General features: G+C 39.7%; 5 protein-coding genes across 9 annotated transcripts; 3 read left to right on the top strand and 2 right to left on the bottom strand.

Annotated features, from left to right (window-relative positions):
* Positions 1-1,947: 1,947 nt before the first annotated feature.
* LOC134749525 (heterogeneous nuclear ribonucleoprotein K) lies at positions 1,948-63,745 on the top strand. 4 transcript variants are annotated; one of them, XM_063684488.1, is made up of 11 exons: positions 1,948-2,095; positions 34,372-34,413; positions 40,251-40,351; positions 48,941-48,997; positions 49,704-49,747; positions 50,238-50,313; positions 50,465-50,587; positions 60,846-60,974; positions 61,076-61,528; positions 62,010-62,179; positions 63,410-63,745. In XM_063684488.1, the coding sequence occupies exons 3-11, from the start codon at positions 40,262-40,264 to the stop codon at positions 63,456-63,458; spliced, it is 1,191 nt and encodes a 396-aa protein (XP_063540558.1). In that variant the 5' UTR covers positions 1,948-2,095; positions 34,372-34,413; positions 40,251-40,261; the 3' UTR covers positions 63,459-63,745. The 4 variants fall into 4 exon arrangements, with proteins under 4 accessions (XP_063540558.1, XP_063540557.1, XP_063540559.1 ...); XM_063684489.1 differs by lacking the exon at positions 1,948-2,095 and adding an exon at positions 34,015-34,108; XM_063684486.1 differs by lacking the exon at positions 1,948-2,095 and adding an exon at positions 34,020-34,159.
* Positions 63,746-71,325: 7,580 nt separating this feature from the next.
* On the bottom strand, positions 71,326-72,962 carry LOC134749581 (lysM and putative peptidoglycan-binding domain-containing protein 3). 2 transcript variants are annotated; one of them, XM_063684580.1, is made up of 3 exons: positions 72,789-72,962; positions 72,535-72,712; positions 71,326-72,059 (listed from the first exon to the last, which is right to left on the bottom strand). In XM_063684580.1, exons 1-3 carry the CDS (start codon positions 72,797-72,799, stop codon positions 71,463-71,465), a joined length of 786 nt encoding a protein of 261 aa, XP_063540650.1. In that variant the 5' UTR covers positions 72,800-72,962; the 3' UTR covers positions 71,326-71,462. The 2 variants fall into 2 exon arrangements, with proteins under 2 accessions (XP_063540650.1, XP_063540651.1); XM_063684581.1 differs by having other exon boundaries at positions 72,854-72,947.
* A 318-nt stretch (positions 72,963-73,280) lies between these two features.
* On the top strand, positions 73,281-92,763 carry LOC134749582 (solute carrier family 35 member F5). Its single transcript, XM_063684582.1, has 10 exons — positions 73,281-73,700; positions 73,823-73,957; positions 74,504-74,569; positions 76,034-76,126; positions 80,043-80,195; positions 85,210-85,392; positions 86,846-86,987; positions 87,344-87,503; positions 89,869-90,081; positions 90,686-92,763. The coding sequence occupies exons 1-10, from the start codon at positions 73,545-73,547 to the stop codon at positions 90,753-90,755; spliced, it is 1,371 nt and encodes a 456-aa protein (XP_063540652.1). The 5' UTR covers positions 73,281-73,544; the 3' UTR covers positions 90,756-92,763.
* Positions 92,764-106,126: 13,363 nt separating this feature from the next.
* On the top strand, positions 106,127-107,470 carry LOC134749702 (small ribosomal subunit protein uS9m). The gene has a single exon (XM_063684720.1). The coding sequence runs from the start codon at positions 106,213-106,215 to the stop codon at positions 107,413-107,415; it is 1,203 nt and encodes a 400-aa protein (XP_063540790.1). The 5' UTR covers positions 106,127-106,212; the 3' UTR covers positions 107,416-107,470.
* A 1,844-nt stretch (positions 107,471-109,314) lies between these two features.
* LOC134749521 (nucleolar protein 8) lies at positions 109,315-114,970 on the bottom strand. Its single transcript, XM_063684480.1, has 8 exons — positions 114,669-114,970; positions 114,457-114,581; positions 113,992-114,303; positions 113,238-113,417; positions 112,926-113,164; positions 111,892-112,181; positions 110,932-111,168; positions 109,315-109,541 (listed from the first exon to the last, which is right to left on the bottom strand). Exons 1-8 carry the CDS (start codon positions 114,853-114,855, stop codon positions 109,366-109,368), a joined length of 1,746 nt encoding a protein of 581 aa, XP_063540550.1. The 5' UTR covers positions 114,856-114,970; the 3' UTR covers positions 109,315-109,365.
* Between the last annotated feature and the right edge of the window lie 7,604 nt (positions 114,971-122,574).

Genomic DNA, 122,574 nt, shown 5'->3' on the forward strand with positions numbered 1-122,574 from the left:
TCTGAGGTCAGCCATTTTTAAACTTCTTCTTAATTTAGCTGCATAACAATCATGTTAGGGATACCAGATGAAAATATCATAATTTTATGGGTAATTTTGACCTCGAAGTTTTTTCGTACTTCTAATTCCAAAAAATAAATAAACAAATGTTGTGAAGATTAAATGTGGTGTACATTAATTGGTGTGATTGAGATTTGTGATTTCTTTAAATTAAAACCCATAATACATTTTATTTTACGTTTTATTTACTAAACATGTTTAGTTTTGTACCACCTGCGCGAATTATAGGAGGTATTTCATTGTTTATACGCCTTAAAAGAACGGCCCATTGACATTTTATTTAACAATTTTTTAATACCGTCAAACAAGCTAACTTTGCCTCCAGGGTAATCGCCCCAACGTGATATCAAATATTGGGGTAATTTTTACCAATATGGTATCCCCACGTTTATGACGTCATCTATGTCTATCCCTTACGGGCGCACTCGTATAGCTGGTCTACTATGTAATGCTAGGTCTATGGAACATCAAGAGAACATGTCGCGACGTTGACGTATGACTCCACACTCGCAAACTTCAAGGCGATTTCGCAGTTTGGTTCTCGCCAAGATGGCGGTAAAGCATCAGCTGATCGAGCTTAACGGCTAGTTATCTATGGCATCATAAGTGATTTAGCTATTTTTCAATTTTGTTTTGTTGTAAAACCGTAAAATATAGCCGCTTTATGTAATATATAGTTGGTCAAGCAAATCTTGTCAGTAGAAAAAGGCGGCATATTTAAAAAATGTAGGCGCGAACGGATATCGTCCCATAGAAAATTTGAATTTCGCGCCTTTTTTTACTGACAAGATTTGCTTGACCAACTATAATTATTATTTATCTTGCCACATATGAGTCAAAATAGTGTGTAATGTGGAGTTGATGTGGAGTTTTGCCAGTTCGCGCTTCGCGCCTCCTTTGACGCGGGCTAATAAACCGACAAAAAACGGGAACTAGGCGCGAAGGCGTGAACAATCTGCGAAATCGCCGTGATTCGCGCATGAGTGTGGAGGATCCTTAATGCCAAGTAATGCTGAGCCGTTCAGTCTCATTCTCACGAGCGCTTTCTTAACGCGCGTTAAAAAAGCTTTTGAATGCACAAATGGAAACATGTGTATTTATTTGTTTATTCACACGTTGGATTTTCATAAAGCGCTCGTGTGGAGAGCAAAGAGTAGTATCCCACGGTGGCTGCATTTTACATGAAATGTTTTTGGTTTCCCACCAAAAACATTTCATGTAAAATGCTGCCAAGACAAAACCATAAGGCTCGCACTGTCAAAAAGTTATCAGATCTTTTGTAGAGCCAAGCTTCTAACTCTACAGGACTACAGGCCCTAACCATGCCCTAACTTCACAAACTACACCTAGTCGAAATATGTGGCTTGGCCGTTTCGCTTTGGTTTCGCTACTGTCACTGTTATTTTGTATGTAACAAAACGGCCAAGCCACATATTTTAACTTAAAAAATCTTAAAAAAAACCGACAAAAAACGAGGAACAAGGCGCGAACGCGAGAATAATCTGCGAAATCGACGACACACTCGCGTTCGCGGCTTCGTGTGCACGAGTGTGGTTGACGCCGATTTCTTCCATCGATCGATTTGATCATCCCGTCTGGATTGACCTTTAACGACGCACGTGCCGCCCTGCCGCATCTGTACCAAATCTGTACATGCATCTGTACATGATCTGTACAGTTGGTCAGGGTCAAGCAAATCTTGTCAGTAAATATGAACAAAAAATACTATACTTGTCCTTTTCTTTTGGGTGCTGGTACTAGTGTAAGACAAAGATAGTATGATTCTCTCTGTCTATTTGTAATGAGACAGTCCTTTGACAAACTATATCTCTGCTGCATGCAACATTATTCATTTTGTATTTTTAAATTATGGTAACATTTACAAGAAACACCAAACATCTGCCATTGCCGCCATTTTTACTTTTTTTGTGGACTGAAAATTTCATTTTAATAATTAATTAATGGTCGTTGTTTTGAGATTATAACAAATTCCTACGTTGCTTTTTAGTGCTCAACGTATAACGACACTGCTTTGGTAAGTAGATCGCTAATCTGTTTATATATTCAAGGTTTTACGCGTTGTGATTTTAACATGTATTGATCGATTATTTTCCAACCGGTATCATTTTTAATTTTGCAAGCATACTTATTCCTTTTTACCACACGAGCTGGTAAAGGCTCTCTTGATTATTCAAAAACTGATAAGAAAGTTGCATTTTATTCACATGTAAGGCAAAGTAATCAAATGCAAATTTTTAGTTGTTTTCTTATCTTTGCTGGTAGAATTGACTTTTAAATAATGATTTTTAATGATAAATATTTAATAACATTCATTTTGAATCGATTTGCTTTGATTTTGTTTGATATTTTACAGTTAGTATTTTCCTTGTATTGGTGTGGTGAAAAATTTTGTTTCACTCGGTGGCAAAGTTTGTTTAACCCTCGTGCCTTGAAACCCTCGCTACGCTCAAGATTCCGCTTTTCGAACCATTTTGTTCCATTTTGGTATCTTTTGTTTGCTCCGGTATCAATTGGTTACACACAAGAGGTTAAACAACAACTTTGCCCCCTTGTAAAACAAATAACTATTGTCTTAGTTCGTATCAAGCTTGTGAGTGTCATTGATACACACTTATACAGCATCAACAGTTTTACCCAGCTGCTACAAGTATTCCACGTGTAATACTAGTTAGTATATGAGTTCCATACTACTGTGATACTGGGGTGCTCCACAGGTTGAAAAACAACCAATTTTGGCAATCAAATTAACAAATATTGTTTTTTGGGCTTCAATTCATTAATTATATATTGCATTTTATATTTATCGAATGAACCTTTTTTTTTTTTTTAAATCTGGTTTTTATGGAGGCTTTGGACACTCTAGGTGAACATGTCAGCCTCATGGGTGCTATCATAGTTCCCTACTCAAGGGAGAGGTCAATAAAGTGGTAAACACTGATTGCTTTGTCCGATATAGGTTCTGCCAACCAACAATTGATCTGTCCATTGTGCATGGAGCCCAGACTACCAAAAATTCTTTTTCTCAAGTCCGAATTCCGGACGCATTCCAACAACACGTGAGACAAGTCATCAGTCTTCTGACAGTTTGCACACAGTGGTGACGATTTAACACCCATCATGCACAGAAATTTGTTTGTAGGGATGTGTCCGGACCGGACTCGGAAAGCTGAGACTAACACTTTTCTAGAGAGGTTAGCATAATCAAACCAGGGTATCCACAAGGGTCTATCTTGAATTGTTCTGTACCAGATTCCAACACCCCTTGATAAAGCTTGTTCTCCAAAATGGTATTCCCATTTCTGTAAACATCTTTTTTTAATTCTGGGAATTACTTCACTTGAATGAACCTTGTAATTATTGTTAATGTAACCTATCAGATAGGTCTCCAACTATTATTGTGTTTCTGTTGACACCTCAATGCTCTCTGAATTACATTTGTAATAGCTTCTGCCTGGGTCTATGTCTGCGTGGAATGATGATTATGATGATTGATTAAAACTATCCTATAATAATAATAAAAGTTCTTTATTTAGATAACCAAGATCCACATATTGTTAGTTACATATTTTATGTTTTACTTATAACTAAGGTTAGTAGGTTTATAATAAAACCTATATCCTTCCCCGGGCCTCTAACCATGCCCATACCAAATTTCATTTAAATTGGTTCAGTGGTTTAAGCATGACGAGACAGACAGGCAGAGTTACAATGCATTTATAATATGTATTAATTGTAGTAGGGATATTTTACAAATTTGGTACTCCTAAAACAGCTAAAGACATGTATAGTATTCACAGCTGTTATGCTCATACACACAGTTGAAAATGAAATGAAAATGTTATTTGGGTAACAGTTACTAGTATTGTCACTGTACTCACTGTATTTATTAAATTGTGGTATTTAGATACCATCCTTCAGATTCTAGATGAGGGATAAACAAAATTTATATTCATTTTAAAATATTAAGTCTATAAGTAACTGTGTTACAAAATCAAAAAAACTAATTTCTCTTACTTTGCATCAAGGTGTTTAGTGGTGGTATGATACTCTTTACCTAAACAGTATATCATTTATATTTTACATGGTATTGGTAATAAAGAACAGATGCAAAAACTACATAAATCTGTCATCCTTTAAAAAAAAAAAATTATAATAGGACTATATGTATATAGGAGGATAAGATATTACTTATAGGATATCCTTACACAAATTGACTAAGCCCCACAGTAAGTTCAAAAAGGCTTGTGTTGTGGGTACTCAGACAATGATATATATAATATACATGTACTTAAATACATAAAAAAACACCCATAACTCAGGCCTAAATATCTGTGTTCAGCACACAAATAAATGCCCTTACCGGGATTCAAACCCAGGACCATTGACTTCATAGGCAGGGTCACTACCATCTAGGCCAGACTAGTTGTCTCGAAATGTTTACAGATCACTGCTTATCAGATTGATTGTCTGTGTTGTAAAATACAGAAATGCACATCACATATTTTGCATCTGAGGTTTTTCATCTATGGACCATTTAAATTTACCATCTGTCTACATTTTACTAAAATAAATATAAGGTTTGAACACTTTGAACATGCTTGTAAGGGTCCTGCAATAAAATTAGGCTTCATAATCCATTAATTCTCTGATTTTGACACATAACCTTAACTGATACCAATAAAGTTTTTGATTTGGCTTTATAAAGCAATAAAATATGTATGCCATATTTTATAAAATACCCATAGATTTTTAAACTACCAGACCGTTTTTAGGGTTCCGTACCTAAAGGGTAAAAACGGGACCCTATTACTAAGACTCTACGGTCTGTCTGTCTGTCCGTAGTAATGGTACGGAACCCTACGTGCGCGAGTCCGACTCGCACTTGGTCGGTTTTTGTGGTATAGTCAGCATCAATAGTAACGGATGAAACAACGCGCTAAAAATACCTGCCACCCTGAAATACTTTTCCAAATAGAGATAAATCTCTACATTTAACAATACTATTACTTATTCTGTGATTTAACGTACAAAAGTATCTATTAATAGTTATTTACGATACAAGTGCGGAAAAGAGGAAATTCGAAACGAGTGGCGATAAATTAAAACACGACCGCAGGCAGTGTTTTAAATCGAAACGAGTTGCGAAATACCTATTCGCACGTCTATCGTACAACGTTTTACAGTACATATGGCCGTTTAAACTCTCGACATATGCATGAAAAGTGCTCTTTTACGCACTAGTGCGAGAAAGTAGCACCATATGTACTGTAAAACATATAGAGACTTTTCTCTTTTTGTTATGATCGCATAGCCTGATCCACTATTTCTGATGCTGACTGAACCTATAGTCAACACAATTAAGATAAGATTGACTTTTTGAGCAATAGAAGGGGTGCCCGCAATAAGTAGGATTACCTATATCAAATTATATCCACAATATTCTGACTACTTAACTTCTGAACAGCGATTTCCTGTTACATGTCATATAGAATTTGTCAAAATGACGCTTACCTATCCAAAATATGACTTGAACAAAGAAATACTTGCAACTAAGAGAACATGATTAAGTTACGTCAGATGATGTTGCAATTTTCTTCATTCTGGATCTTTGCAAAGTAACATAAGTCGAGAAGGGATGAAAATCGTAAGCATTAACTGAGGTTAGGTACTTTAATTTGTGGAATAACATTAACATTTTTAACTAAAAGTCATTGGTTTCTTAATGCAAACTTGAGAATTTAATGATGTGTTTGGTAACCTTACAGAAATACATTGTACCTAAACACTTTCGAATACAAATTCCTTATGGTTTAGATAGATAGATAGTAGAAGAGTTGTCAGAAAGAGTGCAAGTGCGAATTTGGAAAGTACCTATAGGATGTATTAAATTCTCTTAACTTGCTGCTTCCAAGAAACTTTTTTGCTTTAACACATGGGTCGTTACTTCGGTGACAAATCAACGCAATCCCATCGAGTTTGGGGGGGAATTGGAAGTGCTCAATAAGTAGTTATTAGTTAAGAAAGTCCCTAAAAAAGGTTGTATCATAAACAATATTTTACACAAACACCTCTTCTTCGATGTTGTTAACGGTTAAACTAGGCCGGTCTTACAAATTGTTCAATGCAGATTAAATAAATAAAAAAATCAGATAAAATGTATTCAGTAACATAAAGTGACATTTCAATATCCGTGCTGGTGCCTCTTTTAGGGTTCCGTACCCAAAGGGTAAAAACGGGACCCTATTTTTTAATAAGACTCCTCTGTCCGTCTGTCTGTCACCAGCTAGACAGTTGAAATTTTCACAAATGCTGTATTTCTGTTGCCGCTATTACAACAAATACTAAAAAGTACGGAACCCTCGGTGGGCGGGTTCGACTCGCACTTGTCCGGGTTTGTTATATAGATATGTATATCTAATTTTTTTATGAGAACCGTTGTTTGTTTGAATAAATCTAACTCGTGCTTAATAGTAAAAGGGAGGGGTACGCCAAGGTCGACCAGTAAGTAAATAAGGAAATCTAAGTATTTCTACTTAACCCTCTCCGCCATAAAAATCGCCTGCATAACATTTTTCGTATTTAGCTCTTAATTAATGACTCTTTCCCTCGCCTTTAATGTAGCTGGGTTTAGATCGGCAATCCATCACGAAGGCAAACAGCTATGAAATCTCTCCGCTGATCTATCATTCGGCATAAAATGGTATGATTCTTCGGGAGGCAGAAATATTGTATGATTATAGAGATTCTGCTTTGTCTTGTATTCGAAGACATTACATAACCCCCTAAGCCGAAATGGCAAAAAAAATTGTTGATTCATATAGAAATCGTCGAAATTTAATCAAGTCGAATAAATAAGAACAAATTAAATTAGTTTCTTATGAAAATATTTTAATTTGTGGTTTTTACAAGTAGTCACACTACTATTTAAACTATAAACGAAATAAATATCATAAGGGGTGTACCGAAAAAAAAACTGTAAATTTCAAACGGCTGTAATTTTATTTCCAAGCAAGATGACGACAGCTTTCTAACCGCAGTTAAAAGTCCTATTATTAAATGGTAGCTAAAAAATGAATTTTATTTGCAGAAAAAGGGTACAATAAATGTCTTAAAATAAACCTACGAAAAAGTAAAACTAAATGACAGCAAATACAAAATTACCCCCCACTCTGATTATCCCCCGGACCAAATGTGCCAAAAATACTGGCGGCATTACCTCGCTGAATGGCTAGGGATATCTTTTGGACAAGGAAAGAACCAGAGCGAGGGTCGCCCGCCCCTTTCCCTTAAGCGTCGCCCTATATCCTTAATAAAGGCTTTGGCCTCGGCACACCAAGGCCCCGCCGTCTCGACGGCAACCGGGACAAAATCGTACATCTGTTCAAGGTTCGCGTACTTGCTGTGCTTGAACCTAGCAGCACTTTCAGCCGCTGCACCTGTCTTGTTCACAGTGCGCGCGAGATGAGTGGGAGCAAAAGTACTCGCACATGTGGCATCCCAAAGTAAGCTGCGGCCCTTCGCCCAAGGAACAAGCGTAAGGCCGTCCGGTCTCTTACCGTCCAAACGACTTAGACCCTGGGGCTCCATGTTGCATGGGACGTTAAATTATTAAATTATATATTCCAATTCCAAATGGCAAGAAAATTTTCCACATCCTCCATGCTTGCTTTCGATACACTTAAAATTACCTTGAAGTTTCATGCATTTCATAATATAAATAAATAATTTTTACGTTGTCTCTTGAACAGAGGTCTCGAAGCGGCGGACCTCTAGGAACAAGTGACCCTAGGACCATCAGAAAGATTGTTAGGTAATATAATTTGCGCCCGCCCCCGAATGCCGTCATATTTATCGTGAAAATTGGGGTACATATGCGGCTTAAGTGAAACGAACTATAAAGAAACATAGTATATAGATTCGTACAAAAGTTAGGATAGCTAAAGTAACCGAAAATTTGCTTTATTAATTTCTGCGCCAAGTCGAAAATCATACAATTTCCTTGTACAAAAAGTCGCATTTTGTAATAGACGATGAGCAAAGTAAGACCACCATGCGTCCTGCAGTTCCGTTCTCTCGACTATTCATGGGCTCAAATCAAGAGTGTATTAAAAGAGAAGGATAAAACAGCCAAAAAACTTTAACAACTCCAGCAGGTTGGGATGGTGCAGGCAAATATGAAAAACAGCTCCGGGAAAAGCTGCCACTGAATGCGCTAGGAAAAAGCTTCTTATCACTCATATTTAAATTAAAAATAGCTTCATATTCTAGTAATCCTAAATTCCAAAAATCCTTATCAATTGCATCCTTCCTCCTTCCTTATATAATATAATATTTTCCATTCAATAATACAAAGAAAAAAGAAAGTAGATTTCTTACGCAGTATGAACTGTTGGAAGGTCTAAAGAGATCTAAAGAGTCTAGAGAGAAAATCGATCTGAATATTATTTCTCTTTTCTCGGATTTTCTGTTTAGGTTAGGCTAAGCATTATTCTACATATTACGGTAATCGGTTAGCAATTTTAAGTTTCAATAACTCATCAGTCTATGGGGACATTAAATAGAAGCACGTTATTTATTCTTTCGCGTGCGTGCAAGAGACTTATGGCTGCTTTTACGGTGTCGCCATTTAATTTGAACGTAGGTACATGCGATATACTACATGGTCATTACATGTTGGCTATTGGAGAAAACGGGGAATGTAATTGTCGCCTCATCCCTCAGTGCCACCACACTGGTAAGGCAGGGCGGGGCCGATAGCCACCGGAATCGAAAGTAGAACGTAATAATTATCGGTGGTGGGCGCAGGGGGCTGGCCGGTGGTGGCCGTTCCCGCGGCTCGACCGTCAACAAACCGTCGCGCGGCAACTGCTCATGACATATGCATGAGAGCGGCACGGACGATGCTACCGCTTAAATATACAAGGACCGACGGGGAAATTACCAGAGAGGCAAATACATACAAGATGTCTCCCGCCCGGCTTCGCCGTTGTAGCGTGCCGCACGCCCGCGGGCTCTCCAATTACACTCACGAAACGTCCGATGCCTTTCTACTATTCTCGACTATTTTTACCGCCTAACCACCGCGGTCTCTTCATAAGTCATGAAGACAACCCCATTATAAAGTTAAATGCATCATTGTAAATTCCTTTTGCCTTCATTGGCTATCACGCAAATCTTTAACGCTGAATACTCGATTTCATTGTACACAAAGAACACATATTTATTTTTACTAAACACATCAATTTCCTTAAGGCGCTAGTCGCTAATTTTGGCCGTAAACTCTTACTTTCTAGAGTATATATCTGCTTAACGGTTCAACAAAAAAATATGAAAAATAGTACATTTTACAACTAGTGTAAAAAGACATTTCACACGTGTTGTAAACGACGTCTTTTAATACAATTGCGAAAAAATAATAAATTAATATATCATTAGTAGAATCATACCACCAAACCAAACCAAAACCAAAAGTACCTATACAGCTAAGATACGCGAGCTGCTGCAGCCCGCGATACCTTCATACTCGTGCGCGCCCCGGCCGCGGCCGCCGCGGGCCCGGCGCGGGTTGGTCAACGACACCTCCTCATAACTCATGAGGCCCTGGTACCTGCTCCGCGCTAAATTCAATTTTAACTGCGTTTCGAAAGTATAGTTTGGAACTAAAAAGTAAAAAGCACTAGTTCGAGAAATTGAGCTTCTCGCACGCTACGCAGCCACAAAAAGTACCACTTTTTGAGCAACTGTATTAAAAAATAGTAGATTGTTAACCAAGGGACGAAAGGCACTCATTTCTGCCGAGGTATTTTGGCGCTCGAATGCAGTGAGAGCGCCAATAGTCCGAGGCAGAAATGATGCCTTTCACCCGAGTTAAACACTCTACTTTTCATTTCGAATACGAGGAAAGTAAAATGCATGTATTTTTTTTAAAACATGACTAAGTATACATTTTTATAGTATTTCTTGAGGGTACTTTCAATTAACAATTCAGACAAAAGTATCGTTATTTATGGAATGGAGAGTCAAATATCAAAATGAAAAATTTATTACAAATCCATTTAAACTCAAATTTCAATTGCGTATCGTAAAAAAATTAAAAAAGTCGTACTTCGAACGTAAAATGCTCTAGTGCAGACACGTATCATTTTCTGCGCACTTGCTTTTAGAACAACAATGACCCTCTTTCAGAGCATGAGAAATGAAATAGTTATTTACGATACAAGTGCGGACAAGAGGAAATTCGAAACGAGTGGCGATAAATTAAAACACGACCGCAGGGAGTGTTTTAAATCGACACGAGTTGCGAATTACCTTTTCGCACGTGTATCGTACAACGTTTTACAGTACATATGGCCCTTTAAACTTTCGACATATGCACGAAAAGTGCTATTTGACGCACTAGTGCGAGAAAGTAGCACCATATGTACTGTAAAATATATTAATCTCCATTTTATGTACAATATTCCTAACGTTTACTTCTTCCCTGTGATTTATAGTTTCTCCATAAAAGGAACATTACGACAGGTCGTTTTGCGACTAACTTTGCTTATATCTCCTAAACGGTTTATTCGATTAAAGTTATTTTTAACCCAAAATAAATGTTTTAACACACACTACAAATGCAACGTTTCATAATGTTAAAAAAATTTTTTTTTTTAAAGAAATCGAATATTATTCAACATTTCGTGCGTATGCAGCTCGAAAAAAGCGTGGCCGGCAGTCGTGTGCTAGCTTTGAGACGAGGAGGCTGTGTCGCTCGTCGCTCCGTGCCTTCCTTGTACTCTGTATGCTTGTGCTGAGCCCAAGGGAGTTATTGTGGCCAAAGACTAAATAACTGCAGAAAGTTGATTTGGTTCTGACGCGCTTTAGCGCGCCTAACACGGTGTTTCGCAGCCTATTATAACGAAAATAATGACAATATTTCAACGTATGTTTGAGAAAGCTTCATTTGAAATATTGAAATAAAAGTTTTCTAACATGCGCGGACATATTGCCATTTTTACGTTTTGAATAAAGTTCGATTCCTAACAAAACAATAATTAATAGATTAATATAGACTATCAATTTACGTTGTATATATTCATTTTTAAGTTTAATTGTTTTTAATTGTGTTGGGAGATTGGGTAATCTCCAATTGATTGGTGGTGGTTGATGATGAAAACGAACAGTGACAAGTAAGAGTCAATTGATATTCTTTTATAAGCTAATCATAAATGAAAGTAGGCATAACCCAAATATAAACTAAAAATAAATCATGACCCTTACAATTGATAAAGCCGTTTAGTAAAAAGACCAAAACGGCCTGTCGTATTTTTTTTCTGGCGAACCTATAAATTAAGGCGAAAGGAAAAAATCAAACGTACTACTTACCACCGCAACGATAATACGAGTACCTATGCTATACCTAGTCGGCTCATAAGTTCTGTCATATACATAGTATCAAATAAAATCAAAAGTTTAAGTTTATTCCGTATAATTTGTACAGCGTTTGAAAGCTTATAAACTAGAGAATCTAAATGTATAACATTTATTCAAAATGACCGCCATAATTATCTACACAGGCTTGAAGTCTTCGTGGCCAGTCGTCAATGGATTCACGCACCACTTTCATGTCGATATTGGCCACTGCCGTAGCAAGAGATTTTTTCAGCGAGTCTAGATTTGCATGAGGTTTTGAGCACACCTTTTCCTCTAAATACTGCCATATTTTATAGTCTAAAGGATTAAGATCTGGGCTAGAGGAGGGCCAATCTTCATGCCGTATAAAGTCGATTTTATTGGAGGCGAGCCAGGCTTGTGTAGACTTTGCCTTATGGGCTGGAGCAGAGTCCTGCTGGAAAACCCAATGCTGGTTTAGAAACATCGTATGGGATAGTGGTTTCACAATATTAGTCAACACCGTGTCTTGGTACACTTTGGCACTAGTTTTTACTCCTTTATCACAAAAATGCATACTAGTGACGCCCGCATAAGAAACTCTCAGCCAAACCATCACAGATGAAGGGTGATGACCTCTTTGAATACGGGGAATGCTATTAGACGCTTCTTTACTATTGCGAGCGTACACTCTATCATTTTGTTTATTACAGTTTTCTTCTATGTCAAAAATTTTCTCGTCCGAAAACAGTATACAACGGTGCTTATTTTTAGCGTACTTCTTCAATAAAGCTTTAGATCTTTTAAGCCTTAAAGCTTTAAGCGACCATTGAGAAGATGGCCAGTTTTTCGTTTATAAGCACGAAGTCTCAGGTCTTGATTAAGCACTCTTTTCACCGTATTTTTGCTCAAACCCATCTGGAGGGCCATAACTTTTTGTTTCCTAGCGGGATTTCTGGCAATGCGTGCCCTAATTGCTTGTACAACCGCTGGAGTCCTAGCTGTACGCGGACGACCGCTTCTTTTCTTGTCATTTAAACTAGAGACCTCACTGTATCTTTCTATGGTACGATACACAAGTCTTAGAGAGAATTTTCAATTTTCAAGTAGCTTAAAAATTTTAGTCGGCGAGTGACCACAACGATATAGTGCAATTATTGCGGTACGGCTATCTTTAAGCGTCCACTCCATGTTGAAGAAAACAGAAAATTGCAAAATTATACTACTCAAATATTTAATAAAGATTCGAAATTCAAATGCAGAACGGTTTTTGTTTTAGGAGTTCCAAATTTAAATTTTAAAGGCCAGTGACAGAACTTATGAGACCCAAAACAAGAAAGGGCGCCAGATATTACTAAATGGTGGCTGCTTAAGGGGGAGAAAGCGGAGGAGTTTAGGAAGGAACTAGAAGAGTTGACTATTAACATGGAAGATGATGTGAATTTTATGTGGAAACAGATATCATCGGGAATAATGAAAGCGGCCAATAAAACCCTGGGCCGCACGAAACCGGGACAGAAAACACCTAAAGAGACTTGGTGGTGGAGTGCTACAGTGCAAACAGCGCTGCAAGAAAAGAAGGCGGCCTTTAAAATCTGGCAGTCCACCGGAACCCAGGAAAATAGAGACACTTATAAAGTGCTAAAAAAGATGGCAAAGAAAACGGTTTCCATTGCAAAAAGAGACGCAACAGGATCGTTGTACGCTACTCTTGAAAGTAGAGAAGGGCAAAAGGAGATATATAAGCTGGCCAAAACCCGAAACAAGGCATCACAAGACCCAATAAAGACAAGGGTTGTCAAAGGCGCTGACGGGACGCTTTTGTACAAGGATGACGAAATCCTGGCGGCGTGGTATACTTACTATAACCAACTTCTCAATACAACAACAAGAATTGTTGACCTTCCAGTGGTCGAGAGAAATCTCGGGGTCGTCCCACCGATATCACCTCAGGAAGTTAAAACGGCGCTACGAAAAATGTCTAACAAGAAGTCCACGGGCCCTGATGGAATCCCCATTGAAGCCTGGAAATGCCTAGAGGAGAAGGGAATATATCTCCTTACCCATCTATTTCTAAAAGCTTGGGAAACTCCATGTATACCGGACGCATGGAGGATAAGCACCATCGTTCCCCTCTACAAGGGTAAGGGTAGTAGATATGAGTGCAACAATTATCGTGGAATAAAGTTGATGAGCCACACGATGAAGCTATATGAACGAGTGATCGACGCCCGGTTAAGAACAGAGAGCTCCTTATCTAAAAACCAATATGGCTTCGTCCCGGGGCTATCCACCATCGACCCTATGTTTGCCATAAACCTGGTTGCACAAGAATTCAGGGCTAAAAACACACCGCTTTTTATTGCTTTTCTAGACATGGAAAAGGCATTTGATCGTGTTCCTCGTCCGACAATCTGGTGGAGTCTTCGGAGGAAAAATATCCCAGAGAGGTACATTGATGTAATAGCTGACATGTACAGAAACGTAAAATCGGTCATCCGAACCACAGTGGGGCAAACCAAGCCAATAGCAGTTACCGAAGGGGTACACCAAGGTTCTGTGCTAAGTCCATACCTCTTCTGCCTGGTGATGGATGCACTCACTGAACATGCCCAAACCAAAGCACCATGGACATTTATTTACGCAGACGATGTAGCCATCTGCACAACATCCCGAGAAGAGTTAGAAGTAGCTCTCGGTGACTGGAAACGTCAGTTGAAGGCGGGGGGCCTGATGCTGAGCATCGCAAAATCCCAATACATGGTGTGTAATGAACCAAACCAGCCTGAAGACCCCCTCGTTATCGATGGACAGCAAGTCACTCGGTGTGACGAATACAAATATCTGGGTACCATGTTGCACACCTCAGGAAAATTGGAAATGAACTTGCAGCACCGGATCGCCGCTGCCTGGCTGAAATGGCGGGAAGTGACTGGCGTTACCTGTGATCGGAGGATGCCCGTGAAGCTTAAGGGCCTAGTATATAAGAGCATAATACGACCGGTTCTAACCTATGGGAGTGAAACATGGGCTATGACGCAGAGCCATGCCCGGTCCATCCAAGTCGCCGAAATGAAGATGCTTCGGTGGATGTGCGGAGTAACGAGGCTTGATAAGATACGCAACGAGCACGTTCGCGGTAGCCTCGGAGTACGTGATATCGCCGATAAGCTACAAGAGAGTCGACTGAGATGGTTTGGACACGTGAAAAGAAGACCTCCTGATTACATCGGGAATGTTGCTATGGATCTGAACATTGCTGGGTCCAGAGGAAGAGGAAGACCGAAGATGAGATGGGCAGATACCATAGCAAAAGACATGAGGGCCTGCGACGTTTCAGTAGACGACACGTCCGATCGTGCGAAGTGGAGAGAAAAGACAAGAAAAGCAGACCCCACAATCAGATGGGAATAATAATTGCTAAGGAGAGAGAGAGAGAGTGACAGAACTTATGAGCCGACTAGGTAATGTAATAGTTAGTTCGTATTTTACAAATGTTTTCTTGTTCAGATACGAATAGACCTTGCGTTTTGTGGAGGTGGTAAATTATTATAATGGTAAATAATACCTTTTTAATTCAGAAACTATATACTTACTTACTGTTAAGGTCTAGAGCGTATTTCTTCTAAATGGGTAAACAAAAAAAAATATGAAAAAAATATATAGGTATGAATCTTTATTTATTGTTCAACAATTGTAACATTTAATATTTTTCTTGAAATTTATAGTTTCATCGTAATAAAAATAATACAACGGGCCATTTTGCGGCTAACTTTGGTTATTTCTACTTAACGGCTAAATCAATTAAAATTATTTTTAAACTAACAATAATGTTTTAAGAGCTGACGGTCTTTTCACCGCGATAGAATCGGCCGACGATTTGTTTTATTAACAATATCATGTAAATTCTAAACTACCATCTGACAAAGTATAATGAAATGGGATGCGATGACTGAAAAGATTTTTTTACATGTTCATGTGACCAGCTGACCTTCCACCGAGATACAACCGGCTGACGATTTTTTTATTCACATTAGCATCTAAACTATCATCTGACAAAGTATCATACGGGAGGCGATGTCAATTTTTTTTTGCGTGTTTCGCTGGCTGCCATTCCTCAACCCACCAACGGAGCGGCAGCTGACGTCCGCGGGGGTTCATCATACATAGCCGTTAACCACTATAAATTTTAATCAGTCGATTTGACTTAGGTATTTATTTGTAAGAAACAGATAAAACATAAATTAACTAATTGAGGCTTGCAAAGCATAATGCATAAGGGAATATATTTTTATTATAATTTACGACCTCCACTAAACGCATGATCTACTCATATTCAAACGACAAAATATCTGCAAAAGATGCACAAATACGAGTATAGCGCCAACCGCGCGCCTCTAAGCTGTAGCTTATTCTTTGAACCTCGTTGTGGTAAATTCACGTACGATCGCAGTGAGCGGGGTGCGGGTACAGAGACGCTGAGACGCTCAAGGACACATCAGCGACTATCGTCTTAAAGAAGCGCTGTGGCCTAGCGGTAAGAGCGTGCGACTTTCAATCCGAAGGTCGCGGGTTGAAACCCCGGCTCGTACCAATGAGTTTTTCAGAACTTATGTACGAAATATCATTTGATATTTACTACCAGTCGCTTTTCGGTGAAGGAAAACATCGTGAGGAAACCGGACTGATCCTAACAAGGCCTCGTTCCCCCTCTGGGTTGGAAGGTCAGATGGCAGTCGCTTTTGAAAAACTAGTGCCTACGTCAATTCTTAGGATTAGTTGTCAAGAGGACCCCAGGCTCCAAGAAGCCGTGGCAAAATGCCGGGATAGCGCCAGGAAGAAAAAGACATCAATTTACTTATAACCCTTTTCCAGAGTACCGTCTTGCTTCTAAAATTCTATACTAAAATGACACAACCGGTGTGCGTCGCCTTCAGCAACCATGTGTAAGATGTTGTTAGATTTGTCTTAGCTGTTCCTTTAATTTTGCTTATTAAGATTTGATGACCGCGTGCCGTGCACTATGAACAGATTTAGCCAAACCTAGACAAATCGCCCTGAAATGACAGACTACGTACAGGTGGCTATCACCTCCTACCATCGCGCCCGCACCCGCACGCCGCACCGCAAAGAAGTTATGATCGATAGGAGCATCAAATATTAACGCACTCCGCCTGCCCATGAGGAAACGGAATAGATAACCGTTGTCTGAAAGGCCACAAGGGGCGAACTCCACCTCCAGTCAACTTCCCCTCTTTGCCTAATTGCATAACCACTTTCTTCAAATATACATAAGTACTCACAATTTTCAAATTCCAGAATTAAACTGATCAAGTATTTAGAAACACTTTCTTACCTTTCTTGATTAATGGGTACGTATATTTTATGTTCGTTTAATAAATTCAGCCGTAGGCTGGTAACGACGAGAGTCTAGTTAATCAAATCATACGTCCTGTTTATATTGCCATCGTTGGGTATTTTTCATACTATCAAGAATTAGGAAATTGATATCCTGCCTATAGGTAGGTACGTTTGCACGAAAAGTAATTTAAATGTATTACTGAATTCTGGATTCTTAAGTCACCGATCCCTAATTGTGTTTGCAATTAAACAATTTTTATATAACCACAATTAACCTAAACCTAAAGCTTGAACACGCTAAAACGTAGGCACACATTTTTGCTTATAATTTTAATCACGGGTGGCTTATTTTTATTTGTTAAGGCGCTAGTCGCAATAGTTGGCCGTAAACTCTTACTTTCTAGAGTATATATCTTCTTAACGGTTCGACAAAAAAATTATGAAAAAAATATATATGAATCTACATTTCATGTACAACATTCCTAACGTTTGACTTTTTCCCCGTCTTGTAGATTCTCCATAAAAGGAAACATTACGACAGGCCGTTTTGCGACTAACTTTGCTTATATCTCCTAAACGGTTTATTCGATTAAAGTTATTTTTAAACTAAAATAAATGTTTTAACAGGCACTACAAATGCAACGTTTCATAATGTTAAAAAAATTTTTTTTTAAAGAAATCGAATATTATTCAACATTTCGTGCGTATGTAGCTCGAAAACGGCGTGGCCGGCAGTCGTGTGCTAGCTTTGGAACGAGGAGGCTGTGTCGCTCGTCGGTCCGTGCCTTCCTTGTAATCTGTATGCTTGTGATGAGCCCAAGTGTAATGAAATTGGAGTTATTGTGGCCAAAGACTAAATAACTGCAGAAAGTTGATTTGGTTCAGACGCGCTTAACACGGTGTTTCGCAGCCTATTATTACGAAAATAATGACAATATTTCAACTTATGTTTGAGAAAGCTTCATTTGAAATATAAAAATAAAAATTTTCTAACATGCGCGGGCATATTGCCATTTTTACGTTTTTAATAAAGTTCGATTCCTAACAAAATAATAATTAATTGATTAATATATTTACGTTGTGTGTAGATATTTATTTTTAAGTAAATTTTTTTTAATGGTGTTGGGTGATTGGGTAATCTGCCATTGATTGGTGGTGCTTGATGATAAAAACGAACAGTGACAAGTAAGAGTCAATATTCTTTTATAAGCTAATCATAAAAGAAAGGAGGCATAATCCAAATAAAAACGATTTATAAATAATGACCCTTACAATTGATTAAGCCGTTTAGTAAAAATACCAAAACGGCCGGTCGTATTTTTTTGGCGAAACTATAAATTAAGGCGAAAGGAAAAAATCAAACGTACTACTTATTACCGCAACGATAATACGAATATCTATGCTATAATGCAATAGTTAGTTCGTATTTTACAAATGTTTTCTTGTTCAGATACGAATACACCGTGCATTTCGTGGAGGTGGTAAATTATTATAACAGTAAATAATAGGTCTTTAATTCAGAAACTATATGGATAAACAAAAAAATTTGAAAAAAATATATATGAATCTTCATTTATTGTTCAACAAGCATGCAGTTTTAAGCATGTACATGGAGGCCATGGTTTTGGTAGTGTAAACTCACAGAGAATAGAAATTTTAGATTTTGCAACAAGGCATTGCTTACTTTTGGTAAATACATATTTTGAGAAGAAAGAAGAACATCTGGTCACCTACAAGAGCGGTGGAAAATCCTCTCAGATAGATTTTATCCTTGGAGATAAAAAGCTACGACACTGTTAAGATTGTAAGGTGATCCCTGGCGAGTCTCTAACCTCACAGCACAGAATACTATTGACAAAATTTAAGCTGCCAAAACCCAACAACAAGTACAAACCAGACAACAAGTAGACAAAGTAGAATTAATTAAATGGCGTAATTTATCTTGTGATAAGGGTGGAACCCTGTTGAAAACATTAAATGAATATTTAGAGGGAGATATTTATAAACATTGAACACCAAAACAGCACAGATATGTGGTCCAAGTTTGAAGAGAAATGTACAGCAGGAGCAAAAGTCATCTTAGGTGTATCAAAAGGCATAATAAAACATAAAGATCCCATACATACCATACCATACAGTAAAAGAAGTCATCCAACAGAAAAAAGATCGTTTTAAAATCTGGCAAAATAGCAGCTCAAAAGAAGACCATGAAAACTATAAGAAAGCAAAACTGAAAGCTAAAAGTACTGTTGCACAAGAGAGAGCTGTTTCCAGGGCCGACTTTTACGACAAACTTGAGAATGCTAAAAATGACACTGAAATATTTAAGACCGCAAAACAACCTTAGACATTAAAACTAGCAAATATATAAAAGACAAAGCTGGAACACTTCTCACATCAAATGACGCCATAACAATGCGATGGAAAGAATACTTTGAGGAACTCTCCAACGAAGAATTTCCAAGCGAGGAGCTAACATATATGAGACCTACATCTGGACCGATTTTTGCCATTAGTAAAACCGAAGTAACCCATGCTGTCAGAAAAATGAAGAATAGGAAAGCAGTAGGTCCAGATGAAACACCAGCCGAAATTTGGAAGATGCTTGGTGATATTGGAATTACCTGGCTGACAAAACTATTTAATCTTATTCCCACCACTGGAAATATCCCTAATTCATGGCGCAAAAGCTATCTAACTCCATTCTTCAAAAATAAAGGAGACGTTGGCCAATGCTCAAATTACAGAGGTATCAAGTTAACCTCGCACACCCTTAAAATCTGGGAGCGAATTATAAGTAGCCGTTTAATACAACTAACCACCCTATCGGAGAACCAATTCGGCTTCACGGCAGGAAGGTCGACAACAGATGCCATTCAAACAATAAGAATAATAATGGAAAAACACAGAGCTAGCTAATAAGGAGGACTTGCATATGATCTTCATCGACCTCGAAAAAGCGTTCGATAGAGTACCTCGAAAACTAGTTTGGCAATCGATGCGAGCGCAGAACATTCCCGAAAAATATATCGACATAATCAGGGATATGTACCATAATTGCACAACTCAAGTCAAAACCCCAGCTGGCAATAGCGACCCCTTTGAAGTCAAAGTTGGTGTTCACCAGGGCTCCGCCCTAAGCCCTCTATTGTTTAATTTAGTCATGAACTATTTAACAAAGGACCTGCAAATGCCGCTACCATGGTGCATGCTTTATGCAGACGATATAGTACTCGCCACTAAATCAGCAGAAGATATGCAAAGAGAGCTTACATCTTGGGTTAAGGTATTGGAACAAAATGGTCTTCGTGTTAGCAGGAGCAAAACCGAATATATGCACTGCTTAGCTTCTAACGCCCAAACTGACAAAAATGTATACATCGGGGACCTACCTGTACCGAAGGTCAAAAGGTTTAAATACTTGGGATCAGTTATAACATCTGACGCAGATATACATGCAGACGTCTGTCATAGAACTCAAGCAGCGTGGCTTAAGTGGCGAAGCCTGTCCGGGGTCCTATGTGACAGCCATATGCCCATTAAAACAAAAGGAAAGGTTTACAAAACTGCAGTGAGACCAGCCTTTTTGTATGGGTCGGAATGCTGGGCTGTAAAGAAATCGCATGAGCAACTCCTGCTTGTCAATGAGATGAAGATGCTTCGCTGGGCAGGTGGTGTCACGAGACTAGACCGGATAAGGAACGAATACGTCCGCGGAAGTTTCAAAGTAGCCCCAATTAGAGAGAAACTCCTTGAAACCCGACTAAGATGGTACGGCCACATACAAAGAAGAGGAAAGGACCATGTCGTCAATATTGCATTGACCCTTCCGGATTATTAGAATCGACCTAGAGAACCTGAACATAACAGAAGAGACAACCCAGAACCGACTACTCTGGCGCAAAGTGACAAGGTGACCCGACCCCACGTAAGTGGGATAAGGGAAGGAAGAAGAAGAAGATTTATTGTTCAACAAATATAACATTTATCTTTTTTCCTGAAATTTATAGTTTCACCGTAATAAAAATAATACAACGGGCCATTTTGCGGCTAACTTTGGTTATTTCTACTTAACGGCTAAATCAATTAAAATTACTTTTAAACTAACAATAATGTTTTAAGAGCTGACGGTCTTTCCACCGCGATACAACCGGCCGACGATTTGTTTTGTTAACAATATCATCTAAATTCTAAACTACCATCTGACAAAGTATATGAAATAGGATGCGATGACTGAAAAGATTTTTTTTTACATGTTCATGTCACCAGCTGACGGTCCACCGAGATACATCCGGCTGACAATTTTTTTATTCACATTAGCATCTAAACTATCATCTGACAAAGTATCAAGCGGGAGGCGATGACAATTTTTTTTGCGTGTTTCGCTGGCTGCCATTCCTCAACCATACATAGCCGTTAACCACTATATCGGAGTTATTGTGGCCAAAAAATAAAGAACGGCAGAGCGCTGATTTGGTAGTGGCGCGCTTGTAATATATAATGATGATATTCCCACGTAATATTTGAGAAAACTTCGAACTTCGAAAAATAATACTAGTTTAACACTAATAGGTAGGTAACAATTCCCAAAATTTTATATGTAGGTAGACTAGGTAGTAGGTACTTAATTTTATAAGTTAACTATTAATGGCATTATTTATATTTATTTATTACGGAAAAAAATTACTATAATAAAATAAACTCAATGTACGCCTCAATTTAGTACATACCAAGCTCTAGCTATAAATCTTAATCTGTCGAATTGACTTAGGTACTTATTTGTAAGAAACCAGATAAAACACAAATTAATTAATTGAGGCTTGTAAAGTATAATGCATAAGGGAATATATTTTTATTATAATTTACGATCTCCACTGAACGCATTATCTACTCATACTCAAACGACAAAATATCTACAAAAGATACACAAATACGAGCATAGCGCCAACCGCGCGCCTCTGGGCTGTAGCTTATTCTTTGAACCTCATTGTGGTGCAGCGGACGAAATTCACGTACGATCGCAGTGAGCGGGGTGCGGGTACAGAGACACTGAGACGCTCAAGGACACGTCAGCGACTATCGTCTTAAATTAAAGTCGCTATAGCATGAGGAACATATGATACCACAATAGTTGTCAATTCTATAATTAGTTTTCATATGCAAGAAACATTTGTGAAAATTACTTAAACCTATTTTAAAGAAGTCACAGCTCACAGTTACTATTTTGGTAGCATTCATCGTGTTGGCACTACACTATAATAGTCTAACCCGTTCGTATAAAAATACCGCAAATCGATGTACAGGTTAGCCGTTTGGCACACACATACTAGAGGCCAAAACAAAATTTTTGACCCGCAGTTCCTAAAAAAATTTCGCTGCGGGGGGAGTGGTAAAACATTATTATTTTTGTATGGAAAAAAAAAATTTTTTTTCAAAACCTATGGTATGTGGTATCATACGAAAGGGCTTTTTGAGGCGATTCTAAAAATATATCACATCATTACATTTCGGGCATTTTTTTTTAATTAAACCAAAAAGAATTTTCGAAACATACCAAGTTTGGGCTCCTCCAGACACGATATGGCAGATTTTTTTTTTGTACAATATACCACAAATGATACGTGATATCCTCATGTCTAACTCCAAGAAAGCAATTTTGAAAATAATATCATTAACAAATTTTTTTTACTTTTTCATTTTTACAAAGTGACACAGTTCTACTTCAATACCTATTTCACGAGACTTATGGAACTATACTGCAGATACGGTACATATTAATCATAAAATGATACGTAATATCCATATATCCAACGGGAAATACCTCTTTAACCCTTTAACTGCGCCTTTCATCAGTTGGTATAGTTTGTTTAGTTTTTGACACAAAATATCAAGATTGTATCTGATAAAAATCAGTAAGGTATATCGTAGCTGGAGGATACAACCTTGATATTTTGTGTCAATAACTAAACAAATTATACCAACTGATGAAAAGGCGCAGTTAAAGGGTTAAAGAGGTATTTTCCGTTGGATATATGGATATTACGTATCATTTTATGATTAATATGTACCATATCTGCAGTATAGTTCCATAAGTCTCGTGAAATAGGTATTGAAGTAGAACTGTGTCACTTTGTAAAATTGAAAAATTAAAAAAAAATTGCTAATGATATTATTTTCAAAATTGCTTTCTTGGGGTTAGACATGAGGATATCACGTATCATTTGTGGTATATTGTACAAAAAAAAAATCAGCCGTATCGTGTCTGGAGGAGCCCAAACTTGGTATGTTTCGAAAATTCTTTTTGTTTTAATTTAAAAAAAATGCCCGAAATGTAATGATGTGATATATTTTTAGAATCGCCTTAAAAAGCCCTTTCGTATGATACCACACTCGATAGGTTTTGGATTTTTTTTTTTTCATACAAAAAAAAATAATGTGTTACCACTCCCCCCGCAGGGAAATTTTTTTAGGAACTGCGGGTCAAAAAATTTGTTTTGGCCTCTAGTATGTGTGTGCCAAACGGCTAACCTGTACATCGATTTGCGGTATTCCTTTGAAATTGTGGTCGAGCGGCTTCCGCTATAACTGTGACGAAGGCGTATTACCACGATAGACATGCTGACAATGCCAAAAGGGTACTTTTGGCGGATGGTTCTAAATTAAGGCGGATGGCAATGGACTGGGTCCATGACAAGGAATATTTGAAAAAGACATCTGTTAAAGTTATATTATCAACTAATCCGCAAATAACTCTGGCTTGGACTACTTAAACATACGGTAATCATGTCGTGCAAAGTGCCAGTGTCCTGGTCATCAAAAAGTCTGTGACAGTATGTCAAATCATGAGGCTGAAATGAAATTCTAATATATTAGCATGATAAACTATAATATTGTGAACTATATTTAATATATATTTCGCTCCAGTAGACCTTTGTTTTCTATTTATTTGTAATTTTATGTGCCCAAATTTTGGCGAGTTCAAGCTCGACAAATTTATATAAAATATATAAGCTAATTTCCCTAATGTCAGCATGGGTAGCATAGGGCTAGACGCAAGCGTAATAACTAAGCTTAGTCGTTTAGCGTATGTAAGTAAGGTTTTAATGCTTTCACGGCTCGTTGGCTCGCGGGGCGGACAAGAACAAGTGTGTGCCCTGCCCTGGCGCGTGAAATACCTACTTGTGATTGCCTTGTTTAAATTAGGTGTCGACATGACACTTGACAATCTCGTACGTATCTTATAATTTCATTATTTATGTATGTATTATCCACGACTGGATTGGACTGTAGTAATACACGTAAGTGTCCCATTATTTATTGAGCTCTGGCAAAGCTCAGACCAACCAGTGAAATTGAGACCTCTTATGACCTCTGTAATAGACTAATAGCTTATTCAGAGAGCGTCTGGTCATGTTATAGTACTATACAATGCGGAAAAAATTAATGGGCCCTGGAGTGAAAGTAAGTCAAAACCTTAAGTTAGCGCATTTGACTTGAAGCGGACATTCTTTTATTTTTAAAAGAAGCAAAACTGCATTCAAAGATTTTTTAAATTCGCTCCCCTCGTCCGGGAATCGAACCCACTACAAATAAAAAAAAAACTAAATATGCGATTTTATGGATATTTTATACGACAGTCGAGTGTAAAGGGGCCCACTGACTATCAGTCCGCCGGACGATATCGGCCTGTCAGCTAGGACAAAAATTTGACAGTTCACGACAGGCCGATATCGTCCGGCGGAATGATAGCCAGTGAGCCCCTTGAGCCCAGTGAGACCTAATGTTTCTTGGAGAAATTTTAACATTAACATAACGTATCGACTAGTGGAATAAAATAGCAAGTTTTTTTTTAGATTTTTAGTCGGTTCGATTCACAGGCGATACAAGCGAATTAAAATCTGTGAATGCAGTTTTATTTATTTTTAAAAATAAAAGAATTTTTCCTTATTTTTATTTTTTTAAGTAAAATGAGCTAACTTTCCCTCCACGCCCCATAATATTTTTTTCCACACGGTATATACGAGATGATATTCGAGCGAGACAATATTTGATGTTATTCTTCATGACTCTTGAGGAGACTAGGAATAGAATGAATGGTAGACATTAGACATGGTCAGTAATGGGTATGTTATTAGGTAATTTTCGACTAAAATATTTTCCAATAAAATGAGTAAAACATGTTAGAAGCTGTGTAGTCCGTTTTCCACCAGGAATACATTCTTATGTTTATCTCGGTCTTATGTCAGCAGGAATATAAAACAAATAAATTTATTGGAGTCCCCAATAGAATTTCGCTTTGGCAAAAGCTTCCATCAATAAAAGATTAGACCCTATCCAACCTTTAGGAAGACCTTGTTTAGTTAGAGTCCCAAAATTTATCTTGTTAGAATCGTTTAGAGAAATATACGAGACAGGCGTGTTCGTCGACGTCGTAGCTCGTACCTGCCTCTCGGGCTCCATTATGCAGGATAACCGCTTATTTATCCCATGAACCCTCACGCTCTGAAAGATGACGTGAATGTGCCACCCGTGAGGCATGAGCTCCGAGCTCCTCGTTTATTATAATACGAAATATCTGAGCAAATATTATTGTACAAACGAAATTTAGCTCTACACATTTCACATTTGACGCTTTGAGACTCTAAGGCCCACAATGAAAAATAAACATTAGGAACTGGTACTGCCACTGCGACATATCACGTTTTGTGGAGGTGGCAATGATAGCGACACGATGTGAAATTATTTAAAATTACCACCTTTTTCATAGAGTAAGTAAGTAAGTATTCTTTATTGCACTAATAATTATACATTTTACATACATGTACAACTACAATAAAATTTTAAAGAAAAATAGAACCAGGTAACAACAGGCGGTCTTATCGCTAAAAAGGGATCTCTTCCAAACAACCTTTGGGTAGCAGGAAATGTAGAACTCATACAAAAGTCATAGAGATAGGTAGTCAATACAAAACAAACAAGTTAAACAACCGACTATTTTGGTCTTGTAACATTTATAGCACAATCGGATTGGGACAAACTTCGAAATCTCGGGGACAGTCCTGAAATTTGGTATGTATATATCTAAAATCTGTTTTTGCCGTCACATTATTTTGCCCTAAATATTTCTCTTCCATTATTTTTAGTAAATTTGTATTGCATAGCACTCGTGTACCAATTACTGACCTACTGTAGTAGATTTGATTGAAATCCGCTCAATAGTTTAGGCGCTATAAGAAAAAGTATGATTTCATATTCGGCGTCCTCTCAAGGCGGCTGTATTGATTTTCATTTAATGAAACAAGTGTAAACAGGTTGTGAAGGGCAAGCGCAATCTACCAATACGTCATTTGAAAAAATCCGTCGACTATCCTAGGCTACAGGGTGTACTGCATTATCAGCACTTAAACCCAATACCCTACTTTCTGGTTAAGTCGCAGTCGAGTAAAATGTTGATATTGGGGTAGATGACGTACAAATGCATACAAAAGTGGAATTCATATTCCAATAAGTTTCCTATTAAGAGAATCTCTTCTTGTCCCCTGGAAAAGTATAAGCGCTAAATCTGGATTCAGCAAGTATTTTCTCTAAGAACATGTATTTTTCCGCAAAAGTGTAGAAGACTTTTTTGTGTAGAATGTACTCGACTGAAAAGCTCTCCATTTTATCACGATTGTATAAAATACTCTTATGTTCCTCACCTTAACAAGTTAACTCCTTTTTAATTAAAAACTGTAATAGATGTCATATATTAAAGAAAAAGTGACGAAGCCCTCCAGTGGTGAAGGCCGGATTAATATTAACTACGTATTAACTAACTAACTATTCTGTGTATATACATTTTGATCGTTCTGTCAGGTTAAAAATTTTAAAAAATCTTGTTCCTTTAAACATCGTAGTCATCAATTAACGTGTCTCGTATTAATTCATGTGACATTGGAGACACCTGTGCTTTTCACTGGAAAGGAGCCACCAGGTCTGGTGGCGTTCTTTAGGCATGCTATTATTGCCCACAAGAATACCCCATGAGGGTGGTGCACGCTGTCCATATTCCCACCTGAATATTTCATAGATTCCGTGAAGAAAATAACTGACTTTATTTTCAGCCTCGCGGCTTCTATAATTACACATTAAAATAATGTCAAAGTGGACCTTCGGGAGCCGACACGACAGTCTGAAGACACCTGTGTTTTCTCACAATTTCACACTGCAGTATTGCACCTGATATGTCACACGGTACACCTGTTTGAATAATAAATTAGTGACGTTACTGCAACACAATAGGTTAGACAGATTTGATGATAAGCATTACATATCATTCCAGATATTGAAAATCATTCATGAATTTTGGGAATAAATATCATGACGGCGTACCTGCCTATGGTGCCTAATGCCTATGCATTTTATAGTAATTCGAAAGATAATGTGCTGAATATTAAGTAGCAGAGTAGGCTAAGTTCCAAATTCTCTCTGTATCATACTAGCTCACCTATCCTATCATATTATTACTAATTATAATTGCGGCGGTAATGTTATTTCAATAACAAAAATAAATTCGAACTTGTTAAAGGCCTCGGGCGTTTTTCTGCTTGGTTTGGTATCAGTTTCATCATAATCAAGTCAGCTGAAAAGTCCACTGACGGATATAGGCCTCCCTCAAGGATCTCCACCACGACCAGTCGTGTGCTGGCCGCACTCAACAGTTCCGTGTATCTGGTACCTATTTTACTCCGAATGTGACATGCATTACATTTAAGAGTTTAGTCATTTGTTGACGGTTGTCTTCAATATCTTATTATGGTTGCGCATATCAACGTGATTGCGCGATAATGAGTATAATGACACGGTTATTTTAAAAGACGTTTAATCTATCACGTCGATAATTCGCGGCCATCATACGCACGCTGGAACTATTAATGCTGCTAATTACTCCATTCCCAAACGTCGGGATGAAAAAAATATAACTATAAGCAATATAAAAAGTAGGTTTATTGTTGGTATCTCGTTGCCTAGGTAACAATTGTCTTCGATGTTCGACGCTCGGGCCGGCCGGGCTATCTATTAAATATTGACATTTGAATAACTACAACATTAACCTACATTAATATTATGACACATCTAGGCTAGGACGAGCCAGTATCGTACTGTGTAGAGTTGTGTACTTATTTCCCAGCTAATTTTAATGTAAGAGCATTAAAGGCCTCCAATTTTTTAGACCCGAGGGCCACAGTAAGGTCTTCGCTACCTTTTGGCGGGCCAGATTGTATGGGATTTGGCATTGGCACTTTTCGCGGGCCGTAGACTGTAGATCGCTGCTTTAAAGCAGCGTCCATCCGCATCCGCGCAAGGGGTGCTTGTTCAATTACTAATTAAACAATGTCAAATGAACGTTATAGTACAACCGGATTAAATCTCACCTCGAAATCCTTCCAAAGATATGAAATTTGGTATGTATGTTAATTAAAGGTCTCTTTTTCATGTCCACACTATTTGACATTTGGGGACCTCGAGGAATCGCAGCTATCTTGAAAAATGTGTACCATCCTGGAGAAATTTGCGTTTTACTCTAGATATACGTTCTCTATGAAAATATGGTGTAAGACAACATTAAAGCTTATTAAATTCTACACAAATAAGTCCTAGATAACTTTGCGGAAAAAATACATCTTGTTATAGAAAATAATAGCTGAATCCAGATTTAGCGCTTAGGGTATAAGCGCTAAATCTGGATTCAGCTCCGTTTTAGGGACATGGTGTTGTATAACTTTTTAGTGTGGAATTTAATAAGCTTTCGTTTCGCCATACAAAGTATTCACATTAAACCCAGATATTCCGAGAAAAAAAGAAAAACCAAAAAAGACTTATACTTTTCAAGATGGCGTTTGATCCCCGTGGTCCCCGAAGCTCCAATATTATGACACGCAAACAGGGATCCCTGAAATTGTAGGTGTCAAATTTCATTACTGTCACTATTGTTTAAACCCCATTTAAGACCTAAAATCTGTTTTTATAGTCACATTTTTAAGTTTTACACATTTTTCCTCCATTTATTTTAGTAAATTTGTATTGCATAGCACTCGTGTACCAATTATAGATCTACTGATGTCTATTTTATTGAAATCCACTCAATAGTTTAGGCGCTAGAAGTAAAAATATGATTTACTATTCGGCGTCCTCTCAAGGCAGCTGTATTGATTTTTCTTTAATAGAACAGGTGTAAACAGGTTGTGAAGGGCAAGAGGAATCTACCAATATGTCGTTATAAAAAATCCGTTCAGTATCCTGAGCTACAGGGTGTACTGATTTTCAGTATTTGAACCCATAACCCTACTTTCTGTTTAAGTCGCAGTCGAGTAAAATGTTGATATTGGAGTAGAACGTATACAAATGTATAGACAAAAGTGGAATTAATATTCCTCCAAGTTTCATATTAAGAGAATATCCCCTGAAAGGGTATAAGCGCTAAATCTGGATTCAGCTATTATTTTCTATAACAAGATGTATTTTTTCCGCAAAGTTATCTAGGACTTTTTTGTGTAGAATTTAATAAGCTTTAATGTTGCCTTGAACCATATTTTCATAGAGAACGTATATTTAGAGTAAAACGCAAATTTCTCCAAGATGGTACACATTTTCCAAGATGGCTGCGATTCCTCGAGGTTCCCAAATGTGAAATAGTGTGGACTCATGTCCACACTATTTCACATTTAAAAAAAAAAAAAAAAAAACCTTATGAAAAAGAGACCTTTAATTAACATACATACCAAATTTCATTACTTTGGAAGGATTTCGAGGTGAGACTTGATCCGATTGTACTATTAATCTGAGTTAAAGATTCATCGGAAACTGATCGAAGAGTCACTCAAACATAAAATACTTATTATTAAAAGTCGAGTGAAACGAAACCACAACAAGTAGTTATAAAGTAAAAACGGCCTCCTAGCCTAGTAGATGGCCCTGCCTACGAAGCAGGAAGTCCCGGGTTCGAATCCTGGGCATTTGTTTGTGTGTTTAATACTGTAGCCGCCGTGCAGGTCTCGACGACAAATAAAAAGACTTCGATTTGAAGTAAACGTATAATCATATAGGTGCTGGTTGCTTTACAAGGTCCAGTTGACGTAAACGGTTAAAGGTGTAGAAGTGGTGGTAATAGTATGGAGGCTGGTGCGAAAGTGGTTAAGCTAATTTTGAATGTAAAAATGGTAGTCTAAATTTAGGTGCCTCTAATTGGCCGCGATACAGGTTATGTGGAGCGCTCCTATTGGTGCATTTAAATAAGCCTCCGCATAGTAAGCGAGCCCGACGGCTGCGTTTTGCTACTGCATTATACACATAAAGGGTTGCGTTCGCAACAAATACAAATATTTGTTATGCTATGTAAGTATATAAGTATTTATACAATATACCTATGTATTATATATATCGTCGTCTAGTGGCTCTAGTGCCCACAACACAAGCCTTATTGAGCGTACTGTGGGACGAGGTAGATCTGAGTAAAATTGTCCTATAAACCTATAATATTTATTTATAAAGTATAAACGGGTCACTCATGGAATTATCCATACAAAATGACTCTTTTTCATTGATCTGTATAATTAATAGATATGTATTTGTAAGGCTTGATAATATAACCACTGCTTGGTCTTGTGGCAATAAAAATCAACAATCATTTAGCCGCTGTGGGCAATTTGTTAAGTGAACTCAAGAGGCGAGCATCAGCGCCCTTATTGACAGCTAACGACTCGGTCGCATGCGACTTATATTCGACTGTTCTAATATTTGTTTTTCACGTCAAATATTTTTTGACGTAGATATTTACTAGAGTAGGTACTTATCATCTATTATGTGGGCCAATCATGCTAGGGAAATCGGAAGTTATAAGGAAAATTTGTGACAGTGACAAGCCATAGGGACCACTTGAGGGGCTTGGAATTATGAAACTGTATCAAAGTCATACTTAGATGGGTACCAGTACCAGGGCACTCCAACATTGACGTAAAAGAAGAAGCGGACGAACTTGCTAGAAAGATCGCGGACACTCCCCTAGTCGGCCTAGACCCGTAAGGAAACACTAAACTGGAAGCATATTCTCTGCTTAACAACTTAGAAAAACCGGCCAAGAGCATGTCGGGCCATGCTCAGTATAATAGAGTTCCGTAGTTACCCGTCCGTCAAAATAGACATAGGTGATGTGCAAAGCCGTATCTGTCACATGGTAGCAAATAATTTCCACCTTGGGCCTTAACACTTGAATTCCTCACTACGCTCGGGATTCTACATATTTTAGAATCCTTCGCTTCGTTTAGGATTTAATGTACGCCATTTTGCTCCCTTGTGACACAATCTACTATTTTTTTAATTCCTCTTCACGCTTAAACAGCTGAACCGATTTAGTTGCAATTTCGTATAGAGATAGTTTGAGCCCCGGGGAAGGATATAGATGCAACGATTTTGATAGCACACGCAGTGCAAGTGTTATTTATACGTCGTAATTTCATAGAAGTTTCGCTATCAAAATCGTTGTAGATGCAGACTTATCTTGGTCTAACTCTAGGATAGTTTTTATTCCAGAAATCATCCCTTAAGGTGGTGAAAAGGGAGGTGGAAGTTTGTATGGGGAATAAATAATCGCTGAAGCGATTTAGATGAGATTTGTTATGGTCTAGGTACATCTTTTATTTAGTTGAAAATGATAAAAAAACTTGACTACGTCGCTGAAGCTGAAATCCCTGGCCCTCCCCCAATACATCTAAGGAATACGAAGATTAATTCTGCCAAAGGAAACTTGGTTCTGAGAAAGCCGTATTAGACTTTTTTACGTCGTGTGCAAACGTAACTATAGTCTAGTTACCTATCTCTGAAATTTATCATCTCATCGCGGGTGTCTTGCGGAACCTTAAGCTTTTCATCGATTTTTGACAAGTTTTGAATCGTATCTCCTACTTTCGCACTACAGATAGAATTATAAGACAACCGGATATCAGTTCTTCAATCTAGTATCTCCATTTTTGTTTACCGGATTTTGAAGGAGATGAATACTTATTTATTTATGATTTTTTTAAACATTGTCTAAAAAAACACTTTCGTATCTCCATTGCTGTGAATGCTGTGAAATATCTTACATATACGAAATAATCTCTGAAATTTATCATCTCGTCTTGCGAAACCTTAAGGTTTTCATCGATTTTTGACAAGTTTTGAGTCGTATCTTGAAGCGTGCTTCTATAAAAACATATTTCAAGCCAATGAAGAAGATGTCACAATTCCTGAGGCCTGTAAAATGCAATACCCCTCTACAGATTGCAGGCTGGACTGTGAGTGTGGCCTATCATATGTCGGGCAGACGAAACGGAGCATTTCCACTCGGGTGAAGGAACACATAGCTGATGTCAAGCACCGTCGACCTAGGTCTGCAGTCTGTGAGCATGTCATGGATAAAGCCAATCACTCAATCAAGTTTGATAAGCCTCTGGTTCTTGCCAAGGAGTAGCGTTACATATACATACCCAGAATGCTGCGCGAGGCCATTGAGATTAAGAAATATCCAAACTTTAATAGGGAAGATGGCTTTTCTCTACCACCAGCTTGGGATCCTGTAGTCCATCTGATAAAGGAGCAAGCGAGACATAGACTGTGAGACCTTAGTGTTGGATGATGTTGGACATTCTGAGTATAATATGTTTTGAAAAGATGTGTCCCGCCGAGTTTGTTGCCGGTTCCATATTGGGATACCCTCCTACAATTTAGGAGGGAATTAAATCTTCTCGGGTCCGAGGTGTAGGGTTGGAGCCGGCATAGTTTTAATTGCGTATATATATATATATCTTTATTTGAAAATAATTGTGGTGTATAACTAGCCTTATGAACTGATTTTGCATGTACAACCAGCCTTAAAGAGTCTATGATTGTTCAATATTTTTAGTATGTGGGTATTTTTGCACTTTGTAATTTTTCCTCAGTCACCCGTTGACCACGAATGCTGTAAAGGGTTCGAAACGTCGGGATGTATTATAAATTCAATATACGCGATATAATCCGTTTTCATAGTTTTATTTCATGAGATGAATACTTATTTATTTATGATTTTTTTAAACATTGTCTAAAAAAACACTTTCGTATCTCCATTGCTGTGAATGCTGTGAAATATCTTACATATACGAAATATACATGTTTGGGTTCGTCTTTGACGTCAAAAAAATTGTGTAGTTTAAATTTTTAACTAATTAACACAAAAATTATGGCCAGAAAACCAGTTTTTTTTTTCAACTTTGATGCCAAATATCTCGAAAACAAAAGTAAGTATGGGATACTATACTATATTGCTTAAAGCCGTTGCTGCTAATACGATAACCGATAAGCTACAAAAAACATTAGAAAACTAAGGGATTTAGATCGAAGGTCATTGGGGCCATGGGATCCCCTTAAGATTTTTTATATAGCTTAGTTCGTTTAAATATATCCGCTACGTCTCGGACACATCATTGTATCCTTTCTTTCAACCAAAGATAGATATAACTCCGTAATAGATGAATACAGTCTAAGAAAAAAACGTGCCTCGAAAATCACGAAAATTTGATTCTCGATCAGATGGCGCCACTAGTTTTGGCCTACACTCGTATAGAGGGCGTTGACTGTTTCGTTTGTTATTTATAATTTTACCGCATACCAGTGAAAGAACATGGGTCAAAATCATATAAAAATAATTAATGCAAATAAAAAAATCATTTATCCATATTTAAATACATTTTATCGTATTTTTATAAATATTTATTTTTAGTTTTAAAGTGTGTCGACAGATGGCAGTGAATTTACTGGGGTTACAAAATTTACTATGACAGTACCGCTCTAGTATAAGTTACTCTATGCTTTCAACATTAAAAGCCGTTTGAAGTATGTGTCAGTGTGAAACATTTATTTCAAGTTCGGCTAGATTTGCGATTGGTTGGAATCATACCGCAAGAAGATCAAAGAGAACGAAAGCGCAATAAGGAGGTAAACTAAAGGATAAGAGGTCCAAAGTCAAACAATCATCGCTCGAAACCTCATCAATATTGTGGTGTGCTAAGCTCGTCGTGTAGTTATCTTGGAAATGGATCATTCAGGGTGTCTTGCGGTGTGACTCGTTAAGTTGTCGTTTCCGGGGCACAATGAGAGGCGGGGGTTATCGACGGGGCCACTGGTGCGCATGTGCCCCGCCGGCGCCCCAGAGTCTCGCCGGTGCCTACTAACGCCCGCGCGGCCTCTGGTCGTCGCCAGTTCCCTCACGCGAGCCTGCCCGTCAGGACGCCCTACTCAGGTGCATATTGCCCCACGCGACACCCAATTACGACATGCGCCTTTCAACAATGTACGGCTATTATACTCTATTTGTTACACTTTCAGACAAAAGCTTCCAATTTATCGGTTCTCAATAAGCCACTCATGGGTTTTAGATGCAATTAGAATTTCTTCTTTTGGACAACCACTATGTCAGTGGCACATTTGGTCTGAAAACGTCACATGTTTCAGCAAAATAGCTTTAGGGCATAGCATTAATTGATCCACTGTTCGTTGTTCTAGGTCTAATCAGCTATCCATTGCAATCCTCTTAATAAAATATAGGTAAGTTTTTTAAAACCCTTGTTGATCAATTATTTAACTGCCTTTGTTTATTTATTTTGTCTATCAATAAATCTACTTTTGCTTTTTTCGGTAATCATTATGAAGAGTATAATAGGAAAATTATCTTACGTAAATTGTTCCTAGAGAATCTATCATCTTAGATTTCCCACAATTCAGCTTGCACTTCTACTTATATACCCACAGTCCAAGATTTTAACCGCTCACTAAGTACCTACACTATTTACTCTTACTTAATCCTTTCCCGAACAAAGCTCAAAATATATGATTTTGTGCAATCACCCCTTTGTTGCACTTACGCAATGGTTTTGATAAACTGATGATGCAGCCTACTTATTTCTTATTTCTGCGTTGGTATTGGTAACTGCAGCCCTTAAATTAGTCTATTGTGGTCTTGACTACCACTCTACATAGGTATATCATGCGCACGAGCTTAGAGGATTATTGTTAAGGATCCCTGGATGTCCTCTACGCCCCCGCGCCAGGGATCGTTACTGGTATAACTTAAAATCAAAATATCACGGAGCATTTGAAATATTTCTTTCATATTGTAGAATGGTATTTAGGTAAGGACAATGAGTTATCAGATTACCTAAATAAAATGGAAAAATATACACAAACAACCGAGATACCGAAATTGTATACCGTTTAATTTGTATGAAAAATATACCGGTATTCGATCCCTGCCCCGCGCACAATGTCACAGGCACGATGATACAGCGAATCTGCTGCTAGAAAGCTTTCTCTCAAAAAGATTATTAAAAAAATCATATACTCGGTCCCTTGTTGATTGCAAATTATGTATAATAAAAGTATATTTTGATTATAAATAAACCGAGTTATAAGATACCTATAACATGACACACGTGGTTAAGACTAATCACCTCTCAGGTATAAACCCAGGAAAGCAAGCTTAGAAAATAGGCTTGCGTATAAAACTAAAGTTACAGCCTTCTCGTTCTTATTAGAGCAACGCAAAGCAAGTTTTGGCTCCTATAATAAATTTAATCGTGAATCAAATACATTCCAATTGCTTAGGCGACTAAACCATCTTAGTTGTTGACTCCATTAATTACATATGGAGAATACTTAGAGCTCGTTCCCACTATGTCGGATGTCGGGACGACTTTTAATCGGGTGTCGGTGCCTCTGTTCACACTAGTCGGCTGTCGGCCACGGCCGCAGCTGGTGCCATTTGATTTGAGGTTCTCATTTGACGCGCGGGAGGCACAGGGGGTGCGGCGCGGCCGGGGTCGGTCCGACATCCGACATCATGTGAACAGCGCCGCCGACACGTTTTTTTTTTCCGGACGGAGGGCTGACAAAACACACGATATATTATGTCGGATCCGACACAAAATCGTTGTCGTTTGTGTGTGAATAGCTTCATATAAATTGTTCTGCCGCTACGACACCCGATTAAAAATCGTTCCGACATCCGACATAGTGGAAACGAGCTCTTAACAGGCTAACGTCGGGTTCAAATAAGCTTGTCGACTTGCCGAAAGGGGGTAGCTGAAACGCTAATTTCATTTCCGTTCGCCAGTTTGGCATACTAACAATTCATGTTTGTAACGGTATAAGTTGTATAATTTTCAACAAATGAGCCTGCTTCACAAATGAGATATATGAATGAGCTACAAGTTCAAGCACATCACAGGCCGAAAATAAACTATTTCGCCTTCTCTCGGTTACATGCAATACAAGTTCTTTGTCTCGAATGCGTTCTGCGTACTGCAGGGCGAGTAGTGGCGCAGCAAAAAATGTCTGCGACAGCTGGTAGAGACATTTTGATCAAGGCTGGTCGAGTTTTTTTACATGTTTTTTGGAAGTACGTCTTTGTGTGGGAACACCTGCCGGCGGCGGCCCGGCCGCTGGCTCCTATGCGCTCCAACACGCTTTAATCGTCTCTACCTGATTCCTATATATCTAGGGTTGCTATGACTATGGTGTGTCGAGTGGACCACGACTGTGGATTGTCAAGCAACCTTTTTAACTATACATATTTATATAGGTACTCCCCCTTATATGAAGCATTTATTTGTGTAGGAAACACTTTTTTTAATACAGTTGCTCAAAAAGTGCTACTTTTCGTGGCTGTTTAGCGTGCGGAAAGTTGGTTTTCGCGAACTAGTGCTTTTTACTTTTCCAATTTTTTTAAATTTATACTTGTTCTAATTCATGACTCGTAATCAACATAAAAACCTACTGTTAATGTAAGAATACGAAAAATATGCATATTTCATATTTTATTACTTACCTCTTCATCATTATAAGTATTATAACACGTTTATTTTTTAATGTTGAAAAACCGTTTTTAATAAGTTGTCTGAATGGAACGGAACGCCTGTCAAAGAAGAGGCGTATTTTCTTACTGCAAGAATATTTTAAGTTTCCAAAGGCAACATTCGATATTGTTTTTATAAATATACGATACACAAATAATCGTAAATCGTTATTTACGATTATTTGTGTATCGTATATTTAGGTAATTATAGTACAATGTTTTAATATTTACAATTGTTTCTGTCTTATAGAACATGCATTTGAAAAAAAAAACTTTCATTGAAGTGGATTCAATAATAATAACAAAATCTATTCTAGTCGAATAAAAGCTAGAAAAACACCTCTTCATAATGTCAATGTCAATGATGTCACAGAATTAATAATATAAAAAGTTTCGAATTCCATTCCTTAATACTCGCCTACGGCTCGTGGCAAGATATCTCGGTACTCGTGAAGTAATGACATACTTTCCGCACTAGCATCGAAATGTACTATTTTAAATCCTAGCCAGTTGTAGAATATAATATGTATAATAAATATTTATTCCATTTCTCGAAAATAAAACACAAAGTACATGACATATACAGACAGTGGTACAGGCGGTCTTATGTCTAACAAGCTATCTCTTCAAGCCACTACCAATATTGCAATATTGCACGAATCTAAGTTTTAGCATAGTAGAGCGTTTTGTTTTTTGTTATTTTGGGCTTATTTTGCATGATAGATTCCTATTCGTGGCGTAAGTCGTGAAGATACAAGTATAAAGACGACGAAAAATCCAGACAAATATTCCGGAACCCCTAGTGTAAATTTTACTCGATAGGGAGACTTGACGTTACGCGTTTGTGTTGCCTCATTTTGTATGGAGTTATAAACAGCGCGCCAAATTGGACGTTTTGGAAACTCAAAATCCCATACTAAATGAGACTTAACGCAAACGCGTACGTCACGTCACGCTGTCGAATGAAATTTACACTAGCGGTACAGGCTACTTTGATTTTGAAGTGCTGACAAAAATTCGGTTGCCGCTTGTTAATATTCTCAAATCGTCTCAGATGAACCCTAAAACCCAAATGTATTCTAGTGACGGATAGCTGAAACTTTCAGAATTTGGTGTTAGTAACCCTTTGGTGCGGTCGCGAAACTCGCGAATCGCGAGCGGCACCTGCGAAGTGTCAGTGACCCCGGCACCTGCTGCCGGCAGACGCCCTATTACCATACGCTGGCACTGAAATTGCTTATGTTTTTACGAGGACTACAATTTTGAAGCCATGTGTTATGTTCGGTAAGAAGTATATGTGCGCATCGTGCGATTTTTAACAGATGTCAGGCAAACTGACTGCATCTAGCTAGAGACAATACGATTCTACTGAGAATTTAGTATACAATCTATCACTCTAGTTTATGCTATGCGCTTGTTTAATTTTCCAAAAAAGAAAATAATCTGGTTATCTATACACAGGTGTTTTTATTTTAGTTGACGTAGCTACGCAAAAAGTATCCGAAAGATTTAGCAGTTAACAAACACTTATATGTAACTGACCTGACTTGTTTGAACACTTCGAAGTTCCAAACATATTTGGGCATATAGTACTTAATTAATAAAGGTGTTTTAATAGTGTAACCCGTTCGAATTAAAAAACCGCAAATCGATGTATAGGTTAGCCGTTTGGCAAATTGGCACACGCATACTAGAGGTCAAAACAAAAGTGGTAAAACACTATTTTTTTGTATAAAAAAAAAAAATTTTTTTAGAATCGCCTCAAAAAGCCCTTTCGTATGATACCACACACGATAGGTTTTGGAAATTATTTTTTTTCCATACAAAAAAATAGTGTTTTACCACTCCCCCCGGGAAATTTTTTTAGGAACTGCGGGTCAAAAAATTTGTTTTGACCTCTACTATGCGTGTGCCAAACGGCTAACCTGTACATCGATTTGCGGTATTCCTTTGTAATTGGGGTCGAGCGGCTTCCGCTATAAGAATAAATTGACAAAAGGTGTTTGAAGAATAAAAAATAAAGTAAACACTCACTTGCACAGGAGAATAGTGCAGGGTTGCGGCGTACTGCAGTCATGTTGGCAGCTTAACACGCTAGCTCGAAACTGCTAGCTACGTACTTTAATAATATCGGTAAATGCGGCTTTTTATTGATTTCACTAATGTCCTGCTGTCTGCGGGTTGATTATGATCGGTTTGCTGTTTTTGTCATAGGTTGTGTCAAATAACATATTTTTATAAAACAACCGAAACTCAATAGTCCCTTAGATGTTAGAATCATCTTGAAACTGTGCAATATAAAGAAAAAAAATTTGTAAAAATATAATAAAACAGTATTAAAGCAATAGGTACCACGTACCACGTTGTTGGTTGTGAGACGATCGTATCATTGACATCATCGTTCGTATTATTGATAACCGTAAAAGTGATATATTTGGCTTTCAAACAACACATATAATGTAGGTTAGTAATCAATCCGTAGATAATTAAGGTAGCGGGATCAATAGCAGCCAGGCGCCGCCGGGCCGCCGCCGCCGGCGCGTCCTGCATCCTGTCCCTTGCCTTTACCTCTCGTCAACCGGTTAAAAGGAAGGCCCTTTCCGCAATAATACTTACTGTTTTATTATCATTGTAACTACAAAGTATTTCAAAAACCCCGCCCGTTTATAATACGACCTGACGCGAGTAGGCAAGTTGCCATTCTGTAATGATGACAGTATGTACGTACATAGAGCTGACTGGCAGAGCTGCAAACTGGAAACAACTAACAAAATATCCAACCATAATAGAGGTATGGGTATAGCGGCTATACCTACTATATTGTGCTTGTATGACTATTATACTATAGATAGCCCCATTAAATATATTTTTTTCCGGAACAAATTTTCTTAACTTTGGACCCTAAAATCTGCACCGAAAAGTAAACAATATTTTTTGTATATTTCGGCGCTATGTTCCCTGGAGGATATACACAAAGCGCTACCTCTTGTCATAATAAGGTACATACTTGTACGCGAATACGCTGAAAAGCTCGCGACAGGCCCTCGACTCGAGTATTACCAGTCCAGTGCTGATATAGAACGGCCACCGCACATTGGTAATGGCTCTATTTTCATCCCTGTAAACGAATTCCGCGCGGTACGCCATTTCAATATTTACGATAATTGTGCACTTACGCGCTTGGTTCTTGTTTCTGATCGGGGAATGCATGCAAAGTATCTACATTCTTGCATAGATTTCAATTTTATTACAACAATATGGCGGAAGGGGTTATGGGTAACGTTTAGTAACTCAAAATTTCAGTTTATCTATTTTACTGCTTGTTGCGATTTTACCATTTACTGTAAAATGGTATATGGTAAAATTTACCATTTTAAATTAAAATTACTAAGCTATGAGAGAAAGTTTATCTCCTCATAACTGTAAGCCCAAACTTTTTACATTTTACATAGTATTTTCTCAATATCCATTTATTTCCAAAAAGAAAGTTACAGAAGCTTGAAAGTATTAATTGTTTCATTTGTTTGTTCAGATACGATCACGATGAAGCGGGACGCGTACGGTGACGACGGCCCCGCCATGAAGCGGCACCGCCAGCCGGATGACGAAGTTACCTTCCTCATACCTAGCAAGGTGAGTCTCACACCAAGCCGGGGGTCTCCAAACTACGGCTCGCGTGACTCGGATCCGACCGCGAGCCTACCAATCTGGCTTACAAAAAGCAAGTGAAGGCCTGGCGGTGGCTCTCATCTCATCTCAAGTCAAAAAGTTTGGAGGCTCCAGCACTAATGGATAATGTTAAACATCATGAGTCGATACCCTAACTTAAACAGTTCCACGAGGGAAATTATATTTTCCCCTCACTAAGAGGGTTGATCCGTATGCACCACCCCTAACCCTCTTACAATGAAACTACATTCAAGATTTATTTTTTATTTTTCTACATAGTCTCTCTCAACACTAATACACTTATTCCATCGGTGCTCCAGCATTTCAATAGCCTCCTGAAAAAAAATGTCTGACCTCTGAAAACCACTCCTCCACAACAGATATCACCTCTTGATTATCCAAAAAAAATTTTCCACGTAAAAATTCCTTTAATTTTGGGAATAGCCTGTAGCCGCTGGGGGCCAAGTCAGGCGAATACGGTGGGTGCTCCACCAATTCGAAGCCTGCTTGGTGTATGGCAGCCTTAACGACACAGGACGTATGGATGGTAGCATTGTCTTGGTGGAAGAGTACGCCACTTGTCAACTTGCCCCGGCGTTTCTCTTTAATAGCCTCTCGCAATTTTAGAATTAAGTTTGCATAATAGGCCCCTGTAATAGTCTCTCCCTTTTTCAAATAGTCAGCCAGGATTATTCCTTGAGCATCCCAGAATACAGACAGCATAACCTTTCCTGCAGACGATGTCATTTTAAATTTACGTGGTGGTGGAGAACCACCGTGTTTCCACTGCTTACTTTGAATTTTAGTTTCGGGATCATAGTGATGTACCCAAGACTCATCCATGATTACGTATCTATGGAGAAAATTATCTTTATTAGCTTGGTACATATCCAACAGACGCTGGCTAATCAATACTCTATGTCTTTTCTGATCAATGGTCAACATTCGTGGCACCCATCTTGCACTGATCTTGTTCATACCCAATTCTTTAGTAAGTATCTGTTGCACTACATGATATGACAAGCCAGTCTCTTCAACAATTTGCCTGATATGTATTCGCCGGTTTTGTAACACCATATCGTGAACTTTATTAATATTTTCGTTTGGAGTGACCGTTACAGGTGGGCCACCGCCATGTTGGTTTTCACAACTTGATCTTCCGCACTTAAACTCTCGACACCAACGTTTCACTATGTAATAGGATACTGCACACTCCCCTACAGTTGCCACAATATCTTGATGGATTTGAGTTGATGTAAAATATTTTTTTTGTAGATATTTTATTACCGCCCTCTGCTCACCAAAATCCATTTTCATACAAAAAAACCACGACTCAACAATTACAGTAAGCTGTAGCTCAATAATAGTTCGACATTAAAAAATGTTTTATTTTTTTAAATAACCTCTAAATGTCTATAAACCTACAGCAAAAAGGTTTTAATAACCAAGTGACAGCAAAGAGGTGTCAGGGGTGGTGCATACGGATCAACCCTCGTAGCTCGGAAAGTTGTCTTTTATCCTTCAATACAAGCGGGGAAAAACGCGTTTTATTGCGTTTACGCGTTGTGGGGAAAGTAATTTGACCTTGGATGGAGCGTGTTTAAGTAGCTTGACAGATAACAAAACGTAAATCGTTTATGATAATGATTCGTTCGATATTAATTATATAAATGGTTTGAGAATCTAATGAAAAATACCAAATTTAGCTGTATTTAATGATTTTAAGTCATAAACCTTAAAATTCCATAAGAAACGTTTGTTTTTTTAATAATGATGTTAAATATAATTCTGAACGCACAAGCAGTAAGCAGTTGAGTCGATGCAATTTCAAAACGCATCGTTGACATTATAGAGTACGTCATACGTCAGAAATGTCAACATTGTCAACATTTTTTTTACTAAAAAACTTTTCTCACCGACTCGCGTAAAAATACAAAACTTCCAGAGTTTTCTGTTATAATATCGTAAAGAAATGAGTGATTCCAGTGATGAAGATGATCTAACGCCTGTGGATGTTGCATTTTCCTCGCTATAGTGAGGTGAAAAGTTTTGTGTTATACACGGGCGCAAATGTATTTTACTTCTCGTGTGTTGAAACACTCGCTACGCTCAGGATTCTATTTTAGAACCACTCGCTTCGCTCGTGGTTCACCTATGCAATCCTTTCGCTTGCTCGTGTTTCAATTCTACACTCGCGGGTAAAATATAACTTTGCAACCTTGTATAACAAATAAGTATTAATATAATACGATTTTGTCAGATAGAAAAAGCGGCTAAATGTCCCATTATCGAGTTACAAAAAGTCACAGAACGTTTGTCCGCTAATTCCGCTATGACGGGTATTTACCAATGTATTTACGATGTATTTTATATTAAATCATTAGTATTATTACCAATTTATTAGTTAGTCTCACACTCAAATTCAGTAAGTATTTTCATATAATACATACATACATACATATGTATACATCATGATTTTAAAATAACTTTGCCATTTCATGCATAATTATAAAAATTTTTTTTAGGAGTGAGTAAATATACGATCTCACGAATAAAAAAAACCGATCAAGTGCGAGTTCGTTTAACTCGCGCACCGAGTACAAACTTTCAATTTTCTCATGTAAATAGAATCACGAAAGACTTGACCAGAAGTATACTAAGCGTAATAGTGTACAGCGCCATCTATCGGCAAATTGGCTAACTAATTAGCGCGACCTGTATGTATGTTGGTTTTTCAAAGATACTTAATTCTTTATCATGTGAACCGATTTCAATTATTTTTGTTTTATTTGAAGGAAGGTATTTTTTGTGTAATCTCATAGACATTTCAAGTATAACAAACACCCGCAAATGAGCTTAAATTGCAAATTAAATTAAAATTTATTGAAAAATTAGTTTTTAAGATAGAGATGTGATTATATTTTTCCTGTAATATTTATGATATTGTTATTATTATGTAAAAAATTCTAAAATTTAAGTTGGTAAACTTCGGAGATAATGGTATGGGGAATGGTATTTTTTTCACATTTGCCTTTATAAGTGAATTTTTTTTCACTATGGAAAACAAATAAAAATTGTTTTGTAATGTCCAATTCGAGCTCTTTTAAATGATATCCCACTCGATCTAGTAACTAGACTTCGACTTTATGCCCCCTCTTTATATTGGGAATTTTTCATAATTAATAAAAATAAAATAACAAAATTACACTGCCAATGTGTTAAGGTTAGCGCTGTTCATAACTATTCCAAATTTCAAATCGATAGCTTCAGTAGTTCTCGAGATATTTAACAATGTGACAGATAGACAGACAGACGGAGTCGCACCATAAGGGTTCCTTTTGTACCTTTTTGTTTTTAGTACGGAACCCTAAAAAAGAAGGTTAATTAAATAACGGTATTTGGTGTAGGCACACCTGGACCTGGAGAAAAGCGCAAAGGGAGACCAAAAACAGTAATTGTGGATGATTTCGATAAGTCTGCAACAATTTTGATAGCACATAAGCACACGCAGTGCAAGTGTTATTTTAACATCAAACTTCTATCAAATTACGACTTCTATTAAATAACACTTGCACTGCGTGTGCTATCAAAATTGTTGCAGACTTATCTTGGTCTGACTCTAGTACCTAAATTAGACTATTTGGTTTTGTACTAAAATGACAGTAGGATTACGCAAATTATTAACTTCCGTGAAAATTAGTACCTGTAGTAATTAATAGGATTAGGCTGGCTATCCAACGGCGGCCGTGCCAAAAACGTCGGGACAACGGAATTCAAGTATCAAGATGATAAGTGTCGCACTATATTTACGTAGCAGTGACAGCAGTGTTGTCAGCATATAGTGTAACCCGTTCAAATTAAAAAACCGCAAATCGATGTACAGGTTAGCCGTTTGGCACACGCATACTAGAAGTCAAAACAATTTTTTTGACCCGCAGTTCCTTAAAAAATTTCCCGGGGGAGTGGTAAAACATTATTTTTTTTGTATGAAAAAAAAACCAAAACCTTTCGTGTGTGGTGGTATCATACGAAAGGGCTTTTTGAGGCGATTCTAAAAATATATCACATCATTACATTTTGGCCATTTTTTTTTAAATTGAAACAAAAAGAATTTTCGAAACATACCAAGTTTGGGCTCCTCCAGATACGATATGGCTAATTTTTTTTTGTACAATATACCACAAATGATACGTGTTATCCTCATATCCAACCCCAAGAAAGCAATTTTGAAAATAATATCATTAACATTTTTTTTTTTGTTTTTCAATTTTACAAACTGAGTCAGTTCTACTTCAATACCTATTTTACGAGACTTATGGAACTGTACTGCAGATACGGTACATATTAATCATAAAATGATACGTAATATCCATATATCGAACGGGAAATACCTCTTTAACTGCGCCTTTTCATCGGTTGGTATAGTTTGTTTTGTTTTTGACACAAAATATCAAGATTGTATCCTTCAGATACGATATATGTACCTTACTGATTTTTTTGTACAATATACCATAAATAATACGTAATATCTTAAGACAGCAATTTGGAAAATAATTTTATTAAGATTTTTTTTTTAATATTTTTCATGTGTATAATTTTTAAATATATATATTGAAAAAAAAAAAACTAAATGAAATTATTTTCAAAATTGCTTTCTTGGGGTTAGATATTAAGATATTACGTATCATTTGTGGTATATTAATTAATTATTAATTATTTTGTGGTATTTGTGGTATGTGGTAACTAATATATGTAGTTTATGTAGTTTTTATTTTTTCATTGTTTGTAGTTTATACTTAGGTATTTGATTTGTAAACTTTACACCTTTGTTATTTTGCACTGTCCATTAACTCATTTCTAGCCACTGAATCGCTATCTGAAGGTTGTCTGGAAGAGATCGCTTTTTAGCGATAAGTCCGCCTGTTGTTACCACTTATGTCCTGTCTTTGTTTGTAACATGTATTTTTCTTTGTAGTGCACAATAAAATATTTTATTATTATTATTTGTATCTCCTTCTGGATTTCACGGGCCTATAAATCCCGGTCTTTTGATAGGCTTGCGTGGGGATATAGATCCAACACGTAGAGGCCCCTTGGAGAGCTTTAATGTCATGTAGAATGCCTGCTGGAACCCGTTCACAGGTGCAACAATAGACACCCATGAACCGGTCGCAGCAGGCATTGGGACTATTGTAGAAAAAGTGAACAGTATACCGGTTTATGGATTGAAGTTTGGCTGGTCAAAGATTGGGCTATTGCTGAGAGGTCCGGACACCTGCCATAACAATGTCTGTACACGTTATCGAGGCAGGCGGTGACTCGCCGCTGACTAGATGGGCCCCTGAAACTGCCGTCGTAAAGACAACCAGGAGCAACACCGGTGTGAGCGGCTCAGGGGTGTCGAGAGGTGTGCGCCGCTTTCTACCCAGTGGCTGTAACCAGCCACTGTGCCAACTCGCGTCTTATGCATCTTTCACTTCCACCCCTGGAGCATATAGCTCTTACGACTCCCCTCTGGACGGCCAATGAAGGCAAGCCAGAGCTGAGAGTCCTGCGGGTCCCCTTGGGGTCCACTCCGACCGACGAAGACTCGCCGGAGACGGAGACCCTGACCGACTCTCTGGAGCACTCGGGTCCGTGGGGTCGTCACTCCCCAACAGCTCGCCACAAGCTGCCCTGCGGGCTTATTATTATTATTATTTGTATCTCGTATAAACTCACGGGCATATACATCCCGGTCATTTGATAGGCGTGCGTGGAGATACAGATCCAACACGTAGAGACCCTTTGGAGAAGTTTGCTGTTATGTAATACACCTGCTAGAACCCATTCACGGGTACAAATAGATACCCGTAAATCGGTCCCAACAGGCGTAGGGGCTATTATAAACACAGTGCCAGTTATGATATTGAAGTTTGGCTGGTCAAAAGATTGGGCTATTGCTGAGAGATCCGGACACCTGCCATAACAATGTCTGTACACGTTATCGAGGCAGGCGGTGACTTGCCGCTGACTAGATGGGCCCCTGAAACTGCCGTCGTGATGACGACCAGGAGCAACACCGGTGTGAGCGGCTCAGGGGTGTCGAGAGGTGTGCGCCGCTTTCTACCCAGTGGCTGTAACCAGCCACTGTGCCAACTCGCGTCTTATGCATCTTTCACTTCCACCCCTGGAGCATATAGCTCTAGCGACTCCTCTCTGGATGGCCAATGAAGGCAAGCCAGAGCTGAGAGTCCTGCGGGTCCCCTTGGGGTCCACTCCGACCGATGAAGACACTCCGGAGACGGAGACCCTGATCGACTCTCGGGAGCACTCGGGTCCGTGGGGTCGTTACTCCCCAACAGCTCGCCACAAGCTGCCCTGCGGGCTTATTATTATTATATTGTACAAAGAAAAATCGATAAGGTATATCGTATCTAAAGGATACAACCTTGATATTTTGTGTCAAAAACTAAACAAACTATACCAACTGATGAAAAGGCGCAGTTAAAGGGTTAAAGAGGTATTTCCCGTTCGATATATGGATATTACGTATCATTTTATGATTAATATGTACCGTATCTGCAGTACAGTTCCATAAGTCTCGTAAAATAGGTATTGAAGTAGAACTGTGTCAATTTGTAAAATTGAAAATAAAATAAAATTGTTAATGATATTATTTTCAAAATTTGCTTTCTTGGGGTTGGATATGAGGATATCACGTATCATTTGTGGTATATTGTACAAAAAAAATCAGCCATATCGTATCTGGAGGAGCCTAAACTTGGTATGTTTCAAAAATTCTTTTTGTTTTAATTTAAAAAAAATGGCCGAAATGTAATGATGTGATATATGTTTAGAATCGCCTCAAAAAGCCCTTTCGTATGATACCACACACGATAGGTTTTGGTAAGTTCATAAGAGCTGTCGCAAGACTTGTACTGAACTGGGCTGTCAAAATTGACATATAAAATCCACGCCAGTTTTCGTGAATCGACCAATACTAATGAGGCCAGGATCACACTTGTAAGTTTTACTTACGTAAGTAGGGACAAAGCTATTTGCTAGAATGAGATAACGATATTCATATCTCATTCTGTAGTATATTAGCTGTGTCCCTACTTACGTAAGTAAAACTTACAAGTGTAATCCTGGCCTTAGTTAATATCAAGAGTGATTTTACGTAGGGGTAAAAAACGGGTCGTGTGTGTCGAAAAAGCCATTCAAGAAAAGAAAAAGGGCGTATGGACGCAGCACTTGCGTGGTTTAAGGTTTTACCCCGTATCGGCATTATTTTCACAAATAAATCGTCGATTTTTTGTATTATATACGCAAAGACACATAAACGACATAAGTTTGTTTACTTTTTAGGGTTCCGTACCCAAAGGGTAAAAACGGGACCCTCTATTACTAAGACTCCGCTGTCCGTCTGTCTGTCTGTCACCAGGCTGTATCTCATAAACCGTGATAGCTAGACAGTTGAAACTTTCACAGATGATGTATTTCTGTTGCCGCTATAACAACAAATACTAAAAAGTACGGAACCCTCGGTGCGCGAGACCGTCTCCCACTTGGCCGGTTTTTACAAGACAGGTGTCAAAGGTTTGATTGCCATATAAAATTGATAATGTTAGTTCCCGTTTCTGCCACGACGCTTCACTTTCCGAACAGACTACATTTCTAGACCGTACCGTACAAGAAAATTTACTGCTGCACATAACGTAAAATAGTCTTTCGTAGCGTAATGTAGTGATAAATAAGATTATATAAATAATTAGCTAGCTACGATATTTGAATCTACCTACCTACATACTCTTAATGCTGAAGTGTCTGTAACATTGTGAAACTCTCACAGCCAAAGACAGACTGCATAACTCCAATAAAATGCAATCATTCCGCATGCTAAACAGTTCGAAGAAGTTTCGACAGAGATGATCAAATACAAATATGAACAAAGAGCTTGCCAATTGCCATTGCTGTGTACCTGGCTTAAGTTTTGTGCATAACTATGGCAACTAAAACATGAATTGATCTATATTGATGAGGAAAAGTCAGGCTCACAGATCAAGACAGTATTCCACAAAGCCTGCTTAATTATTACTGACAGACCAGTAAATGCGCCATCTTTGTATCTACGTCCAAACTCTAAACGTAAACTCCTCAGACAGGTCATTTTTTTCGTCTCCATTCACCCATTGCCTTTTCTTTTTTTAAAACAAGAAAGATAATTTAACAATTTATTGAAAACAACCGAAGATCGTATAAATTGTAATAATTAAAATTTTAAATAAACTGCATCTTTTCGACGAAATCATTTCAAAAAAATTCACTAACACGACGATGTACCTACATTGGAGCGCAAGCTAGCCAGTATAAAGCATGACAGCATACGACATAACTCATAACACAAGTGCTGAAAATATGACTGCTTACGATATAGTTACGACGACGTAAGGTGTTCTTGGCGTTCAGAGTTAACAGGGACACATTTTATATTAGCCACTAGCCACTAATTACACTCGGAACCCGTTATAGCTTACTGGTTACCGTCATTAAATTACAATTTTATGGCAGGTGGCTGGGTCTATCATTGGCAAAGGAGGCACCAACATATCAAAACTGAGAAGCCAGGTCAGTATTTAGCATTAATCGAACGTAGGAAGTACAAGTACATAATAGTGCGTAAGTTTCTAAATTTTAATAAACCATTTTTTTTACGATTTGTCTAATTAATTTGATTGTACGAACAGGAAGTAGAAAAAAGGGTATGAACAATTATTGTAATGTGTCTTTTTCATCCATTTCCGTACCTAGGTGATACGTTGTAAGTATAAGATGTAAATTGTACTACTAACCTTTTTTACTGCAGGTCGAATATCATAAATCTTACCTACGTACAACTTTTTTGTTAAGAACCGTTTAGTGGAAACACACTAAAAGAAAAACACCAAACCCATGTCTCCTAAACTATTCGGTGATGTTCGCATTTTGATCTCTCTAAATTCACCTCGAATGCTAACATCACCCGTCTCGAGTAGAGCGTAATAACTTAAGATTAATAAAAACAAGAGCGCGTGCCGGTGGTCTTCACGGCCACCGGATACCGCGCCAGCGGCTCGTCCGTAGGCTGTAGACAGATTAAACCCCCGGCAGCCAGTTGCAGGTTTTAGCGCCCCCGTCACGCCTACTTGGCGTGTTGGCGGCGTACCGGCCGGCTCCCGGCGCCCGGACGCTCCCGGGCGCCCCGAGACGGTCGGTGCGCCGCTACAGCGAGTCTTGGTTGCCGGTCCCGCCCCGCCGGACGCCGCTGCCCCGCACCCGCCGCCCCGCCACGCAGTACAAAGCCTCTATAACAGTCCCAGATTGCCCCGGCCCCGAACGGTAAACTATAACGTCAACATCTACTCTCAACAAAGTTCATAATGCCCAAGAAGAGCGGCGCTTGCGCTCCGCTCGTCAACAGTCAGGTGTCGGATCGTGTTTTGGCCGCTATCATCCGGCGCTAGGTGCTTCATCCTGTCTCGACCACCCGTCCCTAATCATTACACTCCGCAGGACGATGCACTCTCACACAGAACGACCCCGGCTCTGTCGAGCGACGTTCTCCCGCAACACTAGTTATTCTAATACAAGCGTTCCCTAGGACTGTATCCCATCACTCGGTATTTCTCTCCGCACAGGACCGCTCCGACTGTTCTGATTCCCTGCGCGTTGTTCGCCATCAATACTTCATCGCCATCATGCTTCCCGTGCAAATCCCACCCGGCAAACAGACCTCCCTGACCGTTGATTTGATTCGTTGTTTGATATTGTATTGTGTTGTGATGTATACTCGACCGCGACAAAAATTTTACCACGACCTGTTTTTCAGGGTACTCTCCATAGCGGCACCGGAAGTGGAGACGATTTTGGATATTGTGAAAGATATCCTCCCCAATTTGGCTGATGTAAGTTTCCTTTGCGATGTGTCCCATTAAAGGTTTTTATAATGCCATTCATAATCATAATCATTTATTTGCACATAAAAAGGGTTTTACATAGATATTATAAAAGTTACATGAAACATAAACCACAACATAAATTGCTTTGTTACAACAGGCTGGTGGACCGCATAAGGGAGGAAACAGCGATGAAGATCTCGACGTCCGTCTACTGATCCACCAGAGTCGAGCTGGTTGCGTGATTGGCAAAGCAGGCGCCAAGATAAAGGAATTGCGAGAGGTAAGACCGCATTTAACATTTTCAAAGTGAATGTTCTATTTATCGGCGCCTTCATAATTGATAGGAGCGCGACTAGCGAGCAGATGCAGACTGAGAGGCTTATAATAATGTGCTGAGGAGTTGGGTACAGTTATTTCGGAATGTTTTTTAGGACGTCGATATTTGGCCCGCGTGGTGCTCGGGATGGAGCAGATGCGAGTGCAGCTGCCGCGGTGGATCTCGAGCTTTTATCTATTTATCGGACGGATGTTTTAAAAGATATTGCTCATGTTAGTTTTAGTTTATGTCGATACCAGACACAATGAATTAAACACGATATGAACGGAGAAATTACCTGGTCTTGATTAAGAAATTATCAATTTTATCCTTTTAAGATAGTTGTTCTTACCAAGGGAAATGCCATGAAAAAAATTACACGGAAACTATTAGGTTACATTTTCAAGGGCAGACTCCAACCAAATCCTTACTAGGTTGAAGTGGGTTTGATAGAAAAAAAAACGCAAGTTTGTCTAATTTTGACTTAATTTTAATTGTACCCTGCTTACAACAGCAGTATAATTTTACTATAGGTATGTGTAGTAGCTAGTGATATAGCCGAGGGACAGTATTACGATACGAGCAAAATTTTAAACACAAGTATGATTTTAAATATATTGAAAATTAAATAAGTCCCCTCAAGCTCGGCCGAATTTCACCTTCCCATACAAACGGAGTTTCGTTCTCATTTTTAAACTACGTGTTGCATTGTAATGAAGCTTTGCACATACAATGACATGAAGTATATCGTATATCTAGGTCTGTAACTAGTTTATATAGCTCCAGTTTATAAAACAAACGAAATAGAGCAAAAACAAGTTTTGTGTGAATTCGCTGAATTTTCTTAACTATGGTATCTGAAGCTACATAAACTAATTACAGAAATAGATATACCTTATCCTATTGTAAGTACAAAGTTTCAGAGCAAACTAGTAGCTACTCGTTTTAGAATGAGAGCGTAACTATAGGTACTTTTGTATGGAGAACCGAGCTTGCCGGGGACCCTTAATAACAAAACTTCCGTGAGACATAATAGACAATATTAGACATGTTATATATATTTAAAACCTATCGAGCAATCTTCGACTTACATAAGGTACCCGTTTCAATATAGAAATATATTTTCAGAGTTATTAATTTATAAACATATCTTCCTTCGCACGTCTCGCGCGGCGCGCCATTTCTTTTGTTCCGTTCTATTTTCCTGGCTTTACGCCCCCTCTTAATCGAAACGTGCTCGTAAACGCCTCTCTTTAACATTTTAGTTCTTATGATTGTTTGTTACATACTCTAAGACATTGCTTGTCTGTCTAACTCTATCAAACAATAAATGTAGTTTGCGAAAATTACGAGAAACAAACAAGTTTTACTGTTATATACTATACTATAGCCTCGCTATGCATATCGGTTCGACCCTTGCTAAAGTTTTGAAAAGTCTAAAGGGCCCTCCACACTCATGTCATGTGCGAATCACGGCGCGAAGCCGCGAATGCGAGTCTGGAGTCTAGTTCGCTAATCAGCGAAATCGACTCCACACTCGCGTTCGCGGGTTCGCGCCGCGTAGTCTGGAGCGAGCTTAATGTAGGTTCTGGCAACATGCAACATAGCATACTCTAGCTACAGTACCGGCCAATAATATATCACCTCCATGTTTTTACGGTATAACTTTTTTTCTATATTTGTGAGTGATTTCCACCTCACTGCTTTAGGTAGTCTAGTAGTATTCCTTTGTACGGGAGATGAGAAAAATCGGTCTCATGTAATGGTTTTTTCATAGAGGTTTTTTTTTAAATGTATTGTTAACTTAATTTTTTTACTAGGGGTTTTTTAGTAATATGCTGAGTATCCTATTGTAATTCACAGTATTTCATTGCAATATTCATCATATATTTGTATAAAATGACTAGTAAAATATCCAATCTACAGTGTTTTTGTATGAACTTATATTGTTAACTCTATATAAGCTCATACAAAAACACTCAAAGGTGATATATTATTGGCCGGTACTGTATATGTGTCATCGTCAAGTAAAAGGGTATTTATTGTCGGTATTGAGTTATTACTACCAGCATATAGTCCAAAACATGCTCTTTTAAATGTAAAAACAATCAGGACTCTAGTTCCGTACTTATTTTTCTATGATTTTTTGAAAATTCATCATGTAAATGTACAGTTTTGAGTTATTCGATGTTAAAGTTTAAAAGACCAAGTTCCAGTGCGAAGTTGACAGGTTACTTTTTGATCCGACCCCTACGGGTGTTTTACAAACATTACACTGACGTTGTACATAAAAAATACATTGTTTAAATTGTGTTATGTACCTACGGGAACTGTTGGAACGCGAGTCCGACTCTCACTTGGCCGGTTTTTTTCTTACCTGGACGAAATAACAAAAAAAACGTCAACATTTAGCGAAGGAGGCATCCAGTTTTGGTGTCTTTTTGTTCCGATCAGCTGTTCTCATCTCTTTGTTATACCAGGAGGGGTGCGAATCTCCTCGCTTCGGGTAAACTCGGCTCCGTTCGGCTCAGCATTGCTCCGAGCAATTTTTAGTTGGCACAACTTGACGTCCCTTTGCGTGCACGACCACAGATAAGATAATGACTTGAATTTTGACAACCCTAAATAGCCGAAAGGGATAGTGCCATATATTAGAAAGGGATAGCATGATTCGACCCTGAACCGCTGTCAAACTTCGGTTTTGTAGGAAGTTTCCTTTGTGTACGGCAGTACTATTATTTATTGTGTGGTTATAGTTATCCTTTGTTAGAAAACAAAATTGTAAAACTAGTTCAACAGACTTGCTTGTATGCTTCGACTTAACTGTGTCTATTAGGTATATAACAACTAAACCTCCCCCTACCTACCTCTACCTCTCACGTCGAATGATGGCCCCTATATGACAATTAAGTCAATTTTCTGGACCAGCCTAAGGTGATTAGAAGGTTATCCATTAATTACCGGGCACTCTGTAAAGAATAGCTGTCACTTAAAATGTTTGTACATAGTTTTTGAAAGTTTAGCACATAAATTTATTTAGAAATGTAACATTTCAGTAGTAAAAACCGGCCAAGTGTGAGTCGGACTCGCGCACCGAGGGTTCCGTACGTTTTAGTATTTGTTATTATAGCGGCAACAGATATTACATCATCTGTGAAAATTTCAACTGTCTAGCTATCACGGTTCATGAGATACAGCCTGGTGACAGACAGACGGACAGCGGAGTCTTAGTAATAGGGTCCCGTTTTTACCCTTTGGGTACGGAACCCTAAAAATACGGTATAAACATATTTACTTCATTATTTTTAGGGTTTCGTACCTCAAAAGGAAAAACGGAACCCTTATAGGATCACTCGTGCGTCTGTCTGTCTGTCCGTCTGTCACAGCCTATTTTCTCCGAAACTACTGGACCAATTAAGTTGAAATTTGGTACGTATATGTAAGTTTGTGACCCGAAGACCGGACATGTAACGTAAACAAATTAATTTTAAACATGGGCACTTTTGGGGGGTAAATGAGAAAATTAAAAATAAAGTTTTTCAAACTCTATCGTGTTACCGGTTGTTACATTTCACATGAAAAAGCTTATTGTGAGAATCTCAAATATATTTTTACGTAATTTTAAAATATTTTTATATATTTTTATATATATTTAAAATATATTCAGATGTTATTTAAGAAAATAGTCAAAACCCAACCAAAAGAGACTTGAAGGAACTGTCATGTCATAGGGATTATTATATATTTAAAGTATAAGAGAACAAACTTCCAAGTCTTCCAACTAAAAATTTCGCTAAACCGTCCTAATAGATTTCGATGACGATGTAGTCAGTGAACTAGTCAAGATTTTTTTTTTTTTTTTTTTAATTTGTTTTATTTATTTTTGATGATTTGAAATGATTTTCGAAGTGAAGACAAACAATATAAGCACTATTGATTGCCAATTTGTCACCTAATTATAATAGCTCTGCTCTAGAGTATTAGGTGTTTCGTACGATGGGCTAGTTTAGGCGGCGCGGGCGCGTGCTGGCGACGGCAGCTGCGCTGGCAGGTGCGCGCGCAGCCGCCGGAAGGCCGCACAAAAACACGCGCACCTGGGGCCCATGCTATACCCATACCCACGCCTTGCACAAAGCGCGACGTCGTACACGACATATGCTACCCCCAGCCCGATTACCCGGCCAGGTACACGCGCAGGTGACCCACAGATGCTATCCTCCACGTTATATACGCGCGGTGTAAGGTTAGAACAATGAAAATTAACTGTTTGTACCTACCTTAACCTTTATCGCAGTATTCGCAGTAGCGACGTGAGTTCCAATTTAAATCTTATTAACACCATCTATGGTTTAATTTCTAATGAACTATGTCAAAAGTTGCTATAAAATTACTTCCCGTCCCATAGAGGTTCATCTTTGAAATGTATTAACTGCTTAGATTTCCCATCTAGATTTGCGCTGCTTGCTGGTCCCGAACTGTAACTTTAAAGCTCAAGCCATCATGGTCATGGCAAATGCAAGGCCTCGGTAGTAAAAAAGCAGTCTATTTCTACTAGTCATGAAGTATGAAAATGACTTCGCGCTTAGAGCACAACCTAATGTGTGCAAACGCGACCAACATTTTGAGTTGATATGGTCAATATTGTATTGATTGTGATGTTACGTTTCCTTCCTACGAAAGAGGTAACCTTAGACTAATTTTAATATATCTGACCTTTTATTTGAACATTTTATGGCAATCCATTCAAACAGCTCCAAAATTAATCTCAGTAGATTTCAAACAAAAGATTCCCGACTTACAAACAAGATTTGGCAAAAGGGCAGGTACCGTATCATTAATCCTTGCCATCGAGAAACGTGAGTCGGGAGTGCTTCTCGGTCGATTAACGTGTTCGAGACGAGAGCACTTACAAAAGTTAAGTTTAATTTGAGCAACCGTCTACTATTTAGTACCAACCCACAGTATGTTCGAAACTTTACAGAGGAAACTTACAACAGTTTCCGCCGCTTTAGCAGGCCGGGCTTTGGATGTGGTGCTATTTTATAATATAACAGTAACAAAATATTATTACGAGTTGATACCTACACTGTAACTATTACTATTAGGTCCTGTTGATCCTGTTGATTTTCAGATTATTTCATGCTTGTTTTATATCGCGCAATTTCTGTTGTCAATATATTTTGCGTAGTCGACGTTAGCGTTAGCAAAGTGGTTCGGAGGTCGGAATAATTTCTTGAATATCAAATGAGAGTATCACGTATAAATCTAGAGTGCAGGTATTCCCATAAGCAGCTCGAGTTCAGTGCGCGATCCAGTTAAACTTGACCTCAAGATCAGTAATAACTATGCAGAAATACAGAGCGCACTTATAATGGTCCTCCTCAGCCTTGGTATTGTGCTTGGAGTGTCACCCGTTTGGATCCGTTTCCCTTCGAGTCGGAAGCACGCGGCTGCGTCCGCGCCGGCTCGGGTTACGCCGGGAAATGGTTTTTTTGTGACCCCCACATCCTCCCCTATAGGGAAATGGGTGGAGCAAAAAACGCTGTACTCGGTAAAAAATACTAGCTGACAATACCCACGGTACTAAATTATTGAGGGATATTCAAACGATGAATATCAAAATGTTGAATTTTGATGTGTAGATATATGTATGTACGATTATTTTAATGAAAGATTACAAAAAGAAAATGAAATGCGTTTACCGCATTAGTACGGTGGTGGAAAGCCGGACTGGTATAAATCGTATGGTGTAGTCAGTTGCAGAGGTGCAGAGTTACCAGAACACTTTTGCATACAAACTTTGATCAGATTTCTTCACTGCTGATTAAGACAGAAAATTGTAAATAGATTTTAGTGATAACATATTTTAAATTTACAATTAAAAAGCAGTTAATAATGAACTATTTATTCATAAAATACATGACACAGGTCGAATAAATAAATAAAAAAATTTAAACATACTCAGAAGCCGCAGCGTATGTCATTTATGTAGTTGGTAATTACTAACCCTCATTACCGGGCCGCGGTGACACCGGCAATTACGCGCACGCGACCCCCTTCCGGCTCCGATCGGTAAGGCTTCCATTCGATACATTATCGATAGAATACCTGGCTTAGACTCCGCATAACGACTCACTGACACCACACACCGTCACGGTGTAGTGTTGTACAGTGTACATAGTGATGAGCCGTGGGAATTTTCCCGGGAACGGGATTATTCCCAATGGGATTATTCCCGGGAATATTCCTTTGTTTCCGGGAATATTACAATTCAGATTGGGTAAATCAAATTTTAAATTAAAGTTTGTTAAAATATGTATAATACCCTGAAAAATAAAATGACGTTCACAAAAAACCTCGTCTTTATTCTAGATACATAAATTATACATGTTTTAAATACTAAATTTTAAGCTTTTTTTTTAAATCACAAAATCGTTTATCTTTTTCGCGGTGCATTTTATGTGCAATATTTGTTTATTTGTTATTTGAGAGTTTATGTTTCTATCTCTTTCTTTTAATATATTGGTATCCCTTCTTCTGAAAAGATACACCATGGTGCACTTACTCAGTCTTCGAACGTATCTGGTTCTATCAACACGTGAGTAGATGTGCATAAGTCATGAGGCCCAAAAAGTAAAGTGTTTGATCATTTTACTACTCATACAGTTAACAACAAAGTCACATTTTGTTGCAAATATTGCAATTCTGTGTATTTATTTAAAAATGCTACGAAATTCGCCTGCCATTTAGGCAAATGTGCCAAAACACCATGTGACGTTCAGTGTTTCTTTAAAAACCGTGAACAAAATAAGTATTTTTAGATTTTATATTGTTATATTAAAGTTAGTTTAATTTTTATACACTGTGATTAGTAAGTAGGTCAAATATTATGATTTTATAACGCTTTTGTTAATTTAAGAAAAAAATGTTCCTAGAAAAAATATTTAGTCAATTTACTGTGATTTTTAGGGTTCCGTACCCAAAGGGTAAAAACGGGACCCTATTACTAAGACTCCGCTGTCCGTCTGTCTGTCTGTCACTAGGCTGTATATCATGAACCCTGATAGCTAGACAGTTGAAATTTTCACAGATGTATTTCTGTTGCCGCTATAACAACAAATACTAAAAACAGAATAATATAAATATTTAAATGGGGCTCCCATACAACAAACGTGATTTTTTTGCTGTTTTTTTCCGTAATGGTACGGAACCCTTCGTGCGCGAGTCCGACTCGCACTTGACCAGTTTTAAATAAACTGTGATGATTTTCTAAAATTTGTTTTTATTTTTAATTTTTCCAACAACTGGGCATATTCCCGGGAACATTGGGAATGATCCCAGGAAATATTGGAAATATTCCCGGAAACATTGGGAATTTAGTTGCCTGTGTGAGTTACACTGTCTAATGTCTCAGTTAATAGTTAAATGGATAACGTTTTGATAGAATCCCCTATAACACAATATGTAAACATTAACAACTGTACAACAACTGTAACAATTGTACAATTTGAAAAAAATCGCAAACGAATCGACACTTTTAACCGCCTATCATGCTTATGTCACATCTAATTTAAGATATGGTATCCTTTTTTGGGGAAACTCCACCAATAAAGAATTTGTATTTAAGGCTCAGAAGAAATGCATACGAACAATTTGCGGTGTCCAAGAAAGTGAGCCATGTAAACCATTTTTCAAGAGTCTCAAAATTCTTACATTGCCATGTTTGTATATATACGAAATGGCCAATTTTGTAAATACAAACCACAGCCTATTTAGTAAGTTTAAAAGCGTTCGCCTTCAAAACAAACTAAAGTCTATGCAAAAAGTACCAAATAAAACGGCACTTCTACAAAAAAGCATACTTGGAATGGCTCACAAAATATATAACAAGTTACCGGCGAATATAATTGCATGTAAAAACAAGAATAATGTTTTTAAAAAAAACCTAAAAGCTTTTCTTACCGAGAAAGCATATTACTCTATTATAGAATTTTTGACTGAATTACCTAATTAAGATTTACTGCATGACATAACCCTGTTTTGACTATTATTGTTTTTCTGTGATATTATGATTAGCGTGTATTTTTATTGAATTTGTATGCCAATAGGCACGACATAGTGATACTGAAATATGTATTTAACATCTTGTAACTTACCTATGTTGAACAAATAAATCTTTGAATCTTTGAACAATTTCAAAATTCCCCAATGTTCCCTTCGTGTGGGAATATTCCCAGGAATATTCCCACCTAGGGATTATTCCCGGGAACGGCACATCACTAAGTGTACACCGTGTGCCGCACCCTTCTGGTGTATCTCACGTCAATGTTGCTACAACATGTTTATCCCTCTATATCTGTTGATACTTTTAATTTCGCACACACACCGAATATGTAAACGCATCCGTGAAAGCACGATCGCATTTTCAATTTCATGATAAACATGTGTATGAAAGCGCCAACGTGTGGTAATAAATACATCACGATTCGTGGCATATGCTCCGTCCAATAGTTAAGTGATCTACGATTATCGATGCCTTGCCTTTGTGATGCCGTCATATTCGAGGTTACAGTCTTTTACTTGACCCCTTTATGAACAAGTATATTATTTAGATTCTTGACCCCGTATTCACAAAGTTTTCGACTCTAGCAAACAACTGTAACCTCGTGATCCGTAACAACACGTAGTCGAAGATCGATCTTATACCTGTTCCTCGACTGCGCTGCGTTCGATGCTATGAGAATAACATCCTTGCAGCATGTGGTTCTATCAAACAAAGGAAGGCACTTTCCATTCTTTCATATAAATTTATGTTTGAATATATTCTACAATTATATTAGCACGTAATTAATAAAAACCTGTAAGTTAGAGTTTTGAATGATTCACGGTTAGTTTCACTAGACTTATATTGACCGGGATATAGACCGTGATTACCTTTTGTTCACAAATAATACAAAAGGTAATCACGGCCTATATCCCGGTCAATATAAGTCTAGTGAACCTGTAAGTTATTCACGAAAAGAAACCCAATCCCCGTTGTAATTTTATTTTAGTAGGAGACCGATATAATTTTATTAGGAGTGTCCTTCGCGGGTCAATCGCAAGTTTATGACAAATGGCAAAGTTCCTTAGTTACGTGGCTTAGGCGTGGCGCGTGCCGGAGTCCCGGAGCCCCACAAGTGCAGCGCAGCGAGGGGACACTGCTCCCGCGGGGGAGGGGGACAGGTGTTGCACGGCGGGGCCCGTCGCCGCCGCCGCCCAGCTCACTCACTGTGCCACCACCCGACGGGAAGGGTCGTTCGCGGGCCATGCCGTGCAGTTTTATAATCGTGAATCAGTTGTGCTTAGATTTAAACTTTTTTAAAGCAGCTCCTTAATTTAAAATCTGAATTTAAGTGTAACTTTTATTTCTTGGATTACCACCGAGTGACATCCAACAGTTTAAAGACGATGAAAACTAGAACTACAAATTCAGGAAATGTGTCAAATGTGCACCTAAAAATCAGTGATTGCAAATATGAGATTATGTGGTCGGTGTACGGGTGTTGTTTGTGCGTGCGGGGCACGTGCGCGGGTCGATGGCGCGGCGCCTGCGCGCGCCCGCTGTCAGGCGACGGTCACCATCACCACCGACACCGACCGCACTGAAGACACCAACACCGGTCAATTCGGTAACGCATCCGCTCTCTCCAGGGAAGGTGGCGTGTTCTCACATCATAAACGGAAATATGTTTCTGTTATGTCATTTGTTTGGGGCTGCGGCGTAATTAGTTTTATTGCTAATTTTTTTAATACACTACTTAGTTAACGAAATAATACCTACCTATCTACTTACTTAAATTAACTTTGTTACATGAACTTATTACGATAATATGGATTGGTTTGGAAAGGTCATTGTAGTTTTTTGATCTAAGTCACAAAGGAAGCATCTTTTTTTTTTTATCCTTTATATTTTCTCATGATATCCATCAATGGACCATTGTATTCGGTCTTCGACCCGGCATTTCATTTGAATTAAATATAGACTACCTGCACTATCCCTCACAAGATACGGCAAACATTGTACAAAGAAATTCCATGTGAATGAATGCGATTTTTTTACCTAGCGGTACACATTCGTTTTATTATCTTGCAAATAAGTTCAGTGTCCTTTGTCATCGTATTTAACAAAAGCATTGGGGATCGGCCGACGGTTGTCTGAATGAAGAAATGTCGTTCGCAGAAAACTGGTGCTCGTCTGAAAATATTCTCGAACCCGGCGCCGCAGAGCACGGAGCGCGTGGTGCAGCTGGTCGGCGGGCCCGAGGCCGTCGCCGCCGCCGTGCGCGAGGTGCTCGACTTAGTGAGAGAGGTAACCACAACCACATATATATCGTATCTATTCTGTCCCGTAACAAACAAGACGACGACAACGTTCTCGGACCCATTCTACATCGACGCATTCCTTTGCAGGTGCCCATTAAAGGAGCCATCCAAAATTACGACCCCCACAACTACGATGACTACTACGCGGACGAATACGGCGGCTTCGGCAACGGGCAGGGCGGGGGCCCACGCGGCGGCCCCGGGCGAGGCCCACCCCGCGGCGGCCCTCCGCCGCGCGGCCCGCCCCCGCCGGGCCCCGGCCGCGGCCCGCCGCCCCCGCGCGCCGGCCCGCCCCTGGGCCGCGGCGGCCCGCCCGGGCCCCGCGGCGGCTTCAATGACTTCTCCGGCCCTGGCGGACTCGGAGGCCCGGGCCCCAGGGGCAACTTTAACGGCCCGCCTCGCGGCGGCAACTTCGCCGGCGCAAACTTTGGCGGCGGTGGCGGCGGCGGCAACTTTGGCGGTCGCAGTGGCGGCGGTGGCAACTTCGATGGCGACAGCAACCAACAGGAGACAACCACTCAAGTCACCATTCCCAAAGACGTGAGTATAGTAATAATATACAGTACATATTGTGCTAGCGCCCTAGTGCGGTAACTAGTGTGCATATTTCGAAAAAAATTAGTGCCATGTGTACAGATGTAGTGCATAATTGTTTTCCTTCGTATTTTTTCGGAAACGTTCGTATTTGTCATGGTACTTCAGTCCAACTCAGTACTTTTTGTACCGAGACTGACTGAAATAGCAAGACATGTTCGTTCATTTCCGTGAAAATACAAAAAAAAATATGCACTACATCTGTACTGTAAAACGTTGTACCTACAATACACGTGCGAAAAGGTAATTCGCAACTCGTGCCGACTCCCTTCGGTCGTGTTTTAATTTATCGCCACTCATTGCGCATTTCCTGTATTTCGCACTTGTATCGTAATGTACTAATAACGTACCGATTGTATTATTTAAAACACTCACGTGACATGTGTGCGGTTTACGAAGTAAGATGCGTGTCGTTTTCGTGTAACAGTTGGCGGGCGCGATAATCGGCAAGGCGGGGTCGCGCATCCGCAAGATCCGCGCGGACTCGGGCGCCGGCATCGAGATCGCGGAGCCGCTGCCCGGCTCCAGCGACCGCATCATCACCATCACGGGCACGCCGGCGCGCATACAGACCGCGCAGTATCTCTTGCAGCAGAGGTAATAATCACACCTCCGTTTTTATACCTGCACCTAATTACGCCGATATTTTGGTTATGCAAAAAATGTGTAGGCACTCTTTGATAGGTTGTACTTTGGACTGTCATATCAGATTAGAATATCAGGAGTGTGACAGTCGGCCGCACTAATTTCCTTAATCTGATATCCATGTCATTACTAACACAGCATTGTTTTGGTACTAGAATGTTTGAAGAGTTCCCTGAGTTGGCACCAAACAAGTCTAAGATAAAGTAGCCTTTCCTAATCGGCCTCGACTGAGACGTCGTTGTCGTTTCAAGACAGGTAAAAAGACGAAAAGTATTTGTAGGAGTAGTGTTCCATATGTTTCTTCGATGGGATCTTGACAACAATATTCTATTTTAGTAGTTTTCTCTCATTAATATTATTATATTGTATATGGGATCATATGACATGTATAGTACTTGATTAGGAGTCCTTTTATCACATTCATTACGTATATTTCTGGTAAAGCCTGTCATATCAGTAGTTTATATTTGTAGCTAATAATTAATACCTCATTATCATCGTATCATTAATAAACTTGTCATCCTCATTTGTAACCATCTTAACAACCTCTACACTTGTGCTAACATGAATGCGGTGATAACAATGTTTTAGGTGTGTCAACTAACGGGAGTCGACTGCCGTGCGTTGTATGGAAGACTAGTGATTTTGTTGTTTGATTCAGTAACAAAAAATCACCAGTCTGCCTACAAAGTACCGGTGCTATCTTCGGACCAAGAGCTTCTTCATGCTGTCACTTGCCTTTAATTCTACTAACATGTGTAATACTCTGTTTTCCATTCATTTGTGTACCTAACTTTATGGTAACCTTTTTAACCGCCGTACATCAGAAAGTGAACTTGACGTGACTATTGCCGATAAAAAATATTGGCTACGTGCAATGTGCCTGGTGGAAATATTCGAAGCGAGTAAAGCGTATGCTGTGGCACAAGTGAGAAATTTCCTAGACGAATGTTCGTAACGTGCCTTGTCATTTTAGCTTCCAATGCCGACAAGTTTATCAATTAATGTATCCTAAATGCGCCAATCGGCGTCAACAATATGTTATCAAGGTTTATGTATGTCGTACATAGTCATCTTTTACTTTGTCTCATATATCTAACAAAGCGGTACAAAGCGTTAACTATATGTATTTGTTTATGATATGTTGTATTAGTCGTTAATATCCTGTTTTTTGTTTGGCAGTGTTCACGAAAGCAACCCGAGTCTGGGCGGTGGCCGAGGTAACTTCTGATTGCAGTTTTCTTATTGTCCGTAAGAAGAGCTACTATTGAAACTTTACTGATCCACCTCAACACCAATAATGTACAATATAAGGCCGTGAGGCTCGCGTGACACTTGTCAGTAACGTATTTACAGAGTGAATTACAATATAATGATTAATGTAAGAGGAATGCATTTATCGTAATTTATATATATAATAAATTTTACTAAGATCGTGTCAATAATTTGATGGGAATTTGTTACATCGATTGTATTTTTAAGTAAATAGAACTAGAATTAATAAAGTTTATTTTGCAATCTTTTAGTTTTAATTGCCCCAACCTTGCAACTTATACCGCCATGAAGGGAGAGCTCTGGTACCTATATAGTGTACGTACGAATCAGTCAGAATAATAATAATGCCTTTTTTTGTGAAATAAAATTTAAATAAATAAAAAACAACTCAAAATAGGCTTAAAATTACTTTGCACACTAGAAGATAAATCCTTCCTATACTCCTATAAAAGTAGAGCCACAGGCAAAAGCAATCGTTTAACAGGTTTTTTTACCCCTTAGCAATATCCTGCAAGAAGATTGTGTAGCTCATACTGACCAACTTTCACTGCCTAGAAGCCGAAATGTATGACATAGCTATTTTTTGGACTGTATGGTAAAAGGTTCATAGCCTACCCATTCTCAATTTACATATTAATGGCTAATGGTTGAAAATACACTCTTTATATTTTTCTAGTCTCTGTCAATTAAATAATGTAGTACCTAGTCTGACCATAAGTTCTGTGACAAAGTTAATTGTCTCTTAGAGCCTATAATTTTAAAGTTATTTAATAAAGGGACTATTAACGAATAAAACCGGCCAAGTGCGAGTCGGACTCGCGCACGAAGGATTCCGACCATTACGCAAAAAACGGCAAAACAATCACGTTTGTTGTATGAGAGCCCGCGGAGTCTTAGTAATAGGGTCCCTTTTTACCCTTTGGGTACGGAACCCTAAAAACGCCTAATAATTCCATGTTGCCAGCCCTCACCATAATACATGCCTTTTTAGGAGCAAGAGAATAGGGTCTAATTTACGGACTATTTTTTGCGGAAATATGACATTCTTGTTCTGAAAAAAATATTCAGTTGACCAAATTTTTTTCAATTTTCAATGCATTCTTTGTCTGAATACAGGTGTTGCTAGACTTTCATCTCGTGTATTTTATTAGGCCAAGCAATAAGAAGGTATAGAGGGAAATGCTAGGAACACAATTTTTCGTAGCTTTGTTTGAACTAGTTAGGAGATGAACATATCAAAAGTCCCCGACCGTAACCCTGGTGCTGAGAGGGAGTGGAGGGTTTGAAGGTTAAATTTTTCGGTTTTTCGATTATATCTCGGAAACTATGCGTCTGAGCGACATAGTCACTTATACAAAATGAAAAGTAATTAAATTTGTTAAAAGTTTTATCAAGTAATTTTTTTTGATATCTTGTATAGTTTTTGAGATATCCGCTCTTGAAGGTTTATTTAGGGCTCTCATTTTTATCTTGATTATCTACATCAGTGAAGCTGCTAGGCCGGGTTTGGTAACGTTTTCGTATAAATCGGGGGTGCTGAATTCATTTATGGTATCAACATTGACACCTTTTTAACCGACTTCAAGATTTCAAAGGAGGAGGTTCTCAATTCGGTTGTGGTTTTTTTTTTAAATGTTTGTTACTCCATAACTCCGTCATTTCTGGACCGATTTTGAAAATTCTTTTTTTGATTGTAAGTATATACCACGGATTTAGATTTGTATATACATACAGATTGGTCCCGTTTTTGTCAAAAAGCAGTTCTGATGATGGGATCCATGAGGAATCGAGGGAACTCCTCAAATGTTAAAGGCATACATATAGTGATTTTAGTATTTTCATCAACAAATCAAGCACTTACATTTAAAAAAGTGACATTTGATGAAGTGGAACTGCTGATGATGATCAGAACGGAACTCTTCAATGACGCATAGTTCACGTTTGGCGATTTGTCCTCTTCGTTATGTTTGTTAAGCAAGTTAGGTTTTCAAGAAACATTTTTGTCAAGCTCGAGTTCTGATGATGGAATCCATGAGGAATCGAGGGAACTCCTTAAATATGAAAGGCATACATATAGTGATTTTTGTATTTTTATAAACAAATCCAGCACTTCCATTTTAAAAAGTGACATTTGATGAAGTGGAACTGCTGATGATGATCAGAACGGAACTCTTCAATGACGCATAGTTCACGTTTGGCGATTTGTCCTCTTCGTTATGTTTGTTAAGCAAGTTAGGTTTTCAAGAAACATTTTTGTCAAGCTCGAGTTCTGATGATGGGATCCATGAGGAATCGAGGGAACTTCTCAAATGTGAAAGGCATACATATAGCGATTTTTGTATTTTTATCAACAAATCCAGCATTTCCATTTTAAAAAGTGACATTTGATGAAGTGGAACTGATGATGATGATCAGAACGGAACTCTTCAATGACGCATAGTTCACGTTTGGCGATTTGTCCTCTTCGTTATGTTTGTTAAGCAAGTTAGGTTTTCAAGAAACATTTGTCAAGCTCGAGTTCTGATGATGGGATCCATGAGGAATCTAGGGAACTCCTCAAATGTGAAAGGCATACATATAGTAATTTTTGTTTTTTTATCAACAAATCCAGCATTTACATTTAAAAAAGTGACATTTGATGAAATGGAAACTGCTGATAATGATCAGAATGGAACTCTTCAATGACACATAGTTCACGTTTGGCGATTTGTTCTCTTCCTTATGGACCCAGACCTAAACTTGGACCCGGACTCGGACCCGGACCCGGGTCTGAACATGGACCCCAACTCGGACCCGGACCTGGACCGAACTCTGACCCAAACTTGGACCCGGACAGCTGGACTCTGATCCGGACCCGGAAATGCTAATAGAATAGTGACTTAGGTGGGTCACAGAACAGAACTGCTATCAGAAAAGTAGGTTAGGTTAGAGCTGTGACCCTTACAGAAACGAAATGCTATCAGAAAAGTAGGTTAGGTTAGGTTAGAACTGCGACCCTTACAGAAATGAAATGCTACTAGAACAGTGGATGGTTTTACCTCCTTTTCTACATTATTAGGCAAAAGATGCTGTCTTTTTCATTTCATTGTCTGGAATCTAAGAGTGCACCATCAACAATAAGTGAACTTTCAGCGGCATCCCCCATTGAAGTCGGTTTTTTTTTCTTAAAAATTATTTAATAAAAGGTTTTATTTTTCCATTTTTAGTTTTAAGACATTGTTAAGAGCGTGACGCATGAATGAAAAACATAATCATGTTTAACTCTAAATTCGTAAACTTTATTAAATAATCAGAATTTCCTCGAGTCCGTCTGGGAAATCATTCCTATCACTAAATCCATTCTCCGCCCCGCCACTGACCTAATCCCTCAAACCCCCCGATCACTCAACCTCGCAGCACATCAACCCCTGATCACTGAACCTCTACCCTAAACCACCAACCCTTCAACCGCCATTCCCCGACCCCTAACCCGCCCAGACCCCTTAACTCCTAACCCCCAATCCCTTAACTCCCAACCCCTCAGTCCCCGACCCATCAACCCATCTCCCCTCAACCCCCAACCTCAAACCCCCAAACACTAATACCCTCTACCTTCACCTCTCACACTTACCTTAACCTTAGTCTCTTTGGTTGTTTCCAACACTACCTACATCCAAAATCATAATACACATACGAGGGAAGTTCCACATTTCATCTGTGGTCTTCATCATCAGTAGCCTTACCACGAGTTTGACATTAACATATATTCGCTATAGTGTGCGTAACTGTATGTTTATACATCTCGCTCGTACTGGCATATTAGTGTAAGTTACAAGTTACAAAGTAAGTTACGAAGACGCTAGCGAATATTTAGTGTCAAACTCGTAGTTAGGCTACAGTTGCACTACATAAAATTGGTGGTTTTTGGAAGGAAATGCTTGAGTTACTTTAGAAAAGACCGAAATCACCATACACGTGCCTTTAAAAATTGAAGAGTTCCCTCAATTCCTCACGGATTCCATCATCAGATCAAAACCAAAAATATTACGAGAACACCTTGGAGGTAACTTCTTTCAAACAGAAAAAGAATTACTCAAATCGGATCATGGGTGCCGGAGTAATCGCTGAAATCATTATCATCATCAAAACAATCATCATCATCAACTCCACTTCATCAAATTGGTGGTTTTCGCGAGAAAATGCTCGAGTTGCTTAAGAAAACACCCAAATCACCATACATGTGCCTTTAAAAAATGAGGAGTTCCCTCAATTCCTCATGGATTCCATCATCAGAACAGCACCAGATTAATGTGGGACCACCTTGGAGGTAGTTCCGTTCAAACAAAAAAAAATTGTTCAAGTCGGACCACGGGTCGGAGTAATCGCTGAACATCCTACATTAAAAAAATCATCATCACTATCATCAAAACAATCATCATCATCAGGACCACTTCATCATTTCATTATCATTCTCTCGAAAACTACCAATTTGAAAATTGAGGAGTTCCCTCAATTCCTCAGGGATCCCATCATCAGATCAGAACCAGATTAATATGGGACCAACTTGGAAGTAGCTCCTTTCGAACAAAAAAAGAAATTCTCAAATCGGACCACGGGTCTCGGAGTAATCGGTAAACATACATAAAAGTAAAAAAAAAAAAAAAAAAATTGCCACAACCGAATACAGAACCTCCTCCTATGAAATTGAAGTCGGTTAAAAAAAGACACAACTAAGAACCTAGTCAAACCACTCGTCCCGCGCCCGTCCAGACGCAAAGGTGCCCATCACGCTCGCCACGTTGCCACGCTGGATCGCGACAGACAGCCTCTGCATCAGGAATGACCCGGAACGAGGGTCATGACCATTCCCTCAAACGCTGCCCCAATTCGCCCAAGAAAATTTTGGCCTCTGTACAGCACCACCCAGACGTCTTCACTGCTAAAGGGACAAAAATATATCTAGTCAGCAGCGCCGAGTACTTGTCGCGCTTCCTAAGTGCCGCCTTCAGCCGCCGCTCCTGCCGTCCGGACCGTCCGACCAATGTGCGAGGCGGCATACGTGCTGACACATGTCGCGTCCCAAAGTAGACACTTACCTACCCTTTTCCCATGGAATAGGTGTCAGCCCGTCAGCTCTTTTGCCATCGGACCGGCTTAGGCCTGGAGGTTCCAACATGCACGGCACATTTGCAGACAAAAGTGCCCTCCTCACAATGTCATTTAGGGCATGGTGGCGTGGAAACCTCCCCACACATCGACAACAACTTAACGCATGATGACCATTACTTTCAACCATAGTGCCGCAGATGCATGTGAGGTTCGCACACATCGCAGCCCAGGCGAAGAGCGACAGCCACCCGCATAGAGTTGTTGTCGAGAAGGGTGCCATGTGTGGAGACTGGAGGGAAGCTCATGCAACCATGCCCCAACCTCCGGCCTAGACACCGCCATAAGCCTAGCCTTGTCCGCATCAACAGCGTTTTCCAGCAAGCCAAAACTATCTTATGTACTACTATCCCGGGACCCAAACCATTTATACCAAATTTCAACGAAATCGGTTCAGCGGTTTAAGCGTAAAGAGAAGTTTAATAAAATCATTTTTTTTAATTTTTTGTTTACTTAGGAATGGTGTCAATGCTGATACCATAAATGAATTCAGCACCCCCGATTTATACGAAAACAATACCAAACCCGGCCTAGCAGCTTCATTGTAGATAATCAAGATAAAAATGAGAGCCCTAAATAAACTTTCAAGAGCGGATATCTCAAAAACTATACAAGATATCGAAAAACTTGATTTAATAAAACTTGTAACAAATTAATCTCTTTTCATTTTGTATAAGTGGCCAAGTCGCTCAGACGCATAGTTTCCGACAATCGAAAAATGGAACCTTCGTACCCCCCTCTCCCCCTCCAGCACCAGGGTTAGGGCCGGGGACTTTTGATATGTTCATCTCCTAACTAGTCCAAACAAAGCTACGAAGTCAAAAATTGTGTTCCAAGTATTTCCCTCTATAACTTTTTTTGGGCATTCATTTCCTGGCCTATATGGTTTTGTGAGCAGGCCCAGATAAAAGGGTCACTAAGCCCAATTATTGCGAAAAATTGATCCATTTTAGTGAATACACGTGCACGAGTGTAACAAAATACCGTAATAGACGCTTAGTTTAACCTACCTATTTGCAACATAAAAGATTGAAATTTTGTTAAAGCTCATATCATACCTCAAAGACGTAACTCCTACTTCCCAAACCTGAATATGGATTAATTTTACCAAGGTTATTGAGGCAACTTACCTACTGACTCGGTAAATCAACGTTTGATCCACTGGATACTCTTTTTTTATGTATCTTAGAGAACAAGGCCTGCTCTACGCGATACATCAGAAAAAATTAAAGCTTTGGGGTCGAAATTCCCGACGGAGGTGGTTAAAAAGACGTGCGTATTTTTGAGGCACTTCGCTGCTTAACGCACGTAAATACGCAAGAGATGACAAAGTCCAATAATCTTTACGCATTTTAATTCGTAATTAGTTTGTCTATCTCATATATAAAATTTATTTCAATAACTTTTCATTTATAATTGTTCTCTCTCTCTTTCTCTCTTTAGCTTCTACCCTTTGGGTGTAGGCCTCCTTCATTTTGCGCCATTCGTCGCGGTTCTGTGCAAGTCTTCTTAATGTCGTCGTCCCAAAGCATCTGGGGTCTACTTTGAGGACGCTCTTCCCCCCATGGTCGCCACTCGAGTAGACGTTTGCTCCACGAATCGGTCTTTCGTGCTATATGACCAGCCTATTCCCACTTCAAATTGGCTACGCGTTTTATAACATCATTGACTTTGCTCTGTTGTCTCAGCCATTCATTTGTTTTACGGTCTCTCAATGTGATCCCCACCAATTTTCTCTCTAACGCCCGCTGGGCAACGCTCAATTTACGTAGTATGGCTTTGGTGAAAACCCAGGTTCCAGCTCCTTAAGTGAGAACAGGCAGGATACATTGGTCAAATATGCGTGCTTTTTGTTCGGCCTAAGGTTCATTTTGAAGGCAAACTCGAGATTGGAATAGGCTGCCCAGGCTAGTCGTACGCGTCTGTTGATCTCATTGATTTGGTTCTTTTTTCCAGTCACTATCTCTTGTCCCAAATACACGTATTTATCGACAGTTTCGATGGCGGTATGGTTAACTGTGATATCCGCCTTGACATCTGTGTTGGTCATAACTTTTGTCTTGTCTAGATTCATTTCCAGGCCACACCGTATGGAAGCATCGCTGAGTTCTTGGATCATGCTTTGAAGTTCAGCAGGGTCGCTTGCCAGCAAGACAATATCATCAGCGAACCGCAAATTATTCAAGCGACTACCCCCTAATATTCAATCCACGCTTTTCCCAGTTCAGGCTTTTTAAGATTTCCTCTAGCACCAGAGTAAACAGTTTCGGTGAAAACGTATCACCTTTCTCAATCCGAACTGGCTCGGTCAGCGGGGGTAGGTTCACTTTTAGGGTGGCTCTCTTGTACATATTTTTGATAAGTGATCTATGCGTGCATTTTGTAGTGATTCTATGACCGACCATGTTTCAACACTGTCAAATGATTTTTTATAGTCTATAAATGCTAACCACAAAGGCATTTGATATTCAGTCGTCTTTTCTATAATGATTCTCCTTGACAATATATGATCCAACGTGCTGCTACCACTTTTAAATCCGGGTTGCTCCATTGGCTGATATGAGTCAAGTTTTTTGGTAAGGCGTAGAGTAATGATCTTGGTAAAGAGTTTATTATAGTTGTTATGTACAATTAACTGTGTAACAGAATTTATGGCTAGACTGGGTATTAAAACAAGATTGGAATAGAAAATATGATATTTATTTCAAGTCACATGCATTCTGTCTATTCTTAAATTAAGGCAATCTTATAAAATTGCTGAAATACCACCAAAACTTAAAGCTTTTGATCAGATCAAGTATACAAAAGTCGATGGTCATTGACTATGTCCAGGTGGCAGGTCATCATCACTTGTATTTGTTAGCACAGCTTTTGTACTTGATTCCACAATTTCCACGATTTCATGCTTATCTAGATAAAAGAATACATAAACTAATGGTATCACAACTCCTAATATCAGCACACAGCAGAGCAGGTGATACCATTTCATACCAAAATCTGCACCATGTGATGTCAGTTCTTTCACAACCACTGTTTCTACCGATTCACGCAGTTTATTTGGCAATAGTTGGGTGTCCTCTGTGATTGGTTCAGCCGGCTCTACATCTGTATAAGGGATGACCGCTGGGGCTAGAGTACTGTTCATTACTATGGCATTGCAATCTATAGCAAAGTCATTGTTTCCATTTATTTCTTTATCTATATTTTGACTACCAGGTGGAAGAAACGTTTTGTGATTATCTATTACTGACTGCACTCCCGGCATAGTTTTAGATGTTGAAGGCACAGCATCCAAACGTGGTGACGTAATTTCTGTGAGTACTGAGTAGGGAGTAACTGGAACCTTAACAGTCCTTCTTGCATATATTTCATTATCTTTATGAATGTGGTTGATTCTCTTTAATTCTGCGAGCTGCAAAAGATAATAAACAACATTTACATTAACAATAAACATCTGCGTGTTAAGATTATATCTAAATGTAGCTAATATATCTGAACTGATAAAAGGATTATAATACCATGTATGTATTCTGAGTTTATATATGTAGGTACCTAGACTTTAGGGTTCCGCACCCAAGGGGTAAAAACGGGACCCTATTACTAAGACTCCTTTGTTCCGTCTGTCTGTCTGTATTTCATGAACCGTGATAGCTAAAAACAGTTGTTGCCGCTATAACAACAAATACTAAAAAGTACAGAACCCTCGAGTCCCTCGATGGGCGAGTCCGACTTGCACTTGTCCGGTTTATAACAAGTTGAAAAACATTATATTATCAATATAAACATAATGATGCTTTGGTTGCAATTTGCAATATAACAATAAATATTGCAGGGTCATAATGTGTGAAAAAATAACAAACCCTAGAGATGATTTATTTTCTACTTACGGAACAATGGAATCGTAACGCAATAGCTTGTAACGTGTCACCATCTTGAACCTGTGCCTCAATAAAATGATCTTGCGACTTCATCTTGTGTAGGGGAATTTCAGAAGAATCTTGGCCGTCGTCTTTTTTCACACTCATGTTATATCCGGTAAACTCATCCCCGTGCATGAGGCGCGTCCTGATAAACAACTTGCGTAAATAACACGTAAACACCAAACAGGTTTCATTAAATATTTCGACACTTCTACACTTACCGTTGTTTCATTTTTAACTACTCTACCACTAACAACTAACATGACCTAAATAAACGTAAAACTACCTTAAATTCTCAATTATTTTAAGAACACAAAATTATTAATGAAACAAAACAGCTGTTAACTCTTTGTTGATCAAAGAAACTCGGTGAGATTTTTGACAATTTGGAATTTTTATGACATATGAGTAGCCCATAGATACTACAACTCTATAATAGTCCGATTTACATTCGCGTGCAGCCACAGCCGTACCGCGCGCCGAGGATGAATGAAGACACGAGGGATGAAGATTGTCGATTGCTAAAATCTCTTTGCCAAAACCTGCAACTAGTATGTTAATTCGAATGAGATTGGGTCACGTTTGTACACCGGAACACCTGAAACGACTAAATCGCGTGGCCAGTTCTGCATGTACATGTGAAGCTGATCCCGCTGATCTTAATCATATATTCTTTGCATGTACCTATATCTATAAAAAAAAAATTGTCGATTGATTTTGACAGTTAGTGCTTTATTGCTTCCAAAATTTTGCAATTCCTTGCAATAAATATTTTGTATTTAATAGGTATTTATGTCAGAATAATAGAATAAACGATAAATGTTTCATTAAGAAGCGGTCGTGTATAATCAAACACTAAGTTAAAGTGACACAAACAGGAGTTCGGCAAATAGATGATCTACAATACAAAACTATGGACGCAAGCATCTTATAACTTGATTTCAAACTTGTTTAAGTTGAATTTATAAGTCGTCTTCATGTTGATTCTATGCCACAACTATTTTCGCGTTACCCAAAATAACAAGAATGATAACGACGACATCCAGCATTTCAGTAAAAAGAAGTTTGTGTTCGGATTGTTCATCCTTTTGTTGGTTGATGTATTGTGGGTGGTGTCGTCCGAGCTGACAAAGGTAAACCTTGCCTGTGTTGCAGTTACGTTTTGTCATAAGGAAAGAAATAGGTCCGCTAAGTTTTCTATGGGTATCTGTATAATGTAATAAACTGTTAAGAATATTTGTATTTTTTTTTTCAGTACATCTATGCAGAGGAAAAAATAGATAGGCCGTTCCTGGTGTCCTACATACGCAGCTCTTTGTTATTTGTTTACCTTGTGGGGTTGTGTTTCTCGCCGCCCACCCGAGACCCCTGTAGACCTGCAGATTACACAGTAAGTTGGTTATACATAAAATTAACACACACTCAACTCACAAAACCATGAACAAGTTTGGGAACAAATCAAATTATTTTATTAAATATTTTAATTTGTGTTTTGTGTGTGAGCCGCGATAGCTAAAGACGCCGGTTCGAATCCGGCCTTCACCACTGGAGGGCTTCGTCACTTTTTCTTTAATATATGACATCTATTACAGTTTTCACAAAACCATGTTTAATTATATGAGTATTTTTCTTTAAACATTGTTAGTTGGTGAATATGCCCAAATGTATACCATTGTCATGTCCAAAATTTGCCTAACTAGGTGAATTATATTTGTATTTTCATTAGGCAATAATCTTGTTATATGTCCAACAGGGATGTCCTATGCCTAAAACTAATATGTTTGCATGTATTCTTGTTATCAAGGTTAAATTTCACCTATCTTGATTCATGACATCACAGATAACAATCACCAAGTACAATAAAAAATGAATTTACTGTACACATTTGAAGTACAAATGTCTGAAAGAAATTTATGGACAATGTATTTTTTTTCAGCAATTGTTAGAACCCAATGCTGAGGCAGATGAGGATAACTTTTTTACTGAATCGAACAATAGTTTGGTAAGTTATAAAACAGAAGAGTATGTGGAGTGTATTTTATTATACCAATGAGTACTGATGTAAACAAGTAAACATCCAAATTGTGAGCGGAAATTGTGTCATATTTAAAAAAAATGTACTCAGCGTTTACTGCTGCACAAAAGCAACAATATAAAAATGGTCATTGTAATTGTCATGGTAATATTTTCATTAGCTTGATTACTCTAAACCTATGCGTAGATTAGGTTTGTATAAAAAATGTTCATCCTAGTCCCAGCTTTTAGTCATGGCTCACATGGAGACCTGATACCAAAAATTTACATAGGTATTACTGAAAGTGACTACTTTCCAACCCAGAGGGGAAACTAAGCCTATCTCAATAAGAGATTAGTCTGGTTTCCTCACAGTATTTTCCTTCACCGAAAAGCAGAAAAGGTAAATATCAAATGAATTTTTTTAATATAGTTGCTCAAAAAGTGCTACTTTTCGTGGCTGTTTAGCGTGTGGAAAGTTGGTTTTCGCGAACTAGTGCTTTTTACTTTTCCAATTTTTTTAAATTTATACTTGTTCCAATTCATGACTACTTATTGATGAGTGTTTATATTAGTTTCCTTTAAACGTCGTAATCAACATAAAAAACCTACTGTTAATGTAAGAATACGAAAAATATGCATATTTCATATTTTATTACTTACCTCTTCATCATTATAAGTATTATAACACGTTTATTTTTTAATGTTGAAAAACCGTTCTTAATAAGTTGTCTGAATGGAACGGAACGCCTGTCAAAGAAGAGGCGTATTTTCTTACTGCAAGAATGTTTTAAGTTTCCAAAGGCAACATACGATTTTGTTTTTATAAATATACGATACACAAATTATCGTAAATAATGATATTTAGGTAATAATAGTACAATGTTTTAATATTTACAATTGTTTCTGTCTTATAGAACATGCATTTGAAAAAAAAACTCATTGAAGTGGGTTCAATAATAATAACAAAATCTATTCTAGTCGAATAATAGCTAGAAAAACACCTCTTCATAATGTCAATGTCAATGATGTCACAGAATAAAATAGTTGTCACTTCGAATTCCATTCCTTAATACTTGTTGCTTTTCCTATTTTTTCGCAACTGTATTAAAAAACGTCGTTCGATACACGTGCGGATATGTCGTTCTTCACTCGTCCCGAGTCTTGCACTCGCCTACGGCTCGTGGCAAGATATCTCGGTACTCGTGAAGTAATGACATACTTTCCGCACTAGCACGAAATTTACTATTGTACATAGGTTTCGATAAATTCATTGGTAGGTTCAAACCTACAACCTTTGTTTTAAAAGTTGCACAGCTTACTGCTAGGCCACCAATGTTTCAATGTATGAAAAATGTTATGAAATTTAGTTTACTAGATACACATTGAACATTATAAATATATCTGTAATGTCACTGGGTGACAAGAGTTAAATTATGTGTGTGATGAACAGGGAGACTCAACATTTGTGCCTGTCCGTGCCGGAGAGACAACAGACAGTGATGATGCAACTCCTCGCGCAGTGCGCTTCAACAAAGTGGCTGAGGTAAGTTTCAAAATGTAACAACATTATTTGTATTCCAATAGGAAAGAGTAATTTAATCACTACATAGTATAAAACAAAGTTGCTTTCTGCTCTCTGTCTGTCCCTATGTATGCTTAGATTTTTAAAACTACGCAACGGATTTTGATGCAGATTTCACCTATCGATAGAGTAATTCTTGAGGAAGGTTTTATTGTTTTATTATTTTACTGTTTTATTTGTGAAAATCTCTTGCGGGCTTACAGGTGACCCCAAGACGCTCACAAGATAATAATATTATTGAGATAAAATAACTATACAAATAATGTCAACCTACCTACTAAATAAATAAAATAACACAATTATATAAAATTAAATTCAATTACGCCAAATTACAAGTGAAATGTGAAATTACAATTAAATCAAATTTCGGGAACAAATGTTAAATTACGTCAAATTATAGGCTAATTAACAACTGAATTACAATTAAATCAAAATAAATTAAAATAAATTTCAATTTAACACATCTATATATATAAACGTAAAAGTCCTGACTGACTGACTCACTTAAATCAACGCCCAGCCCAAACCGTTGGACCTAGAGAGCTGTAGGAAAATAGGCGCATTATATGACGTCGAGTTGCGGAAACCAAGCCCGCGAAAACTTATAACCTATAGAGAGCTGTTTTTTTTTACAATAGGTAGTTTTTATAACGTTAGTATCCACTAAGAAGGGGTTTTTCAAAATTCATCCTCCAAGGGGGTGAAATGGGGGTCCAAAGTTTGTATGGGGTTCAAGTTTTATTTTAATCTATGAATTCGAACCTTGGGTAAAATATATATTATTAAAAAACAAGAAAACTACTTTCAGCGTTTTTGAAAATTCATCCCCTAAGGTGGTGAAAAAGGGGTTGAAAATTTGTATGGAGATCAAAAATGTTATCAAATGCGGGACTTAAAACTTTGTATATAGGCATATTATTAGAATACAGGAAAAGTAATTTCAGCGTTTTTAAAAATTCATCCCCTAAAAGGGTTAAAAAGGGGTTGAAAATTTGAAACCATTACAAAAACTTAGAAAGGCATAAGAGCCGCTTACAAAAAAAAAATTACTACGCTTTTAGAAATGTAAGCCCTGCTGGGGGTTAAACAGGGGATGAAAGTTTGTCTTGGGGTTCAAATTTTATTATAAGCCAGGAACTTGAAACTTTTCACAAAGGTATTATATAAAAAAAAAAACAAGAAAACTAATTTCAGCATTATTAAAAATTCATCCCCCAAAGTGGTGAAAAGGGGGTTGAAAGTTTGTATGGAGATCAAACATTTTATTGAGTACGGGACTTGAATATTTGTATAAAGGTATATTATTAGCATAGAAGTAATTCTAGCGATTTTAAAAATTCACCCCTTAAAGGGGTTGAAAGTTTGTATAGGGTTCAAATTTTATTTTAAGCTAGAAATTAGAAACTTCGAAAAAAGGTATATCATTAAAAGAGTAGAAAAGTGATTTTAGCGCTTTTGAAAATTCATACTCCAAGGTGGTGAAACGGGGGTTGAAAGTTTGTATGGAGATTAAACATTTCTTTGAGTGCGGGACTTGAATCTTTGTTTTAAGGCATATTATTAGATACAAGAAAAGTAATTTCAGCGCTTTTATAAATTCATCCCGTAAAGTGGTTAAAAAGGGATTGAAAATTTCTAGGGGTCCTAATTTAATTTTAAGCTAGGTACTTGAAACTATGTAGAAAGATATTTAATTAAAAGGGAAGAAAACTTATTTCAGCATTTTTGAAAATTCATCCCCCAAGGTGGTAAAAAAGAGGTTGAAAGTTTGTATGGAGATCAAACCTTTTTTGCGTACAGGACTTTAGTCTTTGTATAAAGGAATATATTTAGAATACAAGAAAAGTAATTTAAGCGTTTTTAAATATTCATCCCCTAAAACATGCTTTGAAACTTCTTAGAAAGGCATTGTATAGTATTACAAAAAAAGTTATTTCAACGTTCTTAATAATTCAACCCCTAAGGGGGTTATAAAGATGATGTAGTTTATATGTAGTACAAGTTTTCGTTTAAGGTAGGATCATGAAACTTGATAAAAGGGCATTATATTATAATAGACGAAAACTGATTGCACCGTGTTTGAAAAGTGTATTAATAAAGTTTGCATCGGGAGCGAACATTTTATTTTAATAGGGGACTTGAAAATGTAAGTGTTGAGAAGGATTATATCGAGAACAATTTTTTTCAGTTAGGGACTTGAAACTTCGTACTTAGTGAAAGACAAATTTCATGCGTTGTATAATTATTAACAAATGAATTAACCGCCCCTACTGATATCTTTTGCTGCATTATGTTACAAATCCACGCGTACGAAGTCGCGGGCAACAGCTAGTATTGTATAATTTGTAAAGGTTTTGTGTAACCCGTGCGAAGCCGGGGCGGATCGCTAGTCTTAAATAAGTCAAAACTAGTTCCATGGTTGAATAGTGAAATAAACTTTACAGTACATATGGTGCTACTTTCTTGCACTAAAGAGCACTTTTCGTGCATATGCCGAAAGTTTAAAGGGCCATATGTACTGTAAAACGTTGTTCGATACACGTGCGAATAGATAATTCGCAACTCGTGTCGATTTAAAACACTGCAGCTTTTAATTTATCGCCACTCGTTTCGAATTTCCTCTTTTCCGCACTTGTATAGAAAATAACTATTTTAGTGTCACTTGTTACCATTGTTACATTCCCCTGGACAGTTCTTAAAATAAAACCTTGATTTTATGGTATTTAAATTTACCAAACATGCATTTTGTGGTGGTGACGAGTGACGACGTTACGAGTATAAGCCATTTACTAAATGGGCCATCTAGTGAGCATGGTAGTAGAAAGTGAAACAACATTTATTCTAACAAACTGTACCATTATGGCACAAAATAAGTAATAGATTATGGTTCGTTGGATAACGAAAAGATTAACAACACAAAAAGTTGATCCATCCAATGACCATTGAAGTAGCAGTATGATCGTCGTGGCAAATCACTGTTGTCGCCTCCACGGGACCACCAATGTGTCAATCAATCTGTTCCGTGAGACCAAACCGCGTAACGATTGTCATAACTGCCACCTCAAAGCTAACTTTTTAAACATGCGACAATTATTTACAAATTACTGGAATATTGCATTAAAAACTGCTGTTAGAAATCATAAAATCATACTCACAATTTAGTGTGAACGCAGGTTCTAACAAATATCTAATTAGAATTACACAAGTGCATTCTGAATGAGCTTCAAATGGTGTTCGATTATGATTACACCATGATTGCTTCCGTACTATGGATGTCTCACTAACAAGCCAATTTAAACAAATTGAGTAACAAGATTATGCAGCCTAGAAAACCGTACGTATAGGGATCATGTAGATGGTTATTAGTTATTATTTTGCAAGACTACTAATACCTACTGCTACCAGGTGAATTGCCAGTCAAATGTATTTCTGTATATAAAATAATAACGGGTAGGCGAAGATTACCGAAATGACGGTATTCACGGAATAATGCACTGGCAACACTATCGCGTTAATTTTCGACAATAAGCATTCTTCCCACTCTTAGGCTTATTAGCTATTTAATAAGGGACAATTGCTCATAATTTACCCCCTTGATCTATTGGGGAAATTGATTTAAACACAATTTATAATGATTACAAGCAATCATTATACAATATAATGTAAATAAGATTAAAACCCATCAACTCTGTTACCCTATATCCTATATCAACAACTCCTGCTGCTTGCCTGCTGGATAGCTTTTTTACCCCCAGTTTAGGAACCGGTGTTTTACCTAATAAGAAGATAAACAAAATATAAGGCTCCGAGAAATAGTGAGATATGTTGCTTAAAATGAGTTAGAGAACCGCCGAACGATCGTATTAATTTTCAACAGGTACGGGTGATGTCCGCGGCGATGGCGGGCGAGGCGTTGCTGGCGCGCCTGTCCTGGGCCGCGTCGCTCCGCGCCAGCGAGTTCGCGCAGCGCCGCGCCGCCGCCGCAGCCACGCGCCGCCACCTGCGCATGGCGCTCGTGTTCACAGTGCCGGTACGTGTCGAGTGTCTTACATACTATATTCTGTTTTTAGGGTTCCGTACCTCAATAGGAAAAAACGGAACCCTTATAGGATCACTCGTGCGTCTGTCTGTCTGTCCGTCTGTCACAGCCTATTTTTTCCGAAACTACTGGAACTGGACCAATTAAGTTGAAATTTGGTACACATATGTAAGTTTGTGACCCAAAGATGACCATGTAATGTAAACAAATTAATTTTAAACACGGGGGCCACTTTTAGGGGGTAAATGAGAAAATTAAAAAATAAGGTTTGTCAAACTATATCGTGTTCCATATCAAATGAAAGAGCTCATTGTGAGAATTTCAAATATAATTTTTTTAATAATTTTAAGATAAACGGTTTAGAAGTTATTCAAGAAAATTGGCAAAAAATTACTATTCCCCCCCCTTTATCTCCGAAACTACTGGGTCAATTTTTTTGAAAAAAATGCACAAAATAGATCTTTACCTGTAGATCACTGGAAAACCTATTAGAAATGTGCAGTCAAGCGTGAGTCGGACTTAATTACTTAGTTTTTGATCCGACCCCTACGGGTTTTTTAAAGCCGTTTCACATAAAAAATACATTGTTTAAATTGTGTATTGTACGGAACCCTTGGAGCGCGAGCCCGACTCGCACTTGGCCGGTTTTTTTTTATTCCGTAGACTAAAATGACATTTCATGTGGTACTAAGAAATGTCATCTCATACACATGAAACGTCATTTTAGTCTACGGAATAAAAAACAGAATATAAACGTTATTATTCAATTTACCCTGACCTAGTTTGAGGCGTAAACCACTTTGGTGGCAAACTACCTACTACACGGTCGAGATGACGGGTAAGGCGCTGCAGGCGCGCCTATCCTGGGAACTGCCCCGCCGTCTCCGCTTGACGCTTCTGTTTACAGTGGACACGTTTCAGTCAAGATGAGAACCTAGACAGACTTAGTAGCGGAAGAAGAATACAAAAATTAAAAGTTGTACAGGTCCTATTGCAATTGTACGTTTCGTATCGACTTTAAAAGAGGCTACTCGAAAAGTAAATAGACTTTCTACTTGGCATTTTAGTCGAAGGATTAACAGCTCAATTAAGGAAATCATTACATTCATTAATGAAACAATAAACCTAACGATTTCTAAAAATCGTTTAAAGTAGATTAAATACATATTTTAATCACGTTTAACTATAAACAAACTAATTACCCTGTCTTGCAACTTTCGTACCGATTCTACATTAGACAGACCGGCGAGATAATTTCCCAAACCTATGCCAGTCAGCCTATAGTATGAAATTTATGAGATGATTTATTCAGCTCGGGCCCTAACCTGTTTACCAAAGGTCTTTGTTTCTTTTATGCAGAGCCACAGAATAAATAATAGTACTAGGAACAGAAGGTTCACTCTTTAACAAATCGCGTCTATTACGAATTACGACAGATATATTATGACCGCAAGGTGGCGCAAGCGCGAGCAGGCGTCTACTACTGCTAGACACCAAAATTGGTGTGGGCCGCATGTACTTGTAGCGACGCGACAAAATCGCGGAGTGAGCCACGCCTGGCAGAGCGGTCAGGAGCATACATCGGGGCTTTCGGTGCGGGAATGATTTGAGTAAGAGTAGAGGTAATCAGATAGGTTAGTCTGATAAACTTTTATAGCCGTGCTAGAATCAGTTTTCAGACAGCTAGATTGGAAATGACTTGGCATAAATATTGGAGAAAAAAACCTGACACATCTAAGATTTGCGGATGACCTCTGGCCCTGTTTGCAAGAATATATGATGAACACATTGAACATAGAGAGCAAAAAAGTTGGACTTGAAATGAACTATAGCAAAACTAAAGTTATGTCAAATAGCAACAAAAAACAGATATATAGGTACTATAGAAAATGAAAATATAGAGTATGTCGACCAATACATCTACCTGGGAAAACAAGTAAGCTTCAACCTAAACGCAAACGAACAGGAAATCGAGAGAAGAACTAAAAACACCTGGAATAAGTACTGGAGTCTAAAAGAAACCCTAAAAAGCAACCTACCTATCAGGCTTAAAAAGAAGGTAATGGATATGTGCATACTCCCAACAATGATCTATGCATGCCAAACATGGAAATTCACTTCAAAGGCGAAAAGGACGATACTGACGATAGTTTCATGCCAAATAGGAATGGAAAGGAGTATACTAAAAATAAGAAAAATTTACAAGATCAGACATTCCATAATCCGAGAAAAAACTAAGATTATAGACGCACTAAGCCAGGCCCAGAAACAAAAATGGAAATGGGCTGGCCATGTTGCCAGACTCCAGGATGAGAGGTGGAATTTTCACGCGGCGGCCTGGAAAGGTCCAGATGGAAAAAGGAAGAGAAGACGGCCATTGGCACGCTGGTCTGAAGACATAATTAAAATAGCGGGGGCCAACTGGATATGGGAGGCCCAAGACCGAAAAAAATGGAAGAATCTGGAAGAGGCCTATACCTCTTAGGAGGGTTCTGGAGTAATTTTTTAATATAGACAAATTAGGTTTAAATTTTAGATTATGTTTTATTTATTACCCAGGAATAAAAGGCTTTTTTTATTTATTATTAGTCTGAGAAAACATCATATTATGCCTAATAGTAATGAATAACGACCTCTCTGCGGATTGTAAAACACAACACACAGACAATGATGCAATTTTATTTTCACCTTACTAGCTCGTAAAGATCCTTCAAAAACGGAAGAAAAAGTTGCATTTTATCCACAAGAGTGGCGAAGTAATTTGATGCTAATTTCTGATGTCGGCGAGTAGAATTGACTTTTAAATGATGATTTTGAATCATTTGGATTTGATTTGTAATGTTTTGAAGTTGGTATAAATTTTCCTAGCGTTGATGTGGTGAAGGAAATTGTGTTTCACTTGGTAGCAAAGTTTGTTAAAATATAAAAAAAGATTATTTTATTTAATCTTTTATTTATCTCATTATTCATTAGGTAGAAACATGCTAGAGTACATTCTGTCTTTCAAACATCAAACATTTATTCAGCAAATAGGCCACAGGGGCACTTTTACATGTCAATTTTTACAAACAATAAAATTAACCCAAAATTACAAAAAACAATTACATAAATATAAATGTCAAATTACACAAAAAAAAAAAAAACCATACAAACAACAGAAGTACTATAGTTATTTTTTATACAAGGATGCAAAGTTGTATTTTACCCGCGAGTGTCGAATTGAAACACGAACAAGCGAAAGGATTCTATAGTTGAACCACTAGCGAAGCGAGTGGTTCTAAAATAGAATCCTGAGCGTAGCGAGTGTTTTAACACAAGAGAAGTAAAATACATTTGCACCCCTGTGTAACACAAAACTTTTCCCCTCACTATAGCGAGGAAAGTGCAACATCCACAGGCATTAGATCATCTTCATCACTGGAATCACTAATTTTTTTACGATAATACGATATTATAACAGAAAACTCTGGAAGTTGTGTATTTTTACGTGTCGGAGTCGACGAGAAAAATTTTGTTGACAATGTTGACATTTCTGACGATGCGTTTTGAAATTGCATCGACTCAACTTGTGCGTTCAGAATTACATTCAACATCATTTTAAAAAACAAATCTTTCTTATGGTTTATGACTTAAAATCATTAAATAAAGCTAAATTTGGTATTTTTTATCAAATTCTCAAACCATTTATTTAATGATAATTAATATCGAACGAACCATTATTATGAGCGTTTTACGTTTTGTTATCTGTCAAAAGCTACGCTCCATCCAAGGTGAAATTACTTTCCCCACTAGTGGATAAAATGCGTTTTTCGCTGCTTGTTTTAAAGGATAAAAGACGGCTTTCCGAGCTAGTGAGGAGAAAAAATTGTTTAGAGATGTAAGTTTTAAGTCAATACCTACTTTTTGTTGGCTAACGTCAAACATTCCCGCACCGAAAACCCCGATGTATGGTCAGGAGCGGTCAGCTCCCGTCTTTACGACACGTGCTAAAGCAACAATTTCTTTAAAAATCATCCTATCGTGATAGTATTAAGGTTCAAATTTATGTAACAGCTTATTCGAAGAACAATCTGCCACGCGGGCAGCGAAAACAACAGGGTATTATTGTTTAGTTTTTAGGGTTCCGTACCCAAAGGGTAAAAACGGGACCCTATTACTAAGACTCCGCTGTCCGTCTGTCCGTCTGTCTGTCTGTCTGTCACCAGGCTGTATCTCATGAACCGTGATAGCTAGACAGTTGAAATTTTCACAGATGATGTTCTGTTGCCGCTATAACAACAAATACTAAAAACAGAATAATATAAATATTTAAATGGGGCTCCCATACAACAAACGTAATTTTTTTGCTGTTTTTTTCCGTAATGGTACGGAACCCTTCGTGCGCGAGTCCGACTAGCACTTTGCCGGTTTTTTAGTTTCCTGCGATCTTTGACCTACTTTTTTAGGGATTTTAGGGATTCTTGTTAGCGCTAGCTAAGTTTTTTTTATTTGGAGGTTTTCACTTAAGATCCGGGTGCTACTGCCCCAGCACATTAGCTATTGGTTCTACGAGGCATTTCCTCACTCTGGTTCTTCTCCTGTCAGTTAAGTAGGTATATGGCGACTTCATGAGTTGTGTCAAATAAATGTTGTGTAGTACCTATTAGTTTAGTATCATTCTATATTTATATTTACCTGTGAGTTCCTATAATTGGCTTCCTGTATCTACTATAATTTTTATGTTAATGTCACAGCTGTTGGATCTCCAAATAAATAACTAAAATGAAATATATTATACTCAAATCAAATCAGTGTCAAATATACCTCACGGCATCGCGACTACCATACCATCTGACATCTCAACTCAAGCCTCATTAGGATTAGTTAATTTTCCTTCATTGAAAAGCGACTGATATAGAAAGGTCAAATCATGTTTCGTACATTAGTTTCGTAAAACTTAATAACACGACCCGGGGTTCGAACCTCAATGCCCATCAACAGTATAAGGTATTATTTTTGTTTGTAGTGGTTCATCTCCAACTACCTGTACCGGCTGAGCCTGCGCAGCGCGCGCACGGGCTCGGCGACGCTCCTGGTGTCGGCGGCGGGCGCGCTAGCCCTCGCGCTGGGCGCGCTGTTCCGGCCCGCGCCTGCCGACCGCTTCACGCTGTCCAGGCTGGTCGGCGTGCTGCTCACGGCAGCCGGGCTGGTGAGTACACTCACAGTGACCAGAGATGTACCAGGCTCGGGGGCGGGCGCGCTAGCCCTCGCGCTGGGCGCGCTGTTCCGGCCCGCGCCTGCCGACCGCTTCACGCTGTCCAGGCTGGTCGGCGTGCTGCTCACGGCAGCCGGGCTGGTGAGTACACTCACAGTGACCAGAGATGTACCAGGCTCGGGGGCGGGCGCGCTAGCCCTCGCGCTGGGCGCGCTGTTCCGGCCCGCGCCTGCCGACCGCTTCACGCTGTCCAGGCTGGTCGGCGTGCTGCTCACGGCAGCCGGGCTGGTGAGTACACTCACAGTGACCAGAGATGTACCAGGCTCGGGGGCGGGCGCGCTAGCCCTCGCGCTGGGCGCGCTGTTCTGGCCCGCGCCTGCCGACCGCTTCACGCTGTCCAGGCTGGTCGGCGTGCTGCTCACGGCAGCCGGGCTGGTGAGTACACTCACAGTGACCAGAGATGTACCAGGCTCGGGGGCGGGCGCGCTAGCCCTCGCGCTGGGCGCGCTGTTCCGGCCCGCGCCTGCCGACCGCTTCACGCTGTCCAGGCTGGTCGGCGTGCTGCTCACGGCGGCCGGGCTGGTGAGTACACTCACAGTGACCAGAGATGTACCAGGCTCGGGGGCGGGCGCGCTAGCCCTCGCGCTGGGCGCGCTGTTCCGGCCCGCGCCTGCCGACCGCTTCACGCTGTCCAGGCTGGTCGGCGTGCTGCTCACGGCGGCCGGGCTGGTGAGTACACTCACAGTGACCAGAGATGTACCAGGCTCGGGGGCGGGCGCGCTAGCCCTCGCGCTGGGCGCGCTGTTCCGGCCCGCGCCTGCCGACCGCTTCACGCTGTCCAGGCTGGTCGGCGTGCTGCTCACGGCGGCCGGGCTGGTGAGTACACTCACAGTGACCAGAGATGTACCAGGCTCGGGGGCGGGCGCGCTAGCCCTCGCGCTGGGCGCGCTGTTCCGGCCCGCGCCTGCCGACCGCTTCACGCTGTCCAGGCTGGTCGGCGTGCTGCTCACGGCGGCCGGGCTGGTAAGTATACTCGATCATGTCATGAGTACACACTTACTAGATTCATGGCGGCGATCATGTCATGAGACGCGTGTGACTGGTCGTCATGAAAGGTCGTCATTATAAAAATGGTTGTAATATAGGTAATAAACACAAATGGTATGGTAGATAATGGTAGAAGGAGAAGGCTTTTCAAAGAAAATAAGTAACATGGTGGTGGTACATGAGTAGATTTTTATAAAGTAGTCCACCCGGAAGTATGGCAAAATTCATTGATTGTTTTTGATGTTGACCATTCACTTCAGGTACACCACAAGCGTCAAACAGCGCCCGCTTTTTAAGCTGTCAAATTCGGGGGCACGATTTTTTCTTCACATCTTATACAATGAATGAATATCTGGTCAAGGTATTATTTTGATTATGGTGAAACCTGGTGGTTCGGCAGGTGGTGGTCGGAGTGTGGGAGCAGGCGGACTGGGCGGGTGTGCTGGCGGCTCTGGGCGCCGCGCTGACTTACGCGGTACACCTGTTGTTGTTCCGGCTTGAGATGCGCAAGGGAGACGGCATCAACTCGCCGCTGCTAGTCGGTCAGTGCGATCAATCAGGATGTAGCCTGGTGTTCGGCATTTCTACTATTTTATAGCTATTGCACTATACTTTTGTTAAAATTTATGTTTTGGATTTTTTTACGGATTTTTTATGATTCGTGACTGACTATAAACTGAAATAAATTCAGTGACCAAGGCCTCCAGTGCCCAAGGCTGGAATCGAACCTGCGTCCTCTGCTATCTGCTATTTATATAGTAGTGTTTCTATTTGAAATAAAAACAAATTTTATTACTTTAAATATTTTCTGAAAATAATTTAATTTGTTCTAATACTTCTAATAGTCGTGACGGACTGTAAAATTGCCAGTTGATTGTAATTGATTATTGGTTGGCAGGACTGGTGGGTTGTGCTTGCGGCCTGGGCGGCTGGGCATTAGGAGGCGCCCTGGCGGCCAGCGGCGCCGAGCGGCTAGCGCTGCCCGCCGCGCCCGCCCTGTCCTGGCTGCTGCTCGACGCGCTGCTCGGCCCGCTCCTGCTCGAGTCGCTGTGGCTGTGGTGAGTGTTCCCCGGCGGCCTAGCGCTGCCCGCCGCGCCCGCCCTGTCCTGGCTGCTGCTCGACGCGCTGCTCGGCCCGCTCCTGCTCGAGTCGCTGTGGCTGTGGTGAGTGTTCCCCGGCGGCCTAGCGCTGCCCGCCGCGCCCGCCCTGTCCTGGCTGCTGCTCGACGCGCTGCTCGGCCCGCTCCTGCTCGAGTCGCTGTGGCTGTGGTGAGTGTTCCCCGGCGGCCTAGCGCTGCCCGCCGCGCCCGCCCTGTCCTGGCTGCTGCTCGACGCGCTGCTCGGCCCGCTCCTGCTCGAGTCGCTGTGGCTGTGGTGAGTGTTCCCCGGCGGCCTAGCGCTGCCCGCCGCGCCCGCCCTGTCCTGGCTGCTGCTCGACGCGCTGCTCGGCCCGCTCCTGCTCGAGTCGCCGTGGCTGTGGTGAGTGTTCCCCGGCGGCCTAGCGCTGCCCGCCGCGCCCGCCCTGTCCTGGCTGCTGCTCGACGCGCTGCTCGGCCCGCTCCTGCTCGAGTCGCCGTGGCTGTGGTGAGTGTTCCCCGGCGGCCTAGCGCTGCCCGCCGCGCCCGCCCTGTCCTGGCTGCTGCTCGACGCGCTGCTCGGCCCGCTCCTGCTCGAGTCGCTGTGGCTGTGGTGAGTGTTCCCCGGCGGCCTAGCGCTGCCCGCCGCGCCCGCCCTGTCCTGGCTGCTGCTCGACGCGCTGCTCGGCCCGCTCCTGCTCGAGTCGCTGTGGCTGTGGTGAGTGTTCCCCGGCGGCCTAGCGCTGCCCGCCGCGCCCGCCCTGTCCTGGCTGCTGCTCGACGCGCTGCTCGGCCCGCTCCTGCTCGAGTCGCTGTGGCTGTGGTGAGTGTTCCCCGGCGGCCTAGCGCTGCCCGCCGCGCCCGCCCTGTCCTGGCTGCTGCTCGACGCGCTGCTCGGCCCGCTCCTGCTCGAGTCGCTGTGGCTGTGGTGAGTGTTCCCCGGCGGCCTAGCGCTGCCCGCCGCGCCCGCCCTGTCCTGGCTGCTGCTCGACGCGCTGCTCGGCCCGCTCCTGCTCGAGTCGCTGTGGCTGTGGTGAGTGTTCCCCGGCGGCCTAGCGCTGCCCGCCGCGCCCGCCCTGTCCTGGCTGCTGCTCGACGCGCTGCTCGGCCCGCTCCTGCTCGAGTCGCCGTGGCTGTGGTGAGTGTTCCCCGGCGGCCTAGCGCTGCCCGCCGCGCCCGCCCTGTCCTGGCTGCTGCTCGACGCGCTGCTCGGCCCGCTCCTGCTCGAGTCGCTGTGGCTGTGGTGAGTGTTCCCCGGCGGCCTAGCGCTGCCCGCCGCGCCCGCCCTGTCCTGGCTGCTGCTCGACGCGCTGCTCGGCCCGCTCCTGCTCGAGTCGCTGTGGCTGTGGTGAGTGTTCCCCGGCGGCCTAGCGCTGCCCGCCGCGCCCGCCCTGTCCTGGCTGCTGCTCGACGCGCTGCTCGGCCCGCTCCTGCTCGAGTCGCTGTGGCTGTGGTGAGTGTTCCCCGGCGGCCTAGCGCTGCCCGCCGCGCCCGCCCTGTCCTGGCTGCTGCTCGACGCGCTGCTCGGCCCGCTCCTGCTCGAGTCGCTGTGGCTGTGGTGAGTGTTCCCCGGCGGCCTAGCGCTGCCCGCCGCGCCCGCCCTGTCCTGGCTGCTGCTCGACGCGCTGCTCGGCCCGCTCCTGCTCGAGTCGCTGTGGCTGTGGTGAGTGTTCCCCGGCGGCCTAGCGCTGCCCGCCGCGCCCGCCCTGTCCTGGCTGCTGCTCGACGCGCTGCTCGGCCCGCTCCTGCTCGAGTCGCTGTGGCTGTGGTGAGTGTTCCCCGGCGGCCTAGCGCTGCCCGCCGCGCCCGCCCTGTCCTGGCTGCTGCTCGACGCGCTGCTCGGCCCGCTCCTGCTCGAGTCGCCGTGGCTGTGGTAAGATAACACCTTTTTTTACTAGCCTTTGTTTGTGTCCCATGGCTGGATAAATAATTTGGCCCATGGATGGCGTCTCTGCTTGCTTAGACACATACGAGTCGTATCCCACGAGGAACGTCCGCGACCTTGATTCAGTAAGCTTTGTTCAGACTTCGTTAATATCGTTACTTCCTGGCTGGCGTGAAAAGCGCGGGAAGCGAATACAAATAGCCCTCGGAAACTACATTAATACGGCCAAGAAATATCTGCGACGCGGAAGCAATCGAGTATTTTAGACTTCGCGACTATTAGGCGTCCAAAAAAATTACATTATGTTATATAGGTACAATGTGTACTTGACCTTAATCGTCATCATCTCTTTAGCGTTGTTTATACATTTTTTTGCCACGACAAATTGAATTCGGGTCGCCTAGGATCCGCTCCGCTACCTTAACGCATACTGCCCTTGACGACATGTAAATAACGATCGCAGGGGCCGATCGCTGACGTCGTCGCACTGGGCGACGATGGCGCTGTCGCTGACGCTGCCGCTGGGCGCGGGCTGGGACGCGCTGTGGGCGGGCGGCGCGTGGCGGCCCGCCGCCGGGCTGCTGGCCGGCGTCGGCTGGCTGCTGGCCGTCGCCGACCCTGCTGCCGATCCGGCCGGCGTGTGGCTGAGGTCACGGCTGAGGACTGATGGTTTCGAGTGAGTTCTCATTATACACCATCTCCGCATAAAAACTTTACGAAGTCTACGACGATGCCGCGGGCCGTGATGCGCGCCCCGCTGCCAGCCGGCTTCCGCCTGGCTGAGGCCGCAGCTGCGGGCCGATGGCTTTGAGTGACTTCCCATTATATAATACTACCGCCCGATCTGCATGAAGCGTTTGCCTCCTTTGCACTCGGCGACCGACCCGATGAATGACCCAGGTGTTAACGAAGACCGCGTGGTGACGAAATGTAGGCGCTGTTTTACTTGTATAATATGAGCTACGGCATTGATTATTCAGACTACACCATTTTACATTATAAAATCCAACAAATCTTTACCCCTGACCCCCTGACCCTGATAATGATATACATGAAGCTCGTATAGTAAACGGGTATTAGATATGCAACTGTTATAAGACTTATAAGCTTTTCATTTTCGTCACCATTCAAATAGTATGGGAGCGCGAATCATATTTTATGTTCCACGCTCCACCTAGAAGGCATGAGGTAATGTGAATCGCATACTTTTTAGCAACAAAACAGACCCATTTCTGAAAATGTTTTTGAACCCGAACCTTCAAATACTCCTTTATTTCCAGGGTGATAAGAAACATCCCAGACCTGGACGAGCAGTCGGAGGCGCTGATGACCGCCGACGAGCCGACGTAGCGAGCCTCGTATACGGTTTGTGTGGACACTTCTTGTTATGCCTAGCGTGTCTGAGCATCGGACACGCTATACACCTCATTTGCATCGCTGGTAGCCTGGTATTTTTGTAACGTTTTTTTTATTGCAATTCAAATGGTTGCTTTTTCGACAAAGTTCAGATATCCTAGTGTTAGTCCTAAGTTAATGAAACTTGCAAATCATTATATTAAAATAGTCAATTATTGACTAATATAAGTACGGCAAAAGTAAGTTGTCATATCACAAATATCCACAAATTATAATGTTTAGCCAATGACTTGTCTACGACTGGAATTATAATTATTTCACACGCTTCATTTTAATAAAAAAAAAGCGAACTGTAACAATGACGCTTAAAGGGAACTGTGAGACAGCCAGTGCTAACAACACGGCCACGCAGCGAGTAGTGTGTCGTCTGACTACCACTATGAATATAAATATATACCACTATTCGCAACATAGCATTTATACATAGAGTTAGACGTTTTAAATGCATGTTAACCATAGCTAAACATTCCAGATACTTGTTGTTATTTATTTTATTACTTTAGTTAGATGTACCACTACAAGTTTAAACAATAGTGACCGAGTGAAATCATATGTATAGTTGACTTAAGTATATTTAACGTAAGAAGGTTTTATAGTGTACGGTATTATTATTTAATCTTTTTGTATCATGTGTGTACTTTTATGTTAGCACCAATATGTGTGTATCATTGCTTGAACCTTGAATTCTATTCTTGATTTGGTTTTCGATAAAGATAATGTAAATAATATGTTTATAGTTTGTGCACGTGACGTTATAAATTGTGATACCATAATGGACTTAAGCTGAACTTCCTTCACGAGTGACAATATTCTCTTATATTATCTCTGTGCCTTTATTTGTATTTAATCTAGGCTGGTTTCTAGGGCAGCCAACAAGCAAGAAATTATCTAATTTGATCTGGGATCTCAATAATTTTAATCATCATGTAATTTTAACACGCGACTTAAATTACATAACTTTTGTATTGAATTACTTTGGGTATTATACTGATGAATAAATCACCTAATGATGAGATAAAAAGATAATTAGGTATATTTTTATTATTCAATAGTCCCCAGAGCCCAGCTTTCAGTTCTTTTAATTAAAGAAACTGTTGGTTATAATTTAATAATTCATAATACATTCGGTTATAAGACAGCCAGTGCTGCTGTGTATTTAAATTTAGGAAATATGGATCGACTGACTATTATCGTCACTAAAACCTTGTTAAACACTATCTAAAAGTAAGCTGTAACACTTGTGTACACTTGTGGTTAGTCAGCGCAAATCCCAATTCTCCAAATGAAATAAATTTCCGGCCTATTCATATTTCCTAAAGTAAATAAGGTTCAAATTTGGGTCTTTTTTTATTGTGTTGTAATGCTACATTTTTGTAAATTTTGCCTACAAATTTAGCATTATGACATTCCGTCGCGCAATATTTTAATGGGATTTTAATTACTTTAATATAATTAACGATTCATTTGACGCTTTTAAACGAAACGCTTTTGTTGTTTTGTCGTTTGTTTTTGTAATGGAATTGAGTGAATTTCATTTATAATCTGTAGTGTGTAACCAAGCACAGGGGGGTTTATGACGCTTGTGTACTTACATTGAAGAATTTTATACATAAAAAAACATTGTAATGTTAATAATTTGAAGATTGTAATGACCACCATACGTCGTATCTAGAGTCAGCGAACTAATCTCTACAATTAAATACTCACCTGTACTAGGTGATTTATATTATATAATATTTTTTTATACCGTAAACGGGCATTTGTATTTAAACTTGTACCCCCAACGTTTGTGTTAGAATTGGAAATTTTCTTTTTATTTGTACTTAGAATCACAACTTCCATCCTTACCGAGAAAAAATGTTTTTGTTAATTCTGTCACGTATTCAATACCACCTTCTATGACCATATAACAAGTTGGACAAATAAAAAAATTATGAAATTCTGGGGATACCTTGTGATGACGCGCCACAGCACGCACACATACAAGGCGGCACCACAACACAGCCACGCAGAACCGGCCGCCCGTCCGAGCGCCGCGCCCCACCGCCGACCACGCCGCGCACCCCGCGCGCCGAACCGTATATAACCCCGCGCACTCGCAGCGATCGGCGAGTGTTCTTCGCAGTCGCGGATCGGCTGCTAGGGGCACTGCACTCTAGCTGAGCGGTGTGTGGTTCACGCGTCAGCTCCCTAGAGACTCCTTCCCCCTCTTCCTCGGTACGTTGAGCGGTGTGTGGTTCACGCGTCAGCCCGGGTACCTTGCTAGAGGATTCTATACCTTACCCTTGGGGACAGTAGTGCCGGGAGCGTGGTAGACGCCCAGCACACTGTCCTTGCCCCGAGATCCCGTCACTCCGCCCGAAGGAATAGTAGCGCAGTGTGTGGTTACGCGTTAGCACTCTATCCCTTCGGTACAACCCCGATCCCGTTCCGTACACCGTAAGCCTGGCCCTGCCGACCGTCCCGAGGGTTAGCACAACCCCGTATGGTTGTCGCGGATAGATTAAGGATTCGCGCCCGTCATTAACATCCCGAATAAGGGATCCCGTCCCGTGCGCAGTAGCGTAGGCTCTAGCATACCCGTTTGATCTTATTATAAATAAACCGGCATAAAAGCCCGTAGATTGTAGAGATATAAATCAGTGTTTCTTTACTCACCCCTCTGTCCTCTCATCCCTGAGCTGTCGAGACATAACCCGAGGTCCCGTCTGGACCGAGGGAGATCGTACATGCTGCCACACTCGTCCCGACGCGTGTGACAACATTACATCTGGCGCCCAACTCAAAAACTCGCGTAAGAGCTCAAACGCTCGAGAGGACACAGATTATTTCATCTTAAAATTGTTTTCTATTTTTATTAAAAGATAAATTCGCATAAAAACATAATATCGCGTATCCCACCCGCCCGAAATAAAGTCCCGACACACGATAGTTAACTCAGGTAAGTTAACGTGATAGATACCAGTGATACCACAAGTCCGCTACAAAGCAACAGCTTGGGGATACCGCTTAAAAAAATCGAAGCTGATAGAGGCAGTTACCGACAGAGCCAAACCAGAACCGTAGAAGAAATCCGAAAAGGGTTAGTCGAGACCCTAAAAGAAAAAGCCGCTTTCCAGACACCGAAACAAAGTAAGTCAAGAAACATGTCCGACAACAGTGCGAAAACAATCACGAAACTCATAAGAGAGTGGAACCTCTCCTTCAAAACGACCGATTGTCCAGTAGACTTCATAGAGAGGCTAGAAGAGCTCGTAGCGGCAAGTGGCATTCAAAATAAAGACATATTACCCGCACTGCCACGTATCCTGCAAGGAAAAGCACTCCTCTGGCACAGGAATAACGCAGAGCAATGGACGACATGGGAAGAGTTCGTAAGTTGTTTTAAATTATATTATTTTCCAACCAATTACGAGGAGGAACTCGTCGCTAAGATAATCACGAGAAAACAAGAATATAGGGAGACGTTTACACAATACGTGACGGACATACAAACGTTAATGAGAAGACACGGAAGCCTCACCGAACCGGAGAAACTACACCGCATACATGAAAACATGTTGAAAAGTTATAAAATGTATATTAAAAAACAGGATTTCAAGGACCTCACAAGTTTAATAATGCTCGCAAAGGAGTACGAAAGCTTCACACTAAACACACCCGAAACTGAGCCCGCAGCATTGGAGGGAGGCAGCGATACATGCTGGGAAACAGCAACTCCAGAACGTAACACGCAGACGACGTACACCGCAGGCCCAAGTAGGCCACATAATTCGTGCCAATCAAGAACACAGGACTCCGAAGATCACCACAAAATACACCCCAATTACGACTCCAAGACGTGTTGCTGGTCATGTGGAAAGCCAGGACACGATGCGGAGGCAAGCAGAGGCAGACGGCAAGTATTCTGCAGCAAGTGCGGAAAGCTAGGTGTACTTAGCAAAGACTGCTGCAAGAAATGGGGGAAAACCGAAGCCCTAGGCGCGTCTGACAGCCCAAGGGAAGACAACCGTCCGTACGCAGAAATACAAATAATGGGACAGAAATACCGCGGATTAATCGACACCGGCTCCACGAACACGTATATCAATCAACAAACATACAACGAGTGCAAGGGCGAAGCAATATTAGAAAAAGATATTAGAATACCGATCGTGTTAGCAAACGGACACAGAACGGAAGCCAAAAAGAGTATCCTGGTGGAGTTACAAGTAAAAAACGTCAAAATAAAGCACTGGGTACGAGTGTTACCTACAGCAACCGAAATAATAATCGGCATGGACGTACTACGACGGCTCGGAATGACCCTAAGATGGCCGCAACACGACGTAACCGACACCGATAATGAGACAAAACCGCCGGAACGACAAGATATTAAGTTACCAAGGCATACTCTAGAAAAATCCAGAACGAACCACAACAACAAATTACAGGATACAAAACGGAACCACTCAGATCCAGTTAAACAGAAATATTACCCGCGGAACCCCAAACAACAGCAAAACATAGCCACATACATCGAAAATAAGAATACAACATGGGATAAATACCGAACCGAATTTAATTTTGCCCTCAATACGCCCGTCCAACCGTCAACAAAATATACACCCGCATTCCTACGATATAGCAGAGAACTACGGAACCCGAACAATCAGAACTCATTCCCGGAACCCCAGGTTAAAGAAAATAAAAAACTACATGAAATATACGACATAGTACGGGAAAAACCAAGAAAAATCATCAAAAATACAAAGAAGTTATTACGACAAAAACAGACACCCGTGGAACCCTAAAATAGGTGACCAAGTATTAAGAAAAAAAAACACATTATCGAACGCTGAAAAAAGCTATTCATCTATCTTGGCTCCTAAGTACATAAGACCGACCGTACATCATTCTAGAATAGAAATCTCCAGTTATATACCTACTACAAGGAAAAAAACCACAAATGTAAAGTTGTAACAGCGCATAATATAAAGAATATGAAACCTTTACGCCAACTGAAGAAAACATAACCGTCCCGTGACCACACAACCGGCAGTTAGGTATAGGTACCATGCAAAATAGCATACAAGAACGCAAACGAAAGCCGACATAATCATTAATAGAAATAGGGTGCATTATAAGTCGCACCGCACACGAGAGCCGGCAACCGAGAGATATTATACCCAAAGAGAGGAGTAACTACCTACAGAAGAGAACAACGAGATACAATACTAAAATTACCGTAACCGCGAAATGAATAACGACAATAACTCTCTGGTCATTCAATGCCTTGCAGGGCACGGCAACTCGTAAACAAACTATGTCGAGCGCACGGAAATGAACCGTACACAGTCCGCATAAGGTCTAACCAAAATTTTAGAAAATAAAAAACCCAAAATTAAAACCCAGAATATCACAGATTAAGTGAACCCAACCTCCAAAATGTCTCGAAAAGGGTACAAACGGACTATTACGAAAAAGATAAACGATATAAATATAACATAACAAGAAATAAAATAAAAATGAAATAACTAGAAACAAAACATACCTACAAGCGCGAAACCTAACTATAAAATTATCCGAAATTTCAGAAATAGAATACTGCCGACATAGTGCTATGGCCCGGCGTGGGCGTAGTACAGTCGGAACTCCACGTACCCAGTAGCGAGGCTGAAGCGGGAACGACAAACCCACCGTCACTCGCGACACCAGACCAGCCGTCACCAGCGAAACCAGGATAACGGCAGCCCAGCTGCCCGACGGGAGCGCAGGAACCGCCCCCAGGGCAGAACCAGAACCGGACGACCTGTGCGCAGGCTGCTAGCACAGGACGATAAGTATGGCACCTTACCATCAGTGGACTGGTAAGGGGACCTAGCAACCGCAACCAGAAATATAGTAAGGTATGAAGAGGATTATAATTATCACTACAAGTGAACATAAAAACAGGAATTATTAGACACCCGAGTATATTTTAGTCGCCGTTAGCGACATGTGTCAACCCCGTATACAGTGTGTAAAAAAAAAATATAGCCCACATTTTTTTTCCCAGTCAAATTTTTATTTTTAACCAAGCTAAAGTAATATAAATAAACACGATTACAGGTGATTTTTCCCCTACAGGTAAAAATCTCCTCAGCCGGGACGGGACTGTGATGACGCGCCACAGCACGCACACATACAAGGCGGCACCACAACACAGCCACGCAGAACCGGCCGCCCGTCCGAGCGCCGCGCCCCACCGCCGACCACGCCGCGCACCCCGCGCGCCGAACCGTATATAACCCCGCGCACTCGCAGCGATCGGCGAGTGTTCTTCGCAGTCGCGGATCGGCTGCTAGGGGCACTGCACTCTAGCTGAGCGGTGTGTGGTTCACGCGTCAGCTCCCTAGAGACTCCTTCCCCCTCTTCCTCGGTACGTTGAGCGGTGTGTGGTTCACGCGTCAGCCCGGGTACCTTGCTAGAGGATTCTATACCTTACCCTTGGGGACAGTAGTGCCGGGAGCGTGGTAGACGCCCAGCACACTGTCCTTGCCCCGAGATCCCGTCACTCCGCCCGAAGGAATAGTAGCGCAGTGTGTGGTTACGCGTTAGCACTCTATCCCTTCGGTACAACCCCGATCCCGTTCCGTACACCGTAAGCCTGGCCCTGCCGACCGTCCCGAGGGTTAGCACAACCCCGTATGGTTGTCGCGGATAGATTAAGGATTCGCGCCCGTCATTAACATCCCGAATAAGGGATCCCGTCCCGTGCGCAGTAGCGTAGGCTCTAGCATACCCGTTTGATCTTATTATAAATAAACCGGCATAAAAGCCCGTAGATTGTAGAGATATAAATCAGTGTTTCTTTACTCACCCCTCTGTCCTCTCATCCCTGAGCTGTCGAGACATAACCCGAGGTCCCGTCTGGACCGAGGGAGATCGTACATGCTGCCACACTCGTCCCGACGCGTGTGACAACATTACAACCTTTTTCCCGTGTTAGGATCAAAAGAGCTCGTGATTCTGAGTGGAAATAATAGAACAATTTCTAAATCTAAAACACAAGTTGGGGGGTGGGGGGGGTGTATAGTTGATTTTTTTTAAGCTGACCGTTTAGGACTATTTTAGAGGAACGCGGCTGGGTGAGTAAAAGGTACCGTTGACGGGTAGACTCAGACTAATTTATTCCATATTAACTAAGTGCTTATATAAATCAAGTAATCAGAATTCTACATCCTAATTCTACGCTGTACAAACATTATCTGACTTGGATCAGCGCGTGAGCTAACGAATATCAAACTATCGTCACGCGCTGATAATATTTTGCTGACCGCCATAACTATGATCTCTCATAGACTTAAACGGTCAGCTTAAAAAAATTCAACTATAGGTTTAAATAGAAATTTAAATTACACGTCTTTTATTTATATACCAAATACTCACAAATTCCAAGAAAAAATTCTAGTTATTATGCAGGTGGATTTTTTGCTCGCGTTATTTAGTAATGCGTTAGGAGAGCAAAACATAATACAAAGTGAACACTTGTCATAACATTTGTCACTATGTTTAAGATTCTTCAATTCATCACGTAATTTATAAGCTATTTTATTGTAGATAAAATTGTATACATGTGTAAATAATAGGCTTATAGATTTCCACATAATCCAGAATTCCTGATTCCTCCTACAGTTGTACTTGTGAACTTATTTCATGAAACAACCTCGGTAACTTATGATAAATTTAAAGTTCCTTAATATTACATTACAAATAAATTTTTAATACAGATTTTAATGTTCCGGTTTCTTAAAGAATTTTAAGCCAATTCTTACGTGTTCTCATTTTATTTAAGGCAAGTAACTAAATTATATATCACAATTAATGCCGTGGGGTAAGACGGAGCCGTTTGAAACACTTTATGTTTAACCGCCTGTAACTATTTTATTTTTACAGTAAAGGGTATGTGTCTGTATTATTAAAGGTTATTTAATTAGTTTTTAAATAAACTGTGTTTGAAAAGCCTATCACCCATGGTTACGTAATTATAGGGAATTTAAGAGAATGTGGAAGAGTGGTTCAATTGACCCCATAGGTGTGTTAATTGAAACACTATGTGGGGACGTTTGAAACACCTTCATAATTTATTTTGCAAAATGAAAGACAATTTGTTATCTCTAGTCGTTTTTAAATAACTATCACAGTATTCAATGAGATCAACTAGTGCGCAAAAAAATTACAAACATTTCACAATCTGAGGGTCTACCGCGAAACGAGAGTCGAAATTTTGTTATCTAACCCCTCTAACACTTGCATATTTAAGCGATAAAGATGCAGATAGGAGTTTCGATTTTCGCATTTCCCGGCAGGCCCTTTGTAAACAAACAGCCCTTGATGCATCAATGTCATATTTTATTGTCTGTGAAAACAACAAAAAATAGTTTAACGCACAGTATGTATAAGTTACTCTATGGTTACGATGGGTGCTAGTGCTGCACTCTGGCGGCAAAAGTCATAAGTTTCAATTATAACAATCTTTGTAGCAATGTTTCAATCATGACCATAATAAAATCACTGTCACACCCTTTGCTTTTTTCACAAAGCGTGTATTATTTTGAAAAAAAAAAGTAAATATCAATAATCAACTATTTGTAAGACTTATGAAAAACGCGGGGACGTTTGAAACGTTTCAATCGTCCCCAAGTACGTTGTTTCAACCGTCCCCACGTCACATGTTTTACTTCAAGGACCAATATTGTTTACAAACGACACTCCATCGCCGTTTAATGGCAGTTGAAATATTCCATAATTCCTATCCAAAACACCAAAAGAATTCAAGTAGTTAAAATACATAGGTAAAAAAAATTAAACGAAAAAGTATGCGAGTACAGGCCCTTCACTTTATACCGCGAAATTTTTGAACGGATCCTCAAGCTACTGCGTTGCTCGCGCGCTCGAGCGCTATTGGTCATGGGCGTAGCCAGAATTTTTTAAGGGGTGGGGCAGAATTAAGGGAGGCTGTTTGAACCGTACTCTGTTACCATACAGGGTACGGTTGAAACAGCTCGAATATTTTCGATCTACAGGAGAGTGAGGGTTAGGGGAAAGAGGAGCGGATAAATAGTACTATGCCTTATGGGAAACGGTCGAAGAGATAGTTCAGATCCGGAAACCGCCATCAACTTTTAGTATGTTGTTGGGCATGATATTGGGTCTCCAAAACTTGAAAATGACCAATTTAGATTTTTTTATACTTTAATGCAGTTATGGCAAATACTTATATTTTGGTACAATTTTTTATTTTCATTTTTGGTCTGATTTTGATTTTTTGATATCTGTGTATGGCTTGAGACATCATCTTTAATATTTTAGTACATCGCTTTACGTCCGACTTTTGGTTTGGTTGTAAAACCCAAATATTTAATCGTTTTTTTTTTACGTCATTTTCATTTCTTTTGTAAATTGCTCTTAAACTACTACAGTGTAGAAATTAAATATAGAATATTTAATTGGCCTTCATTTAATACCCCACATGTGTATGTGCAATGCAGTTTGGGAGCAATATGGAATATTCGCAAAGAGGCGGGGGTCATTCCGCTGAAGTAGATGGCCGGCGCCGCTGTCTCCCGGCAGTTTTGGAAACCCAATACTAAATAACATACTAAAAGTTGAAAGCGGTTTCCGGATCTGAACTATATTCCCATAAGGCAAATCATATTACGATTGAAAGATTTTTTTTTGGAGTCGATACTTTTACGGAGTATTTCAATTATTAGTTTTAGTGTACGTAGGCTGTTTTGTTTCGAACCCTGGTTTATTTTTATAGGTAAACCAGGGGTTGAGAGCAGAAGTAACAGAAAAAAAAAATTCCTTACTATCTTGTAGTTGTGAGAATAGCACAAGACTAGGGTAGATTTAATAATTAATAGGTACTAACAAGGAAGAAAAAAAGCCTGTAAATAATCTAACTTCAGGCCTGTCCAGACGGAGACAATTTTTCCCTAATCTGATTAAATTGTCCGGTCAAATCAGGCCGTGCGGATGCAAACGCCAATTTGGCTTGCCGATTGTGACCGATATTACCGATAAAATGGGGTGCGGACGCAGGAAAACCAATTTGTGACGCTAGTATTTGGGGGGCATTATTTAATCGATTAAATATTTTTTATTTTTTAAATATTTGAGCGTTCTAAATTGAACAAATGCCCCCAAACGCGAATACTAGCGTCATAAATTGGTATTCTTGTGTATGCACCTCAATTTTTTCAGTTATATCGGTCATAATCGGTGGTCGAAATCAGCGAGCCATATTGGCGTTTGCGTCCGCACCACCTGATTTCATCAGACAATTTAATCAGATTGGCGAAAAATTGCTCCCGTCTGGACTGACTTAACTTTGTCCGGAATTCGCAAATAACTCTAAGAGACAAAAAACTATAAAAGACACGATCTATGTGCATGTGCGCTCGATTCGCGGAGTAATTTTTAAATTACCTAAATTAATATTTAATTTTCTGGTCAGAGACTAGAAGCGGTCAGAGATCAGGGTGGGGCAACTGCCCCACCTTGCCCCACCGTGGCTACGCCCATGCTATTGGTCCAGAATTTAAGAATGACTGACCGCATAGCCTTAGTATTGCGTCACATCATCGCCACATGCATACTGTATGCATTGCATAAGTATTGTAATTTTCAAGAAATTTGACTTGTTTCAATCATAACGTGTTTCAGTTGTCCCCGTCCTATCCTATAACGTGTACTTGTGGATTCTATAAATAAAGGATTACTAAGACGCATAAGGTAGTGCAAATTATGGTAGCCGCAAATTTGACTGAACCATCCTATAACGTACGACGTACAGCGCCATCTACTTTCGATGACAAACTAATAGACGCAGAGACGCAACGTATAATCCGAAAAATTGTAGAACATTATTGAGGGCGCCACTTCCTACGTAACCGTCACATTTTAGACGTAAAATGCTTAAACATGGCAACAATTTAGTATGAAATTTTCTTAGTTCCATTTTATTTAATATCTACTATTTTATGTCGCACTATAATAACATACCTCGGAGTGAGTTTCGCGATATGCCAGCATTCAACCCTTTAACCGCTAAAGAAGACCACAGACGCGCACGGTTATTTTAATTATTAACCTTCGCGCATTCCAATAAGGTTTACGATGGCGTGTTGTATTGGTATAATAGGCGTGGCGTTCAAAGGGTTGAAGCTTATTTATCCACGTTACGGCATGAAGCTTGAAAACCATCCGTTGGCATGAGACTGTTCCTATGAAAAAAGTAGATGTATGGGTAATCCTAATTCCTCGTAAATATTATCACCTAGAAGATCCACTTTTCCTCATGCTCTCAAGCACCAATTTCTGAGCAAAAATACCGAATCATGCAATGACAGTATTAAATGGATTATATGTGTTACAAGAGTTGTGGCAATATATTTAATTTTATTATTACCTTGACTGGTTGTTTTCATGATCCTTTTTAGTTTTTCCCTTCCTTGCTCCTTTTTGCACAATCGAACTGCCATTATAATATCTGGCATGATATAGTAGTAGTGTTAAAGTATAGTCTTTCAAGCCATTTCCGTTAGTAGAAAAAAGCGGATATATCGGCACCGCAGGTCCAACGCCAAAGACGGATTAATCGGCCAAAGACCACAGAGCAACATAGACCTACGTGCATGTGCAATAAAGTTCAATTTCAGTTTTGACACTTCGGTGACGTGGCGATCTGGTCCGAGTGACAGCTTTTGTGTTTGACACGGCGTCGAAAAGGTTAAATTTGCCCCCTTTTTATATTGACAAGATTTGCATGACCAACTATAGTAGCGAATAGGAAAACAATAATGATTTGCGTTTTAAAATTCGATAGTTTCGAACTCAGGTTTCAATGAGGGCTATCGTTTTTTTGCTCACTAGTTGGCGCCTGATGGTGGTCCAAAAGACTATAGAAAAGCTGTCAGTCATTTAAGTGACAAGTGACATTTGACATTTCGAACTATGGAAAACTCAGAATAATGACTAAAGCAAAGCAAAGAGACTTCCGGTTCGAGCGCCATCTTGATAGTTAGCATCGTGATTAATTACTTTGTTTTTTGCTTATTAATATTGTTTAAAGTGTAATATTGATAGCTTATTATACAGTAAACTAATGTGGTAGTGTGCAGTGAATGGAGAATTAATTTTGAAGCGCGTTTAACCACCATCTTGGAGTCAACGGCCGGTAGTCAACGTGCTTCTTGTAAAGTCTAGCTATCGATTTACAAGAGCTAACAAATCACCGTACACTGTCTTGTACAACCGTACAATTTTTGTCGTTTGTAAACCTCTCAATACCTTGATACTGGCGAAATAGTCCCACTGGGCTGAAGCCATAATTTTAAAAGAAGAAGAAGAAGAAGACTAAAGCAAAGAAGCCGGGCAAAAATAAAAGCTTGGTAAAAGATATCGTATTCACAACACGTTATTACTTTTTTTCTATGAGTGAGTGAGACAACAATCCGCAAGTTCTTTCGTTTTTTTCAGTATTGTCATAAGATGAACTGAGGAAAATGTCAAATGGTTCTATGTGGTTCTATAATATAATCCAGCCAAATAAAATATAAGTTCGTTATTTCACAGGTAAGTGTCAACTGTAACAACTTGACATAGTCGTATTATTTTAGTTGAAATATTTCGGGATGTTTCAGCGGTCATCTTGGTTTATTTTAATTATATTTTTGCTATTCCTGAAAGATTGTTGGAAAACGTGTTGAGTTTTTATTTGTAATGGTTTAAAGTTTCCTTTGTAATAATGTCTTGTGTGATCGAGGGCTGTAAATCGCATACAGGAAGAAAAGAAAATACGCACGAACCGATAACCTTTAATCGGTGAGTTTTGTTCAATTTTGAAGAAATTAATTTATAGGACCTGACCCTAAACATAGAAATCGATATATTGTTTATGTAATTATTACTTGCATTCAAGTCTATATAGATTTTTGCATAAATTTTCGAACTTTTCTGCTAAGTATGAAAGGTTATATTTTTGGCATAGTGATGTATCGACCTCAGATCAATAACCTATCGACATTTACAGCTTTCTTATAGTTTGGCCCAGGACTGTCTCATTTTAATTGATGAGTACAGTCAAGGGCATAAATATATATACATTCCCAAAGTCTCAAAAATATGTGTACGCTCAGACAATAAAATCGTGTTCACATATTTTTAAGCCATTTGTCTGGATCGATATTTTTGCCTTCGACTGTACCTATAGTTTTCTTTGTTCTTACTTACTGACAGATTGTGTTTGCCAGACTATAGTTTAATACTAAAAACCGGTCAAGTGCGGGTCGGACGCGCGCACCAAGGGGACCGTACTTTTTAGTATTTGTTGTTATAGCGGCAACAGAAATACATCATCTGTGAAAATTTCAACTGTCTAGCTATCACGGTTCATGAGATACAGCCTGGTGACAGACAGACGGACAGCGAAGTATTAGTAATAGGGTCCCGTTTTTACTTCTTGGGTACGGAACCCTAATAAAAAAGACATTAATGATCATTGATGAATGTTCCTTTTATTAATATTGTTGGTCACAAAACTCAACTTTTTATTTCAGATTTCCAAAGGACGAGGAATAGGGGATATTACTGCAATGTTCTGCCACCAGAGTGCAGCACTAGCTTTTTTAGTGCACCGTAGAGTAACTTATTCATACTGTACCTTTAACAGGTTTTTGACAAGTTTTCAGGGGATCTACCGGAAAACTCGAATCCGAAATTTCGTTATCTAGCTGCCTCTTTATCGCTCGAATACGCAAGAGTGACAGAGATGTTAGATAACGAAAGTTCCATTTTCTTGTTTCGCGATAGACCCTCAGATTGTGATAATGGCGCCACCTACGCCGAGTTTCGCGTAATATTCCCTATTATTAAATAATAAAAAAATATTACACGAACGTTTTTTTTTATTATTTCCTATTTGGTACAGTCAGCTGCAGAGAAAAGGTACCCCACGTCCATACTAATTTACAGAACTTTGTATGCAGGGGGGTGCCTTTTCTCTGCAGCTGACTGTACATGACTAGAAACTATTCTTAGTCTTTTAGCATTAGAAAAAACGGTAAACCATTTCCACGTGTCTTTTTATTGACAAGTTTTTTTATAAATATAACAATATTTTACTTATGAAAGCAAAAGTATGTAAATGATCGTATATTATATTTGTTGTGACTTATTTTCCAAGTGTTTTTCGATAAAACGACACGTTAAGATCGCTCGCCTTCTTTCTAATGATAAAAAAACGAGAGGTATAGTTAGACGGTTCTGAGTGGTAGACTGCAAATGAGATAAAAGCTATATTAGGTACATGCATTAATCCTCATATCAGGCGGCTCTTTGATTCCAAGGATTGCATAATTTTTATACTTTTTAACGATTTTTAGAATATGAAAATTATAAAAAGTGTAAAAGTTATGCAATCCTTGTATTCCACGCATTTCATTTCATTTCAACGAGCCGCCTGCAACAGATTTCTTGAAATTGCCGCGTTTTTTCAGGTTCAACTTTCATTAGCCAGACTATTATCAATTTGCCAATTTCGTGATTATTATTTTACACGGCACATAAACTTATGCATAATTTATCGATATAAAAAGTCGACACAGTTACATCCCTAGCAAATTATCAAACTTATGACACCGTACGTAAATGAGAAATAACAAGCATATATGCATCTCTTTTCGGCACATTATCTAATTCGTAAGGAAGTAAAGTACGGGTATACATATTTGCGAAGCATTTTTGCCCGACTTCTATGCTTTAGTCATTATTCTGAGATGGAAAATACCACCATCTACACTAGCGCCCCTAGCGGCGAATTCATACGCGTTAGCCCTCATTTCGGTCAAGTACAGTCGCCATCAAGCCCGCTCCAGACTACGCGGCGCGAAGCCGCGAACCCGAGTGTGGAATCGATTTCGCTGATTAGACTCCACATTCGCGTTCGCAGATTAGCGCACGAGTGTAGAGGGTCCTTCAAATATATCGGAGCGGCCTCTGGGAGCCTACCATAGGGTAAGTATATAGAAAGTTATAGCCCTGAACCACCCTGAACACGTCTCTATTACAGTATATATACGACACGAACGTGTAAAAGACCCTTAATTCGATTGCACACAATAGGTAGCAAAATAAAAACCGATAAACCGCTCCAGAGAAGCCGCGAACGCGAGTGTGGAGTCGATTTCGCTGATTAGCGAACTAGACTCCACACTGAGTTTCGCGCACGAGTGTGGAGGGCTCTATAAAACCGGAATTTTATGCTCTATCCAAAACTGTCATCTACAACACTAACTTAACCTATAATTATTTACTGAATGCTGAAAATATATAAATATGTGAATATTATATATAAAAACGAGAAATGTCGCGTATCATTAACTACGGCATTAAACACTTATGCGCTGCTACTAAAGGAATTAATCTTCACAATCGAGGTCCACTTGTGCACAATGTAAGCCGAAGTAGCAGCAGTACTCCAAGTACTGAATCTATTATTAATAATATGACCGATTGGGAGACTTTAAGTAAAAAGAAAAAGATAAGTAAAGCTATGAAATCTTATTTAGAGAGAGCTCAAGCACATGACGAGTTCATGAAAAGGCAGGAATTTGAGTATAAAATAGGCAAAAGACATCTTGCTAATATGATGGGTGAAGACCCCGAAACTTTTACTCAAAAAGATGTGGACAGAGCCATAGAGTATTTGTTCCCTAGTGGCATATATGACCGAGCCGCTCGACCTTTGATGAAGCCACCGGAAGAAGTTTTTCCAGCACGAAAGGCTGCAGAGTTTGATGAAGCCGGCAGGCCGCACCACTTTTTATTTTACACTGGCAAGCCAAATTACTACAAGCTGTTGTATGATGCTGTTGAGAACATACAAGACCTCAACAAGTTTGAGGATAGAGTGATCAGGAAACAAGCTACACCTGACCCTAATGGTTCCATGAACCTTGTCAGCAGTGTGTGGGTGAACAAGGAGCAACTGGAGCAGATGCTGGTTGAAGGACTCTCAGACCTTGAATATGACAATTTTCTGCTAGCTATGGAGAGGCTTGTTTCTTTACCTAACTCATACAGACATACAGAGTTCATTGAAAAATACCGTAAGCCGCTAGTGTCTCAAAAATTTGCCTTGGAGATCCCAAAACCTGCTTATGATGCTGAAGGCAGAGCTTTTGTCACAACATATGAATGCTTAAGAAAAAAAGCAAGAGGTGATGTCACTATAAGGTCACCGGGAGCTGGCAAAATTACAATAAATGGAAAAGATTTAACTTATTTTACAGACATACAGCCTAGGGAACAAGTGTTGTTTCCTTTAGTATTCACAGGACTCCAGGACCGTGTGGATGTGGAATGTAATGTTGAGGGTGGGGGTCCTTCAGGCCAGTCGGGAGCAATCAGGTGGGGTATTGCATGGGGGCTCCGCAGCTTTGTGGACAAAGACATGTTGGAGAAGATGCAGGTAGCGGGCCTGCTGACGCGTGACCATCGCCGCCGCGAGCGCAAGAAGCCTGGACAGCCAGGAGCCAGGAAAAAGCCTACTTGGAAGAGGCGTTAATTTGTTTTCTTAGAATAAAGTAAAAATAGTATGAGTAAATGTAATTTTATTACAATGCGTTTCTTTTTTCATGAATTATGTAAATTTTATACTTGTACGTTGTCATTGTAGGCCAATCAAATTAGATAAATAAGCATTTTGAGGAATTACCCAGCAAGCCGAAAATCGTTTTAATACCTTCATTGACGACCGGTCTGGCCTAGTGGGTAGTGACCCTGCCTGTGAAGCCGATGGTCCTGGGTTCGAATCCCGGTAAGGGCATTTATTTGTGTGATGAACACCGATATTTGTTCCTGAGTCATGGATGTTTTCTATGTATTTAAGTATTTGTATATATATCGTTATCTGAGTACCCGCAACACAAGCCTTCTCGAGCTTACCGTGGGACTTAGTCAATTTGTGTAAGAATGTCCCTATAATATTTATTTATCTTATTTGGTAATAAATGCGTGAAGCGCTGGTGGCCTAGCGGATAGTATTATATAATCTGTGCTAGCGGTAAGAGCGTGCGACTTGCAATCCGGAGGTCGCGGGTTCGAACCCCGGCTCGTACCAATGAGTTTTTCGGAACTTATGTACGAAATAATATATCATTTGATATTTACCACTCGCTTTTCGGTGAAGGAAAACATCGTGAGGAAACCGGACTAATCCCAATAAGGTCTAGTTTCCCCTCTGGGTTGGAAGGTCAGATGGCAGTCGCTTTCGTAAAAACTAGTGCCTACGCCAATTCTTGGGATTCGTTGCAAAGCGGACCCCAGGCTCCCATGAGCCGTGGCAAAAATGCCGGGACAACGCGAGGAAGAAGAGAGAGAGTTTGCGTAATCCCAGGAGGTGTGCATAAATTTGGGAGCCTTGGGAGATACATTTTTCCTTGGATTGCCAAACCACTTGATGTAGAAGGAACCCACTATCAGTTACAATGTCACTATCAAGGTAAGGTTTAGTGGATCACTGGTGAATAGGAGTTTTTGGATTTCAACATAATTATACTACTACTAAAAAGGATCTTGGCCTCTGAGCGCCACTCTGCCCTATTCTGTTCTGCGCCAATTCACGCCAGTTGGGTATTATATCCCGAGGGCGGACAGGTTTTTTAGGGCTTCGTCACTCCAGCAAGTCCAGCAGCATCTGGGACGCCAATAGACGGACGTTTTCCGCCCGGGTGCCCCACATACGCTCTTCTTACAGCACGAATCGTAAAATGAATCATACGAATTTCATTTTTGCCTTCTGCGTCCGCACCGGACGCACGGCGGCCGTGCGTTGTCGTCGCTGGGATAAAGATTAGGCACTTTGCGTTTTCGATTTACGAACAAAATGCGACCATTTCCGAGCGGAAAAACTATTTCCAGCTTGCTAGGAATTAAATCTTCGAAAAAAATCTAATTCTTTTGGTTAGTGGCAAACTTTTACCAACATTTTTTGCTTAGCTTAACACATTCAATACCGAAAACCCGACTATCGGGTATTTTATGGTTTCGTTCCCAGCTTCCCAGGCCGGACGACCCGATAGTCGGGATCGGGATCGTTGTACTGTACAGCTTTAAATGTTCGTTGCTTGGCGCGGATGTCTTGTGTGGCTGGCTGGGTGGCAATGAATTTGTACACTAAAAATCTTAACTGTCAGCAACTCACTAAGTAGCGTATTCCCATCTGTCCCCGCCTCATGTATGAACTGTAGCATGCAATTCAATTCAAAGCCTATAACGTTTCCAATCTGCATTGGGCTAGGAGCTAGCATGAAGACAAGCTGAAACGGGACGGGAGGAGACATGAGACTAAGGTATAGAAAGCTGATAAAGATATATCTTATGAGAATAGAGAATCTTTAAAGCAAGGTATTTATCCCTCTGGATTCTGTGCAAACAGGATGAAGATAATCAAAAACAAAACCAATCTGATATATGGACATTTTATGTAACAATGTTTATGGCATATTTTTATAAATCAGCTTTTCTTTTTGTAACTCTTTTTCATAGATTTCTTTCTGCCACCAATCTTCTTCTTGAACATTTGGTTCTTTCGTGTCGTGTTGTAGATGCGCTTCTTCATCACTGATTTAAGTTCTCTTCGCTCCTTTGGTGCGTCGTGTAAGCCAATGTTACTGAAGAATGCCAAACCGTCTGTAAAGTACAAAGAAAAAATTTAATAACTTGCAGCTTGCTATTTCCTTCCACGCAGAAAACTCTCCACTACCCGACACTCTCTCACTCTAGTTTACTTGAGTGAAAAACCAGAATGATTACATTTATATAAATATTAAAGCCCCACAGATGGAGCGATAATATATCGACAGATACGGCGATATCTTTTACGTACTATTTACAGGAAGCTGTAATATATGTATTGGTATCTGCCGAGACTGCCGATATCTTATCTCAATGTGCAGATGCCTTGCGATGATCGGTCGGTATATTTCGTCTCTATCACAATGTAGATTGTAGGTGCTAGACAGAGAGCGATATATACAGGGTGGGCCAATTATATTGTATTTTGCTATCGTTGCGTGTGTGGTGCTTAGCGATACTCGCAGACATTTTTTTTTATGATATAGGAGGCAAACGAGCAGACGGATCACCTGATGGTAAGCGATTACCGCCGCCCATGGACCCCAGCAACACCAGGCGGTCTAGCATAAGTTGCGTTCTCGCGCGCGAGTCCATACTTGAAGTCGCGCTAGATGTATGGAGTCGCGCGCGAGAACGCAACTTATGCTAGACCGCCTGAGGGGTTGTAAGTGCGTTGCCGGCCTTTAAGATGGGAGTACTCTCTTTTCTTAAAGGTTTGAAGGTCGTATCGGTCCGGAAATACCGCAGGCGACAGTTCATTCCACAGTTTAGCTGTGCGAGGCAGGAAGTTTCTGGAGAAACGCACAGTAGAGGACCGCCAACTATCTAAGTGATGAGGATGGTAATGTTGTCGCGTAGGACAATAGCGAAAAGAAGCGGCAGGGATTAATACGAACAATTCCTCGGAGCACTCGGAGGTTATACATGCGATAGAAAATGCAGAGCGAGGCCACATAAGTCCGATAAATTTAGCTTTCTGTGGGTTATATGCCGATATGTGTTATGAATATGATGGTCTTATGGTTTTAGTTAAATAACTGCAATTATTGTCAAATTACTAAAGACGGGTGGACCTTGTTTTAAGCCTAGCTCGTTTTAGGAATAGATTATACTGATTTCTAATGAAAGTTTACACAGTATATAACTGTATACTTTTAGTGCGGTACAATGCAAGATTTCATAGGTTCACCCGCCATCCTGACGTCAGAATGGGGGTGGGCCTTCTTTGTTAAATATCTCGTTTTAGGGAGAAGTACACTGGTGTTTTTTTCAAGGTACACAGAAGGTACAATATGTTTATAAATAATTCGTTGAAATCGCTGAGGTCCACCCGCCATGCTGACGCTCACGATGATTTGAATAGGTCCGCAATTTTATATTAATTGTAGGTACCCATAGAATTATAGGCATTCAATTATACGCGTAAGGTAAAAAATATTGATACCTTTCAGACGAATGTCGTCTTTGGAAAAAAATAAGTTCTCTTTCCACACTGCCTTGACTTCTGTAAGTTGTGGTACATCTTTTCCTGTATTGGTGTCATTCTCGGGATCTTCATCCTCCGCTTCAGATTCAGATGAATCATAAACAAAAGGATTTTTTTCACCAGGATCCAATGGATTTTTCACTTTTTTTTGCTTTTGAGGTTGTACTGGTGTGTAGCTATCTTGTTCCGTTTTACCTGAAATAAGAAAAAGCTAATATTTAATCTAAGTAAATGTACCATTTTAAATCAAAAGGGTACTTATTGTCGGTTGTCAATATCGTACATTGGTACCCGCCTGTTCCTATCTTTATCGCACGGCGTAAATATATTGCCGTTTCGCTCATGATGCCGGCAGTCAATGACAATGTTATAAATGTGCGAGTGGAACAGCAATATAATTATGCGCGACTGCGGCAAGCATCCGTGGTAAGCATTTTATACGTGCTTCTTGAAAGCTACAGCCCTGAGGATGCATAAAGGCTAATGGCATTATTCATAAACGCGTTACGCTTTAATTAGCTATGAATCGTTTGTCTTTATCTATCTTTAAGACTTATGTATTTGTAACGTAATCACACAGAGAGAGTAATTTTGAAATTAATTATGTATATGTGCCTTTGAAAAATAAATGAAAAAACAAAAAAAAACAAATCGCGCAGCAAACGAGGTCACCGGAGTTTGAGATGTTCAGACGGAATATGGCATTTTGTTACTCTTTTATACAATAATGTATAATAAATATTATAGATAATGCAAGTAAGTGAAACATCTATGTCATTTATGTCCTCATATTATATTGTGCTGTCAAGAATTGAAGAAAGAAAGGATTTTTCCTCAAGGACAAATAGGACAATTTAAAGGTCTGTTCTCTGAAGGATGTTATGAGAATCTGTCTCCATCATTCATACATGTACGTACCTTGAGAAACAGTGTCATCCTCTCCTGCATCATCATCCCTATTGAAAAGGCTTCTAAGTCTGAATCCTTCAGCAGGTTGCTCAAAAGCTTCCTTAGTTATTTCACTTTTGTAAAACTGCTCCTTTGAAACCTCTACTTTTGGGACTTCTGGCTGCAGTAGAGCTGGTTCAGAGACCTCTTTTACTTTCTTTTTAGGTTTTTTGGATTCCTGTTTCACCTCTTCCATGGGAACCACAAATTTAGCATGTTCTGGATTCATTGGATCAAATCTTATCATTCCCATACTTGGCCTAGAAAAAGGAGCAAGTACTTTTGTTATTTATCTATTGTATGTAGACAGAATAGATGACATCAAATAGGGAGTTTTAGGTGCACACACACAAGCACAGGCACCTGTGACACCTGTGTGCTGTCCTAATATAAGGCCAAAGTAGGCTGAGAGCTTAAAAATTAACCAACCCGGATAATGGACCCGGGTATGTCCTTAAACTACATCCAAAAGAGAGGCATGGGCACTGTGAATGACCTCTCGCTTTGTGTGGTAGGGCACAGGACAGCGGATGTCATTCCAGATCTACAGCAGAGCCCAACTGGGGAAGTACCTCAAACCTTACAGAAAACCGCAGCCAAATAACACTAAACCCTACTCATAGTGTTATGTTCCTGCCGATGAGTAAGGTTGCCAGAACTCAACGAGGGAGAGGAGTGTTAGGGTCGGCAACGCGCATGTAACTCCTCTGGAGCAGCAGGCGTACATAGGCTACGGAGACTGCTTAACATCAGGCGGGCCGTACGCTTGTTTGCCACCGACGTAGTATTAAAAAAAAAACAATCTTTTTTATCATCACTGACCTAAAAGTAAAAAAAATCTAGATGACTTTTAATACCAGGGTTAAGGGAGTCCGAGCTATACTATAATAGTGTTCAAAAATAGTTATGCAATTTATGAATATTACATGAATTAGAGAAGGCTTCAGACATATCTGACCCATACAAAATTAGATGATGTAAAAAAATAATGAACATATACTTACTTAGCTTTCTTGTCCTTGTCAGGTTTACTTGCATGTGTTATGATTGCTACACCAAGAACATCCTCCAATATCTTTATCTGCTTTGTCTTTTCATCCCCTTGTGTGCCTTCAACAGGTTCACTTGGATCCCTATCTCTGTTGATTTCCTCAGCTTCATCCTCCGTTTGGTCATCTTCAATGAACCTTTCATCTAAGACAAAGCGTTTGTCAGATTTGTACCTCGATTGTAAATCTAAAACCTTTAAATACATCCTGTAAAATATTTTACCTACACTACAAAACAAATTTAGTACTTTTAAACAGTGAAACTACCTTCTGTCCTTTCTTGCCTTCATACTGCTTTTTTATTTCAAAGTTAACTTCTCCATCACTCTCATCATCATCAAAAAGTGTATTTTTCTTTGCTTGCTTTTTTTGTTGAGGGTGTTTGGCACATTCTTGTAGATCATCCTCTGTGTCAGAAAATCTTAGTTTTTTATTGGGTTTCTTATCCTGTGGAAAGACAAAGGTGATTAGATTATTTTGCTATACTGACAAGTGCCAGGATCACAAACACTCACTTATGGAGAATAACCGGACAAACACCCATACACAAAGAGATCCAGATGCAGAAATGGCATTGGATTGGGCATATCCTCAGGAAACCTGAAACCCACCTATCAACATGGAAACACTCTAAATTTACTTGGCACCATTCTGTGAAGCAAGAGCTGGGTGTATTGGGGATGGGGTGTGAGGAGGTTACCCAAACTGCCCAGGACCTGAGTTAGTGGAGGAATATCCTCTAGCTGCTCAGACATCAAGACTTGCCAGGACAAATGCAATTTTGATTTGTCAAAACCAAGATTCAAATTAGAACAGAATAGGAGTCCTTTTTATAAGTCTCTGGGCGGCTAGAAGATATGATTCGAGCACACCCCGGAAGAGGGTAACAGGATGAAAAGAAGAAGACAAGTGCCGCACAGAAGTAGCTAAGTGGGTTGACTGTGTTAGGACTTCAAAATGATGATCTTGGCTAAACTATACAAAAGAAAGACTGAATGATGAATAAATGAATGACACTTACAATGTCTATCAATCCCGTTTTGATTATTTGTTGTTTACTTTTAAATTCTTGTCGTTTTTTCATCATGGATTCCATTCTCTTCTTGCTTGATTCTAGTTTCTTTTTGTCTTCTGCAGATACCGCTTGTTCTTTATTGAAAGGTCCATCACCAGGTGGTTTATGGATGTTAACTTTATGGTCATGGTGTTCCTTGATATTTCTAATCGGCTGGATTCCATTTTGGTTAATATCAATTTTCCGTTTTCTTGGGTTAAATCCTTCGCCTAATTTAATAACAGGATGTTTTTTTGATGGTTCCTTGTGGCTCTTGTGCTGGTATTATATAAATAAAATTTTTGATTAATTTTGTAATATAGCAAACAATTAAAAAGATAGATAGGTGTAAGTTTTCTAAGCTAGAAAAGAATAAAAAGAATTTCGGTATCATAATAAAAAATTAAGTTACAGTTTTTCAAATCTTTTTACCTTTTCTGCATCTTTCTGTTCCTTTTCTTGTCTTTCCCTTTGCAATCGTTCAAGAAAGCTCTCTCGAGCTCTGGTCACATAAAGTTTGCTGCCGTTAAAATCTGTATTACCGAAGTATCTGATACCTGAAAGTAAATTAATAAAATAGTACAATATACTAAATTCTGCTATAATGCTGTCATTAAAACAGAAATAATAGCAATAATACTTACAAGCTTCAACATCATTATTAGCGCCGGATATTGTAACGAATGCAAATTTAGATGTTTCATTTTCTGCTGCAGGTTTAGATTTAATATCTAAGTTGGTTACTTCTGCAAATTTAGAGAACACAGAGCGCAGCTCGTTTTCTTCAAAATCGTTAGGAAGGTTTCCGACGAAAAGTCTTGTTTGGGACATTATAATTGAATTGCTTATTGTGTGCAATAATTTCACTACACCATTTTTATTGGAAAATTTATAATTTCTGGTACAAATTCTAGGTTATGTTTTGTAATGTGATTTTGACACGGATGTACATATGGATTTTGATCAAATTTTGACATTGACTTACTAATGAGGGCTAACGCGCATGAATTCGCCGCTAGGGGCGCTAGTGTAGATGGTGGTCTTTTCCATAGTTCGAAATATGGATGGTATAGAAAGGAGGCCAATCTCTTATGGCAGAATTGTTGCAAAAGTGACCGCTTTCAGCTTTAAATAATAGTTCCTAATCTCTCTGGTGGCGCTAGTTAGACTCTGGGACATTTGTATAACATGAACCAACAAATAACCCGACCAAATTACGTAGGTTGTTTTTGGTAGTATTTCGGTGTATGGTGGCGCCGCCTAATTACTGTTTTTTGATGGACATTTTTCATACATAGAGACTCAGAATTATGACTAAAGCATAGAAGTCGGGCAAAAATGCTTCGCAAATATGTATACCCGTACTTTACTTCCTTACGAATTAGATAATGTGCCGAAAAGACATGCATTTATGCTTGTTATTTCTCATTTACGTACGGTGTCATAAGTTTGATAATTTGCTAGGGATGTAACTGTGTCGACTTTTTATATCGATAAATTATGCATAAGTTTATGTGCCGTGCCGTGCGTGCGTGTGTGTGTGCCGCGTAATAATCACGAAATTGGCAAATTGATAATAGTCTGGCTAATGAAAGTTGAACCTGAAAAAACGCGGCAATTTCAAGAAATCTGTAGCAGGCGGCTCGTTGAATACAAGGATTGCATAACTTTTATACTTTTTATAATTTTCATATTCTAAAAATCATTAAAAATTATAAAAATTATGCAATCCTTGGAATCAAAGAGCCGCCTGATATGAGGATTAATGCATGTACCTAATATAGCTTTTATCTCATTTGCAGTCTACCACTCAGAACCGTCTAACTATACCTCTCGTTTTTTTATCATTAGAAAGAAGGCGAGCGATCTTAACGTGTCGTTTTATCGAAAAACACTTTGAAAATAAGTCACAACAAATATAATATACGATCATTTACATACTTTTGCTTTCATAAGTAAAATATTGGTATATTTATAAAAAAACTTGTCAATAAAAAGACACATGGAAATGGTTTACCGTTTTTTCTAATGCTAAAAGACTAAGTATAGTTTCTAAAAGACTAAGTATAGTTTCTAGTCATGTACCAAATAGGAAATGAAAAAAAAAAACGTTCGTGTAGTATATCACTTTTTTTATTTAATAATAGGGTTATTACGCGAAACTCGGCGTAGGTGGCGCCACTATCACAATCTGAGGGTCTATCGCGAAACAAGAAAATCGAACTTTCGTTATCTAACATCTCTGTCACTTGCGTATTCGAGCGATAAAGAGGCAGCTAGATAACGAAATTTCGGATTCGAGTTTTCCGGTAGGTCCCCTGAAAACTTATCAAAAACCTGTTAAAGGTACAGTATGAATAAGTTACTCTACGGTGCACTTAAAAAGCTAGTGTTGCACTCTGGTGGCAGAACATTGCAGTAATATCCCCTATTCCTCGTCCTTTGGAAATCTGAAATAAAAAGTTGAGCTTTGTGAGATAGGTAAACCAACAATTTATTAGAGTTCCGTACCCAAAGGGTAAAAACGGGACCCTATTACTAGTACTTCGCTGTCCGTCTGTCTGTCACCAGGCTGTATCTCATGAACCGTGATAGCTAGACAGTTGAAATTTTCACAGATGATGTATTTCTGTTGCCGCTATAACAACAAATACTAAAAAGTACGGAACCCTTGGTGCGCGCGTCCGACCCGCACTTGACCGGTTTTTAGTATTATACTATAGTCTGGCAAACACAATCTGTCAGTAAGTAAGAACAAAGAAAACTATAGGTATAAGAAAGCTTTAAATGTCGATAGGTTATTGATCTGAGGTCGATACTGTCGCGACGCTGTCGTATTGAACACTATAGACAAGCAAATATACAAGACTACCATAATAGTCCAGAACGCCGCGACAATAGGAATAAATGGTATTGTATGTGAGGGTTGAGGAGTGGTTAGTCCTACCTCACAGTCCAGTTGTAGTCTTGATAATCTGCTTCGCTCATCTGCCTTATGCACCATCTGTGGTTAAAAGGGTTTATATGAAATGACGCATCACTAAGTGTCTACCACTAAGTATGAGAGTTTAAACCTCTATCTTTTATGTCTATATGTTTCTAAGGATGATGGCATCTTCCATCAATCATAAATAAGTGTCAAATGATATCTATTAGTTACTATAACATATATGAGAACCATCTTACTAGACCGGATGAAGGCTACCAAGTGCCAACCACCTGTAGCTGCACATTTACAATCATAAGGGGGGCGCCTGGCGGCCGAAGCCGCCACCCTTTCGTGCTGATAAAGGAATACATAGCGACCGTAGTCACCTCTGCACTCCTGCACAGGATAAAGGAGAACCTAGCGGCCAGAGCCACAGAACTCCTAGAGCCGACTACCAATGAAGCCGCACATACCTATAGATAAAGGAGATGCTACGCGTTGATAAAGGAAATCCAGTAGACGGAGCCGCTGTCTTCCTGCACGCCAACCAAGTACCTAGTCCGCCTTACCTAAGATGGCCTCCAAAGAGCTTCCACGACCTTTATCGTGGCAAGCTCAATAACTCATAGGTACAAACTTACTGGATCCACGGATTGCCGCGTGGCAACCAGAAAGATGGTTAGATGGCCTTTAAATTATAAATCAAGATAATTGTACAATAGTATAAGACAATAGGTACAAAGCAGTAAACACTTAGCTTTCAGGTAAACCAGCCCATGTGGTCACCGACTCTGCGCGTCGCCTGTCTTGGCTTCTTGATAATAACACTTGATAACACTCATTATATCAGATCAAACTATATTAGATCTATCTTCTTCTTCTAATGAGAGAATGGCCGTTATTACCCAAATATGCAAACTTTTGTCTCATCGAAATGTTAGACCATAGACAATATCTTATTTAAAACTTCGCGACACTGTCGAACCGATTCGACTTGACTTGATCGGATCGACTGTCGCGACAGATACATCACTATGCCAAAAATATAACCTTTCATACTTAGCAGAAAAGTTCGAAAATATATGCAAAAATCTATATAGACTTGAATGCAAGTAATAATTACATAAACAACATATCGATTTTAATGTTTAAGGTCAGGTCCTATAAATTAATTTCTTCAAAATTGAACAAAACTCACCGATTAAAGGTTATCGGTTCGTGCGTATTTTCTTTTCTTCCTGTATGCGATTTACAGCCCTCGATCACACAAGACATTATCACAAAGGGAACACAAATAAAAACTCAGCACGTTTTCCAACAATCTTTCAGGAATAGCAACAATATAATTAAAATAAACTAAGATGACCGCTGAAATTCCCGAAATATTTCAACTAAAATAATACGACTATGTCAAGTTGTTACAGTTGACACCTACCTGTGAAATAACGAACATGTATTTTATTTGGCTGGATTATATTATAGAACCACATAGAACCATTTGACATTTTCCTCAGTTCATCTTATGACAATACTGAAAAAAACGAAAGAACTTGCGGATTGTTGTCTCACTCACTCATAGACAAAAAGTAATAGCGTGTTGTGAATACGATACCTTTTACCAAGCTTTTATTTTTGCCCGACTTCTATGCTTTAGTCATTATTCTGAGCATAGAGATTTGGCTCCTTTATATAGTCTCCATGGTTCGAAATGTCAAATGTCACTTGTCACTTCAATGACTGACAGTTGTTCTTTAGTCTTTTGCATGGAGACTGTATAAAGGAGCCAAATCTCTATGTATGAAAAGTGTCCATCAAAAAACAGTAATTAGGCGGCGCCACCATACACCGAAATACTACCAAAAACAACCTACGTAATTTGGTCGGGTTATTTGTTGCCTTATATGGTTCATATTATACTCATGTCCCAGAGCCTAACTAGCGCCACCGGAGAGATTACGAACTATTATTTAAAGCTGAAAGCGGTCACTTTTGTAACAATTCTGCCATAAGAGATTGTCATCCTTTCTATACCATCCATAGTCTTTTGGACCACCATCAACAGAGGCGCCAACTGGTGAGCAAAAAAACGATAGCCCTCAAACGCAAGGACGACACTTTAGAGAAAGATAGTCTTATTGCGATTCCTATAAGAGGAAAAAAAATATAGTGCCATGCTTTGTCCTTATCACCGACCGGGTGGCATGTACTCATGATAGGCGATGGCGAAATTTCGAAATTCTTTCTCTTAAGCGCGCTCCAGGCTTCGCGCCGCGATTCGCGCACGAGTGTTGTTGGCCCTTTAACCCCCGGTCTCTCGGAGGCGCGTATATACTCTTTGGCCAGTCAGGTCGCGTCAAACCAAATTGGGTAGGTAAAGTTTTTTGAAGATAGGCAAATTATATTTTTATCCGATAGTATTCGTCATAACGATCACGCAAATGCAGCTCTTTTATTTTTATTTCGTATTATTTATTAAATATATATTTTTAAGTGACCGAGATGACGTTTGTGAAATTTAACAGCAGATCGCACTAATGCCTGTGCACGTGATTTAATTGATGAGATAGAAAAAAAACGATGACAACTGTCAGTGTCAGTGTCACTTAGCCTTAGCTGTCATTGCCGAAAAAATAAAAATAACGGCCCAACCTTTCTGTTACCTTGCGTTTTGCGATTTAGTGTTATCATTGAGATTTTTGACGACCTCAGCACGACCCAAGGACTTCTGATTCACCACGACATCTACGAGTATTTGGACAAAGATTGAATCTACTTTCGACAACTTGGCACTGCTTATTGGACAACGTTTTCTTCCCTTACGACGACCCGACCCCTGCGCTGACCCTTGGACTGATAAATTAGTAAATTAAGATCACAGACACCATGGAACCAGAATCTGAAAACGCCCGAATGGATCTACAATATTACAGGGATGAACTTCAGTGTTTTGTGCCGTCGTGTAAGAAGCGCAGACGAGACTTTACCACGTCGGCTTATTTAAGCATACCAAAGTCTTTACAAGCGATTTGGTGCCAAGCATTGGAGATATATTGCCCAAAACGCAACTTATATGTATGTGAGGACCATATCAATGTAAGTATTGTTTATAATAATCTACATATGTGGTATTTTCTATAAAAAGGGACCTTATTGTCGATGGCGCTTACGCCATTATAAACGAAGCTCCGATATAAATACAATGCCGCGCGACGCTGTGCGGCGTAAGCTTCATCGACAATAAGGTCCCTTTTCATAGAAAATGTCCCATATTAAGATTGTAGTCTTTAATGTAGGTCCTTTTTGGCTACAAAGTTGCCGTGTTCTTTCGTTAACATCATTATTCTTCATTTGTCAAATATTACATATTTTTTACACATTGCTACTGTAGGTATTACTGTCCAAAATCATAACCCTCTAGCTGCAGTTTAAGGAATGCTGTTTAAAAACTTAAAATCACTTTAAACAAGTTCTTTAAGGCTTGTGTAATTAATTTACTCACAACCACCTTGGATCATTTTGTGTTAGTGACAGTATTGATCTTAAGGTTAATAAGTAAACATTTTTAAATGTTATTGAACAAAAGTTTTATCGTTTCAGGAATCTGCTTGCAACTGTTACTTCGAAAGAGACACCTTCCAAAGCCGAGGTAATACAAACCAAAGTGATCGCCAGCTTGCGGGTACACATGGAACATGTCATACGGCGGTTGAGGGAATCCGCATTCTTGGAACCTCACTCGACTGTAAACCATAATCATGTCAAGTATGTAGATGAAGCCGTTTTGATAGCATGTGCTCTAGTAAACTTGCAAAGCAGTATAATAAAAATCAAATAATTTTTGTCTCGTTTTATTATATAAATCCACAAATGAATATCCTTTTATCATAAACAAACACTTATCAAATAAATCATATAATAAGTATTAGGGGACATCCTACACGAAGATCGACCTAGCCCCAAACTAAGAAAAGTTTGTAAGTACAGTCGCCATCAGATATATCAGACCGGCTAAAGTTCTCACAAATATCTGAGCACATCTTAATTGCATTGCATTTGTTTAATCCTCGTGCTTTGAAACCCTTGCAACGCTCAAAATTCCACTTTAAACAACAACTTTGCCCCCTTGTAAAACAAATAACGATTGCTCAACACACAAATACCAGGGGCCCATTTCTCGAACGGTAAGGTACATACCTGCGTCAAACAAGGGCCATTTTAATACAAATCTAAATATTTTGTAGAAATGAAGAACAAGAATAAAACGTAGGTTATTATAGTACTTAATATTCACTTTATTAAACGTCTGAAAAAGTAATTCACTGTGACCCACTCTCCCCTAATTAGAGATTTAGGTATCACTACACTACAATGATTTGAAGTTTGAAAAAAAAATACATTCTGAGATTCAGGCATTTAGGCACTAGGTATTCCTTTATAAGATCTAGGAATTTTGGTAAATGGGTAAAATTAAATAAACATTTATAGCGCCCCGGCTTCGCACGGGTTACACAAAACCTTAATGTGGGCTGTACACACTCGTTCTCGGCCTGTCTCGGGGTGTCTCGATAACCGATTCTGTGTGCCTTTGGGCACTTATTATAAGATTTTATTTACCAGGTGATGCAGGGCAATCCTCACTATCAAATGATGTATCATTGACATTATTATTTTTTTCGTCTAAGTGAACGGTCACAATATAATTTTTTTTTTCTTAATTTGGTCTCCGGTACAACTTTAGCCCGAAGAATACATTCTGTGTTGCTTCTTTTTATTTCGACATAGCCTACATTATTTTCCACATATCCGTTCCTTGATGCCCTAAAACAATAAAAAATGAATGAAGTTAACGTTTAAGGTGTATATGTAGACTAAACATTGCAGGTAAAATATAAATACCAAAATGTTTAATGTATGTATTTCACTGATACGTACAGGAGGGCCTTCGCTCCTCTAATTTCGGCGGCATTGTGCTTATCACTGTTATGATAATAATTTAAAATCATAACTAGGTCCATGTGGGGCAAGTTTGTACAATCTGCTCGCATAAACTCGCTCATCCTTCTTGCAAAACTCAGTCCAGGGTCTGCGCAAGGGTCGGGTCGTCGTGAAGGCAAGAAAACGTCCAATATGCAGTGCCAAGTTGTCGAAAGTAGATTTAATCTTTGTTCAAATACTCGCAGATGTCGTGGGGAATCAGAAGTCCGTGGCTCGTGCTGAGGTCGTCGAAAATCTCAATGATAACCATATGATAACACTAAATCGCATCAGAATATGCTTTAGTTATTATTCTGAGGTTATTTTTCGGCAATGACAGCTAAGTGACACTGACAGTTGACTTGACATCGTTTTTTTTTCTATCTCATCAATTAAATCACGTGCACAGGCATTGCAGTGCCTGATCTGCTATTAAATTTCTCAAACGTCATCTCGGTCACTTAAAAAAATATATTTAATAAATAATACGAAATAAAAATGAAAGAGCTGCATTTCCGTGATCGTTATGACGAATACTATCGGATAAAAATATAATTTGCCTATCTTCAAAAAACTTTACCTACCCAATTGTCAGTAAATAAGAACAAAAAAACTATACTCATCCTTTCTTTAAAGGGCCCTTCACA

Source organism: Cydia strobilella, chromosome 18 (assembly GCF_947568885.1).
Source record: "Cydia strobilella chromosome 18, ilCydStro3.1, whole genome shotgun sequence".
NCBI lineage: Eukaryota > Metazoa > Arthropoda > Insecta > Lepidoptera > Tortricidae > Cydia > Cydia strobilella.

What these genes read in the sequence shown, in the direction of transcription:
- LOC134749525 (XM_063684488.1), top strand. Translation starts at nt 40,262, where the DNA reads ATGAAGCGGGACGCGTACGGTGACGACGGCCCCGCCATGAAGCGGCAC. An exon ending in GATTGCCCCGGCCCCGAACG is followed by an intron (nt 49,748 to 50,237) that starts GTAAACTATAAC and finishes CCTGTTTTTCAG; the next exon opens with GGTACTCTCCATAGCGGCAC. An exon ending in AGATAAAGGAATTGCGAGAG is followed by an intron (nt 50,588 to 60,845) that starts GTAAGACCGCAT and finishes TGTCGTTCGCAG; the next exon opens with AAAACTGGTGCTCGTCTGAA.
- LOC134749581 (XM_063684580.1), bottom strand. An exon ending in CGTTACGATTCCATTGTTCC is followed by an intron (nt 72,060 to 72,534) that starts GTAAGTAGAAAA and finishes TATCTTTTGCAG; the next exon opens with CTCGCAGAATTAAAGAGAAT.
- LOC134749582 (XM_063684582.1), top strand. Translation starts at nt 73,545, where the DNA reads ATGTTGATTCTATGCCACAACTATTTTCGCGTTACCCAAAATAACAAG. An exon ending in GTAGACCTGCAGATTACACA is followed by an intron (nt 73,958 to 74,503) that starts GTAAGTTGGTTA and finishes ATTTTTTTTCAG; the next exon opens with CAATTGTTAGAACCCAATGC. An exon ending in GCTTCAACAAAGTGGCTGAG is followed by an intron (nt 76,127 to 80,042) that starts GTAAGTTTCAAA and finishes AATTTTCAACAG; the next exon opens with GTACGGGTGATGTCCGCGGC.
- LOC134749702 (XM_063684720.1), top strand. Translation starts at nt 106,213, where the DNA reads ATGTCGCGTATCATTAACTACGGCATTAAACACTTATGCGCTGCTACT.
- LOC134749521 (XM_063684480.1), bottom strand. Translation starts at nt 114,855, where the DNA reads ATGTCCCAAACAAGACTTTTCGTCGGAAACCTTCCTAACGATTTTGAA. An exon ending in TAATAATGATGTTGAAGCTT is followed by an intron (nt 114,582 to 114,668) that starts GTAAGTATTATT and finishes ATTTACTTTCAG; the next exon opens with GTATCAGATACTTCGGTAAT. An exon ending in AACAGAAAGATGCAGAAAAG is followed by an intron (nt 114,304 to 114,456) that starts GTAAAAAGATTT and finishes ATATAATACCAG; the next exon opens with CACAAGAGCCACAAGGAACC.